Source organism: Triturus cristatus, chromosome 9 (assembly GCF_964204655.1).
Source record: "Triturus cristatus chromosome 9, aTriCri1.1, whole genome shotgun sequence".
NCBI lineage: Eukaryota > Metazoa > Chordata > Amphibia > Caudata > Salamandridae > Triturus > Triturus cristatus.
Window position 1 is genome coordinate 1,199,806,034 of NC_140592.1, and position 144,179 is coordinate 1,199,950,212.

Consider the following 144,179-nt stretch of genomic DNA (forward strand, 5'->3'; position numbering starts at 1 on the left):
AGATTTCACTGAGTCACTTTCAGAAACGCTGATGCGTCAAAACCCTGCGCCTGCTTGAAGCAGGCGTAAGGCTTGACGCACCATGTTAGGGATAGGGTAGGTTGGAACAGTGCTGGAGTTGTGTCGCGCTTGCGACACAACTTCAGCACTGCGCCAACCTTACGCCGGCAGATACGTCACGCATCTGCTTGTCCTTGCGCCACGATGCACCGCATTGTAAATGCGGCGCATCTGCGGTGGCGCAAGGGCAAACTTGCGTGACGCATCTTCCCTGGCGCATCCATGCTGATTTGCAGGGATGCGCCAGGGAACATAAATCTGCCCCACTAAGTCTAAGACATGGCCTCCCTGGTGTGTTGGCTGTCACACCAGTTGTTGCAATTTTATATTCTCACATGCTTGTAGTAGCTCTTTCAAGGCCGGGCCTAGATTCACATTTTCCCGGAGACTGAAGTCTCCCAGAATAGTCATTCCTGAATGGGTGAGTGACATATTATAAAAAAAGTCAGTCAGTGCTTGATACTGGGGGCTCAGTCCTCCAGGGGGTCTGTAACACACTATGCCAGAAAACAATTGTCCTTTGGCATCCTTGGGGGAGAACCCCTAGCAATTTGGTGCCCTCCACTTCATCAACATTAATAGGGACAAAATTCCATTTATCTTTATAGATCACTCCCACTCCCTCTCCTCTCCCAACTATCCGTGGTTTATGAAAGGCTTTATAGCCCCAGCTCAACTTCCGAATCAGATCGTGTCCTTGTTTCAGTCCAAAACAATGCGTCTAGATTATGACATTCCAAAAAGGTAAAGATCTCCTGATAATGCTTTATCAGGGATCTAACATGAATTAAGCCACATTTAAGACTATCTGGTGTAAGATTCACCAAGGTAGCTCTTCCTTCGCTCAGTTCCTCGCCTTTGGAGCCCATGCCACCCTGCTCACATATGGAGATTATTTGCTTCTTCGAGTTACGAAGGATGGCATTCCCGGTTAAACGGTACGGTACTCCTGACCGGCACCATCTGTCTTATCGAGTATGAGCGACCCTTGACCCTGTCTCCAGGCAGGCCGCTCCCCACGCCGCACAGCACCACCTGTGTGTCCGTGTCCCTGTGAGCCCGCTGCTGCCGCTTGCCAGAAGTTCGAGGCCCGCCTCCACCCGCAGGCTACCACCTGCGCCTCATCCCCGGTGGCCAGTGGTAGGCCGTAGGCTCTGTGCACTCGCTCTACCCCCTTCTTGCTCATTTGCCTTGCTGTGATTTTGCTTCTGCTATTGTGTTGCATTCTGTTTTTATTCTGTTTTTTTCCCTCTTTATTCCTCTTGTATTGTACTGTGCCCTGCTGTTGACTTTTCTGCCCGTTCCAACCTCCCGTTCTTCCTGCCGCTGCATCCCCTGCGGCCCCTCCCTCTTCGCCCATTCGCCGCCCCGCTCCCGCCTCCCAGCTGCTCCTCCCTCCCACCTCCCCTTATATGGCTGCTGCATGGCCGTGCGCAGCGGGCGTGCCTCTGGCGCGCCGAAGGTGTGCCTAAGGCAAGCCCATCTGTGCCCGTCCGCGCCTGGACCGCGCCCAACGAAAGACCCCCTGTCACCCCCAAAACGCCACAACTCCCGACGCCGCTATGACACCAACACCCGCCACGCACTCAACACCGGACGACCGCACACCTGCTTCCTGGCCGCCCCAAAGCACACCAAAGGACCCTTCACCTGCCAAAGTTGCAGCTTCACCAGCCTCCGAGCTGCCAAACCACCCACCGTGACAGGACGCAACCACCTCAGATGCATACTACTGAACACCCGCTCTGCACGCAAACACACCGTCAAACTCTGGGACCTGCTGACAGAGACCTGGATGAACGCCTCCTTGGCACCCGACATTGCCATAGCCATCCCGGACGGCTACAAGATCACCCGCAAGGACCGCACCAGCAGAGTAGGAGATGGAATCGCCCTCATCCACAAGAACACCCTCAGGGTCTTGACCAGCACCGACGACACCCTCAGCACCGCCGAACACCTGCACTTCCAGATCCACACCGATGCCAACACCACCCTCAGAGGAACTCTCATCTACAGACCCCGCAGGACCCCGGCCTCAGTTCAGCGACTCCATCGCCGACTTGGTCAGCACGCACGCCCTTGCCTCCACAGACTTCATCCTCCGAGGAGGTTTGAACTTCCACCTCGAGAACAACAACGACACCAACTCCACCACCCTGATTGACAACCTCGCCAATCTCGAACTCAGACAGCTCGTCACAACGCCCACCCACACGCTTGAACCCATCTTATATAATAATATATAATAATATTCCACAATTGTAAAGCGCGAACAATCACCCGTAAGGGTCTCTAGGTGCTGGGGGCCATTGGGAAGATTAAGCAAACTATTGCCCAGAGTCACATGGTGCTGGGCTAATCTGCCGCCGGCACCGGGGATCGAACCGTGATACCCAGATTCTGGAGTCAGTCGCCCTGGCTGCGGCGCCACACCTCTTCTCTGCAAGCCCCCATGTCACCTTCAGCCACACCACCGAACTCCACTGGACCGCCCATCGCTGCATCCACTTCACCTTTCGGAAACCCACCACCGCACTCAACAGATCCCACGCAGCAGCCGGAGCAAAATCACCGAAGACCAGCTACACACCACCGTTGCCCGAAGCCCACCCGCCGACCCCACTGACGCCGACACCGCCGCCCGCAACCTCATACATTGGATTGACAACTGCACCAACACCCTCACCCCGATAAAAAAACCCTCCAACAGACACACCAACAAGAAAGACAGCTGGTTCACCGCAGACCTCCAGGCCTCCAAGCAAACCTGCCCTACACTAGAGAAGAAATGGCACCGCGAACAGACACCTGACAGCTACGCAGCCAACAAGAACACCATCCGCAGACACCATCACCTCATCAGATCCGCCAAAGGGCCTCCTTCAAGGACTGACTCGACAACAACGCGCACAACAGCAGAGAGCTCTTCAACATCGTGAAGGAACTCTCCAACCCCAGCTCCAACACCAACAACATCCCACCATCACAAGACCTGTGCGACTCCCTCGCCACCTTCTTCCATCGCAAGATCGCAGACATCAATGACAGCTTCAACAACCTGACCACCCCAACAACCACCGACACCTCAGACCCCGCGGCCACCACCCGCATCGATCCCATACTCACCTGGACCAACATAAACGACGAGGACACCATCAAAATCATGAACACCATCCACTCCGGCTCTCCGTCAGACCTATGCCCACACCACATCCTCAACAAAGCTAGCGCCACCATCGCACCCCACCTCCGCAAGGCCATCAACATCTCCTTCAAGACCACGACCTTCCCGGAGAGCTGGAAGCACGCCGAGATCAAAGCCTTACTGTAGAAACCTAAGGCAGATCAGAGGGACCTCAAGAACCTCCGGCCCATCTCCCTGCTCCCGTTCCCAGCAAAGGTCATCGAGAAGACCATCAACAGACAGCTGACCCGCTACCTCGAGGAGAACAACATCCTGGACCTTTCCCAGTCCGGGTTCCGCACCAACCACAGCGCCGAGACTGCCCTCATCGCCGCCACCGATGTCATCAGGGCCCTGTTGGACAACGGCGAAACCGCGGCCCTCTTCCTCCTGGACCTATCAGCCGCCTTCGACACTGTCTGCCACCGCACCCTACGCACACACCTCCACAATGCAGGGATCCAAGACAAAGCCCTGGAATGGACCACCTCCTTCCACTCCGGCAGAACCCAGAGCGTCCACCTCCCCCTTTCCGCTCCGAAGCCTCCGAGGTCATCTGTGGCGTACCCCAAGGATCATCCCTCAGTCCGACACTGTTCAATGTCTATTTGGCACCGCTCGCTCACGTCACCCGACTGCATGACCTCAACATCATCTCCTACGCCGACTACACCCAGCTGATCCTCTCCCTCACCAAGGACCCCCTCACTGCCAGAACCAACCTCCAGGAAGGATTGAAAGCCATCGCTGAGTGGATGAAGAACAGCCGTCTGAAGCTGAACTTAGACAAGACAGAGGTCCTCATCCTCGGTTCCACCCGCTCAGCCAGGGACGACTCCTGGTGGCCGTCCGCACCGGGAGCAGCACCGACATCCACCGACCACGCAGGCAACCTGGGGTTTATCCTTGACTCAACACTCTCCATGACCAATGCAAGTCTACGCCGTCTCGTCCTCCTGCTTCAACACCCTCCGCATACTCCACAAGATCTACAGGTGGATCCCCACCTAAACAAGAAGAACAGTCACCCAGGCCCTCATCAGCAACAGGCTAGACTACGGAAACACCCTCTACGCAGGAGCCTCGGCCAAACTCCTGAAATGACTACAACGCAGACAGAACTCCTCCGCTCGCCTGATCCTCGACATCCCACGCCACAGCCACATCACACCACACCTGAGAGACCTGCACTGGCTTCCCATCAACAAGAGGATCACTTTCAAGCTCCTCACTCACGCACACAAGGCCCTCCACAACACCGGACCGGCATACCTCAACAGGCAACTCACCTCTACACCCCGAACCGACAGCACCGCTCCGCCGACCTCGTCCTCGCCACCGTCCCCCGCATCCGAAGAGTGACCACCGGCGGCAGATCGTTCTCCCACCTCGCCGCCAAGACCTGGAACATCCTCCCCATCCTCCTACGGCAGACCCAGGACCTACTAACCTTCAGTAGGCTTCTCAAGACCTGGCTATTCGAACAGCAGCAGCACCCCTCCCCCCCAGTGCCTTGAGAACCTCACGGGTGAGTAGTAAACTCTACAAATGTACTGATTGATTGATTGATTAATCGGTGCACAGACAGGCGCAGACGGGCTTGCCTTTGGTGTGCCTTCGGCGCGCCAGTAGCGTGCAAGCTGCGCGCTTGCATTTCCCTCTCCTTAAATAGGGTGGAGCATTCTTAACAACATCAACTAGAATGCTGACCAAGATGGCGTGTGCTCGGTGACCCGCTGTGACAGGCAGAGTACACCAGTTAACCTTGGCCAGTCAAAGTGCAAGTGCATAATAAGGGCTTAAAAATGAATTACCCAACTAAGAACAGTAATGATGCTAAAACAATTTACTATTTTTCAAAACACATTAAATCACGCTATTTCCTTTCATGCAACATTCCTAGGGCACACAGCGGGGTAATCTTAGTGATTTCGCGCTCGCATTTCCCTCTCCTTAAATAAGGAGGATCGTTCTTAACAACATCAACTAGAAGGCTGACCAAGATGGCGTGTGCTCGGTGACCCACTCTGACAGGCGGAGTACACCAGCTCACCTTGGCCAGTCAAAGTGCAAGTGCGGAATCAGGGCTTAAAAATGAATTATCCAACTAAGAACAGTAAAGATGACTATATAAACTATTTTTAGTGAACAACAAGACATCCTCAACTTTTTGGCTAATAAGTGGTCATAAAATGTTGATGAAAGTATATCAATCAGTCCAAGAGGTCTTTTTGAACAACCAAATGAAGTTTGAGAACCTAAATGTTTCTTGACTCAGAATCCACCACTTTAAGGTCTTGCATGTCATATATTACATTCCAGTTAGATTAAATAAGTGGGCTTCGAAAGTCATCTAATTGCTTCCGCTGTGGGCATATGGAGACGGACACATCTCATATATTCCTAAATTGCCCCCAAATTACCCAGTATTGAAAGGGGACGTTTATTGAAATCAATCATTAATTGAGGAGAGTGATACTTTGGACTTAAAGTTGCATTGCTGGGTTTTCCCCTTGAATCCCAGATAATAATCTTTGCAAGAATAATTACAGGATTAGGAAGTGCTCGTTCATGGTTGAAGTTTGAGCCCCCACCAGGATCTTCTTGGTGAAGAGAATTTGTATATCTTAAACAGCTGAAGTTCTCTCTTTAAAGAACAGTCCCGATCGTCATAATTTAATAAGGGTCTGGCCACCTATTATTGATTGGCTTAGTTCACTGATTCCTGGAAGACTGGATGAAATGTTGTTAGATAAAGTGCTTGTAATTGATATAGATGGTAAAGTAACTGTTTCAATGACCAGTGTTTTGTTGGTGCTGCTTGTTATTTATAATATTCTGGCAATTAATTATGTAATCAGTGATCACATTGTTGATAAACGAGTATATATTTGCACTACATACATATATGTATATATATATATTCTCAATGAAAACCCCCCCAAAAAAAGAATATTATTTTACCTGCTGGAACGGTCCACATGCTCTGAAAGAAAGCATTTTTTAATATATATTTGGCACTACAAAAATGGTTATGTGCCGCATGCCATGCTTGCTGAGGTCAGAGATAGTAAAAGTAATAAGCGGTGCAGTCATTTCAGCACTGAAGGCAGAATATCAGATCAGTTCTTGGGTGCTTATCCCCAACCCCGCACAAGCACTGATCACAGTGGGAAAGGTACCTTTGGAAAGGGGAGAATCTTGTTCTTCCAATGGTACCTCTCTCTAGTGCATATCAATGCAGGAGGGCAGTCTCCAAGCAGGGATCCACCCAGTAGCAACGAGGGATGGTGTCAAGTGGGGAGGAGCCCTCTAGGCATGATCTGATGCTTCCCCATGGGGGACATGTTTTTCTGCACTCCTTGGCATGTGTGATTGGGGGGCTAGCCAATGGGGTGGAGAAGGGCAGGAGGGGTACAAAGCACACTAACAGAAGATTTTTATTTGTATAAAAAGATTAAGGTGAGCGGACTGTCATCAGGCTGTACACCCTTAGTACTGGCCCAAGCTTTTTCCTGCCCCCTCAGGGGCAAGATTATGATATTTACACCCAATATACCCTCTCTGGGAAGGAGGGAAGTGAGAGATGGCCCACTAGGCACCAAGAGGATTGTGAAGTATAGAAAAAATGTAGTGGGGCTGGCCCAACCAGGCAGCAGACTATACACCAACCGCAAAAAGCACCAACACTCTTTCTGTCCCACCAAGGTGGGGAGCAAGAAGCCCACTAGACACCAGGGCTATTTTGATGTATATAAAAAAATGATGTGGGGCTGATCCATCCAAGCATTGGCCCATACCCTCTACCCCTCCCTAGGATGCAGACTTGGGGGGCTTTATCCCCAATATGCTCTCCCTGTGATGGTCAGAAAACCCACTAGACAACAAGAATGTTTTGATGTATGTTAAAACCCCTAAAAGCTCTAACAGTCTTCCTGACCCATTGGAGGCAAAGGGGATGATTTACCTCCAATCTGTCCTCTCCAGTGGAGCAGAAAGCCCAGTAGACACCGGGGTATTTTGATGTACATAGAAATTGGGATGGAGACTGGCCCATCCAGGTATCGTACTGTAACCGTACCCCAAAAATCTACAGCAGACTTTCTGCCACCCCAACCATAGGGGCAGAACGCCTATTTGGTGCTCGGTATAGATTAAAAAGGAAAATGGAAAATGGGATGAGGACCGGCCCATCCTGGCATTAGTCCATAAACCCATCCCTAAAGCCTTAACAGTCCTCTTGCCCCCCCCCGGGATATATTTGGCAATTTACCCCTCATCTGCCCCCAGAGCAGAAATCCCACAGAATGGGGTGAGCTAACCCATCATGACATTAGGTCATACTCTTCACCTGTAGTGCCCTTAAAGTTTTCTGCCCTGCAGTTGGCAGTTTGACGGTTTGGATAATTCTGCCACTCCCCCCATTGAGGGGAGAAATCCTACTTGTTGTCAGGGATAGATTTATTTTTGTTTTAGACCCTTTTTAAATAGGATGGTGATCAACCAATCCTGGCACCAGGCTCTACTCCTATCCCAACTATTGGGTTTTTGACCAGGATGGTAGACAGATAGGATGTGCCTTCTCCTCCCTCCATCACCGCCGCCGACTGGGCCCTCTTGCGAACCCTTTGCAGCGTGCAATTGAAGCCCCTAAGGTGTTTCCCTCCACTCTGGGGCCTATCTTGTAACAAAAGGTGCTGGTGGGAGAAGCAGGACCCACTTCTCTGACTACAACACGGAGGTGAGGTGACCAACCAGAAAGAAATAACATTGCGGCGGCCACAGAGCGGTGAATTGCGTGCTGGCCGTGGCCCGTTTGCTGCAGCCCCAGTGACCTGGCCACTGATGCTGATGGCGGCATAGGTGTAGTGAGCATATCCCCTTCCTGGAGGGCCCTGAGGCGCTATCTTACCCTCAACTGCCGTTAAGGCACCTTTGAGGCTATGACCTTACAGATAGGAGCCTGGGGCAGGAAACGACGCATGGACATCAACCATGGTGCTCCTAGTCTGGTGGAGGTGGCCCCTCAGGGACATCAACATTCTCAAAGGTCCGGATGAGGGGGAACCTGACAGCAGCATCCTACCCTAGTCAACCAGAAAGAATGCTGCATAGACAATGACCTGAATGCATTACCTTTGGTGCCCACGGTTAGAGGTCAGAGCAGCCACCCCAACAACCAGGACCACCTCCTGCCCAGGGGCCCTTGACACATGTGTCAGTGGTGCCAGCCCACCATGACCTTCAAGATCCTAGGGCAACAGGCTACACCGCTGTTAAAATGCCCTCAAGATGGTGTCGGCCATGGCTTTGTCAGAGTGAGACGGGCTACGACCCTGTGAGGATTTAATCCCGGGCTCAGGCTCAGCTGCTGGTGAATACTACTGGCCTCAGACTGTGACGCTAGAGGGACCTTTATGGCTTGATGCACTTGACTGAGGGAAGTTGTTGAAAGACAGCGGCTGACTGTGACCTTGCTGAGGCCCGTGTAGATGCTCCACTAAAAAAGATGAAACCTAGACCAGACACAAGCATTGTAACTGTCCACAAGCTTGACACCTCTATCTGGTCCTTAGCCCCACTGGCTACCTCAGACCCTCCAGTAGACACTTGCAATCCCCCCTGTGGAGATGCTTGCTGTGACTACAAGAGCTGACCATATACTGGAGTGGTGAGAGAGGCCCAGGTGGAAGGCACCTGTTGAACACTGCAAGCCCCAGGAGTTCTATCGGGCTTGAGGGGCCAGCCTGAGTGGCTGGTGGTGGAGTCCTGTGGGGATAGGCTGCAGCCCCCCTGCTGAGGTGGAGGTCTGACACTCAGGGAAGACAAGAGGGAGAGAGGCAGGGAAGCAATCGGGGTCCCTGACAGTGTTCTCAGGCTGGCAGAGATAATGCTCCGACGACATGAGGCTCTTGCATACCTACTGAATTCACACCCGGGACACCAGAATGAGGCCATCCCTCCACTCCTGGCATCCCTTCATAGAACTCCTGAGTCTGGGAACTACTCCCGCAGAAGAAGACATCCAGGGCCTATGGTGATGATGGCTGCGGAATGGACGAAAAAGGAATGATCTTTCAAAGAGATGTTGACCAAGCCAGCCGGAGGCCTGTTCGGGGAATGGCCCCCAACCCCACATCCGGAGCTGCTGCCAGACTGAGAAGACTATCCTGGTATGCGTCCATGACTTTTAACTCAAGAAAACTATCCTTCACAAAACCAGAGACATTCATCCCATGCAATTCCGAGGACACAGGCTGATGCTATACCAGGATCTTTTGACTCTCGCACTGATGAAGCAATTAGATTTTTTGCCCTGTGACCATTTACCTTCGGAACAAAGGCATCACCTATTCCTGAGGCCACCTGTTCTGCATAGTTTTTCTCTGGGAGGGGAAGCTCCATCAACTTTGATCCTTACAGAGACATGCCGGGTGCTGAACATTGAAGAGTCCTCTGAAGAGCAACAGTGGGCCAGCCCCCGAGTGTGGAAGGTCCAGAAGTGTCTTAGTTGGCAGGGGGGTTTGGCCTCACCCAAAGGACAGTGCAACTATGACTATAGAAAGGCGAGCAGTACTGGGCACATTGACTGGTGAATCTAACAAACTAAGAGGCTGTGAGTGAGTCTGAATGAGAGACAGTGAGTGAGTCTGAATGAGAGAGAATGTGTGGGAATGAGAGAGACTGAGCGAGTATGACTGAGCCAGAGTGAGACTAACTGAATCAGAATGAGTGGGACTTGAATGAATCACTGAGAATGAATGAGTTAGATTGATACTGAATGAGACTAAGTGAGCATGAATGAGTCAGAGTGAGACTGTGTGGGTCAGAATCAGTGAGGCTGAGTGAGAATAAGAGAAAATGAGGAAGACTGAATTGGTCAGAGGGAGAATGAAGTCAGTGAGACTGAGTAAGATTGAGGGAGTCAGTCAGAGTAAGTAAAAGTTAGTTCAAGTGCAAATAAGAGTAAGTGAACGAGGCTGAGTGAGAATGAGTAAGAGAATAAGACTGAATACAAGCAAGTGTGAGTGAACCCCTCAAACCTACACTCACTCATTTGAGTCAAGGATTAGGCCTTCCACTTTTCAAGGTCATCAGACGTCACTGGTAATTGTGTGCATTACAGAAAAGCAAATATATTGGTGTCTACTTGAAATTGACCCTTTCACTGAAATCAGCTGGTCCCAAAACATGACACTATGTTCACAAAAAAGTGCTGTAAGCAGGGTGGATCACTTTAAAATTATTTTTTCCACTGGAGGCAGAGTGATGTCTCTCTTACCTCTTTATCTCTTTCCTTATTTCAGAGTGGTTGAATAGCAAACAGCACACTCTTCAAAGGTTTTCATAATCCAAACATTGTGGAGCTTTAACCACAACCTTTACAAATGTCACACCACCGGCATGTCCTGTAAGAGATGGACTTGCCGCTAGAATTTCTAGTTTTTTTCATGAGTTCATCCTTGGATATGTTGATTTAGGATTTTGATGCCCTATCTCCTAACTCCTTTCTCCTATCATCACTGTTCAAGGAGGGAGGCACAGTGATGAGAATGCACTGGGGGCGTACAGCAGCAATGATATGAAGACTCATGTAGCTATCCTTGTCACCTCATGATGGCTCTTTAGGCATGGTGGTGTTGGTAGGAAGACTTATGCCAGCTTCTTCATTTCTGAAGCAATTGTCAGCCCCATCCTTTCTCTATGACAGATATGTACGCAGGCCCTCGGATGCTTGGTGTGAAAGGGACCTGTTGCTTGTCCTGCCCCAAGAAACAGCCAATAAGTTCATGCTGTGGCAGTATGTGACACAGAGAGTCTATTTGCCACCAGCCCACCAGGACTGCATGACCTGAGGTTAGCTCTGTTCAGTTCTTGCATATCTGTACTTTTTTATAGTCACTACAGATCTATCTGGAGCTTCTGTCTCTGAGATGCTCCATCTGCTGGGGCAGCAGGAGCCAGTGGTTTGATTCTGCTCCAATGGGATCTTCCAAGGTTGTTGAATATATCAACCTGTATGGCTGCTCAGCACGTTGAACAGTTTGATTTTACAGAAACATGCCTGGCAGAAATTTAGAAATTGAAATTGGATAAAATCTATGGATTGGTGGGTGGTGCAAATGTCCCTGGATGTTGTGTAGCTTGCTTTTTTGACACAATGTTTTGGCCATTCTACAGCCCTGATAAATGAATAAGGCAAATAAATAACATATTGGTGGGGTTTGCATAGTTACTAGGAATTGGAATATACATATGTGACAAAATGCCCCTTTCTTGCATGGTCACCCCATTCTGTACTGTATTGTTGGTTTTTAGACTCCGGACACTGAGACACTGCTGCCCAGTGTATGTACTCTGACCCTTAAAACATGTCAAAACTGGGTAATCCATTATTCACATATCTGGCTCTCCCATACTACCATAGTAAATGGTGCAGAATACACCCATGGCATGGAAAGTTAAATATTATCTGTAACCGGCGGCACATATTGCATCATCCACTAGTGTGACAAAGAAAAACATGGCTTCAGGCCTAGTATTGTAGCCTGGCTGTTGCAGTTTAAATATGCAGCCTCACATGTCATGAAAAGACAATTGACCGAGGAAAGACCTTCCTTTTAAATATTAATGTCACCCCTATGTAGGACTTGCTGCCTACTAGGTAGGGTAAATGGTATTAAAAATGGAATATATAGAAATCTATTGTTGCGATGTCTATACAAGCTCCAAATGCTATTTTCACTGTGGAAGGCTCTGGCTGCCCTATGAGGAAAACTAGAATACAGATTAAATGATTAATTCTGCTATTCTGCTGGGACTAGCTAAAAAAAATATTCGACCACTATTTTTAATATTTATTTAAAGCCACATTCAATAGTGAAGTTGGATTTTGAATAATATTCAGGAAAGTAACTTTTAGATAGTTACCTTTTCTCTGACTGAAGGTCCTGGAGGCTAATTAGCATTAGCTCTGCAGCAGCTGCCCAGCCAGTGTTTGACCTAAATGAGGTGGGAAAACTGTTCCCAGACCAGAGACAATGGCCTGGATGTGTAACTGTGTTTTTTCTTCCTCTTGCAGAAGGTCTAGTTAGGGTGGACCCAGGAACTTCATTAACTTTTAAATGGCCTCCCCTCACCAGTAAATATGAGTTGAAGCCTGGAAAAGGCATACTTTTATTCCCCAGCCAGGCTGGCTCCAAACCAAGTGGGAGGAAAGTTACCTCTTAAACCAGTGTTGAGTTATCTGAAAATGGAGCACCTGAGAGGACCTGGTACATCAGTTCAAGCTGGACTGTTCCCATTGGCAAAGGTCAAGAATTATTTGCATATGGCTGGGTCCAAACTGACGTGGCATGGTGTGCAAAATAACAATTGACTGAGATGCAGCTACAAGTAACTACCAGTAACTGTGATTAATTTAAGCATTTTATCCATCACTTTGTGTATACTTTAATGACCCACACTTAGTGGTAAGGGTATGCCCAGATGTGGATCCCGGGCACAATGTGTCACTAGAACTGAGCAATACCTGGGTGATGAGCCCTAACTAGGGCAAAACTGGTCTTGGGTTGCTCATGTTCTGCGTCAGGGAGGACCTGACCTGGCAGTGACGACTGGATTGTTTCCATTGGAGCAGGGTCAAGACTGATTTGCATATGGCTGTGTCCAAACTGAGGTGGCATGGTGTGCAAAATAATGATGGACTGGAATACGGCCCGAGTAATTACCAGTAGCTGAGATAAATTCAAGCATTCTATCCAGAACTTTTTGCATACTTTCATTTCCCCACTTGTACCCAGGACAAGCACGCCAAGTTTCAATTGACTGTCCTCTTGAATGGCTAAAAGATGCACAACAAGCTGCAAGAGACCTTTTTCTGAACTGGCCAGTACCAACTGTACCTTGAAAAGACCTTGCTTGTTGCTTCTGCTGAAATGAGTCCTGCTTCATAAGTGATATCCCTGAGGTCCCAGGAGCTTCAAAGTGGCCCAGAATAGCTGCTTCAGAAACCCTGAAAAGCTGGAACATAGAAAATCTTTGGACTTCTGAGACCTCCGGAGCCGTCGGCAGAACCTTGCTGCAAAAGTGTCCAATTTATAAGCAACTTTGGAGGATTCAGTTTCAAGCTTACCCTGCTGGAGGATTTTGAGCTCTATAAAAAAGAGTGAACGCCAGATTTACAACCCTGTCACACAAGCAAGGCAGCACGCAAAGTTGCTGTGCTGCACTGCATGACAGGGAGATAGGAGGAAAGTGTCATATCTAAAGAGATATAGCACTCTTCTCCCCTCTATTTAGCACCTGCGCACAATTAGGCTTCTGAATGCCTTGACACAACATGGAACCATAATACAAGGGTGTCTGTAAGAGTCTAGCATAGGTTTTATACTGGAAGGCTAGTACGATGCCTAGACAAACTGTAAATATTTCCCTAGTTTGCATGTGTGCTTTACAGTGCAGCAGGCATGCAAAGTCAGAAAAAAAGGAGAAATAAAAGTATTTTTCGTTTTAATGGATGCTGCAAAGTGGTATTATTTTTGGTGCAAACCCTCTCTGCTATTGTTAGTAACTGGGTAATAGCAAGAGGTATGCAGTTTCTAAAGAAATCAAGATAAAAAATAAAAACAGGTCGGTGCTTAAGAGCTGAGGACCCAAATGGGGGCAACTGAATGCTCATGAGCAAGAGCCCTCACACACCCAGATGAGTGTCATGCTTCATCATAGGGCATGCTCCTTGTCAGGCCGGTGCTGCAATGCCCCACGGGGGCTGACGGAGATCTTTGGTTTTTTGCTGCATGTGAAGCAAGGGTGTGTGTGTATGGGCTCTCAAGTATAGATTGGTGTGAGGACTCTTGGTCCTGATCATTTAGAATCCTCCCCACCTGGATCCTCATCTCTTAAGCACAGACATGTGTTTGTTTTCTCACCACATTTCTTTTTGGCAAATTTCCAGCACAAAACAAGTTTAACACTGGAAAGTAAATCCAACAAAAACATTTTGCACAGGTTTGCATCACTCTTGTGACATAGACCTAGAGCAAAAGGTTTATAAAACAGTCCCTCAGTCAGAAGGTAACATCTTTGACCGGGTTGAATCCACTTGGTGTATCTGACCCGAACTCCATTGCGATTGGCCTGAAATTGTGGATAGATCCTGGCCTACGACTTCATTGGCACTTAGCACTTTTTGGTCCTATTTTCGCTTAAATGTTTAAAAAAATCATATCTCCAGTTGTCTTTTTTTCCTTTAGGTGTCATTCTTTTTCCTAAAATGTACTCAATTTTTCTAATTTGTTTTGGGATTTTCATTGTTTGGTGTTTTAACTTTATTACTGTTTGGGTACTCCACATAACATTTGAACATTGGCATACGTTAAGCCTGTCTGCACTGTTACTAGCTACAGGGAGGTGAGTACAGGTACGTTTTGTGACACCTTAAAGTGGATGACTACCCACGTCAAATAAACCACTTTCTTACAGTGTTTGTGCATTTATATGTTTGTTCATGTATGTTTTCATATGTGTTTTCACTTGTGTATGTAGATTCGGGTTTGCAGGTGGAATGTTAGGCAATGATATTGCCAAGAGGATGTGCTGTACACAAAGGTGCATCGTAAAGAGAATGCAAAGTATCCCTATCAGCAGCTTGTTAGCACAGCCCTGGTTTTGCTTTAAAAAGACATTTAACAGTACCTAAGGCTTCTAGACTAATTTCACTACATTGAATATAGGATATGATTTCTTTCCAGATACTCATATTTCCACTCTTATGTTCTCCGCTCAAGAAAACACAGTTTTGTTGTGTACATCATTTCTGACTTGCTCCTCTAAATCTAGGGATCTAAGGGACAGATGTGTGATGCATTTTACCAGTCACAAATGGCCCATCGGTCTGTTTCCGACTGATAAAATGTATTTTCCTGTGCACCAATCCCAACTTGTGAGTCAGTAATCTATTAGCCACTCGCAAAATAGGGTTTGTGAGTCGCTATTAGGAAGGGGTGGGTAAAGGACATCCCTTCCTAATAGCGAGTTACACTGTTATGTATGATTGTTTTGTGACGGGGACGCAAAATATTTGCAGATTACCACCAATTTCAAATTGTTGATAAGCCATTCACAAATGGGAAGGGGTCCCTTTTCCCCGTTGTGAATGGGGGGTAAAACATTTTCATAGTTAGTAGTGGTCCCACGTACTTTTGCCCACTGTAAATAAATGAAAAGAAAACTTTTCATTTTTAGGTCTAGCCTGAGCAGCGCATGCGCTGCTCTGCAAGGCATGCTGTATTCGGTATATGGGCTATCGGGTACTTTGGATTTGCCCACCACTTTTGGTTGGTTGGTTGGGCTGTTTGTTAAAATTCATTTTCTTTGGTTGGTTAATATTGTGCATCTGTCCCTCCTTTCGGTGCTTGGTTCCCTCCCAGCGGACAACACCAATTGATTCTTTTGGATGGCTATCTCCTGCCATGTCTTGACTCCTCACTCGCACACCCTCCCCCTCCTCCTGTCGGCAAATGCCACATCCATCTATGTCGCTTTCTGGAGAGGGAACATTTAGGCCCTTTTCTACAGCACACTGGCTTGTTGAAGAACGTCATTGGATCCAGAGGTAAGATTAAACAAGCATTTGCAAGTTTGACCTATTGGCGTTGCAAAATAATAATGCAACACCAATAGCTCAAACTTTCAGCAATGTGAGAACTATTGCATTGCAAATGCTTGTTGTTTTTTAAATGCATCCCATTTTCCTTTAAGATAAATGGGATGCAGTTAAAAAAAACTGCTTTATTTAAAAAGCAGTCACACACATAGTGATCTGCTGACCTCAGCAGGCCACTATGTCTGTGAGTGCCGGCCATTCCCAATGGGTCACATATTGTGAGCTGCCTCATGAATATTATGAAGGCAGGTCCCTTGCGTCCCATTGAGGAATCGCAAACAGTGTCTGAGACACTGTTGTACATCTGGTTTCGCGACTCACAAATTGTGAGTCGCTAAAAATCGCAATTTGCGAGCTGCAAACCCTGAAGGTCGTACATGTGGCCCTAAACCTCTCCATCCAACAATCATTTATTTTCTGACTGAAAGAGTGCTCTCCCATCCACAAAGACTCACCATTCCATGCTGCTTCAAGCAGACATGCCTGCTTCGATTATGAGTGATTCCAAACATAAGGGATGCTTGCTCGCACTCACTGTTCAGAGCACGAAAATTACTGTCTTAAAGACATTGCATGTAGCCACCTTAATTCACCACCAAAAAATGCCCACTTCAGGGTGCCATACTAGGCACAATGGCCTAAAGAATGCACTTAAATCTGTGAGAAAGGGGGCACCCAAACATCAACAGTTCACTTTGCTGGTGTTTTAAAAATTCTTGCAAACTAAGAGTAAAATAAAGCAAAAAAAGAAAAAGAGAACTGTGTGCGATGACCCGAGGTTGCACAAAAACCCACAATACTATTTGCAAGAAACAACCTATAAAAAAGCAGCAACGTCCGCTCAAGTGCCTCTATTTTCATCATTTTCTTGGGAGTGAATAAAGAGGGATCTTTAGCAAGAGGGTGGGACGGCGGCGGCCTGTGGCTTAACATTGAGCCATAAAATAAAATTAACCAGCGTGGGAGAATTTACAGCTTGGGTGACTTCTGCCGAGTCAGAGAATAAAATCCCACCTTCCAATATAAACATATGTCAAGACTACTGTATTATCTTATGAAACTACCTAAATCTGTAGTGATGTGCAGGGGGAAATGCCGAGTCAGGCAGTCCCCCGCCAACATGAAATGACTGCTTTATGAAATCGGTGCAATAAAGGGGACGTGCAGAGGCAAGGAGAGATGCTTTTAGCAGCAGTTCTATGCAATGAAATGAGCAAACCCATGCCTCACTTTGACATTAACGCTGTAAACTGGAAGCGCCGCGCAGGTGGATTTGGAATTTGAGATGCAAGGCGGGTCTGCACCACATACGCACAGAGATGGCCTCTGCACATAATAAAGGGAGAGACAGGAATAAGGGCTCCACTTTCAGGTCTGAGCTGAGCTCATATACCCGAGGCAAAGACACTGGGGCGACCCACAAAGAAAAGGTATCAATATGGACCAAGTGCTACTCCTTTTTGCAAACATTAGCAGTGATGTACCTAGCAAACTGCACTAGGCTTCGATTTCCACACTTACCTCTGGGAATGTCACGTGACATATTAACCCTACCGCCATTTCCCCAGTACGTAGGGGCAGATTTATGTTGCCTGGCGCATCTCTGCAAATCAGCAGGGATGCGCCAGGAAAGATGCAGCACGCAAGTTTACCCTTGCGCCACCCATGGTGCGCCGCATTTACAATGCGGCGCATCATGGCGCAGGAATAAACAGATGCGTGTCGCATCTGGGGCAGTGCTGAAGTAGTGTTGCGTGCGACACGTAACTCCAGCACTCTTCCAACTTGCCCTATCTGTAACGTGGTGCGTCAAGCCTTACGCCTGCTTCAAGCAGGCGCAGGGTTTTGACGCATCAGCGTTGGAAAAGTGACTCAGTAAAATCTTGTAGATTTCACTGAGTCACTTTTCAGGGGCGTTCCTGTGACGGAACGCCCCCCCTGCGTAGAAACGCCCACATGAAACCTGACGCAGGTTTCATGTGGCGCAGGGCTTTCCACCGTGACGCATCTCCATAGATGTGTCACGATGTAAATAGGGCGCAACGTGGCGCAGGGTTTACGCCAACGCTGCGTCACAAAAGTGACGCAACGGCAGCGTAAAAGTGGCATAAGTCCAACATAAATCTGCCCCATAGTGCTCAACTGAGCTCCGGGGAAATGCAGTGTTATGTTCTAAGTGAGGAGAACATGTTTGGCTGTGGATACATCTCTTCCTCTACACCCCTCCAAGGTTGGAGCTGGTTAATTACATAGAAAATATACAGCAGTAAAACAGTTGATGCCTGTCCGGATTGCAGCCATTATCGGCCATACTTATGTTCATGGTTGAAAATTGCAGATTGGGTGAGAGGGCGCAGCCCAAACCACTGCCAACTTGGTGGTGTGAAAAAGGATCATTTAATAAAACAGGTGCCCATTACAGACGTATATAGCCCTAGGCAAATCGCCACACAAACTATAAACACCTCACTATACATCCATATTCACCTACCCTCTGGCCTACCCCTGGCCCCCTAAGTGCCCCCCACAAACAGCCCCATCTCGACAGCCCATCAATCCACATATTCGCTACATTTTTATCTTGATATACTTCATAACGCTGTAAACCTTTAACCTACACTCAACCCCTCTTTCAAAGTGCTTTGACCACCCCCACAAGCAAGAAAACAATTTCAAACCATGAGCACATTCCGGCAAGCTGCTGGCCATGCCCCTGTCTAACAATGACAATACCCTCACATTCAATTCTCCCCCACACCTGACTCTAAATACCATCATGACCTTTCCACCCAATAATAAAGGGGATTCGTGGGCAGACCTGCCTATACTACCTGCCACTATGCCACCTTTCCTTAAAATAATGTCTGGTAGCCCAATCCAACTAAATACATTTACGTCCTACCTGAAACAAAAAGAGTGACAGCCAGCCGGTGATTGGGGTTGAAGGTGCTGGCGATGGGAGCAATTCAGGTCTATGTAGATTATACGGCGAGGTGCTTGATTCAGAGAAAATGTAGTTAGATTACAATGAAGGGGAGTTAGAGGAACACAATGAGGATGGGAAACAGCCACTACAACGCAGCCATTTCCACGCATAACAATAACCACCCATGCATTACAACGCATGAGTTGTTACCACAAATAGCCTTTGCCACGCATACCTTTACTACGAAATGCGTAGTAAAGGCATGTGTGGTAAAGGCTATTATTAAAAAAGGGGGCTTGGGGGTCTTCCCCCCCCCCCCCAAAATAAACATGTGAAAAAGAAAGGGGGCTTGAGGGGTCTTCTCCCCCCCTCCAAAAAACTCAATTGTTTTCATCGCAATGTGGAGGAAATCGGCGTCGTTAGAGGAAACGGAGAGAAACTTCTGCTTCCTCTTTATAACGTGCAACGTCACAACAGAAGAGCTTGAAGAGGAGAGGACGAGGAAAGGTAAGGGGGATTTTCGTTTTTAAAAATAAAAATGTAAGGGATGAGGGGGTTGTGAAGAGATGGGGTAAATTATTATGGAGGGTTAAAGGGAGGGGTATTTGATAAAAAGGGTTTGTGGGTGGGAAACGGGAGCAGTTTATAGAATTGGGGCAGGGATCGGAGATAACTTTTACCAAAAAAATGCCATTAAGATGCAAAGATTTGCAACAAAAATCGTTGTAACAATATGCATGGTAAAGGCATTTTCGTGGTAAAGGTTATGCGTAGTAATTGCATTCGCGTTGTATCGCATACGTGGTAAAGGCATGCGTTGCAACGGAATGCGTTGTAACGTCATACAACCCAAATATATAGCTATCCGTACACACAACCCACCCCTATAAACTCTCCCACACACATGCACAGAAGTAACATACACTCCCTCAAAGCATTCATACAGTCAAGCATCATACATGCACACACACCAAGACAAACAAGCATTTGCAATGCAATAGGTCTCGCATTTACGCGAGTTTAAGCTATTGGCATTATAAATGACAATGCGTTTTATTTATGTTTCAAAAACCAAAACATAAATAAAAGGCATTGTCATTTACAATGCCAATAGCTCAAACACGTGTAAATTCGAGACCTGTGGCATTTGCAAATGCTTGTTTTCATTCTGCCAGCGATTCAAGGCTCTTTACCTAGGAGTTATTTCACTCAGCTGTGACTTGCTCGTGATTTTGCACATGTAAGAAACACTTACGGAAAATGCTCTTTGTTTAGTAATGTCAGAGGATGGGCAGTACAGCATTTACAAACCAGCACCAATGACGCAGTACCACACGAAGCAGCACAGATCGCAGGGTTCTTCACTGTGGGCGAGATACTTACATATAACCACCCTCTCTACAGCGTATTGCAAATGTGTGCAGTACGGACAAGTGCATACAAAAAGGGACAACAGAAGGCACCAGGCTCATCATGTAGGATTTGGCCTAATGAAGCATCTGGTCTGGACACCGTACTAGCTCCAGCTAATCCCCCCCCCTACTCCGTTTGCACCTTTGTAGGCAAGGACAATCAAATGACAGAACATGGCAAGGGCCTAGATGAGACCTGATTCCTTCCAGGCGCTTTAGCAAAAACACGTGTGGAATAAAGCTCGCTTCAAAACATGTAAAATGCAGCCCCCCCCTCTAACTTCCAGGCCAAATCACACGTGACTTGCTGACAAATGTGCTATCTCCCTCTCTCAATTTATTGGCACCAACTCAAACACAAAAACATCATACCTCCGACACCCCCTTTTCAATTTCAAGCAGGTGTGATCGCTGGCACAAGCACTTGTAAACTCATGCGCCCTCCCCCAGCGCTAAAACAACTTGTCCCATGTTTGAATCGCAGCCCATTTACTAGAGCATGTGTGTGAACTACCCCCCACCCGCCCCCCCGTCCTGCCAGTAAAACTGGAACTGTGCAAACTGCAGGCTCCCCTCTGACCCCTCCTGGGGGCCCGACAGAAAGGCACGGGAATGCGTTAGCTGCATTACCAGCAGGCGCTAGGGGGCAAGAAGGGAGTGCGGATGCATGCGCACAGGAAGAGAGGAGTGCAGTGTGCGCTCTAGTCCTCGCACGCTGCGTGGCTACGCAGCGCGCGAGGGCAGAGCGCACAATGAGAGAATGCGCATGCGCGAATAGCGGAACAGGACAGAGAGCGGAGCCGCGGCACCGAGCAGGTTGTGCTGGCCCGGCGCTCTTGCGTGTGTAAGACAATAAAGTTTAAATAGAGTTCTTGCAACCCCTGGAGTCGTGTGTTCCTTTAGGGAGATACCTACAACATTACAAGGAGAAAAAGCTATTTTACCAGGACGCCCCATGCCATTAGAGGTGCGGGAGACGGGGACCCATTTTAACGTACCCATTGACATGTTTGTGCAAGTATCTCCAATTACCGGGTTATAGAGGCGATTCGTTAGCACTGTATGTACCCAACTATTCGATTAATGTTAATGAAGGTCATAACAGTGAAGTGCCCATGCATCTAAAATGACTATTGTTATGAGGCATAACATGAGGATTTTGGGATTTACCAACAGAATTGGCATGCACCGGTATTTTCACAGCAACAAATTACAGTAGATTTGTTCTCCCGAAATTAACCTGGGAAGAATGCTGGGCAGCGCTCATCGCACAACTTGTGGCTGCAAAATATGTGTTGAGACGTGTTACTGCACCTATCGGAATTAATCAGTAGCTAACAGTTACCAGGAATGTATTCGCATAATTTATCGTATTTATATGTATCTGACAATCTCATGCATATGCCCTGTAAAGCGCTCTGATATCCGCAAGGGTCTTGTTCGCGCTATACAAAACTGTTAAAATAAAAATAAAATAAAAAAATAAATCAGAGCGACTGTAATGGGACCCTAACACACTAGTCTGCATGACTGAGCACCGGGCGTCCTCCTTTCCCCAAGCCGTTTCACTCACCGGAAAAGCAGCTTTACAAAGTTTATAAAATAGAAAAATAGGTTAGAGGCTGATGAAAGGAGTTGGCATTTTAATGATTTTCAAAGGAGCCTGTCTCCACCTGCAAATATGCTTCACTCATTCAAAATTTTTACCTACTGTGACTCCAGCGGTGCGCCTTCGCGTCAAAGGCGCAACCTCACAAAACAGTTACATGCCATTGATTCAAATGGATTTGCCCAACACCCGTACCAACCTGCTGAGTCCCTAAAGAGGGCACGCATCGACTCTATTCAAACACTAAACAATCTAATAATCCATTACATGTTTTTATAGCGCCTAACTTTAAACAGCTATTCAGACGCTTCACACACGGTAACCTGCTGGTCAGGAGGTCAGATAAGAGAACAAGCATTTGCAATGCAAAAGGGCTCGCATTTTCGCGAGACCTATTACATTGCAAACAGGAGTGCGGGCAGGCGAGAAGGCACGAACAATGGGAGTGGAAGGGAGGGGGGAGCCGAGAAGGCACAGACTGTGGGAGGGGGAGGCACAGGAAGAAAATAGCGCTCACAGTATAAATAAAACATACTGTGCAATACTCAAAGTAAAGGGGCCAGTAGCCATGGAAGGATGCAAATGACGACATGCCCGTCATAAGGAGGGACTAACAAACCTAAAACCAATCGGAAGGCAGCATTTAGGACCTAAGCCAATGAAAAAGATGGGTGGAGACTGGGCGGAGCATCCAGGGAGCTGCCACTCCATACTGAATACTGCATGCCTCGCAAAGCGAGCAGTGCATGCGCGCTGCCACTACAGGCTTGACCTAAAAAGGAGGAGCTAAACAAACATACAGATTGCATCAAGATTCACGTTTGCTTAATATTTAGCCTTTCTGGAAGGAAATCAGTTTTGAAACAAAGACAAATGGACAGTCAAATACATCCACTCGTTGGAGAATTGTTCTACTGGATGAAATAATACTTTAGTCCACATTCTGATCCATTAGTTTCATTATAAAAAAAGAATGAATTTGTGAATACAAATGAATCACAGGGGTATGAGTGGCAGGGAGAAACACACCTGCTTTCTGTTGATAGAGGCAATCACACCAGCAAGAAGATGTATTAATTGATAGATAACAAATCCAAGCATGCCTTTAAGGTTACTATGTAATGGGTGGAACATCTTAAAATGCCACAACGAATGCTTCAAGATGGGTGGTGACTTGTTGCCTCCCTTATAAATGACTACATATTAGGTGACAGTTCTGTACAGGCAAAATGTTGTCTTAGTATCAAGGCAGCTATCTTGGCATGTACCTACACAAGTTCTTGTAGAAATTAGCGTAAATGCAATGATTTATAAAACTCTCATTTGCATCAAACACTGGTAAAGAAATATTGAAAAATCAAGGGCAAAGCTTGAGAACATGTGAACCTGTAAATACCGAACAGAGAAGACTTTGGCATGCCACAAGAGACTTGTGAAATTACACTGCATCAAAAAGTTTGCTTATGAAGTCACAGGGGAACAAAAACATGTAAAGAAAAATGTGAGTTACAGTTCAAGAGCAATTATGGCTCAGATGTTTTGAATTATTCGGATATAGACAGGCTACTTTTTCTGCTATTCTCTCAGAATGCCATGAAAGTGAGGGAACTGTGATGAAAAAAGGATCAAAGCAGCCCGGGTAGGAAAAGGGCTAACTTCTAGTTCACATGTGTTAGAAATTGGGTTTCTGGTTGGCAGAGGTTGCAGCATGTCGAAGCAGGAATCACAGTCGTAGTCAAGGTAAGCCATACACACACCATGGATTAACCGATGCTCACCCTCTGGTAGCATGGCACACAGCAGGCAGGCTTAATTTAGGAGGCAATGTGCAAAGTATTTGTGCAACGCTTTAAACAGTAAAACAGTGAACACACTACACAAAAGAATTCACACCAGGTTAAAAGAATAGAGCTGAATTTAAAGAACAAACAAGACCAAAATGACAAATGTACAGTTAGTAGAACCTGAGTTATGATTTTTTAAAGAATATCTGCACATATATATATAGTGCTCAAAAGCATAAAGTGCCAACCTGGGATATCTGGTTGTGTTTGACCGGGTCAAAACCAAACGTTCAGGCTGACCACGACGGAGTGTGGGTCGTATACAGGGAGCAAACCTGTCCCACTCAAAAATTACCTTGTTGCGTTGTTGACAGGGCCCGATGCTTGGAGCAGAGGAGATGATGCATCGATGACTCTGGATGCAGGCGATGTGTCAGTTCTGAGCAGCGCAAATCGAGAAGCATCGTCTTCTTTCGATGTAGGTGGTGTGTCGTCATCAAGCTGCGAAGCTGGCTATGCTATGTCCTCGAAGCAGGCGATGCATCGGCACCAAAGGAGATTCGTCAGTTCCAACCGGCACAACAGTGATGCATGCATTTTGTAAGTTGCAGCACAGAAATCCTACTTACAAGGGCCCAGGACTAGATTGGCACCTGTTAGAAATGGGGCTTCTGTCTGGCTAGGGTATACACCTAAGCCTGGCAAAACCCACCACTCTAGTCAGGGCAAGGGAGTTACACACCCAAAATAACCCCTGCTCACCCCCTTGGTAGCTTGACAGAGCAATCCGGCTTATCCCAGAGACAATGTGTAAAGCGCTTGCGCAACACACCCACACAACAGTGACACGCTAGGCACACCACAAAAAGAGACTCCACACAAGGTCATATAAAAATATCCTTTGTATTGTTCATAAAACACATTCGACCACAATCACATAAATCAATGTGCCACTTGGCACTTTTCATGACATCCCACTGATCATAAATCACTTTGCCATACTGCAATTGTAGCAAGCTATGTTGTGCAATAAAGCATCATAGCAACAACATTACTACGCATAATGTGCAGTTCCTGAAACTGGCACAGATTATTTTGTTACTGCAGGTAAAATCCATGTTATCACTATAGCTGTGTCACCTAAGCAAGTATCCTCAGCGATGTGGTGCAAATACCCATAACTGAACAGGCGGGAAAGCTCAATGTCGTAAAGGTATTTCCCCTGCACATAGTACGAACGTCCAGCAAAGGTCCCCAACTTGAGGTAAGAACCGCGCCCCTGAGCACACCGTCCTGGTGCGCAGCTGCTGATATGTGTGTTTGGGCCGCCGGCCCGTACCCCACACAAGAATGCGGCTGGACGACATACGAGCACAATGCCCTTCACACGAGTCCTCCTCCTCCTTAGGGGGGGTGGGGAGACCTCTGTGGGACCCCTGTTTTTCAAGAAGCAGGCAGCAGCTGCCCACAGACTGGCAGCGCATGTGCCTCGGCCCATTTCCCACAGGGAGCGCACATGAGACCTCGACTGGTCTCCAGCTGCCTCAACCAGGCAGCATGGCACAGAACAGGGACACGCTGGTCCCTCAGGCACTCACCTCCCTTTCGGGTGGTGCAGCTTCTCTCAGCTGTGTGCAGCCACTTTGGTCCATTGTGGCTGGGGTGGCTAATGATGCCGACTCGCCCCCAGCCCTTGGTGTCTACGATGGTTGCCTGGCAATGCAGGCGGCCACACCTTCCTTCAGCACGATCCTCATGCAGCTTCCTGTGCCAGCAGCGGTGAAGAACCAGGGCCTTATGGGCCTGGCAGCGCAGGGCATGCCTTAATCTCCTGAGTTCACCTGCTTTGTTGAACAGAGACACAGGACATTCTGTTGAGCGTAGAAGATCAGGTTTATTAGCTGCAGCTAAGTACAGTTGTCCCAGAAGTACACTCAGTATGTTCTTAGGAGACTGCCACTTTACTCCGTGGCGCACAATCTTTTATAGCACATAGACTCACCAAGAACACTCCCAATGCATACATGGTTATCCAATGAGAAGAGTTTGAAAACAAGATATAACCAATGATAAAAGTTTGAAAACAAGATATCAAGTAACCCAAATAAACCTCTCTGCCAACTGTTTTTGTCACCCCTCCCCACAAGTTAATCAGCGGTAGTGTCTACAACTCAACTTGCAGGTGGCAGGACATATTTGTATGCTTTGGAGGACAGTTGTGAAATGAGAGAATACAAGTAGAGAATAGCGAAGGCCAGAAGATAAGATAAAGTCAGGAAAGAATGGTGTGAACCGACAGACAGTTGAGACAGGGTTTAGTCAAACCAGACGAGGATTAGTGGACTCAGCCAGTCCCTGACATCAGTCTCGTAAAAAGAGGCAGAAGGTTATTTGACACGTCGCAGTAAGATCAGCAGTTAACTTCGTTCATTGTGCTGCCTGAGTGAGGGCAACACAAAATTTCGGTGGAACACAAAATGGTGGCTGAATACAAGCGAGATCGAAAATCAAATTTCCTCAGACCCTCCTTTTGCCATAACTCAGGCAAAACACACAGATTCACGTTAATCTGAATCAATGTCAATAGCCATGAGGTTGTCAAACTGTTGCTGCAACATCATTATAATGTTCTCTGTTTTCTGTGACTCAGGTCTTGGGACACACAGAGTGGCACAAAGACCGCAGATGGCGGGGCCACACTGCATACAGAGACAACAGGAAAAAATGATGGCCAAAACCACTCCAAGGAAGGTTAGTACCTTCCATCCCCATTTAGATAGTAATCCCCAAAAACAATCCTAATAAAGACCAATCTCCTTCGTCTTGATGAACCGATTCGGAGATCATGTGTAATTTGGAGATGGCTTGGTATACCGTAGGGGCGTCGTCAGGTATAAAAATACAACAGCTAGATCCGATCAATTTAAAGACTCTACCACGATCTGCAAGAATAACATCTAGTGCAATCCGGTTCTGCAAAGTCATGAGACGATCCGCCTGAAGTTCAGCTGTGAGATTACTCAAGGCTCCCACAGTGACATCTATGGTAGTCTCAACAACACAAACCAGCTGTCTCATGTTTCTGCTGTTGCCCATTGGGCCCCAAAAAGGAAGAAATCCTTTGAGGAAATCACTTCCCTCTTGTCCTGCCGTGTCTTTAGAATCAATAATCCCTCTGCCATATCTGTTTCTCTGATGGCCTGAAGGAGCAGTGTATGTAGGAGGGAGAAGAAAAGCTATATAGCATGTTCCTGAAAAATCCGTTGGTAGCCACGTGTAAGCTCTATCGTGGCAGACAAAATATGTGCCCTGGGATGGCACTAACGGCGGTGAATTCTGAGACATGTAGATGTATGTATGGGAACAAAAGCTTTTTCTTTGTCCAGTGTCAGTAGTATGGCCATTCATTTGTAAACAGAAATTACCTTGATGAAGGACAGTCCAAATTGGTGGAGATTTTCCCTGTTTAGTTTTATCTGTAAGGCTAGTAATGTAACGAGTCACGTTCCAATTAGTATATGTTTGTCTCTCGTCAACAGGAACCTTATTATTCTCCACACTTTTAGTCATAGCCACCATTCCCTTTATCAGAGAATTATGACTAAAATCTGGCTTACTACCATAGGAACCAACTGGACGCCTAAATCGGTTCTGATATGCATTTGAAAATATTACAAAATAGGCCCAAGCGGAACCTTCATAAGAAAATGGAAGGACTAAATATGGCATCCCTTTATCTGTGGTATGAGGCATAAGTCCACCCACCCAACAGTCGGTTATGTTGACTACCAATTGGTGTTGGTGCAACAATTGGATAAATGAATTATTAAAATATTCTGTTCTCCTGATTAGTTCATGTTGGAGAAGTGTATATAATTGATGTGGGGATAGATGGTAGAATGAAGAGGCAAGGGGATAGAATTAGGGACAACTTTTTGCTGCATAGCATGAATAACCCAACCTACACAAGCCAATAGGATACACAAAAATATAGAAACACACAATGTTACGTCACATCGACTGTACAATATTTTACAATATTTCTTTCTCATCTCTTCCTTATTATCCTTCTTTCCTAATTTAACATCCATCCTCTAAAATTGTTGCTCACGGCAATCTTCCTTACTCACTTGGCTGTGATTATTAGCCGTCCTATGACACTGCAAGTCCTGGGGGCCTAGCCACTATACAGGTCACAAACCAAGACTCCTACCGTGACCCTGTGGTGCAGTTCGGGTTCCTCAATTTCCCCCTATTACCACGGACAGATTGATTTCGCTGTCACACACACACACATACACATCACACGCTGGTGGGGCCCATAACACCAACTTTCATTCTATCAATCTATCCGTACCTTACTCAGAAGGGGAAAAACAAACATTTGGTTCCGAACTACACTGCTTCCCTTGATGGGAACTTTATCACTTTCCCTCTACTATCAAAACCCATGCGCTTCACTTCCCATCAAGGAAATATATCGGTCAATCAATCATTTAGTTGGGATTAGCTTAACGACTCCTTAATTCTAGTCCTGGGCGGTAAATACCGTTCCGCTCGCGGAATTTGCGGAATTTGGGTAATTGTGCGTTCCACGGAGATTGCGAAATTGCCCAAAATTCTGCATTCCGCGACTTCGTGACATTTTTTGCTTGTTTGCGTTCTCAAAATGCGTGTTCGCGAGATATTTCTCCCCGAGCACGCAAACAGCAATTGTGAACAGGAAAAAAGCATCGCGAACAAGCAATTCCGCTTGTTCGCGAAATTTCTGCGTGTTCGCGGAGATTTTTTACCATTTCGCGGAGATTTGCGTAACGCGATTACGCAAATTCCACCCACCCCTACTTATTTCTCTGAAATTAACCAATAATACATTTCAATGAAAGAACAACCCGACACATAAATTCAATTAATATTTCTTTATCTAAATCAAATGCAGGTTAAATCCTAGTTAATCAATTTCATCTTTGTCATATTTACCTATTCTGGCTATTTATCATTTTCTAAGTCAGAATCTGGTCCTCAGTCAAATCGTCAAAGTTCTGTTCTATCATGCAGAGTCACCGTCCTCTCCGTCAGCATAACATCAGGATACTGGCAATGACGTTCAAGAAGTGGCGCGCTAATACCTCTCTAGTCTACTATTATTTATACTAAAATTTATATTCCAAAAGTTGCAATAGTCATTTTCAGAGGTTCTCATTGGACATTCTAATGCATTAGGAAACATTCGATGTCGTTCCCACATATTAAAAGTTCCAAAACGAATGTATGGGAATATTAGCAATCCATAGTGCAGGTTGCAACAATTTCTGTTGAAGGGTTGGCCTTTCGCCCAGAGCAGCCTTGATGGGCACAGCGATGACAGTTCACCGGCAGGTCGCAGCTGCTGAAGTTTGCGCAGGCGCATTCCTCCTTTCCCTTCATTGATATTACTTCGTAAATGTCTGATTCAGTCGGCGGCCATTTTATAGCAGGCCCAAATGGTCAACTTAAGCAAAGAAACACAAAAACGTCATTAATACATTGAAATGGTTAAACAGTGTTATTTCCCTTGCTAATACCCATATGTGTGTGCATTTATTTAGCCATAAGCAACGTTCAAAGCCATTAATACTCGTTTATTTAAGCATAATTCACGATAACATCACATAAGCAACGTTTATCCTATTAATATGCATACGATCTTAGTTTACATGTTATTTTAGCCATGCAAAGCAATCCCACGTGTATTCTCTCGGTTAATAAGGTTGATTAGTTTTCCATACAACACACTGTTAATTATTATGATTAATTATTAATCGTTTTAATACAAAACATACATAAATGGATTGGGTACATAAAAGGAAAACATTTTACCCGCTCCATCAATCCCCCCTTTGGTGATTTTATCACCATAAAACATAACCCACAAAATTAAATTTATTTTCCCCTTTTACGGATATTCAAATGTTTTCTTGCTCAATTATAATTCTGTTTCCCCTTCATCCTCTCTTTTTGTTTTGTCATACATACTCTCCTTCCATTCTTCCAATTCTATTTCTTCAAAATCTCTTTCTTGTTTCTTTTCCTTATTTTTTGATAATTTCTCGTCTAATTTTCTTTTTATTTCTTTTATGTCTGCAACACATACATCCTAATCTGAGTATTAATAATATGAAAATTACACACGTTAATGGAAATAGTATTTTCCCTAATATAGTACTACCTAATTTACCCAAGAAAGTCTAAATAGCAGCCATCTTATTACTAATTTTAGTCCAGATACTTTCAACCTCCAGTGGTACTATTTCATCATGCAATTCTGTAATATTTTTGATATAAACATTTAGATCTTTGCTTTCATCAGGAATATAAGTACAACAATGTTGAACTTTCAGCATTCCACAGACTCCACCCTCTTTTGCCAATAAGATATCAAGGGCAAGTCGATTTTGCATTATCATAGCACGCATAGCAACCATTTCGGTGTTTACCAAAAGAAAACCTCCAGCGGTGCTTGTTGACAAGCGATCCACTATTGTTGACAATTTCCGAATATTATTGGCATTCAAAGATATTCCCACTGCTGGTATCAAGGCTCCAAAAATGTCACCTACAATTTCTAACCAAGTTTCTCTTCTACTACGCATTAATAGGTTACTTTGTCCATTATTTTCTACTCTCTCCATGTGAAAGATCTTTGGAAAGACCAGGCCAACATAACATGTGCCATACCAATGGCCGGGCAACCTGTAATAAGCCTTGTTCCCACAAATGTAGTACAATCCAGGAAAAACTGGATCCTCTCCGCCTCTAAATCCCTATCCGGATGCAAGAAAATATGTATCATGGCACTCACTAGTCCCTATATAATAATAATCATATTGGGATCTTTCCCTCATAATACATAATTTGCCTTTCTGTGGTGTATCTATAGCTATTGTTGGTTTAGCTTCACCTTTCAGCTCCTTTTTCCCATCTATGTCCCAGACATTTTCCCCTACTTCATGTCCTTCTGCCTTCGTATGCATTCTCAATCTCCTTTCTTCAACCATGTCTAGAAATGTTTTCTCTTCTCTCGTCAAACTGCAAGTTAAATTGTTTCTAAAAATATATTCTAAGGTTAGTTCTTTAGTTTCTATAAAAATCTCACCTAATACATTAGCAGTTTTAGCAGGATTCAATTCATTATTCATGGGCAATTGTCCAAGACTGTTATCTATATTTGACAGATTATATTCTAATTTCCCTACTTGATAAAATATACTTGTTAAAACACTACATGTTATTCCATAAGTTGGTGATGATAAGTCACTCCTTCTGAAACAGAGGCAGGCAACTGCATACATACGTAGCAATCCCTTACTTCCATTGTTTTTACATATTCATACAATAATTTTGAAAACACATTGCTAGAAAAATCAGTTATAGACCTATCCTTGTTTATATGTTCAGTGCTTGTTTTAAATGGAACTACCTTTTGTGAACTCTTCACTACATTAGTTATATTTTCTGATCAATAGAGCGGGTACTGAGGTTCTGGACTTTTAAGAGTCCAGAGGTGTCAGGGAAACAACACCCGAAGACCCCTGAGTTCCTTCCTGTCTCGGTGCACAAATAAACAGAGACGCGGGTTTCTCGATGGTGGCGTCAGAGACCAAGATTTATTCACTGCAGGGACACAGAAGTCATAGGAACCACACAGAGGCAGAATCTACGAGACTGTTCAAATTGCATTAAGTGGGTTGTTCCTTAACCCCTTCCCTGCTCATGACGGAACCGTTCCGTCATGAGCCACGGTTGGCGTGTGCTCATGATGGAACGGTTCCGTCATGACAATCCTGTTGGCGGCCGCTCCGCCTGCGCGGCGCTGTTTCCCCGCCTGTGCGAGGGGACAACGCAAATGGGCGGAGTCATGACGGAACCGTTCCGTCATGAGCACAGCTCAACTGTGGCTCATGACGGAGCGGCTCCGTCATGAGCACAGGCCCGCCGCGCTGCCCCCCTGCCCCCCCCCCAGCGCTGCAGCGGAATGTCCGCAGCAGCGAAGGGGTTAAATACACGAAAAATGTCTTTAGGCAACATTACACGAATATTTCTCATGCCCAACCCGGTATCCCAAACAAACAGTAAGTAGATATCAAACAATAACTAATCGTAGGTTTTCCGTATTCGATCAGGTCCCCTTGTCAGTTTTCCATTCTTTGCCCGATCCTCCCCATCGTAAAAATCGTTACCTCCCCATTGTAAAAGCCCAGAAGGAGAGGAGCAGAGCCAGGTGCAAAGGATTGAAAGAGTAGGATAAGAGGTGTTTATGGATCATAAACGGGCATGGCTACCGTCTTTGGCCTTTCAGTAAGGACAACGGACACGAGAACCAGTATAGCAGGACTGGCCTCAGGCAAGGGAGGCAGCTTGATTCTGCCTAGTCATGCAGCGTCAGCCTTTTTCGGAGCTCGAGCTTACGTGTCCTTAACAAGGTGACTCTGCCGGGGTCATCACCCGTTCATTGACTATGTGAGGGCAAGAAACAAAATGGATGCCGTAACTAAAATGGATGCCATGACTTACAACAGAATGCCCTATTTCTCAGTGAATTCATGCTAGTTGCGTAGCGAAAACACTGTCATGTATATAATGGATCATTTGCGGTTCATTGGTACCAAAATCGTGTCAGTACTACGATACCGAAATCACGGGTTCGGATCGCTACAGAACCTCAGACCGTCCTTTTGCCCTTACATAGGCAATAGCTTACTCTATGTCAGAGTCCATTTCTATGTTCATCAGGTCACAGATATGTTGTTGAAGCATTACTCTATCCCGTGGCGTATCTCTAAAAACAGGTGGTCTTCTTACGCATGTTGAAACGCAGAGACTACATAAGGCAGGACCACACTGAACAATGAGACAGCACGAAAATAAAAATACCAACACAACACCAGTGACTATTAGAACCTTCCATCCTCACGCAGATAACAGGCTCCAGAACCATCTCATTAATGACCAGTCACCTTCCTCTACGTGAATAGAGTCAGAGATTTTGTGTAACTTAGAGATGGCCTTGTATACCGTTGGCGCATTATCTGGGATAAAAACACAGCAACTCGATTGGATCATCTTACATACTCCACCTCGATCTGCAAGTAACACGTCAAGGACCATACGGTTCTGTAACGTCATGAGGCGATCCGCTTGAAGCTCCGCTGTCAGGTTACTAAGGGCACCCGCCGTTTCAGTGATAGTGGATTCAACTACCCGTGTTAGTTGGCGTAAGTTTCTACTGTTGGCCATAGGCCCCCAGAATGGAAGGAAACCTTTGAAGAAGTCTCCTGCTTCTTGGCCAGCAGTATCTTCTTTACTGAAAACGCCTCTCACAACTCTAGTTTTGTGATAATCCGGTGCAGCAGTGTATGTCGGAGGCAACAGTTGAGCGATATAACATGAGCCTGAAAAGTCAGCAGGCAGACATGTATATGCTCTGTCTTGGCAAACAAAATAGGTACCCTTGGCAGCTAAGAATGCAGGGGAAGATTGTGACGGGAAAACATATGTTTCGATACAGTCACTCTTCCCTAGTCGAGCTTTCGGATTCCTCCCATTTCCTTGCAAACAGACCTGACCTTGGTGGGGTACGACCCAGATCGGAGTCGAGCTTTTACGTTTGTTCTCACCCAAAGTAATGCCATATTCCGTAACATTCCAACCCATGTAAACTCGCAATTCATCCTTGGGAATGAACGGAGTGTTATTGACATCTCTAACCATGTCGGTGATTCCTTTTACCAAGGCTCTATTAGCAGAGTTATACCTAGTGGAACGCGGAGGTCGTGGAGGATAGGTCTCTAGGGCATAAGCGAACATGGTCTGAAATGCCCAGAATGATCCATTATAACTAAAGGGCAGAACCAGATAAGGGATGCCCTTGTCCATGGTATGTGGTATCAAGCCACACACCCAGCAGTTTGTTGTGTTAACCACTAGTTGATGTTGGTGCAAGAGCTGAATGAAAGTGTTATTTATAAACTCAGAGCGTCGAGCTTGCACGTGGGCAGGAAAAGGATGGAAGGAATGAAGAGAAGCAACAGTCGGAGAAACAGGAGCATGGGGAGATACTGTAGATGTAACAGGTGTAAAAATCAACTGAATACCAAAAATAATTCCGCCTACCAAAGTTATAAAAACAATTAGAAGTGTCAGAGTACATTGCATTAGAAAACATTTGCTATACAATATGTCATATAGTTTTGTCTTATGCACATTTATGACGTTAACCCGTCGCAGTTCAGGAAGCTCCATCTTCTACAACCGTTCGCAACGGATGGTTTGTACCTGTTAAAAACTTGCCTCTGTTTACCCTGGGAGATCCCAAAGTAAACGGAAGAAACCGACCTTGTGTCTGGTTCCCTGCAAAGTAAGACAAGGCACACGTTACGACCCTACGGTAACCCAGACGGCAAGGTGAGAGAACAACAAAAACAAAAAGATAAAAATTTTGAGCAAACTTCCTGACTGAATGGAATGCAATAAGATCAAAACAGTTTTCAAACAGAAAGGTAATTATGCAATGTCATTAGTTCATAACATGAGAACGTAGATTATATCCGTACTTTCCGGGTCTTGTCTGATCTTGAAATAGCTGGTCTACAGGTGCGGAAATGTTCGACTCCACAGGTGACAAATGTTCACTTTGTACAACACTCGGTCCAGGATTCAAAAGAGCGGTTCCTGCTGAGGTGTCAAAGTTCTGCGTTTCAGTCCGTGGGTCCGTCATGTACTCTGCATCACTGAAAGGGATGTGCCTAGGAACAGGTTCTGTCTCGGATATACCAAATCCCTGTCTAACCCAGTTGTCATAGGGGAGTGGGAGAGGGACACGCTTCGTATGGCTAGCGTGCACCCAATTCTTCCTTCCAGCTAGGCGTACAGCAGTTCTCGTTGTTAGGAGTACCTGGAACGGACCCACGAATCTTGGCTGGAGGTTTCGAGTTCGCTCAAAATTCCGCACCACAACTTGGTCGCCTGGTTTCAACGTGTGACCTGGACTCTCTGGCAGTTTAGGCAAGGATTCGAATACCTGTTGATGAATAAGGCTTAGTTTAGCAGTCAGGTCATAAAGGTAATCAATCAACATTGGGTATTCGATCTGTTTGAATTCCTTTGGCCTAGGGACTCCCCAAACATTAGCAGGACGACCGAACACAATCTCATATGGGCTAAGCCCTACTCGAGAGTGTACAGTCGCTCTGGTGGACAATAGAGCTAAAGGCAGTGCATCTGGCCAAGATAGACCAGTGGAAGCTTGAATTTTAGCAAGTTTCAGCTTCAGGGTGCCATTGTACCCTTCAACCAAACCCGCTGACTGTGGGTGGTTCGCACTGTGAAATTTCTGGGTAATACCCAGACCCGTACACACACTCTTCATGACTTTCCCTACAAACTCACTTCCATTGTCCGACCAAACAATCCGTGGCATACCATACCTGGGGAAATATTCTTTGAGGAGGATTTTGGCAGTGGACATAGCAGTGTTATCCTTTAACGGATATGCCTCAATCCATCTTGAAAAGGCACAGACTACCACTAGGACATATTTAAGATTATTACACCTGTCCATGTGGATAAAATCCAACTGAATCACTTCAAAGGGACAAGAAGGGGGAGCAAAATGACCAGTTGGGGTTGGGGTTCCCTTGCCAGGATTATGCATCAGGCATATCATGCAGTTTTTCACCACTCTTTCCGCACACTTAGTAATTCCATCATTCTTCCATACTGGAGCTAACATTTTACAGATCCCTTTCGAACTGATGTGCGCCGCTCCATGCGCCATCGTGACTACTGCGAGCACATACGCATCAGGTAACATCCAACGCTGCTGCTCAGACAAATCAACCCAACATCCACTTGAATCCATTTTACTCGTTTTCTCCTTCCATTCATTCTTCTCATTTTCAGTTGCTTCATTCTGGATTGCCTTCACACTTTCAATAGTATTCTCACACATCCCTGTTTCAGCAATCCATCTCGCAGACGTTGCAACGTATATTCGGCTCGTCATGTTCTTGGCCGTTTCTTTAGCGACCTCATCAGCAAACGCATTCCCTCGGCCAACATCATCCGTAATCTTTCGATGTGCACTGCATTTCACAATCGCAACTTCATTCGGTAGGGTCAGGGATTCCAATAGATCGCTGACTAACTGTCCATGTTGGATCCTAGTCCCATGGGACGTGAGAAAACCTCTTTCTTTCCAGAGACGTCCAAAACTATGTGCTACGCCGAAGGCGTATTGGCTATCAGTAAACACATTCACTCTCTTTCCCTCAGCTAAAACACACGCTCTTGTTAATGCAATTAATTCTGCAGCTTGGGCAGAATTCTGACTTACTCTTGCAGTCTCAACAATCGTACTCAAAGTCGCAACTGCATACGGGGCTGTCACATCACCATTCTGTAGTTTGAAACACGAACCATCGACATATAAAGTGCCGTCTGGATCTAGTAACTGAGTATCTTTTAAATCAATCCTACCTTTTGTCTCTTCCTCAGTTCTAAAAAAACAATCATGGGGCTCTGAATCACTCGACTCCTGAGTAGTCAGCAACAGCGTTGCTGGATTCAATATGTTGCATCGCTTGATCTGAATGTGACTTGCCAAAAGCGTCAGCTCATAGCCTGATAGTCTAGCACTGGTGAGGTGCTGAGTTTTTGTCCGATTCATGAGTGTATCCACAGCATGTGGAACCATGACTACTAACATGTTGTTCATGACTAGTCCAGCAGACTGTCGAATAGACACTGCAGCTGCTGCTGTAGCTCTCAAACAACTTGGCAATGCTCTGGCTACCGGGTCTAATGTGGATGAGAAATATGCACAAGGCCGCTGTTTGTCACCAAATTGTTGCGTTAATACACTCAACGCACAACCTTCTCTTTCATGGACATATAAAGTAAACGGCTTACTGTAGTCAGGAGTACCCAACACAGGAGCTGAACACAGCGCATTACGTAAGTCGGAGAAGCTCTGTTGACATTCATCAGACCATGGCAAAGGGCTCGGAACACCTTTTCCAGTCAGGGCTACCAATGGTTTCGCTCATGAAAGAAAAATTTGGGATCCATTGCCTGCAGTATGACGTAATACCCAAAAACGCACGTACTTCTCTCTGTGTGCTTGGTATAGTCATCTGCGAAATTGCTTTGATTCTCTCTGGGGTCAACCTTCTTCCCTCCTTTGACAAGAGATGACCTAAGTAGGTCACTTATTGGCAACAATATTGCAGTTTGGAAGGTGAAACCTTGTGATGTAAGTCTGACAAATGACGTAATAAAGAAATTGTAGCTATTTTGCAGGTTTCCTTGTCATCAGCAGCCAGTAAAAGATCGTCTACGTATTGGATCAGAGCAACACCAGGAGGAAGCACAAGAGCATCTAATTGACTCTTCAATGCTTGGCTGTAAATTGAAGGGCTCTCACAATAACCTTGTGGAGCGCGTTTGAATCTGAAACTGCGACCTCCTAAGGAGAAACCAAAAATGTCTCTACTTTCCTCAGCTATCGGAATGCTGAAAAAGGCATTCTTCAAATCGATCACTGTGAACCATGAGGCTGAGGCAGGAATCAACGTCAATAATGCAGTGATATCTGGTACCACAGGAAACTGCGGAATCACTATTTTGTTAACTTCTCTGAGGTCAATCACAAATCTGTAGATTGGAGGTTTGGACGGGTCAGTGCGTTTCAAAATCGGCAGAACAGGACTATTGCAGACATTTCCTCTAGTTTCCTCTATCACATCTTTCTGTATTAAGTCTTTCACAATCAGTAAGAGTGCACGTTCACCTTCATTCGAAATCCGATACTGTGGGATTTGTGGGAATTTAACGTTTGCTTTCAGACTTACCACATAAGGGGGAATTTCCAAGAGGCCTACATCGTTAGGACCAGTCGCCCAAAGAGTATCAGGGAGAGAACGCAGCTCCGGTGGGAGCTTATCCATCGACATATACATTGGAGAGATGACTCTTTTGCCTAATGTGAGCTGTACTCCTGAAGGAGAACAGTACAGTGTCGCATGCAGGCGTTTCAACAGATCTAAACCAAGCAGATTCTCATTACAACCGGTTGTTAGAATAAGGGGTGCTTCTAGTTCGCATGGCCCAACAGATATTGATAAAGGACTAGAAACAGGATTGTGAACAGGGGCGCCTGAGAAACCTACTGAAGTGTTCGTTAAGCCAGACAAAGGTGCGCCAGGGAGTTTCGCATGCATAATTGAACTTTTTGCCGCACCAGTATCCAACAGAAACGGTTCGACCACACCTGATGTAACTACTGCGACATAAGGTCCATTCTGATCAACTGGAACTGATACTACTCCCTCTCTTTGCCTGTGGCTGTCCTAGTACTCGCTTCTCTGAATCTCTTCATTATGATCATAATAATCTTCAACATGATACTGTGGAGATCTAGCTGGTTGCGCAGGTTGTACATTTTGCTGATCGAAATAATTTGAAGGCCGATCAGCCTGTGGTGTCATTGTACCACGTCCTCTACCTCTAGGAGCTTGCATAAACCCAACATTACCTCTCTGAGCTGGGACACCACTAGTCTGTGCGTGCAATACCGGACACTCATTCTTATAATGACCCTCCTTTTTACAATATGCACACTGATTCCATGCTAACTGTTGTCGGGAGAAACCATAATTAAATCTTTGGGACGTCCCTTGCTGGAATTGTGGCTGTTGCTGAAACTGGGGTCGCTGCTGTGAATCTGACTGATTCGAGCGAGGCGGATACGCCTGTTGCAATAGAACTTTAGTCTTTAAATCTTTCGTTTTCTTTTCTGACTTTTCCTTCTCTTCTTTCTCTCTATTCTTGTAATACTGAGCAGTTGCAAGTATCTGTGCTGTCGTCGATACTGCCCATGCACTTTCAGAATCCTTTAACTTGTTACTTAGCTCAGGTAGTAAATTAAACACGAACTTGTCGACAAATAACCTCTGGCCTCCCTCAGTACTCATATCTTGCCCACTGTGGTCTACGAAGGTCTCTTCAAATCTAGTGAAAAAGTCAGAGACGCTTTCGTCCTTCTTTTGCTTGCATGCCGATAGTTTATCCCAATTTACTCGTAACGCTGGCATCAGCGTTTTCATCAGATTAATTATTCTGCCAGGTAAGGCAGCAATCAGAGGTTCAGGTTTAGCACCGCCAACTTGTTGCGCATCTGCTGCTACAATAGCTGGCCAATCACCTCCTAAGGCGACTGGGTGGTTCTCTTGCCGAATCTTGGCCCATATAGGCTGTGGCACTACATTGCCAAATAGCATTTCAATGTCTGCCAAATTCATGACACACGCTTGAACTGTCTGCGTTAACTCTTTATAATAACCAGCAGGATTTTTACGCGGGTCCGGCAACACCTGTTTTACTGCTAATACTTCGGCCCGCTTCCAAGGGATGTGTATCCACACTCTCTGGAATTGTGCCGGAGCAGCTAAAATACCCTGAGCCGCATCAGCTTGAACTGCATCACGCCATATCGGTGGAACTTCCCTCATCGGATATTGACCTCGTCTTTTCCTAGTAAACGGTGAACCGTCAGGGTCCCTTAGCGTTCGAAGAGGGGAATCATCCCTATAAGCTAAAATCAGTTCTATCGCTCCTCTTACTTCTGAACCTATCACCATTCCTGCGGCGAATTTCTGCTGAACATTTATCAGATCAGAGGGGACGGAATCTAAGTCATCATCTTCCCATTCTTCACGCACAAGAGAACACATCACGTCAAAAACGTAACGTTGAGTTGGTTCATTCCATTGCATAAAGGTATCTAACACTCTTCGTGCATCATACTTTACAGCTTTCGACATCCACCTAAGAGCTGTCGAATCTAACATTTCTCGTTCCTGGGGACCAGGAAGCTGGCTACGTCTCTGTATAGAGTCAGAAACGGGGGTCCCAATTAAAGACCTGTAGAGAGGAGTTAAGATATTAGTTACAGAGTCGGTTATTTTCCGACGAACGTAAAGCGGAGTCAGAATGTTCACAGGGTTCGGGGACAGGGCAGCTGAAGCAGATGAAGTAGTAAGGGTGGGAGTAGCAGGTAAAGCAGTTTGCGAAACGACAGGCAAAGGTGGAACAGGCGACCCAGGAAGAGGGGGTGCCGAAGGAACATTAACCACGGGAAGGACAGGAGTTGGAATCAAAGGAAGTGGAGCAACTATTCCGGGCTGACCAGCAGCTGGCTGTACAACAGGTAGTAACTGTGGTGTTGTAATACCCTGTGCATACGGTGGAGGTGAATTCAACAGGTAAGACAATAGAGGATCCTTTTCATGATCCTCCTTCGGCTTAGTAGGACAAGATGGCAATACGGGGTAACATTTATCAATTGCCAAATTATATTTTCTATTCGCCATCTCTATTGCTTTCTCAGTCTCGTTGACATGCAGCTGCCTAGCAGACTCCATTAAAGTCAACCCTTTCTCTTTCTGTTCTTTCTTCGTCTTCCTAATTTCTCTCTGTTTGGCTTCTTTACGCCATACGCGAAAAGAATCAAACATTGCCGGCCTGGCTTTTCTTTTAAACAACTTCATTTCTAGATTGTCTAGAGTTTCGCTTTCGAAGCTACCATGCGGTGGCCAACTAAGGACACCATCTTTTCTGGTATAACGGACCCATACTTCATTATACGCAATAGGACCTACACCGTGTTTACAATAGAGCTCATATGTAGGAGTTCCAATCGGAGGAACCGAACACGAATCCTCCAACCGGGAATCCCCGTTGCAACGTAACCAGGACAGGAAACAATTACCACTGGTAGTCATGACAAACAAAGAAAAATTCCCACAAAAAATGCGCAGAGAACTTAGGCCTATCAAAATAAACTAATACCAAAACAAAGATTATCTAAACAAGAGCAACCAATGATAATCTACGAATTAAACCAGAGCAACAAAGAACAACCAAACTGAGCGTAACCCACTTAATACTTAACTAAAATGTGGAAGACATCACCAAGGAGAACCCGTCTACGTCTCGCCGTACTAAGGTCTGCACCTCGGGTCCAAGACAGGGCGACAGTCAGGGCAGCGGTCCTCTGTAGCCGTCTGGGAACGGGAACCCTCGTGGAAGAGATCGTCGGGCCACTTTTACGACATGCAGGGATCGATGAAGCGGGGTACCTCCCTCCGGAATCTTCACACGAAACTTCTCGAACTTTTCAGGCTTTGGACCGGTACCGGATGACGTCGCCCAACCTTGGGCGCCAATCTGAGGTTCTGGACTTTTAAGAGTCCAGAGGTGTCAGGGAAACAACACCCGAAGACCCCTGAGTTCCTTCCTGTCTCGGTGCACAAATAAACAGAGACGCGGGTTTCTCGATGGTGGCGTCAGAGACCAAGATTTATTCACTGCAGGGACACAGAAGTCATAGGAACCACACAGAGGCAGAATCTACGAGACTGTTCAAATTGCATTAGGTGGGTTGTTCCTTAAATACACGAAAAATGTCTTTAGGCAACATTACACGAATATTTCTCATGCCCAACCCGGTATCCCAAACAAACAGTAAGTAGATATCAAACAATAACTAATCGTAGGTTTTCGGTATTCGATCAGGTCCCCTTGTCAGTTTTCCATTCTTTGCCCGATCCTCCCCATCGTAAAAATCGTTACCTCCCCATTGTAAAAGCCCAGAAGGAGAGGAGCAGAGCCAGGTGCAAAGGATTGAAAGAGTAGGATAAGAGGTGTTTATGGATCATAAACGGGCATGGCTACCGTCTTTGGCCTTTCAGTAAGGACAACGGACACGAGAACCAGTATAGCAGGACTGGCCTCAGGCAAGGGAGGCAGCTTGATTCTGCCTAGTCATGCATCGTCAGCCTTTTTCGGAGCTCGAGCTTACGTGTCCTTAACAAGGTGACTCTGCCGGGGTCATCACCCGTTTATTGACTATGTGAGGGCAAGAAACAAAATGGATGCCGTAACTAAAATGGATGCCATGACTTACAACAGAATGCCCTATTTCTCAGTGAATTCATGCTAGTTGCGTAGCGAAAACACTGTCATGTATATAATGGATCATTTGCGGTTCATTGGTACCGAAATCGTGTCAGTACTACGATACCGAAATCACGGGTTCGGATCGCTACAGAACCTCAGTACGCTCCAAAGAAGCATTAATAATCCTGTACAACAACAACACATTTTACACCATCTTCTCATAAAGGTACATCTACTCTTGTTATCATCTATGTTAGCCATCTTGATAAATTGACCGTGTCTTTTGACTTAGCCTCTTCTACTCCACTCCTTGTACTTTCACCTGAAAGAGCAAAGCACTTATCAGGTTATCCCAGTCTTTCAATTTCTTATTCAATCCTTTATATTCTCTATAAAGACCTTCTTGAAATTACTCAGTTTGGCATCTCATCGTTTTTCACTTCCTTCTCATCATCCACATACAGAAATTCCTGAATTTCCGCTTCTTCTCCAATATCGGATAGGATAACTCTCAGGATTTCTGCTGTTTCTTCTTCTTCCATCACTTTCAGTAAAGTCTCCTCTGGATTTCCTTGACTATCTACCTCTTCTCTTTGTTCAGGCAGTGCCACATACGTCCATTCAGGTGACTTATACTTCTGGTTTGGTTTTCTTGATCGTTTGTTTTCTTCAGACACTTCTGTCTCGCCCTCTTTTTCTTTGTGCTGACTTGTCACTTCGTTCACTTGTTCAGCTTTTGAGGGTTTAACTTGTGTCAATCGATATCTCAGTCTCTTTATTTTGTTTGGCCAAAGGTCTCCTTTAGCATTTTTTCTTGGTTTGCCTTCTTTACTGTTTATTTCCTCGATCCAAGTTCTCTTTCTCAGAACTCGACCCTCTGGTTCACTGTCTTCAGATTCTGTCTCGTTTGGCTTTCCTTTTCCACCAGTTTCTTTTTCCACCTCTTGTGTTTGCCCTACTTCTGTCCCTCCTCGGGTCTCCGACACGCAATCTTTCTGCTTGCTGCATGTCCCTTCACCTAACTCAGTGTTGGACGTCCCTACACCTCCTCGGGGGTCTTCCGCAGAAATCTGTCCCTCTCTCTCTATTTCTGTCCCTTCTTCCCCTTCAAGAATTTTCTCAGGTGGAACTTCTCTCACTCTTTCATCTGGTGTGAATGTCACTTCTGTCGAAATGTTCTTTTCTCTTCTTCTTTTTGTGCTCACCACTAGTGTTTTGCTCGTCTCCAGAATCTGAACTTGTATCTGAAATCTGCAATCTTTTCCTCAGGATTTCTTCTCTTGGAGTTGGAGCTAGTCTTGGCTCCTTCTCCCCCCTTTCGGGATTTTCTTTTTTCTTTGAACTCTCGTTGTCTGAATCAGCACTTGATTCCGAATCATCAAAGTATTCTTTTCCAATGCTGTCTGCTGGATTTGGAACTCTCAAAGTGTGACTTGCATGTATCCAATTTTTCAATCCAGCACACTTCACAGCAGTTGTTGTGGTCAGGATAACTTGCCTTGGCCTTCCCCACCTTGGAACCAAGCAATTCCTTCTTTTGTGGACTTTTATTCTCACCCAGTCCCCTGGGCTCAGGTCATGGGCTGGTTTTCTTTCAAGGATACTGGCATCCGCTCCAACCTGGTGAAACACAGAATGGACTGCGTCAGCCAGGCCTTTACAGTAATCCAAAATCATGTCATCAGTTATGGTCATCAATTTGTTGACTGGAACAAATACATGTCTCATGGCCCGTCCCATGATAATTTCGTGGGGACTCAAACCTGTAGTTCTGTCTGGAGTAGATCTGATTGTCATCAAGACTAGAGGCAAGACATCAGGCCATTTCATTCCCGTGGCTAAACACATTTTCCCTATTCTGTTTTTGATCGTACCATTCATTTGTTCAACCACACCAGAAGCCTCTGGTCGATGGTCGATAGGCACAATGTAGTTTTTGTTGTACACCCAGTGCTTCACAAATCAATCTAATGATTTCATTGTAAAAGTGTCCTCTTCTGTCTGATTCAATGGTCACTGGGAACCCGAACCGTGGGATGAACTCTCTTAACAATAGCTTGGGCACTGTTATTCCATCATTTCTTCTTGTTGGGTATGCCTCCACCCACCTAGAGAACAGACAAACTATCACCAGAACATACCTTAACCTGTTATAAGGGGGCATTTAAATGAAATCTATTTGCATTCTGGTGAAAGGTCCTCCCTCTCGGCCTATTGTGCCTAGGCTCACCACTGTTTTCCTTCCAGGATTGTACTGCTGACATATCAGTCATCTTTGACAGAGACTCTCTGCTATCAACCTGAATTTTGCATTGTACCAGATCTGCTTAAAGGCCCTTATCATGGCATCTCTCCCTAGATGTCCTTGGCCATGATACATCCGTGCCATGGTTGACATCATGCTATCAGGCATTACTGGTCTTCCATCCCGATAGACCCACACATGATCTTTCTCCCTTGGTGTACAACCTGCTTTTACCCACTGTTTCATTTCTTCATCTCCTGCTTCATCCTGCAACTGCTTCACTTCTTCCCATGTTCCCACAATGATAGTAAACATTATGGAGCAAGAAAACATTTCCGTTTCCTTCGCCCTATTGATTGAAAACTGGTTTCAGGCACAATACTGAGCCATGTCATTGGCATATCGGTTCGCGGTAGTGATGTAATCACTACCTTGACTATGAGCTGCACATTTTACAACCGCCAGTTCTTTGGGCAACTGTATTGCTTCAAGCAATTTGCCAACCACCTATGCATTCTTTATAGGAGTTCCACTTGAGGTCAGGAAACCTCTCTGCAGCCAAAATTGGTCAAAGTCATGGACAACTCCAAAACCATACTGGCTGTCAGTTATCACAGTCACTCTCACATTCTTCCCAATTTTGCATGCCCTTGTCAATGCCACTAGTTCTACTACTTGAGCGGATTTAACTCCTTTCAAGTGTGATGCTTCTACAACTGCTGCAACTGTGCATATTGCATATGCTGCACTCAGCAATCCTTCATCCATTCTCAAACAAGATCCATCCACAAACATCACATAATCACTTTCTGGCAATGGTAAATCTTTTATGTCTGGTCTGTGTTTCGTGCCAAAATCAAGCACATCCAAGCAATCATGATCAACATCATCTCTTACCTCCACTCTCTCTGCATCTGGCAATAGTGTGGCTGGATTCACATTCACACATCTTTCCAAACTCACATTGGTTGCACCTAGAATGACCTTCTCATACTTAGTCAGCCGACTATGTGACATGAACTGTGTTCGGCTCCTTGTTAAAAGGATTGCCACATCATGAGGTACAAACACTCTTACTGGATATCCCATCACAATTCCTTCACTTTGCTCTAGGCTTCGGCATGTAGCAGCTACTGCTTTCAGACATCCTGGCAAACCTACAGCCACTTGATCTAGCATTGACGAGAAATATGCAACTGGTCTCCTCAATCTTCCATGTTTCTGTATTAACACTGAGAGTGCACATCTGTTTCTCTCACTGCAGTACAACTCAAACTCTTTCTCATAGTCTGGCATACCCAGAGCTGGGCTTCACAAAGGCTGTCCTTTAATTGTCTAAATGCTGCCAATTCTTCTTTGTTCAATTCAAGGGGGTCTTTAACCTCACTTTTTGTCAACCTTACCAATGGTTTGGCAATCAGGGAAAAGTTACTTATCCACTGATGACAGTAGCCAACCATCCCTAGGAACATTCTCACTTCTCTTTATGTCATTGGGGCTCTCATTCCTCTGATAATTCTGATTCTGTCTATTGTTACTTTTCTCAGCCCTTTTTCAATGTTTTTTCCTAGGCACTGTACTTCATTTTTGCAGAATTGCAATTTTGTCGGAGATACTTTTAGTCCTCCATCTGCCAAATGATTCAGCAAAGCTATTGTGTCTGTCTCACAAGCTTCACGCATTTTCGATGCCACCAGTAGGTCATCGATATACTGGACCAAAACTGAATTCTCAGGCATTGTTAGATTTTCCAGAGATTTCTTCAGCAACTGATTGAATATTGAGGGGCTCTCTGTGTACCCCTGTGGGATTCGGCACAACGCCAAAATACGCTCTCCAAACCGAAATGCAAAAATCGGCTGGCTGTCATGATGCAACGGAATGGAAAAGAAAGCATGACACAAATCAATTACTGTGTACCATTCTGCATCATGGGGAATCTGATACAAAATCACTGATGGATTTCGAACAATGGGACAACATGACACAACAATTTTGTTAATCTTTCTCAAATCCTGCACAATTCTGAACTTCCCATTAGGCTTCTTCAGTCCCATTATAGGTGAGTTACATGGACTGCTCATTATTTCCCTCAAAACTCCTTGTTGAATCATTTTCTCAATTAAAGGTGTCACTCCTTCAATTATTTCAGGTGTCAGTCTGTATTGTGGAATGTTTGGATAAACTACTCCTTCTTTTAAGGTAATTTTTACTGGATCTATATTTCTCAAAAGGCCTACATCTTCTCCAGTAAAATCCCAGACTCCTGCTTTCACAGACTGTTTAAATTCTTTGGGTAATCCATCAGGGTTGAATACTGCATAAATTCCTGTAATTCCATTCTCTTGATTAACTATTGTCATTTTATACAGTACATCCTTGCTGGTGTCTCAAATGCTATTCCATCTGGGGTACAGAATATAGTGCAATTCATCTTGCACAGAAGATCCCTTCCTAGCAAATTTACAGGACTGGTGTCGCACACCACAAATCGGTGCATGTCTGTGAATTTCCCTATTTTAACCTTTACGAGTTCTGTAAGGTATATCCTAATCTGGGTGTTTGACACACCAACTACTTGGATTGTTTCATCCGAAAGAGGAAGATTCTTTACACCTGCTGACCTGACAGTTGATCGCGTAGCTCCAGTGTCTACTAGAAAAGTAATGTTTTCATCATTAACTTTCCCATCCACAAATAGTCCTGTCTGATCTATTTCTAGAGTTGCGCCAAGCACCACTCTTCTTCCTCTCTTCAGCACCGTCAACAATTCTCCTCTGAATCACTCTCGTCATTTCGCAGCCAATATTGTGAAACAGCGCTTGCGCGTTGCGGTTTGTTTACCTGTTCTTCATTGTAGAATCCCACTTCTTTGCTATATTTCTGGGTATTTCTGCTTTGCGGTAATGGCGGATTTGGCACCTGATTCTGTGGATTAACAGCCTTCTGCTGTTGCTGCGGTTGGCCACTCACCTCACACTGCACCTGTGCATTCAATGATGGATTTTCATTATTAGTACTTGGTGGATATTTACACTCGGATTTCCAATGCCCTAACCTTCCGCAATTGTGGCATAGAAACTTCTTTTTAGCTTCTTCTATATTACCTTTCCCCTTTCCTGGGCCAAATCTCGGTTTGATTTCTGGGTTATTGGCTTGTTCGACTAACTGAGCTTCCTGTCTTTCTGCAACTTTCACTTGTGCCCACATTGCCTTTTCCTTTAGTTTTCGCTGCTTTGCCTCAATCTCATCACTAAAGTATTTGGCATGTCTCAGGATTTCATCAATTTTCTTGCTTTGCCAATCAACTGTGTGCTGCTTTATCATTTCACTAACTTCGGGACGTAAACCATACACAAGTCTGTACACAAAATGACTCAGATCCTTTTCGCCAAGATTCTCATCTCCACTAAACTGCTTGAAGGCTAGTATTAGTCTTTCATAGTAAGCATGAACTGATTCTTTCACTTCCTGATGTGTTCGATCTATTTTTACCCAATCTGTTTCTTTGGGAGGCACTTTGTTTTTAAAAAATACCATAACTTGTTCATATTTCTTCATTACCTCTGGGTCTGGTGCTCCTGTTTTGGTATCTCTCGGGTATTCTTTAGTTGGCCAATCTGTGACTATTTTGCATTCTGCCCATAAGTCTGCTGGCACTATTATATCAAATCGGCTATTTAGATCAATCCACAATACCTTTGACAGCTTAACAAATCTGTCCACCTGTCTGTACCACTCGACGGGCTTTTCTCGCAATCGAGGGAAGTCATTTGTAAATGACAAAATGTCCTGTCTCGTCCATGGGACAAGCACATATCCCCCTCCTGGAATCTCTCTCATGGGAAACTCTGTCACTACCTTCTCTTTTTCTCTCACAGGGAATGCTGGGAAAGTTCTGTCTGAGGTATCATCTCGCTTTCTATACCACCTACTCTTCCATTTGTCCACATCTCCCCATTTCCTTAACAATGTGATTATGTCCTTAATCTGCCCTATTCGTCCTGCAGTGTTCAGATTTTCAATATCTTTTTCTGTGAAATCCACTCGGTAAGGCTTTTGTAAAGCTTTCACCTTATCCATGTCAATTCCCATTTCACTTGCTATTTCTTCTAACCTGTCATGTAAATTCTTTGCTCTCCAAGTGACACTCTTGCATAAGAACAACAGCTCCTCATCCTGATAATGTTTCAGCTTTTCTGTGGGGATTGTGCCTACTATTAATTCTTCTAACACCATGCGTAATTTCGCCACATCAATGGTTTGGGATTCTTTCTCTTTTCCTTGCAAGCCCTTCAGCCATTCGCTCAATTCATCTGTAGTTATACCTACTGATTTTTCTACATTCCCTGGTTCTGTCATTCTCTGTGGTTCTAATATTGGTCCTCCTACTATTCTGTTTCTTTCTACAGAATCAGGACTATAAAACGGGTTATTTGACACATTTAGTTCACCTTCCCTCATGGTGTGTCTCCAAGGATTTTCCCTTGCTCTCATTACGGGTTGTTCCATTTGTCTATTGCTTACATACAGAACTGTAAGACCATGCTCACTTTCTTTCTGCTTTTCAAAAAGGGGCATAACCGGACCTATGGTTACAGGGACTGTAACTGCTTCTAGATTTTTGGTCAATTCTCTTATTTTCTCTGTTAGTTCTAACGTGTTTTTTGCCAATTCCCTGGAATTTTCACTTTCAGCCTTATTTTCCATCTCTCTTTCCCTAAGAGAATTCCTTCTCTTCACCTCTGGAGTCATAACCTCTGTTTTGATGATTCACAGGGTTTCCTTCACTGGAGTATGGCGGTGGGTTTTTGTAAAACATATCATCTAGGACATCATCCTCTGATTCATTTGCTCCACACCTTCTAGGTTCTACATTATGTCTTTTCTCTATACATTTCCTTCCTTCATTTTCTCCTGCAGCTCTTACGGGAAACAGTCCTTTGGTCATACTTGCGTCTCACCACCTTCTCATTCGATCACAATGAGTTTCCCCGATCATTTGGCCGTCCAAACATATATCTATATCTACTGCCATTTCTCTGTTTTTCTCGCTCATGAATCTCATCTTCCCACTCAGTCGACGCCTCAAACTGTGTCGGTCTAGGCTGTGGATCTAAGCTCATCATTCTCTCCCACAAGTTCCTTAAAATTGCCAAATTAAACGAACCATTTTCTGGGAACGCTAAAACTCCGTCTTCCTTTGTGTACTTTACCCAATTGTCTAACCAAATGCAAGTATGGTATCCATATTTTGCAACCATGAAGGATGCGGGTGTTTTCGTCGGAGGAATTAACTGTCCTTCCCTAGTCACAATCTCTTTGTCTTTCACAAACCATCCTTTTATTTTACTAAACAAGGATGTTTTCCTCTTCTCGGCTGAATGATAATACATTTTCCTTTCTCCCGTGAACCCTTAGTCTTTTCTTCAACTGTACAATCTTTAGTCCAATAGCAGCGCGACTTTCACTAACGCACCAATCCTGGCGCGTCTACGTCACTGTCACAATTCTCAAATCCCAGCGCGACTCACACTAACGCACCAATCCTACTACGTCACCCTGTACTTCTCTAATCCTAATCTCTAATCCTAGTGCGGCTTTACACTAACGTACCAATCCAGGGCGTTTTACACTTCTGACTAGCTGTCCAATCCCAGCGCGGTCTTTCTGATGTCAGCAGTCGCTGCGGCAGCTCCTGCTCCTGACTCCTGTCACCAGTCTACCCCTCCTTTACAAGACTACTCGGTAGACTTGTTTCAATTTTACAACACCGTTAGTTACAACATATAAACATCTCCATTGTCTGCTTCGCTAACCACAGAATAGCAATAGACCTTTCTCACGAGAATCCTGTTCTTCCCGAGAGCAGCGCTTACCTCTGCCCTACTACAGAATCGTTACTTCCGTTGATAAAGTAGCACATCCCTCTACTTCACCCTTCAATCAAGCATCAATTAACTGTTTCTCCAGAATTAAGACACATAGTTGGAAACGCAATGCTCCTGAGAAATAAGACCAGAGTTTCACAATTAACCCGAATGCTATTTCATTCACACACTTTCACACAAGAAAATGTAGTACATTCACACAGAATTCTGTCTTTCCCGAGAACAGCGAACAGTCTGTCCTACTACAGAATTATGACATACGTTAACAAAGCAGCGCTTACCTCTACTTTGTCCTTCTAACAAGCTCAGAGAACACCTGCTACCTTTTCAGTGATAAGCGTTATAGGTATGCCAATTGGTTTCCTGGTACTTAAAGACCAAAATTTCACAGGTACCCTTCGCTATTATTCACACTTCTCTCACACAGAGAATATCACTAATGGCAACACACAGTGATGCTACTGAATCGAACCCAGACAATGCGCCGTGCAACTTCAGTTGTCACACGTTTTTCCCGTGTACCTACGGGCAACCACAATCCTGTCTTTCCCGAGAGCAGCGGTTACCTCTGCTCTGCTACGGAACTGTTACCAATTTCCGACTTCCTACATCCCAGAAGTTGTGCAGACAACATAAAACTCAATACGACTTCAACATATAGTGTTAGTACATATATCAATACCAATCAATAATCGATAAGCTATATACATGCCAAAAATCATTAAACCAAAACAATAAAAACAATCTCTAGCTACCAGAAAAACTGGTGTAGTTCGGGTTCCTCAATTTCCCCCTATTGCACGGACAGAGTGATTTCGCAGTGACACACACACATACACTTCACACGCTGGTGGGGCCATAGCACCAACATTTATTCTATCAATCTATCCGTACCTTACTCAGAAGGGGAAAAACAAACATTTGGTTCCGAACGACACTGCTTTCTTTGATGGGAACTTTATTACTTTCCCTCTACTATCAAAACCCATGCACTTCATTTCCCATCAAGGAAATATATCGGTCAATGAATCATTTAGTTGGGATTAGCTTAATGACTCCTTAATTCTCTGAAATTAACCAATAATACATTTCAATGAAAGAACAACCCGACACATGAATTCAATTATTATTTTTTTATCTAAATAAAATGCAGGTTAAATCCTAGTTAATCAATTTCATCTTTGTCATATTTACCTATTCTGGCTATTTATCGTTTTCTAAGTCAGAATCTGGTCCTCAGTCAAATCGTCAAAGTTCTGTTCTATCATGCAGAGTCACCGTCCTCTCCGTCAGCATAACATCAGGATACTGGAAATGACATTCAAGAAGTGGCGCGCTAATACCTCTCTAGTCTACTATTATTTATACTAAAATTTACATTCCAAAAGTTGCAATAGTCATTTTCAGAGGTTCTCATTGGACAATCGAAATACATTCTAATGCATTAGGAAACATTCGATGTCGTTCCCACATATTAAAAGTTCCAAAACAAATGTATGGGAATATTAGCAATCCATAGTGCAGGTTGCAACAATTTCTGTTGAAGGGTTGGCCTTTCGCCCAGAGCAGCCTTGATGGGCACAGCGATGACAGTTCACCGGCAGGTCGCAGCTGCTGAAGTTTGCGCAGGCGCATTCCTCCTTTCCCTTCATTGATATTACTTCGTAAATGTCTGATTCAGTCGGCGGCCATTTTATAGCAGGCCCAAATGGTCAACTTAAGCAAAGAAACACAAAAACGTCATTAATACATTGAAATGGGTAAACAGTGTTATTTCCCTTGCTAATACCCATATGTGTGTGCATTTATCTAGCCATAAGAACGTTCAAAGCCATTAATACTCGTTTATTTAAGCATAATTCACGATAACATCACATAAGCAGCGTTTATCCTATTAATATGCATACGATCTTAGTTTACATGTTATTTTAGCCATGCAAAGCAATCCCACGTGTATTCTCTCGGTTAATAAGGTTGATTAGTTTTCCATACAACACACTGTTAATTAGTATGATTAATTATTAATCGTTTTATTACAAAACATACATAAATGGATTGGGTACATAAAAGGAAAACATTTTACCCGCTCCATCACTGCAACCTGGACAGATGATAAATGTAGCAGAAGAGATGGAAATCTCAGGTGTCCTTGACCAATCTAGGTCTTAAATAGTATCTAGTCCTTGTTGGTACAGTTTGGTCTTGAAATAGGGTCTGTGGCTCTGTAGTGTTTAATCGGAGATGGGAAGGTACGGCTTCTTGTAGAATGTCGTCATCTTCTTTCTCCGATCCAGTTCCATCCAGGTATGAATCGGGGGACTTTTTACGAACCCACTGATCAAAAGGCAAGGACAAGGGCACTTTCTTGCAGTGCACGCCGTGGATCCAGTTCTTTTTCCCTTCGACTTTTACTGCTGTGCGAGTTGTCAGGAGAACTTGTCGAGGCGTCCTCCAGCGAGGTTCCAAATTCTTTGTCCTCTGAAAATGTTTCACACAGACCCAGTCTCCAAGTTGGATAGAATGACCTGGGTCTGTGGAGGCTTCTGGTAAAGCGTTTTGAACCTGTTGGTGAAGAACACGTAATTTAGTGGTGAGGTCATGTAAATAGTCAATCAGCATTGGATACTTTATATCAGAATACTTTCTAGGGTGAGGGACTCCCCATACATTAGCTGGGCGCCCGAAAACAATCTCGTATGGGCTGAGTCCCAAACGAGAATGTACAGCTGTTCTAGTGGACAGGAGAGCCAAAGGTAAAGCATTGGGCCAATTAAGACCTGTGCTGTCTTGTACTTTTGCAAGCTTAAGTTTGAGAGTGCCGTTATAGCACTCTACCAGACCCGCAGACTGAGGATGATTTGTCGCATGAAACTTCTGCCTTATACCAAGACCGGTACACACCTTTTGCATAATTTGGCCTACAAATTCACTTCCATTGTCACTCCAGACAATGCGCGGCAAACCAAACCTAGGGAAGAACTCTTTTAGAAGAACCTTGGCAGTGGACAAAGCAGTGTTGTCTTTCAGGGAGTAAGCCTCTATCCATCTGGAAAAGGCACATACCACTACCAGAACATATTTAAGATTGTTACATCGATCCATGTGAATGTAGTCGATTTGCAACACCTCAAAAGTATATGTTGGGGGAGCAAAATGACCTGCCGGAGTTGGGGTTCCCTTTCCCGGATTATACATCAAGCAAATGATACAATGCTTCACCACATTATCTGCACATTTTGGAATCCCTTCATTCAGCCACACTGGAGCCAGAAGTTTACATATTCCTTTTGCACTGGTGTGGGCTGGACCATGCGCCATAGTAACTAGAGGCAGTACGTAGGCGTCTGGTAACAGCCAACGTTGGTGTAGCATCTCCCTGAAATCGATCTCACACTTTCTATTATGTCCTCACACATCCCTCTTTCCCTGACCCAATTCGCAGGGCCCGCAACATACATGCGACTTGTAGCATCTCTGGCTGTCCTTTTTGCTACCTCATCCGCAAAAGCATTTCCGCGACCAACGTCATCAGTAATCTTCTTATGCGCACTACATTTCACAATTGCTATCTGGGTAGGCAAAACAAGTGACTCAAGAAGATCAGTTAACAACTGACCATGCTGTATTTTAGTATCGTGGGAGGTAAGGAATCCTCTTTCCTTCCACAAACGACCGAAGCTATGCACCACACCGAACGCATACTGGCTGTCGGCATACACATTCACTCTCTTTCCTTTAGATAACACACACGCTCTGGTCAAACCTATCAGTTCAGCTGCCTGAGCTGAATTATGCCTGATGCGTGCTGTCTCCATGATTGTAAACAAGGTGGTAACAGCATAAGCTGAAGTTGTCTCACCATTTGGGAGTTTGAAACAAGACCCATCCACCCATAGGATTCCATCTGGATCCATTAACGGCGTATCTTTCAAATCAATCCTGCCTTTTGTCTCCTCCTCAGTATGGAGAAAACAATCATGTTGTTTCCGAATATCTTTCTCTTCTGGAAGAGGTAACAGTGTGGCTGGATTTAAAATATTACATCGTTTGATGTGCACATGACTAGCCAAGAGCGTCAGCTCATATCCAGACAATCAAGCACTTGTAAGATGTTATGTTTTCTTCCTATTTAGCAAGGTATCCACTGCATGTGGTACCATAACAATGAGAGTATTATCTAGCACCACTCCAGCAGACTGACGAATAGAAATCGCTGCTGCTGCTGTAGCTTTGAGACAACTAGGCAATGCCTTGGCTACTGGGTCTAACGTAGCTGAAAAATAGGCACATGGCCGCTGTTTGTCTCCAAATCGTTGTGTTAAGACTGACAACGCACAACCCTCTCTTTCATGGACATAGAGCGTGAAGGGCTTACTGAAATCTGGAGTACCCAACACAGGAGCAGAACACAGAGCAGTACGTAAATGAGAAAAACTCTTCTGACATTCGTCAGTCCAAGGAAGGGGTTGGGGTGTGTCTTTCAAAGTGAGTACTAACAAAGGTTTGGCCAACAAAGAAAAATTCGGTATCCACTGTCTACAATAAGAAGTGATGCCCAGAAAGGCGCGCACCTCTCTTTGTGTAGATGGCACAGACATTTGCGCAATTGCTTGAGGTAACCTCTCGACGGACATATTGTAGTTTAGAAGGCGAAACCTTATGATTAAGATCAGACAAGTGACGTAACAGTGCAACAGTCACATTCTTGCAGACATCCTCTGAATCAGCAGCAATCAACAAATCATCCATATATTGACTAAGAGTAGCACCTGGGGGCAAAGGAAAAACATCGAGCTGACATTTCAGAGCTTGACTATAAATGGAGGGGCTTTCACAATAGCCTTGGGGTGCACGCTTGAACCGGAAACTTCGGCCTCCGAGAGAGAAACCAAAAATATCCCTACTCTCTTTGGCAATGGGAATGCTGAAGAAAGCATTTTTCAAAACAATAACAGTAAACCAAGCCGCTGAGGCAGGTATCATAGTTAACAGGGCAGCGATATCTGGATCAACTGGAAACTGTGGTACAACAATTTTATTGACCTCCCGAAGATCAATCACAAAACGATAAACAGGAGGCTTAGAAGGATCAGTGCGTTTAAGAACAGGAAGAATAGGACTATTACATACATTTCCCCTCGTTTCCTCAGTCACACCCTTCTGAACCAAATCATAAATGATATCCAAAAGCGCTCTTTCACCTTCATTGGAAATTCTGTATTGAGGAATGCGTGGCAATTTAGCATTGGGCTTGAGAGTAACAACATAAGGCGGGATCTCAAGACAACCAACATCATTTGGACCCGTAGCCCAGAGCGTTGCAGGAAGAGAGAGCAATTCAGGTGGGAATTGATCTTTAGACAAATACATTGAAGAAGTCAATTTCTGCCCTAAAGTAAGATGCACACTAGAAGGAGAACAATATATCTTTGCATGCATTCTTTTCAATAGATCCAAACCCAACAGATGCTCGCCGCAACCAGTCGTTAAAAGAAGAGGAGCTTCCATATCATAAGGGCCAATTGAAATAGGCAAAGGACAGGAGACCGGGTTACGGACTGGGGCGCCAGAAAATCCTACTGATACATTTGTTAAGCCAGACAAAGGTGCCCCAGGGAGTTTAGAATGAAGGATAGAACTTCTCATTGCACCAGTATCTTAAAGAAATGGCTCTGAAACACCCATTGTAGTGACATTGACATAAGGCCCATCCTGATTTACTGGAATCGATACAACTCCCTCACTTTGTCTATGGCTGTCCTAGTTAGCGTGAAGGCTTTCGTTTTCACCTTCAACATGATAATCATCATTGTAATACTGTGTAGACCGAGTATTCTGCTGATCGAAGTAGTTCGTAGAATTTGGAGGGGGTAAGGAACACTGTTCTTGAGGCATCACACCTCGACCTCTACCCCTGTATATTATCTGGAAACCACCACGGCCTCGTGGAGCAGATAGTTCTCCCTTATGTTGCAATAAAACCGGGCAGCTATTCTTAAAATGACCTTCCTCTCTACAATAGGCACATTGGTTAGGACCTAATAAAGGTCGCGGAATAAAGGGCTCAGGCTTTTGATACACCCTCTGAAACTGTGGAGGCTGTTGAAACTGGCGCTGAGTATAACGAGGAGGATAAGCTTGTTGCAGAAGAACCTTCGTTTTTAATTCTTTCGTCTTCTTCTCTTGCTTATCTTTCTCCTCTTTATCCCTGTTCTCATAATATTGAGCAGTAGCCAATATCGGGCAGAAGAAGAAACAGCCCATGAACTCTCGGAGTCTTTCAACTCATGTGACAGTTCGGGAAGCAAATTAAATACGAATTTATCTACAAATAATCGCTGTCCACCCTCCGTAGTCAAATCCTGACCACTGTGATCAATAAACGTCTCCTCAAAACGAGTGAAGAAATCAGAGACACTCTCATCTTTCCTCTGCTTACACGCAGCTAATTTATCCCAATTAACTCGCAAGGCGGGCATCATCGTTTTCATTAAAGTAATAATCCTACCAGGGAGTTCTGAAATCAAAACATCAGGCTTAGCACCACCCACTTGGGCTGCATCCGCGGCAGTCATAGCAGCCCAATCGCCACCCAATGCTTGGGCGTGATCCTCTCTACGAATCCGAGCCCATAATGCTTGTGGGACTACATTTCCCATCAACATATCAATATCGGCTAAATTCATAATACAGGCATCAACAGTCTGGGACAACTCCTTATAATAGCCAGCAGTGTTTTTATGGGGATCCGGTAGAGACTGTTTAAGAGCCAAAACTTCAGGTCTCTTCCAGGGGACATGTACCCATATACGCTGGAAGTGCACGGGAACAGCTGGATTAGCACCTGCTTGTGCAACCGCTCCTCTCTACACTGGAGGAACCTCTCTCATGGGATAATGTTTGGATGTCAGCCTAACAGCAGGATCGGAATCAAAAAAAGTCTGTGAGGAAAATAAGGACCTAAAAGTGACAAGTGTCCTTACGGCATCCTCAACCTTAGAACCCACAATGAGACCCTTATCGAAATTAGCCTGAACATCTAACAAACCCTGAGGAAGTAAACCCAAATCCATATCCTCCCATTCTTTAGCGAGAGTGTCACACATAACATTAAATACATATCTCTGCGTGGGCGCCTCCCACTGATGAAAGGTGGTCATGATATCTTTCACACTATACTGGGGACCCTTCTCGATCCATTTGCGAGCGAGAAAGTAAAATACCACCCGCTCGTCGGAACCTGGGAGTTGACTACGAGACTGTCTTCGAGAAAAAGCCGGAGACATATTCAAAGTCTCAAAGAAAGGAGACAGAATCCCAGAGACAGTATCTGTGATTCGTTTGCGCACAGTAGGAGAATTAGACATAAGAACAGGGGACAAGGTATTAGGTGAACTAACAGAAGAATTAACAGTTATAAGGGGAGCCGAAGGCAAAGGAGATTGATGTTCAGGAAACGGAGGCAAAGAAGTCGGTGGCGGAAGAGGTGGGGGTGGCACTACCGGAAGGGGCAAATGCGGAAGAGCCGGAGCAAGCGGAGGCGCAACTAATGGCTGAACTGGTTGTAACAATGGGGGTGCATTAGCACCTTGTAAATAGGGAGGATGCAATCTCAATAAGTAAGACATCAAAGGGTCTTCCTCCGGATCCTTACTTTTATCAGAAGGGAAAATAGGCAACACCGGATAGCATTTATCTATCGCCATACGATGTTGTCTCTCTGAAATTTCCATTTCATGATTAATCTCATTATCTTTAAACTGCTGGGCAGCCTGTTTAATCGTCATACTTTGTGTTTTCTTATCTCGTTTTGCCTGTTTAATTTCTCTCTGTTTGGCTTCTTTACGCCAGAGGCGGAAAGAGTCAAACATTGCCGGCCGGGCTTTTCTTTTAAACAAAATTGCTTCCAAATTATCTAATATGTCAGTCTCAAAGCTACCATTCTGTGGCCACTGTAGAACACCATCGTTCTTTGTGTATCGGATCCATGCCTCATTAAAGGCAATGGGGCCAACACCATGTTTAGAATAAAGCTCATAAGTGGGAGTTCCAACCAGAGGAATTGGACAAGAGTCCTCCAGCCGGGAATCCCTATCACAACCAAAACAACAAAACTTTCTAAACCTACTCAGACCAGGCATCGTTATTTCACTGGACTGTTCACAAACATCAAGGGGTTAAATCAAATAATATAGCACAAACGTACTCACCCCTCGGCTTCGGCTTTTGCAATAGCCGAATCAAAGACCCAAATCAAAACACAAAATAGTGGGAGCTACCCACCAATACTTAACTAAGTGTCTTCTTACGCCAACAGAGGCCCGTCTAACGTCTCGCGATACCATACATTACCAAAAGGGGCCAAAGCAAGGCGGCAGTCAGGGCAGCAGTCGCCAGCAGCCGTCAGGAAGGAGAAACCGCGCTGAAAAAGACCTTCGGACCACTTCGACATACAGACGTCGTTCGCGATTCCTCCAGAAGTTTCTTGCGGGTTTCCTCACGACCCTCAGGCAAAATCGCTACCTCTGAAGCCGCCTCACAGAGGGCACCAATTGAAGAACCAGGGCCTTATGGGCCTGGCGGCGCAGGGCACGCCTTATTCTCCTGAGTTCACCTGCTTTGTTGAACAGAGACACAGGACATTCTGTTGAGCGTAGAAGATCAGGTTTATTAGCTGCAGCTAAGTACAGTTGTCCCAGAAGTACACTCAGTATGTTCTTAGGAGACTGCCACTTTACTCCGTGGCGCACAATCTTTTATAGCACATAGATTCACCAAGAACACTCCCAATGCATACATGGTTATCCAATGAGAAGAGTTTGAAAACAAGATATAACCAATGAGAAAAGTTTGAAAACAAGATATCAAGTAACCCAAATAAACCTCTCTTCCAACTGTTTTTGTCACCCCTCCCCACAAGTTAATCAGTGGTAGTGTCTACAACTCAACTTGCAGGTGGCAGGACATATTTGTATGCTTTGGAGGACAGTTGTGAAATGAGAGAATACAAGTAGAGAATAGCGAAGGCCAGAAGATAAGATAAAGTCAGGAAAGAATGGTGTGAACCGACAGACAGTTGAGACAGGGTTTAGTCAAACCAGACGAGGATTAGTGGACTCAGCCAGTCCTTGACATCAGTCTCGTAAACAGAGGCAGAAGGTTATTTGACACGTCGCAGTAAGATCAGCAGAAAAACTTCGTTCATGTTGCTGCCTGAGTGAGGGCAACACAAAATGGTGGTGGAACACAAAATGGTGGCTGAATACAAGCGAGATCGAAAATTGAATTTTCTCAGCGGGACACAGAGTGTGGTCTCCATCGCGCCTGCTCACTTCTACTATCGTTGTGCCGGGAGCGAGGGGCGGTGTGGGCTATTTGTCGGCCCAACTCCCAGTAGTTTGCCAGCAGAGCGCCTCCGCTTTTGTGCACAGTCTGCCTGGGCTTCCCTCGCTGCTGTGCCAGTCGCAGTTTACCCCACAGGGGTGGGTGGGACCAGGCTGGCCAAGATTAGAGAGGCATGTTGTGTAGCGCCTGTCGGCAGTTCCCCGCTGGGACCTTCCACAAATGGCTGCCAGGGAGGAGGGGAGCATTTCCGTAGCCGCATGCTCTCCCCTCCCTTCACTTGGAATCGCAAGGCAGTACATCGCATAAGAGGCCCCAAACAAAGATTCCAGCCCAGTAACTGCACTGAGGAATCTTCCCCCACCATGAAGCATAGCAAAGTTTTCAGTTACTCCAAAGATGAAGAGCTTCTCTGTGGCACCTGTAAAAGGGAAAAGTAAAGAGCTCAGCCTGTCTCCACCATGGAGACAAATAGAGGGAACATGAAACACTCACCAGCGCTCTACTGGCATTGACGAGAGGCCTAAGCAGCCCTCCTGGGAGATTACTGGGGCACACCAGTGAGGTGCACACTGGTAGGCCAGCACAAGGGTACTCTAGGCAAAGTGATAGTTCTTTCCTATAGCCCAACAGGCAGCAGGTCAGCAATGGCGGTTCCTCCTGGCAGTCCTTTGACCAGTTGCAGTCCACGCATTGTTTTCGCATTTGTCCTGGGGTCACAGTCCCAATATTTATGGTGTCTTTGTTCTGGGGGCCCTCAGACAGATTGTAGAATTGCACAACACTCCCCATTCGCATTGTAAGCCCTGGCCCCAAACACACCACAGGTTGGTGGAGACACCATTGTGGAAGGCAGGCACAGCCCTATTCAGGTGCAGGTGCCACTTCTCCCACCACTCCAACTGCAGATCTAGCCTATTCAGGTGCAAGGGGAACTCCTCCCGCTACTATAAATTCATCCAAGGTCTAATTAGCCTAGCGCTGAGTCATCCAGAAAAGGAAGGTCACACCTCAACCCCCCGTGACTGGCTGGAGTGAATGCGCATCCTCTCTCTCCTGTCAGCCTGAACCAGATGGTCAATACATATCCAGACAGGGCGCAAAGACACATAGCACACAGAAATGCCCTAAAAGTGGCACTTCTAAAATAGTAATAATAAATCTGCTTTTACCAATAAGCAGGATTTATCACTACTATTCCAAACATATAAAAAATGGCCACGCTTCCCCTCTCAGATCAGAAATTACCACTGAAGCACATATCAGGAAATCCCCAATGTGAACCGATGAGAGGGCAGCCTCACAGCAGTGAGAAAACAAATAGGCTGTTTGTCACTACCAGGACATGCCACGCAGTTACGGCACATGTCCTATCTTTTACCTACACACACCGCACCCTGCCCATAGGGCTGGCTAGGGCCTACCTTAGGGGTGACTTATATGCAGTAAAATGGGCGTTTTAGACGAGGCAACTCCTTGCCATGCCACGTCACTGCGGCAGTAAACTGTGTGTGCAGGCCCTGCAGTGGCAGAGGCCTGACACAGGTTTGAAAGGCTACTTAGTTGGGAGGTGCAAGCAGTGCTGCAAGCCCACTAGTAGCATTAATTTACAGGCCTTGAGTATATGGGATACCACTGTACAAAGGACTTACAAGTAAATTAAATTTGCCAAATAGGTGTAGACCAATCTTACCAAGTTTACAAGAGAGAGCACATGCACTTTAGCACCGATCAGTAGTTTCTATATTGGTTTTCTACATATAAGTTGGCTTATAAAAAAACCATTGGGACAGTAAAAATCTGGGACGTGAAGAGGGTGCTACAGGTAGTTGTCGAAACAAGACCTCTACCAACCGTCGATTGTCAAAGTTAAGAAAAATACAATATTTTTCAATCGATTTTGTGTCCGTCCCAACCCAGGGGATTCTTCTGGCCATTATCAGGTGATCATGTGTGAGGTGACCTATATTGGCAGTTTGTGACAACCAATGTTGGGCCTTGGTCATTAGTTGAGAAGTTGATTAGTTTGGTTTATTCTAAGTAGTGGAACATTCACTGTGATTATTACAGAGGTTTAATTCTCTTTGCAGAATGAGATTTTTGCTCGCTATGAATGATGTTATCTACAAGACCCACCTGCTGCAAACTACTATTTGTAATAAGGCTAGAGGGGCCTGACTTGACCTTACTAATTTACTAAGTGCCCCAAAGTCTTTGAGGCGATCCCACCTGAGCCTGGCAGGTTTGCAACAAAAGATTTTTCATGACCCTGGCACGAATTGTGTGTAGCAATTCCATGGTTGGATGTTACATTGGCTGAGGCTACAGAATTGATCCCTACCAGCTGTATCAGTGATTTATTGTCTACTAGCTCAGCAAGAGTATGATCAAAAGCATCCTATCGAGAAAAAGAAGGTTTTAATAATTTTGAAAAGTTCTCTTGGAATTCTTGGTAGTTCAGAGTCAGCAGACCATTGCCCAGTTGAGTAGCATGACTAGGTGCTGCGCCCTGGGAAAGGTTTCCCTTTCTAGATTTTTGACGATATTGACTGGAGCAGGTTTGGACGGACCTCTTTTCCTTTTGCCAATAAGAGCAGTGACCTGGGGAGATGACTGACCCGCAATAAAACAAGAAGGTGCGGGCGAAACCACTTAGGGGGGGGGCTCACAGATAACAGTCTGATCTGCTAATGATGGTATAACATCCTGAACAGGGGGAAATGGAAGCTCGATTACACCTCCCCCGCCTCCATAGACAACCTTCTTTCCGTAGGGGCAATCTCTTTTCCAGGGCGGTTGTAGCTTTAGCCAAAAATATATCTAGTGAAGTGGAAGTTACCTCCTCCGTAGCTGCGTGTAGCACATTTTGCTTGCCCATTCTGCTGCAATTTAATAAAATTGACCTGTTGGGGGGGTGGGGGGGGCCCAGTCCAGCCTCCTCTGGGCTCAGACGGGTGTGGACAGGCCTGTCCTTGGCCCGGGAGCATGGCACGCTTTTTTGGGCGAGTCCTCAGGAGGAGGGGATGTTGAGAGATGTGGTCTCTCCAGCGGTGGCAACACAGCGATCCCCACATGCAGGCAGTTGGTGGCTACACAGCCGCAGGAGCGTGGCACGGTTTTATGCGCAAGTCCTCAGGAGCAGGGGTTGTTGGGCGATATGGTCTCCCCAGCACTGGCGACTCGGCGATCCCTACAAGCAGGCAAGCATGCAGTTGGTGGCAACACAGCCACGGTGCATGGCGTGCTTTTATGCGTGAGTACTTGGGAGCTGGGGATGTTGGAAGATGTGGTCTCCCCAGCGGTGGAGACACGGCGATCCATGCAAGCAGTCAGTTGGCGCTGCACAGCCGCAGGAGCGTAGTGCGCTTTTATGCTCAAGTCCTCAGGAGGAGGGGAGGTTGAATTTTAGCATACCCCTAGCCTGAATTTTTGAAATTGCTCCGTTGCCTGGATGCTATAGGCTTTTACTAAATAGCCTTGAGGGGATAGCTTCTTACAAGGACAAAGAATCAACCATACATGTCTCCCCCTTGCTAAAATCTGCTTGTCCTCTAATAGGGACCTAGCTTTGGTGATTGTTTTTATTATTTTTTAGCTCATTTCGGCTCAGGGTCTGGACCCTGGTAGATGAAAGTAACGAGTGACCTTTGTAGGTAATTTCTCATAGGTGATCTGTCCCTCCCCTTGCTTACAGCCAGAGATGGTAACCCAAGGAGCCCTCTTTGGCAAATTTGAGGCTTTGGCAGCAGTTCACAAAAGCTGCCTGTCTGGCCAGGGTTTATTTGACCAGACCAAACTCCAATCTAATTTGCGCTATGAGAACTTTACCTTTCCTCTTGATTTTTTCAATTTGGGCTGCAAATCTCACATCCGAACCCTTTTCTCTGCCTTGTGGGGTGCTGCAGGGATCGTCTCTTAGTCCCACTCTCTTTAATATCTATGTGGCACCCCTGGCTGGTATTATTTTAGCTTTTGGATTTCAGCTTACCTCCTACGCGGATGACACTCAAATTGTACTGTCAGTGAAGGATGGAGCTGAAAAAGAAACTGGAGTACGTTTCTCAGACTGTATGGGTGCTATTTCTAGGTGGATGTCGGCCAATTGCCTCAAGCTGAACTCAGCTAAAACTGAGGTTCTGAGATTTGGCAACAATCCCTTGATGTGGACACCAGACTGGTGGCCTGCTGATCTCAGCCTCTGTCCCACACCCCGCAGGAAAGTCAAAAACCTGGGCATTGACGAAAAACTCAATATGGGAGACCAGGTCAGCAAGGTGATATCTGGATGTTCTCTGATACTGAGAATGATTAGGAAAATCAGGTTCTTTCTCACTGAGGGGAACCTGAGAACGGTGGTGACTGCATTGATACTGTCACGTCTTGACTATTGTAATAATCTTTATGTCAATATACAAGCTCAACATCAAAATAGGCTCCAAACTATTCAGAATGCATCTGCCAGACTGCTAACCAGGACCCCTAGGTCGGTCTCAGTTAAATGAGAACTTAAAAAGTTACACTGGCTCCCTACTCATTTGAGATCTCGATTCAAGGCACTATGTATTGTGTTTAGAGCCTTGAACGGGACCGGTCCACAGTTTTTAAGAAACAAGTTTTCCTGGTACATCCCATCCAGAACCCTTAGATCAATGGGTGCTAAACTAGTGAAAACCCCTTGCTCTAAAAAAGTTAATTGGGGAGGCAGAAGCTTTGTAACCAGTGCGTTCAGATTCTGGAATGAACTTCCTTTCTCGCTAAGAAACTCCCCTGACGTTTGTGTGTTCAGGAAGGGTCTCAAAACATGTTTTTTTTCTCAGTTTTAGTTATGTTATCTGCTTAGGTAGTTAATGCTTAGCGCCAGGACACCGGAATGGTAATCGTGCGCTTTATACATTTTAATAACATAACAACATAACAAAAGAGCTGAAAGAGGTATTTATATACATCTGTTTGTTTCACTTTTCCAATGCACAGGCATCAATTATGCTTTTCCAGCTTACTCCTTTGGATGTGAGAATTTGGTCTTTGTCATGTTAATAGTTAACACTTTTTTGCTCGAGTAATCCTAAATTGCATCCAAGAGCCGCTGCAATGCCACTTTTGTCCTGCCTATCAGAACAAGGTACTCCTCATATAGGAGGTTTGATGCCATGAAACCTCCCAGTTTTGGTGAATGACTATTTACCTTGTTTAATAAGAGCGGAAGATCTGAGAGAAACAGATTAAAAAGTGTTGGGGCCAGTACACATCCCTGCTTTAGACCGTCTGTTGTTGGTATGCACCTAGACAGGCGAGAATTATTTCCAAGGTTTATCTTGATCCATGTGTCTGTCTGCAGCACTTGCAATGCCTTTAGAACACTATCTGGTATATTCCAGCCTGCAAGTTTTTGTCATCATTTTTTTCGTCTCACCTTGTCAAATGCAGATTTGTAGTTTATAAAACACAGGTGAACAGGCTATCTGTATGACATTGCGTAATCACTTAACAGGGAAACAGCCATAATGTTATAGACCCTGTTTGTTTGATAAAACCTGTCTGGTATGGTGGTATAATATGATGTTCCTCAGCCCAAAGCTGTAGCTCCTCCAAAATAGTTCATGTAAAGTATTTCATTTCATTGTCAATTAATGCCACCAGGTGGTAATCCTAGGGCTTGTTATTGTCTCCCCCTAGAAAATTGGTGAGATCACTGAGCCATTCCAGGAGGCGGGGGCTCTGCCACTGGATAGAACAAACTTGAAGATGGGCTCTAACATCTCTGCCCAATATGCTGCTTCTTTTTTTAAAGATATCCGGATCAATCCCATTAGGGCCTAGGGCACCTTCTCGGCCCCCTTCAGAAATTTTCTTCTGGATGTTCTGTGCACTAGTTGTTAGCGTAAAGTCAACAAACCTTTCCAGATGATGGCCTATTTACATTTGGGAATTTTTCTATAGGGTGTAAACTGAGGCAGTCACTTCAAAGGTAATTCCTGTATACCTGAGTGTATGTGCTCCATTCTGTTTGTGTGAATTGTACCTCTTGTGTTGAAATGCGAGGTTAGCAAACTGGCCCAGGTAGCTTCTGAGATTTATGAACTTGGCACTCGCGGTAGGGAGTTGCTGATGCTTTTTATTGTCTGCCAAACGTTTGCAGAATTGCTTCTTTTTGCATCGCAGAACAATTTTTCCCAAACAATTTCATTGCTGTTTTTCAGTATCTGCTATTTCCACTTTTCCAAATCTTTAAAACTTATTTTCCACTCATTTTTTAATCTTACCTTTTGTCTTTGTGTATTTTATGTTTTTTCAATACTTATTGTGTTTTTGCGTGAGCTTTGTACTTACATTTTTTCTTTTTATCTTCCCTCCTTCTTTTTCCTGTTTCTTTTTTCTCTCTCCCCTCCCCCAGCTCCATCGCAAAGAGCAGCGCCAGGCCAACCAAAAGGTCAACCAGCCGCCTTCTTTGCGGAAGGCAGTGCTGTGTAGGTGTGCAGCCTGCACCCTATTTTCATAGGTGGAGGTGGCAGCACTGGTATTTTAAGTCCAGCGCCACCTCCCCTGCAACCTGGCAGCAGACGTCAGGCCTGGTAGTGGGTGCAGACTCTGGGAGAATCAGCAGCATTGGGTGAGGTTGCGCCAGGCAGTGCACTACTGCTGCGGGTTCTGGCATCCCTTGCAACAGCTGATGCACCAGTGGTCCTACATCCTGGACCGATACCAGGACCTGCTGGACCTGCTAGGCATAGAGCTTGTTGGGCTCGGTGAGTAATTATTATTACTTGTGTTCTATGCTAATATTTTCAAAATTTCAAATAGCAAGCATGCGTGCTGACACAGAGGTAAGTTAAGTTTACAAATATTATGTGATCGTTATTCTAGACCTGTGCTTGACGCCACCTAATTGTACTTTTTGTTGCTCCCTTGGGCTGAATATTTGAAAATGTAATGCAGAGACTCCTGTTACCTATCACTCAGAAAGCGGTTGTTAGTATTAGTGAGTTACCGCGTTCCCTCACTTCTTTGAGCTCGTACAGTGTCAAGCAATTTCCCAGTGATGTATATGCTGTATCTATTTATGCATTGACAAATGCAGACTTAGTGAATTGACCCTATAAAGGGGGTTGAGAGATTGTGAATGAGATGAGAAACAACCTAATTCATTGAAATTTATTAGTAATTTCAAAACATAGTTTAGGAAATTTGGAATAGGGTTAGGTAGATTTAGGATATTTGAAATAGGTGTGTCCGCGGTACTACCAGTCATTCTGATTTAGAAAAATTCAATGTTATTGTGATAGCCTTGTCCTGCCCAAAAATATTTTGGGAGAGATTATTTACCACCAATCTTTTTTTCTCTTCTTTTCTTAATGTCTTACATCAGCATCCAGGGGCAAGAAGAAGGCTGATGGGATGGGTGAGGGAGCTGGAGATGACTCCCAAAGTTCCATGGCCAATGGAAGGCTGGTCTCAATAAGTCTTCCTGTTGTTAACATTAATATTTATTTCCCTAACTTTTACCGTGCCACATTTTGAAATATTTTTGCCCGTCTCCTTCTGTACCTTACTTCAAACTGTCTCTGCAGTCTGTCTGTAGCTTCCCTTCTTCTACTTTGTCAGGAAGCTTTGCCTCTTTCCTTATAAATCTTGTGGACTGGTGGTGGTACTGTACGACTCAGAGAACCCATTGATCACATACTACTACTCTGCTGTGAAGATTGCATGCCCAAGTAAGGTATTCTATGCATGTTTGTTGAGATGAAAAGGTTTTCTTTTTCTTGCTCATGATCAATCAGTAAAACGAGAGAGTGGCCATTGTCATGTTGGACCTCCCAATGTTGTGTATGGACTTTTATAGCATACCAGCAGTTGATGTTGACCATGCTCTATGGTTGAAAGGAAGTATGAGGAGGACTGCCCCATTGCATTTGCCACCCAAGGCCCTATGTCCACCCTTTTATTTCTTTTTAAAACTCAGATTCATCAATAGCTCTTCCTCTGCATTACAAAAAGTTGTTTGTCTTGACTACCTGGCTTTTCAAAAATTGCCACCATCAAAATGCTTAACCCGAAGTTTTTGATAGAAGATACTGTAACCAAATTGTAGTAATGTATTGTGGTTGTCTTTTGCTTTAAAAAAAATTAATAGGGGGAGATGTATCTGGCATCTAAAAAATGTGTAATGTTTTTTCTAGCCACACTTACCACCAATGACGGGGCCAGCAGTGACAGCGCCAGACAAGCAGATGCGGCAGTGGTCCAAGGGGGTGAGCCAGTGGCAGTGGCTGGCGGTGGTAAGTCATATTGCTTGCTTATTGACAATCAATAATATACTCACTACAAGGGTGTACTGTTGACTTGTAAGCACCCCGCTTTAGTAGATACAGAGGGAGTTGAGTATTTAATGGCCTCTTCTATCTGCAACTCAGCAGACAAAGTTTCATAATGAACTTTAACTATTATGGGTTGATGGAAAAGGTATAGATGGATGGAAGGAGAAAGGGTGAGTGAAATGTAATATTAATGGAAGAGAATGGTGTGTGGGCAAAAGGATACATATAGGTGGGTGATAGGATGCATGGGTGGTTGAAGGAAGGATGAAAGGGTTATATGGGTTATATGGGTAAAAGGATGCCTGCCTGGGTGGGTGAAAGGGTATGGGTGAAACAATGTCTGCCTGAGCGATTGAAAGGAATCCTCGGGTGTTTTGGACATGCTGAAGAAATCACAACCTTCTCAGGGGTTTCACTGATACACCTGGTCCCTTTAAACCAACAGCAAAGAAGAGATTGGCACAGAAGCTGTAATATAAAAGACATCTTTTTATTATCCTCAGAGGGAGATTGCATCATACTGTAATCTCAAGTCACTGTAGGAGGCATTCTAAGGAGTACCGAGAACAGGGGCCCATTATATACCCACACAGGGGCTCAAAAGAAGGCGGTACAAGTACACATGAGAAGAGTTACACACATAGATGGTCATACAGTAAATGCACAGTCAACAAGTAGGAGGAGTAGTGAGTTGCTGACATTTCTATACTAGGAACAGGTCCATTCTACTAGCTAGGCCCCTCTGAGCATGTGCAAGGCTCTGAATGAGGGAAACAGCAAATGGCCAGCACATAGCTAACTAAAATGGCTGCCATGTACAAAATGGCTTTCAGCTCATGGGAACAGTTCCCTGTAATCTTTAACAATGCCATTGGGTGGTTTCTTTTGTACTGCCACTTCTGCCCAAACATGCCAGGAATAGTAGCCTGGATTTTTTTCTTTTCTGGATCCACTGATGCAGGTCAATTCTTGAAAGCAGTCAGGCTCAGCGGACATCTTGGGAAACTACAAAAACCCACACATTTCCAGCGAGGTATGGCTTGTGTTGATCCCCCAACATTTTCCTACCCAGAATCCCCTGCAAATCTCAAAATTAACTTAAAAAAACACATTTTCCACATATTTTTGTGTGGAATCACCGTGCCAGCACAAATGTCCTACCCCACAGCGTTCCCCTCAGTCTCCCTAGGTGCCGGCAGAGTTAGGGTTCAAAATCTACAGCTAGGCATTTTACAAAAAAAGGGTTCATTTTCAATGTGAAAATGTGCTGTGTTCATGCTGCGTTTTGGGCCGTTTCCTGTCACGGGCACTAGGTCTACCCACACAAGTGAGGTACAATTTTTCTCGGAAGACTTTGGGGAATGCGGGGTAGGTGGAATTTTGTGAATCCACAGAGATTCCAGAACTTTCCACCACAGAAATGTGAGGAATTTTTTTTTTTCTTTTTTTTTGTACAAATTCTGAGGTTCGCAAGGGATTCTTGGTAACAACACCTGGTAAAAGTCAGACAAGTCACCCCATCCTAGATTCACCTGGGTGTCTAGTTTTAAAAAATGATAGGTTTGCTAGGTTTCCATAGGTGCCGGCAGAGCTAGGGTTCAAAATCTACAGCTAGGCACTTTGCAAAAAAAAGGGTCTGCTTTCACTGTGAAAATGTGGTGTGTCCACATTGCGTTTTGAGCCATTTCCTGTCGCGGGCACTATGCCTACCCACACAAGTGAGGTACAATTTTTCTCGGAAGACTTTGGGGAATGCAGGGTGGGTGGAATTTTGTGGATCCACACAGATTCCAGAACTTTCCACCACAGAAATGTGAGGGAAATGTGTTTTTGTTTACAAAGTTCGAGGTTTGCAAGGGATTCTGGGTTACAGAACCCGGTAAGAGCCAGACAAGTCACCCCACCCTGGATTCCCCTGGTTGTCTAGTTTCCACAAATATATAGGTTTGCTAGGTTTCCCTAGATGCCGACAGAGCTAGGGTTCAAAATCTACAGCTAGGCACTTTGCAAAAAAAGGGTCTGTTTCTCACTGTGAAAATGTGGCGTGTCCACGTTGCGTTTTGGGCCGTTTCCTGTCGCGGGCACTACTACCCACAGAAGTGAGGTACCATTTTTATCGGGAGACATAGGGAACACAAAATTGTAGAGCAACTGTTATTACCTCTTGACTTTCAATGCATTCCTACCTTCCAAATGTAAGACAATGTGTAATAAGAAGTCACTTTTGAAAATGACCTGTAATTCACATGCGGGTATGGGTACCCACAATTTTGGAGATGTGCATATAGCTACTGTTTCAAAACTCTATATTTTGTTCCCATTTCAGAAATGCATAGGTGACTTTCATACCTATTTTTCCCTATTTATATTTTCCCAAATGAATTGCTATATACCTGGTACACAATAAAAAAACATTGCAAGACACTGCTCAGTTATTGGCTCTGGGTTCCTAGGGTTCTTGGTGAACCTACAAGTTCTATATATCCCCTCAACCAGAAGGGTCCAGTGGATGCAACGGTTTATTGCTTTCAAGCATCTGTCATACTTAGTAGAATTTACAGGTGAAACCCTTGGCACAAATGGCTGTTTTTTTAACTCATTTTCAATTTGTTCAATTATCAACTGTTAGTTTCCATACAAAAACCTTGAAGGATCTACACAAATGACCCCTTGCTGAATTCAAAATGTTGTCTTCTTTTAAGAAATGTATAGCTTTTCAGTATCCATCATTGCTTTCATACCCATTTTACCATTAACTGGAAGGAGGTTGAAAGCACAAAAATAGCAAAAATAGGCTATGTCCCAGAAAAATGCCAAAACTGTGTAAACAAATTTGGTTGTGTGACAAAAGTCTGCTTGTCCCTGAAAGCTCGGCCCATGGTGATTTTAGCACCACAACCCCTTTGTTGATACCATTTGCAGGGAAAAAAACAGACGCTTTCATCTGTAGTCCTTTTACCCATTTTTAGCTGCATTTTGGCTAATTTCTGGGTCCCCTCGAGGGGAATCCACAAACCCTGGGTACTGAAGAACCAAAACCTTTTGGGTCTGGCGGCGCAGGGTACGCCCAAGTCTCCAGAGTTCTCCTGCTCAGCTACACAGAGACACGGGACACTCTGTCGGCATTAGAAGATCAGATTTATTTAGCTGCAGCTAGTACAGTTATCCTAGAAGTACACAAAGTAGGTTCTCAAGAGACTGCCACTTCACTCTGTGGCGCACAGGGTTTTATACTGTATAGGCGTCAGATATATTGACCAAAAGCACTCCCAGAACACACAAGAAAGAGCCAATAAGGAAAGTTGGAAAACAGGATAGAACCAATAGGAGAGATTGGAAAACGAAAGTGTCAGATGACTCGAAGAAACCTCTCCTCCAACTATGTTTGTCACCCCTCCCTCAAGCTAATTCATTAACAGACTCATAACTAACTTGCAGGTGGCGAGATACGTTTGTGTGTGTTGGAGGACAGTTGTGAAACGAGAGAATGCAAGCAGAAGACAGTGAAGGCCAGACGATAAGATAAAGTCAGGAAAGAATAGTGTGAACCAACAGATAGTTGAGACGGGGATTAGGAAGGCCAGACAGGGATTAGTGTACTCGGCCAGACCTAACACCAGCTTTGTAAATAGAGGCAGAAAGCGTATTTCGACACCAGGTTGCGGAAAAAGCAGAATTGACTTTGCTCGCCGTGCTGCCTGAGTGATGGCAACATAAAATGGCGGCGGAGCACAAAATGGCGGGTCGATTCGATCGCGATCAGAAATCGAAGTTCCTCAGTACCTTTAGAATCCCCATGATGTTGGAAGAAAAGGACGCAAATTTAGTGTAGATACCCTATGTGCTCAAAAAGTTACAGGGTTCTAAGAGTGAACTACTCCAAATACCCAAAAAAAGGCTGAGCACGTGGGGGGGGGGGGGGGGTTAAGGCCTTATAGCGAAGGGGTTACTCCAATGCCATCCATGGCCTAAATGATGCTTCAATTCAACAAACACCACAGAAACAGTTCTTTCATGCATTCATGACTAGCACTGGGCCTACTGGCTGGAATGCCCATTGGCAGACTAGGCGAAATAGGCGAATATTCTCAAGGACTTATCGCCGATTTATCAGCACTTTAGCGCCGCAAAAGTGACAACAGATTTATCGCCCCATTCTCAAGCTGGTGCAAACTGCCGATATCGCCAGTTTTCCAGCGATAGCTGCCACAGAAAACATAGCCACGGATGAGAGCTACAACTAAAGCTAATGATATGCAGAGTAGACTTTCCCATGCAAAACACACGAAAACACCACTTCGCGATATTCTCAACGATCAGCCTGATCTGCGATCCAAAAACAGGGATTTAACAACTGCCGTTTCCTGGTGTTCGGGCTGGACTGTTCCCATGAGGCACAGGGTCAAGACTGATTTGCATATGGCCATGTCTGAACTTGGGTGGTGTAGTGGGCAAAAGAACGATGGATTTAACCCAGATCTCTTGACTGGGGGAGAATGTATGCATTGTCAGCATTCTGTCCATCATTTGTTTGTTGTAACGCGTTTCCTGGTGTTAAGCAGGACGACAACCTGCAGTATGAAAGGAAGCTCAGCCCAGAGACACATCTGAAGACCAACACATGTCATGGAGCTACCGATCATGCAGCTCGGAGACCCAAGAGGGCCACCACACCCACCGTCACCACCCCCAGAACCCCCTGCTGGACCACCCCCGGACTACCTCAGAGGCAGCGCCAAACAAGACAGTGGATGTTCCTAAAACGCACCAGCCTCAGAGACTCAATGCCAGAGGATGCCATTGCCCACTACAGGATCAAAAGGACAACCATCCTCTCCATCCTGACCCACATTGCCCACAGGCTAACTGCACCAACACAACGGAGAACCAACATCCCTCCGCAGACAAAGCTGCTGGCTGTGCCGCACCTGTTGGCCCCTGTACCTCCCAACTAACAACTTCCAGAGTCAGAGGAGTCTCACAGCCAGCTCTATTAAACTTCCTCACACATGTCTTGGATGCATGTCCACAAAAGCAATGGCGGGCCCCTGTATCCGCACCACACGCTAGTTCAAAATCGTAATGTTCCTGCGCAACCAACCCCAACATCAGCCATTGCTTGACGTCTCTTTGCTCCAGATACAAGATTGTAGTCACTGAAATAGGGGTGTGACAGGTCATGAAGTCCAGTAGTCAACTGTAGTGTAAAAACAGTTTTTTATTACAAATACATAAATCAACAATACGAAAAGCTCAGCCAACGCGTTCCATTCCCAACGGTGAACTTCATCAGGGCAACATGTGGATTCAATTAACTGCATATGCTGCGGGAACTCCCCAATACAATTCCATTTTCCGAAAGTCAGTATTCAGAAAATTGTTGGATAAATTGTGAAAATGGTCAAGCGTCTGTATAGTCACAAACGGAATATGGTACAGTTTATTGCACTTGGACAAACCGGAATGCTTACAGGTATGATAAATCTTACATAAAAAGACTGTAACAGAAGTTTGTGTGGTCGTAACCTTCGTAGGAAAGAAAAGGAAGATTACGGCCACATGAACGTCTGTTATGGTCCTCTTATGCAGGATTTATCATACCTGTAAGCATCACAGTTTGTATCAGCTTGATACCCCTGCACCTTCACTTCACCCACACTGCGCAGGAACAGCTGGAGACCAAGCAAGGGAACTACGCCATAGCTGGTTTCACACACATGTTGGGGGCAATTGACATCACACATGTACTACTTGTGCCCCCTGCGGACACTGCACACAATCACCGCAACAGAAACCACACGCATTTCATCAATGTGCAGGCAAAACTGGGCCATCGGGGCCTGTTCACCAATGTTGTCGCAAACTTCCCAGGCAGTATGCATGATTCCCACATCTTCCGCAAGTCCATCACCAACCAGCGCTTTGAGGATGGCACCTATGGAAATGCACTGCTCGTTGGTAAGTACCAACTGAACACACCACACACCTCAACACCACAATCATACAACTCACAACTGTGGGAATGCACACGTTACCAAATCACATACAACATGCCCAACTACCAGACATGACAATACAAGTAACTGTGGTAACCGTGGCCAGCCATATAGACAAACCATCCACGGAATGGCACCTCTGCCACACAATTGCAGAATGTGGGGAGAGGTGGGAACCAAGTATGTGCTGAGGAGGCAAGTGACCCATCAATGAGAATGTACACAGTGCCAAGTGTGGCGGTGATGTGCTGGACAGACTTCAGTATGCAGAGCACAGACATGTCCATGTGGACATATACTGCTGTTTTTTGTAGTGTTGTGGACAGTGCAAGCAAACAGGTCACCTCAGGAAGTGTGGAAGACCTTGAACATGTAGCTTTGTTGCCCCCCCTGTAAGCGAGAGCGAAGTGGCCTTGGCCGGCATATGTTGTGAATGAATAGCCCGGGGCTCTGGGCCTGGTTCAGTTCGGAGATGGCCACCAAAGTAACTACTGCGTGTGTCTCTGTTTCTGCCCTATCCTGACCATAGGCCTACACACACGTGTCCGACCACCTTCAACGGCCATATTTACAATGGAGACAAGGTGGTTACATCCCCAGCCAACTCGCGCACGTCTCGTAATCGCATGCAGGGTCGTGTCTGCCAGGGTAGTGCCCCCACTCTGCCACAAGGTGGAGCCTGGGCGATCCTGTGCGCCTGCTGCACTTCAGCCCTGGTCCGACCCGTCTCCCGCCCAGCGGTGACTGGCCGCCCCTGTGCACCCATGCCTCAATGCACACCTGCCGCCAACGGCGTGTCTCCAAGAGGGCCCACCATGTGCCGGTGCAACCTCCTCAGCCGATCGCTGGATTCCGCGCCACATGCCCCCAGTGCACCCTGACACCGCGGAGTCATGTGTGTGCTGACTGCTGCCTTCGGCGTACACTACAGTCCAGCAGGGCTTGGTTGGCAGGATGGCATATTGAGGCCTACGCATCATCGCAGTATGCACACCCGTTCAGCTCTTCAGGTGCCCCTACCTCAGGGCACCACAAGTCACCATCCCGTGGCAGTAGGCCCGTGTCAGCTGCAGTGCATCGTGTGCCACCAACTCTGTGCACGGCAAGTCATTGTCTCGTGTCGGTGGGCCCGTGCCAGCCACAGTGCATCGGGTGCCACCAACTGAGTGCGCCACAGGTCATGGACCCTTTATGATTGAGTCTCGTGAGGGGGACGCCATCATGTCACATACAGCAGTGGTGAATGTGATGGGGTAGGCCCCTTTTATTGGCAGGGTCACATGTCCTGTGACACCTGTGCTGGATGAGTGGGTGTGGGTGTAAATCAGCCCTCAGGGAGTGGCTGTGGCATGCTGACAACTAGACCAGTGATCAGCAGATCACTACAGGGAAGACCTGTGACATGTAGCTTTGTCCCCCCCTGTAAGCGGGGTGGGCTGGGCTGCTGTATGCCAGTCCAGCGTAGGGGTGTGAACAATGAGCCCGGGGCTCTGGGCATAGTTCAGTTCTGGGCTGGACAAGTAAGTAACTAATGTGTGTGTCTCTGTTGTAGTGTCGGCGCCACCCGGACCGCAATCGGCAATGCTGCACCCTGTGACTCAAGTCCCACTACATGAGCAAAGTGGACATAAGGGGGAATCACTGACCCTACATACATCCATACTTTCATACTTGAATGATCATAGACATGACATATCTGTGTGAATTTGAATGTTTTATTCATATCCAGTGGAGTGTTGAAGCTGGAGCAGTACGAAGCAGAAACAGGCCATATGGCAGAGATGAATGCTACTGCTTCCTTCTTACCACTAAGTCAGATTCATCCGCATCTTCGCCCTCTGATGTATCATGTGCCTCACATGTGGGTGGTGTTATTTTGTCTGCATCATTGTGTGGCAGTGACACATCAGTGGCCGGAGGTGGATTGTCTGCAGCACTGTGTCTCACTGACACTTCAGGAGGCGGAGATGTGGATGGAGTAGTAGCAGCAGCATTCATCCACGCCAAGCCTTGTGGCAGCAATGCCATGATGAGGGTCTGCAGGGCATGGAAGAACCCAGCTACCTCTCGCTCGTGTGCAGCCGTGACAGCCATTCTTTCTGCCTGCATCCGCTCCATGTTCTCCATGATCCTCTGCATGTGTCCCAACTCCCGGATGACATCGCTGGAGCCACTCTGACTAAACAGTTGTTCTTGTCCAAGAGTCAAGACTACAGCGATGTCAGCCATGGATCGTTGGAGAGCATGGAGCGGGCTGTTGGTGTCCATTAGGGACTGTGAGTGGTCCCTGATGTGACTTAGACACCCACGTATGGAATCTAGTTTGACCGCCATTAGGTCAAACCCCACCCGCACCATATCAGCCATCTTCTCCTGGCACCCCAACAGACAGCGTTGGAAGGCCATGTGTTGTTCGTGGGGGTCTTGGGATGCAGCTGTGGTTGTGGGTGCTTCCTGCTGTGTGGTCTGTGCAGGGGGTGAGGTCTCCTCTATGCAGCTGGTCTGCCCTGCTCCTGGAGGTGGGGTGCCGAAGCTGTCCATGAGCTCTTGGAGGGCATCGCTGTCGAAGGTGTGGAAGTCCTCTTCGTCATCCTTGAAGAGATGTTCAGTCTGCTCTGCAGGAGGTGTTGATTATCCCTCTGCAATGTCAAGGGGAGATGCAGTTTAACATTGTGTTCACATGTATGTTGCGCATTGTACAAGTTTACATACAGACTGCATGGCAATGTACATTGTGACTGTTTGGGAGAAGCTGCCTATTTGATGCGGGACAGTGGACATTTTGACAACATCACGGATGTGTGTTTGTACTTGCACATTATCATCTCACATTTCCCTGCTATGCCAAATGTGATTGGCCAGTTTCTACAGACAAGCGTCACCAGTTGTGTCCTCTGTTCTGTGGTGAACGTGTTGCAGTTTGTACCACATTTTTGTCCATGTTGATGTGCTCTGAATGTTATGTGTGTGTGCTGCAATTTGGGTAAGGGTGGGCAGCAAATTCTGTTCCGAAATTTCTGCATTTTCGCGTTCCGCGCGGAACGGAATTCGGGGGCATGAGGGTAGAGGTATTGCACAAAACTGTGGCATCTTCCTGGATAAATATGCAGGGCAGAATTTATTCTGGCACGATGCTCCTGTAACAAGAATTAAACCTCAGCAGGAAGCAGGAAGCACTTACAGATATAAATAAAGGAGGTGCCCAAGTTGAAGCTCAAATTCTGTAACGCATTAATCAGCCCAAAAATTCGTGAGCGAGGTTTTGGCTAAGCAGATGTGCCTTCTCTCCATTTCCACCCTGAAAAGATAGCTGTAATTCCTGCTGGAGGTCTTCGCATCCTTGAGTTTCTCAAGTGCAATCCTCGTGTAGAATTCGTGAGCGTGGCTAAGCAGATGTGCCTTCTCTCCATTCTATACTGAAAACTTATGTGCAACACCTCGTGAATTTGCCTGTTTCATTTCCTTTCTGCTCGCACTGGAACATCAGACAGTGTTGTGTCAGCTGCTCTCAGGCAGGGATTTCATTTTGGAGGTGTAGTCAGTGCGCTCTTTTGATCCCATCTGGAGTAGCATCAGCCCTTTCAGTCTGGGTGACTGCCATTAAACAACTCGTTGGCGAATGTGTGTGGAGGAATAACCCATGGACAAAGGGAGGCACTGGCGGGAAGGTCGGATGGGACCATTGGGGTGTCCGGCTTATTCCTGTAAAAACTAAATTCTGCAAACAACTGTAAATCAAGAAGAGCCACCTAAGCCCTTTGCTGTTCACCAGCTGACAAATTGTCAAGGTGGACGTTGTTTATCCTCTTGCCAGCTAATAATATTTCCGGAAGAAAAATGGCGAACAACGTTCTTGGGTATCATTTTGTTTTCAGCACAAAAGCAGTTATTGGGAACTTTATATCAACATGGAAGTTAATTCAAAAGGAAACGAGGAGTAAGAAAAACAAACTATTTTATATTGCACGTTGTTGAAATTAAACAACAGCTCTCCTCTGCACAGCAGCTAAAAGAATAGCGTTGCACCTGACAATAGAATACCTTGTGCGAGAGTACATACATGCAATCATATTGCGCCTCTTTTGGTATCCTAATTCCTAAGTCATTATTTTTCACATCTCCTAAGTACATTAACAGGGAATAATGGCTTCTTTAGTGGGGATTAACTCAACTGCTGTTAAATTGCTGCTTATCCGTTATGGGCCCGCCCTGAATGTAAGGGTGCATAACGAGGGAAGGAACTGTTAATGTATGATAGTAGGTGAGCGATGATCCTATTACTGTCTGTCTATTTTACCCAAAACATGTGTTGGAAACAAGCTTACTAGTAGTAACTGTGACCAGGAGGTTCCTTCTCCTCGTCTGCCGCTGAGATCCTGCTCTGACCCTTTATAAACAAGAGGCATGTGAACTGGACCAGAAGCCCCACCTGTTTGGCCCCGCCCCACCTACACTAGCGGTATGCAACGGCTTCCCGCCCTTTCCCCCATATGTTGGACAGCTCACTCAAGGGACCTGACGCCGTGGCAAAGTTACAGACACAGAAAGTCAATGGAGACAATTCTTCTGGCACTTTATGCAGCTGTAGTGTAGTAAAGGCACTATGCATTTATCCAATGAGGTAGCACTTACTGATTAGCCAGTAGAAAGTACTCCAGTTGAGTAGAGGTTTTGCACAAAACGGTGGCATCTGCTTGGATAAATATGCAGGGCAGTTTTCATTCTGGCACGATGCTCCTGTCACAAAAATTAAACCTCAGCAGGAAGCACTTTCAGATATAATTAAAGCAAAGAAGCCCCACCCCCGAAATCTCTGCGAGCACGCGAAATTCCGCGTGTTCGCGGAGATTTTTTGCCGTTTCGTGGAATTTTGCGAAAGGCAACTTCGCAAATTCCACCCACCCCTAATTTTGGGGGAGTCACCCCTGCAGCTTTGATTTTGCTGCCCCTTATCCCTTTCAGGTGGTGTGCCTTTGACTTCTGTGCTTATACAGTGCTGAGATGTTGCATACTTGGGTACATTGGTCTCTTGGTGGGAGCTGGGACTCTGGGGCATGGTTTGTCCACAGATGTGTTTTTGACATCAGGGGTTGTTTGTGCACGTGGATGTGTCAGAGTATGACCTGCTCCTTTACGGATGAGATCTACACTCAGCCACCTCAGTGTCGTGGCGTGCAACATGTCATGATATATTGACTGCAGCCATGCTATTCGTCATGCAGTGTCACTTGCATTGTCAGTGTGGCTCACGGACACGCCGCTTTGCTGGGTTTGGCACATGTGCATGGGTTGGTTGTGAGATTGGTGATGTGTGGGAAGGGCCCCCTCTGGGCACATAGTCGACGGGGGCCTACTTGCTGTTACTAGGTGTGCTGCTGTGTGCCAAGGGGATCAGGGACATGATCCAGAGTCATTGTGGGTGTGCACTGTGCTATACTTAATTGTGCCTGTGTGCCATTGCGCCCATCTCCCCCCGTCACCCCAGTCCCTGGTTGTTACTCACCCTGTTGCTGTTGTGTCAGGTCATGTTAAGCAGTATCCGGTCCCCCAACTCCTGCCACCGTCTCCACATGGATGACTGTGGACACCATTTCTTCCATCTCATCCAGCTCCGCCTGTGGCGCTGGACTCCCACCTCCAAACTGCATTTCTGCCTTCTGGTTGTTGCCGAGTTTCTGCATGGTTTTGCAGTTCACATCATTCCAGCGCCTCCTGACCTCTTCCATTGTCCTCCTCAGCACTCCGACTGCATTCACCTTGTCCATGATGGACTGCTATATTCCATTTTGTGTTGCCAATGACACAGTGGAGGTGACGAACAGTAGTTGATGGTGTTCTACCAACTCCGTTATCAGGATCCTGTTTTCCTGCGGACTGAATCGGGTCTTCCTCTTCTTCTTCTCCTTGCCCTTCCCTGGCCCGAGGTCCCAGGCTGGTCCTCCGTGGGGCTTGTGGGGTTCTGGTTGTCCTCTGTACTTGCTCTGGCAACCTCCATTGTGCTTCGCAGTTGTTTTGGTTTTGTTTGTGTTTTTCTTTTTCTGCTTTTATAGTGATTTTTCCCTCCTGACGTGTGTGAACTGCAGGCCTGCTGCAGATTATCGCAGATTTTTTTATCGCGGTTGGGCCCATCGCCACTTTTTTCATGTTCAACTATGGATTTTTATCGCCGTCACTGTAATTTTATCGCGGACATTTCACGCGTTATCACATGTTACCGCCGTGTTGTGAATATGACGTTAACACGGCGTTATTTTCCTGCGATAGACGGTGATATGGAAAATAGAGGTAGCCTATTTTGGCGATGATTAACGCACGTTCTTGAGAATATCCCCCATAGTAAATTAAATCAATATTGCAGATGTATTTAAAAAAACATGGAGAAAATGTAGTGAACTGTGCAATATTTGTCATCTATAAAGGTAGAAAATGACATGCAAAAGAATTATTAGGCTCCTACTGAAGCTGCAGTCCACCCACCAAAATAAGTTCTGAAAATCAATCCAGTTGCATACCCCCAAGCAAACAAATAAACACCATATACACCAGTTTTACATCTTAGGGCCTGATTACGATGTGGGCAGGAAGGCTCCTGCCCACATCGGAATGTGCCATTCAGATTCATCAGAATGGCTCGGTCGGAAAGGAATGCGACTCAGAAAGTTCGTCTTCCATCCGGAAACCCTTCAGTACTCCCCCAGCCGCCTCTTTCTGGCCAAGGGAGTACAATGGCAGTTTCCCACTGCCTTTTTGCGCTGGTCTTTCTGGGACAAAAAGGCAGTGGGAAACTGTCTTTGGGGGCCCGAGTGGGGCCCCCATGGGTGCAAGGCTGCTGAATGACGGCCTAGGGGACAGTTGATCCCTGCACCCGGTGGCAGGCACCTTGAGGAGCCTGCCACAGGGTGCAGGAATGAAGTGCACCTCTCAAGTTAACAATGCGAGCATGCATCCATTTGGAATGCATGCTCCCAGTGTTAAGTATAGGGTTGCGACCGAACATCCTACTTGCAGGTCTGTAACCGAGGACAGGAGGTCGGTCTGTTACAGTTCCTGACCAATGTCGGACAGACTCCGGTCCGTCCGACATCGGAATCGGGCCCTTACTTGTGAGTCCTGAAGTAAAAGGTCCATAAATCCATTGGTATTTATGCAGCAGACAAGTTAGCGTTCCAGCTCCAAATCCCAATGAAAAGTGACCAGGAGAGTGTCAAAGCACTGGGAAGAACCTGCTGGACAGGAACAGGAAGTTGAAGATTCTGGGGCACTTCCTACCTGTTGGAAAAAAGGTTAAAAAAAGGACTTCTCGCACAGAAAAACCAATGCTAACCATCCATTTGAGGAGGTTTTTGACTCCAAATAGTCATTTCAGGAAGATTTTGATGCTTCACAAGGAGAGAATCCTCCCTAGATTGCAGCCGTGGTAGACCCTGCACGTTCAGGATTGCGTACGTCACAAAAAATTTGCAAGAAGCTGCTGGTGCATCCGAAAGACATGTTGGAGACAGCAAAATCTCATAGGAGCTTGCGGCCAGCTAGCAAATCCCGTGGCGCTTCCAAACAACTCTGAAATCTCGTGGGTGATCGCGAGGGCCCAGTAAGTTGCTCCCACGCACGCAAAAGGATATTTTGAGCGTGCGGAGATTATCCATAACTCTACTCTACAATTTGAACATGCTCAGGAAAAGAGTTGTGAACATTTGTGTGAAACCAGAGTGAATGCAATTTGCTATTTCCTTCTTGACTTGTTTAAACAATGTATTTTATGCTTCTTGTGCATATATTTGTTTACTAGGAGTAATATTCATAAACAGGTATAGCTATGTCACAGATAGTGTGTGTTAACAAGAGTGTATTTTATTCAAAGTGATCTGTGAATCAATAAATGGATGTTGTACACATCCACCTTCTTTTTGTCACTTGTCTTTTGATATCATATAGAGCATTACAATATTCAGTATAATATTATGCCAACTGCTTATACTCTGAAGTAACCAATGGGGAAGTACAAAATTAGCCATCCAAGCAACTGTGATGGCAAACATTTCCTTGGTGCTGCAACCTTGGTCAGTTTGTTTCCAATAAGCCTGAACGTGTGAGTAGACAGAATAAACATCGAGTCATTATATGGGTTTACTTAGTTTAGTTGTAATAGTTGATTGCCCACTTAAAGACATTACACGATCCACACTTTTAAATCAAAAGATTGACAGGTATATATTTGACACTGAAAAGCCACCTGGTGTGAGGCCCTACAGGCAACCCTCTGTAGTAAAATACACTACACATGCATGAGACGGGCATGGTGGCATGCAACCTTTAAGCCATGTCTACAACATCAGTGTGAAATAAACCATACATAAGTGGGACACCCTTACTTTTTTTTGGTGGAGTTTTATATTACGCAAACTGGACCCGAAGGTATCAGAGCGCTTTACATGAGTGTCCCTGCTGAGACTCGAACCCGGTTCCCCAGCTTTGAGGTTGACAGCTCTAGCCACTAGGCCACACCCCTCCTTTGTATATGATTCTGCAATCTAAAATGCATCAACATTTTCAGAAGTTATGAAATAAACATCCACACCTCATATAGATCCTTGCAATGTAAAATGTGTGCATACCACTGAATTGCAACTATTAAACATGGACACTATTGGGAGGCACCAGAAAGCCGGCAAGTAAGATGGCCACACTTGCGTGAGGCTCCTGCCGCCCAGGACCATCATCCGTCATAATCCTACATCGACGGCGGCAACTGCTTCCAAAAATCACACACTAATTGAGCCACACATCTGATGCCTATCGGGCTGGCCCGACCTATCCTGCAACCACGCCAACAAGCCGCAGACCGTGGGGACTGCCTGGGTGAGGCAATTGTCCCATCCGAGAGGTGAGGTCTACGGCTCCACAGAACTGACCTATGCAAGCCCTGAGTTGTGCTGCTTCTGTTGGTGGTGGGGGACGCTGACGGCGGGTTTCTTCCCAGTACCTATTGCCGACCGGGTGAGGCTCCTGCTTCGGTACACTTTGCCAGCTGTTTATGGGGTTGCTGCGGACGTCGTGCTACTGTTGGTGCTGCCATCCTGCTCTGCATTGGACCTGTGGTGAGTGGGGTCCTCGCTACCAGGGCTACTGTGGGTGGGCCCAGCACAAGAAAACCGGGGAACATCTGTCAGGGTCTGTCAACAGCGAGGGCTGGCAATAATGTGAACCTTAAAATAAAGCTGTACAAACAACCCCCTGCTAGTGCTTTGACTGCCTTGGAGGCCACCGCGAGTCTGGTGAAAAGCGGACACTCTTTGGCTCTGCGGTGTACACATTGGGAGCCCTACACTTTTGCCACAAAACCCCACTGCTCTGGAGGAGAGTGAGCTTCATCATTGATGGGCCTGCCATAGAGGACAATGTTGGGGGAAAATACCAGTGTCAATACAGGAGCGAATACACCCCCTGGAGATGCGTTTTCTGCTGCGGTACCCCCTGCAAATGTTGCACATAGTAGAACTCAATCTGCCCTGCCTCTCACGCACTGGGCCCTTACCCTGGTGTGCTGAAGCATCCAGCGGCTGAAAGCTCCTCTCTTCCTACTGGGATCCATCCTCCATGAGTATGCAAATGGAATTTATCACGCAGCGCCTAGAGAAACACGATGGGCATATAATTGAGGCTGAGAACAGAATATTGAACCTGGAGGATGAGTTGTCAACAGGAGGGGAGCTAATGCAAATTATAGAGCATCTCCTGAATCATATCTACACAAAAAATGAGGATTTGGAGGCGCGATCACATAGATACAATATCCAAATCATAAGAGTTCCCGAATCTACAGCTACAGGGCGCATGGAGGACTATGTGGAGCATATGTTGTGGAACTGTTTGGGGCCCCATCTCTTACTAAACTGCTGGTAGTAGAATGAGCTCATCGATCATTAACCGTCAGGACCCCTCCAGGGGCAACCTCCAGTCCTATCAACGCTGTCCTCCTTAACTGCAGAGATCATGATGCAGTTATGCGTCTTTCGAGTGAAAAGTGTCATTTAGTTTCTGAGGGGAACTCCGTCTCAATATAGATTGATTTTACACTGGCAGTGCAAAAGGCTCACAAGAAACTTGTCTCTGTGAAATGAAAGCTGCAGGAAGCCAACATTTTCTATGCAATGTTGTACCCGGCCAGACTCCGCATTTCCTATCAAGAAAATGCGCACATCTACAATACTCCTCAGCAAGCCCGGGATGTTTTTTAAAAGAGTGTCCCGCCACACACTCCAAACCAGCGAAAGCGGCCGCAACTCTAGATCGCCATCCCCACTCTCAGAGGTTGGTTAGAGCGTGCATTCATAAACCTCTCAAATTTATGCTCCTAATCCATTGCCATTCAACATAATTCCACCACCAGAGAGAGAACAGCAACTGTAATGTTAGACCTTGCCCTCTTTCCCTCTTGCTCACCTCTCCATCCCATATTCTGTTAATGCCAGAGCCAACGTCGACCTCCATCCTGTTCCCAGACACCTTTGTTTACTTGAGGTGAACTGCCATGTTCTTTGGTGTATACTCTCAGCAGGATTCCCTGGACAATGTCATGGTTTGAGTTGTTATTCTTTCATTTTTCATCGATCTACACTGGTATCTGTCTTCTCCTTCTTGTTACTGAATACCCTTCACCCTCTCCCCTCCTTTCACGGAGTGACTTTTTCTCTGCTCTTTAGACTTTTCTGCTTTTCAACATCGTTGGTACCCATTAGCTTGTGGGCTGCACTGTTCTCTATTCACTGAAAAGTCTCTACTTTATATTTGCCCTTGTTGATTACTTTGGTTGGCAGGCATTTGCAGACGGGTTTGAGCGGTTGCTGCGGGGGGGGGGCAATTTTCCTGGTTACAGTAGTGCAACACATTGTTGTTCACAGGCATGCAACATATCCTAAAGCACCAGATAAAATCCCCCATGAGACATACAAACATCTTGTTGCAGCCACTGAATAAGCTGACACATTGGCACGCCTAATCTCATTGATGGCCCCACCTACAACCTATTCATGTGGAATATATGCGGCCTGTGTGACCCCCATAAATGCAGACACATACTTGGATATCTAGACAGACATTATATCCAAATAGCAATGTTGCAAGAAATGCACGTAGATCCCATGACATCCCCTGCCTTTGTGGGAAATGGGCAGCCCACAGATGTTTTGCCTCATATTCAACTTACGCCAGGGGGACTGCCATCCTGATTAAAATGAGTGTCCAATACCGCCCAGCTAGCTCCTACCAAGACACTCAGCGTCAATACTGCGCAATGTGTGGGTGCATGGCATTGCGCTCTGCCATGGTAGTAAACTGCTATGGCCCTAATATAGATGACGCTACCTTCTTCGATAACCTCTGGGGACTCATACTGGACATTGGTTCCACACATTTAATATGGGGGCGCTATTTTAATGTTGCATTAGACCCAAGTATGGATCGATCATATCACACCCCAGACCCATACACCAAGGCGGGAAAGCATCTAGCAGACATCATGACTGACCATCAACTATTTGACACATGGAAAACCCTTCACCTTACACAAAAGTAGGGCACCTACCATTTTAGTGTACACTCCAGCTGGTACCGCATCGATAACTGGCTGCTCTTGTGGGGGATGGGTACTTGGCTGGTTAGAGCAAAGCACCTCGCACGTACATACTCGGATCACCCACCGGTGCTGCTGCAGCTGTGCTCACCAGGAAATAATACCCCATACTGATTGTGGCGGCTCCAGCCCACTGCCCAGCTAGATGATTGCTTCTGCAAAGAGATAGGGCAGGAAACACGTGATTTTCTTCCCAGACATTTAGACTCTGTCCCAACCTTAGCTTGCATCCGGGAGGCTTTTAAATTTACTATATGGGGAATGTGCATTGTAAAAGGGGGCCTCCTGCGGGACATTAGCGAATCGCTCAGGAAACTCAAAACAGATAATAAAGTAGCAGAGACCCGCATCACAGATTCTCTTGGGGGACAGAGACAGGCGCAGCTCCGGGAATTAATAACAGGATACCAAGTCAAGGTGGAACGAGAACACCTCTTCTGATCCAAGTATCACTGTGCCTGCGTGTTTGAGGAAGGGGAGTGAATGGGGAAAGCCTTAGCCGAGGTGGTACAAATTCCCAGATTCTCCAGTAATGTTTTTGGGGTGATAGACACAATGGGTTCCTTACAAACAGACTCTGCAGGCATTCTCAGCAGTTTCCCTGAATACTATTCAACCCCCTATTCCACACGCTGGACGCTGCAGTTTGACGTGTCATCCTACTTTGAGGACATTGCTCTTGGCTGGCTCAGTGAGTTTCTATCAGCGGATATCGAGGAGGAGAAGCTCAGTGCAGTTATAATGCAATTACACTCCGGCAACACCTGGACCGGCGACCGGACGACTTTTATAAATGCTATGCAGGAACGTTAGTTCCCATACTGAAAAAAGTATATCAGGAAGCAAAAATTGGGAACTCTCCCACTCACCATATGAAAAGCAACGAGTATAGCACTGCTCAATCCTGGAAAGGATGCCACCTCATGTGAGGCCTATAGGTCTCTAGCCTTAATCAACTGCGACACAAAAATACTGGCCAATAGGCTGATCCTGTTGATTGAGGGGCTAGTTCTGCCAGATCAGGAGGGCTTCATACTCTATTTGCACTGTTACCGGACATTGACCCTGAATTGGCTGCAGTGATGGTCTTTCTAGATGCCACCAAGGCCTTTGACTCGCTAGAATAGGATTACATGTCTGCGGTACCACGAAGAAATGGATTCCACCCCCTTATCCTGGGTCACTTTGCTTTATAGCCAGCCACGAGCCACAGTGCACATTACTGGTGAATAAATAATTTTCCATTTCTGGTGGCACCAGTCAAGGGTGTCCCCTCATTTATTTACACTAGCAATCGAGCCACTTGCAGCCCAGCTCCGACAACATCATAGAGAATACGTGTAAAGCTATCCTTCCAGGCATATATTAGTGTCAATTTATGCCGACAATATTACTTTCTACATTTGAGACCCTCAAACCTGTCTGAATCCCATTTTCAGGGAGTTCATTTGCTTTGGCGGAATGTCCGGAGTAAATATTAACTGGGGCAAATCCCAGGTGTTTCCCCTCACCTCCAACACCACTAAATTCTCACTGGACTATCCACTGATGTGTTGCGAGTCAGAGGTAAAATATCCAGGAGTGGTGGTTTTCAGGAACAAGGAAGAGACACTGCAGGCGAACTATGGAGCTGCCATCACCTCGATTACGAGCTTGATGTCTCGTTGGATCTCGCTGCTCTTGTCGATTACGGGACAAATCTCCTTAGCAAAAAGGGTAATATCTCCTAAATTACTTAATTTCTTCCTTGCATACCATACCACCCTGGGCTCCCTTTTTTCACACACTCCAAATTCAGCTAGTTGGACTGACATGGGGAGGCAGGCAACCCAGAGTGAGCTGCACAACACTCGCTCAGTCTTTTTCGTGAGGTGGCTTTGAAGCCTGGACATGGAGCTATATTTTCAATGCGCACACAATCACTATGCAGCTTATTGGTTTCAACCACTGCCATATTATGCCCCACCTAGCCATTGAACAAGGCTACATGGCCCCCTACCCTACGACCTCCGAGTCCGAGTCCCTGGCGAGGGCACCACTCATTCCACAGTGGCATGCATCAATCTTGCGTTGCTCCTTCTACCCAGAAAACTGAAAAAAACTCTACTATATGCACCACTAGTGCCTCTTCCTTATTACCACCTCATGCCATTGACTCCCGAAGCCTTATGTCGCAGCTTGCTCAGTAGGAGAGGAATCAATACTTGGGATGACCTATACCATAAGGGATTGTTTAAATATCGGAAATCATTGCTAATTGGAGGGACGCCATGCCATTGGAGATTTTTTTATACATCAGGATTAGTCATGATGTCAGCGCTAGTACTCCCACCTTTCCCCAGTAACCCCCCACACTTGACATACTTTATACCCTACTACAGACGACAAGCGGAAAAGCTCAAAGGCGGGATGGGATCAAGAGTTAGACACTCCATTCACCGATAAGCAGTGGCTTTACTGCTACACACAAACAGCGATAATAATGTCCAACAGCCGCCTATGCATCATACAATTTAAGTTCATACATTGGGTTTATTTATTTATTTTATTTGCACAGTTGTATATATCGCTGGCTAGACCCGTGGGTATCTTTACATGAGGATCAGCAAGTTAAAGATTACATAATTACTTCAGTAAGTTACAGATTCCAAGTATAGACATCAGAGAAAGATAGAGTGAAGGAAACATAACAGGGAGGCGAGGAAAGACAATGTCGGATATCCGGCTAGATAGGTGACGGCCGAGGGGGTGAACCAGGGCCAAACTCCTCTATAGCTGCATAGGAAAGCTCCACCGGGCATCAGCCAAGGTTGTTCGGACTCCGTGGTGAAAACAGGCCGTCGAAAAACATGCTATTACATGATAATATAAGTTATTTTCGCGTTACGTAGCAAAGACAAAATGTCCTATGTGGAATAGAAGGAAGAGGGGGAAGGGTAAACAGGGGAAAAAGGAATGCAGATAGCGTTAGGCAGACCAGAGGGAGACCAGAGGGGGAAAGGGACTTCAGGGGAAACATGCAGTCAAAGTTAAAGATAGACAAGACCGTGAAGCACCGTTAAGAACAATGTCCGATGTCCGGCTGGGTAGGTGACGGCCGAGGGGGTGAACCCTAGCCAGACTCCTCTATAGCTGCATAGGACAGCTCCACCGGGCATCGGCCAAGGTTGTTCGGACTCCGCGGTGAGGACAGACAGTAGAAAAACATGATATTACATGATAACATAGGTTATTTTCGAGTTACATAGGAAGACAGAAACGTCTTATGTGGAATGGAAGGTAGAGGGGGAAAGGTAAACAGGGGAAAAGGAATGCAGATAGCGTCAGGCAGACCCGAGGGGGAAAGGGACTTCTGGGGAAACAGGCAGTCAAAGTGAAACATAGACAAGACTGTGAAACACCGTTAAAAACAATGTCCGATTCCGGCTGGGTAGGTGACGGCCAAGGGGGTGAACCATGGCCAGACTCCTCTATAGCCGCACCGGGTAATGGCCAATGGTACTTTGGTTCAGCAGTATTACAAACGGATTCTGTTTTTTCACCCATGGTATAACAAGGATAACAGATTTGCATGGTTACGTTAGTTAACAGTTGCATAATCAAACATAGGAGATCAAGACCCCAGTAGAGGAAGGCAGGAATAAGGGAGGGGAGAAGAAAAACAGGGGTCAGGGAAGCAGATTAGTTTTGGTAGACTGGCAATGGAGGAAAAGTGTCTCATGAGGACCCAAATGTTCGAGCAAGCGGGACCAAAACCCAGGTGGGGCCACATAGATACTCGGTCCATTGCCAATAACAAACAACATGTAGGGACATCTCAGCACCTAATTGAGATTGTTTGTCAGCCCCCAATTGTCAGCCCACACAGTCTCACTGGCAGCCGATGAAGTCAAGGTGAGGGGGTCATCCAGCGGCACAGGTTTGGTGTTTCCGGGCCACTCCTAACCAGCACAGAACAGTTGTGTGCAGCCACGGGTCATTCACATGGGACAGTAAGGCCTCTATGACTCTCAGGAGCTGCCCTAGTGGTCCCCTGTGCAGTGTCAGTGCCACCTCAAAAGGACTTTTTCGCATGGACTTCCAGTCTGTAAGGCAAGCGTGCACCCCCCATCCCAGGCAGCCCTGCCGAGCGTAAAATGTCTGCCTTCTTTTAGTGCCGGCCGCACCCGGGGGGTGGGGGAGGAGAATTACCTTACCTCCGACAGCAGAATACCACCGAACAATGCCTCCAAGTGCCCCTCAAACACCGGCCAGGAACAGTGGTCCCACAACGAGCCCAGGCACCTTCATTCAGCTCCCCGGATGCCATCTTAGCATATTCACTGGCAGGGACGTCTAGCAAACAAGGGCGCCATTTTAAGGTCAGATTACAGTCGAACAAATCTTTCATTAAAGAGGCCAAGATCTAACAAACACGGGCACCATCTTAAGGTCAGTCTCTGAGCTTATGGGGATCACTGCTTAGATGAACTTGGCTTTGCAATAGCTCATTACTAATAAGATGTCAGGCACCGCATCAGCAATACTTGCCCAGGTTATAGGATTCAGACATGCAGCCCCGCAGTAGAAGGTGAGGCGCGCCCCATACTATGCCACTGGTGCTGGGCCGTCGGGTTCTCTAGGATATCGGCCAGTGGGTGGCGACTTAGTCTGCTAGGCTGCCCCGGCCGCCTCCTCTCTGCTAGTGGCTTCGCTCCCTCAGCAGTACTCACAGGAATGGCGTCTCCTTTCTGCCCTCTGTCTTAAACCGGGCCTCCTGTCCGGGGTGAGCCTCCCCGCTCTTTCGATCCTGGGCTCTTGCTGCTGCGCCGCCGGTGTCGAGTTGTCAAACCTGTCGGCCAGTGAGTAGTGAAAGGGCCCGGCCCCACCCGGAAGCCCACAGATCAGGAGCGGAGTGGTCCCGAGAGCTAGGCCCACATTCGGGTTCACTAGTCCAGAAATGCGCACACTACCAGGCCACGCCAGCCGCCTTCCTCGTGCTTGGGTTTACTATACACCAGCGAGACTACACAGATAATAATTAAGATCTGATTATCATTGCGATAGATGCAGTCTATCTAGGTGTAGGCTTCCTGCACCTATCATGGCAATGCAAGACAGTATACAGGTAGAGGTAATGGCCGCTTGTCCAAAATGGTAGGTACCCCCATTTCCCTCCCTGGTCATGGCGCTTTTGGGTTACACTGAGGAACTGCAAGCTTTGCACAGGAAATTCATTTCACTAGGGCTTCTTCTTGCAAAGGATAGCATGCAGATGGAGCCAAGGACAGGCTACTAAATTCAAGGAGTGGCTGAACGATCTCATATATTGTAAGGATCAATTAACAACATGCATTGAACTATTACCAGCGACTTCCTGCACTTCCTGCCAAGGGGACGTTTGGGATCCCCTGCTGACTTATCTGCAACAATTTGGCTAAGACAACCCACGCACATGGAGCATATGGAAATGCACCTATGTAACTGTCTGATCCCACAATGTGTATTCCCATATTGCGAAGGGATATATGATAGAAGCATCAGATACAATCCAACAGTCATGGACTGAGCACCCAGGGGAAACTGCACTAAGTTACTATGCAAATACCCAGAGGATGTTATTTCTGACCCATGAACGCTGCGGTAATGCATGAATCATTTATGGGTAAATGTAATTACCGATAAATTGTGTATGCACTACTGTACCTTGTTGAAAACATTTATAAAAACATTTTAAAAAACACAAAACATGGGCACTATTGGATCTGGCCCTTTTTGCATTCTCTACCCCAGAAATTGTATCTTCTGTTGCTGAACCTGTTTTTGTTGGCATTAGGTTTCTGGACACTTTTGTCCTGCTAACTAGTGGTAAAGAGTTTGTGGTCACTCCCCAAAACATGCTACCTTCAATTTACATGTACATCCCTAGTACATGGTACTACATGTACCCACAGCCTTTAATCTAGATGCTACAAGTGGGCCTGCAGCAGTGATTTTGACATGGCAAAATAAGCCTGTTGTCAAGCCTAAAGCTTTCTTTTTAATACCTATAATTGAACCCCTAATGTAGGCCCTAAATGCTCTTAGGGCAGGGTGCACTGTATTTAAAAGGTAGGCCATGTGGGTTTAACTTTTACTTGTCCTGGTAGTGAAAAACTGCTAAAGACGTTTTTCACTACTGAAGGCCCATTTCTCCCATTGAATAGGATGGGGTTACCTTATTCCATTTAATTTGTAATGGTAAAGATGGATTTTAAGTCTACATTTTTAGAAAGTTGGCATTTTATTGTCCTAACTATTTGTGCCTTCTGCCAGTATCCTGGGCCACATGACTGTGAATAGCTCTGCTGCTGAAGTTTGTACATTTTTCCAGACGGTGAGGCAAAAGGGGGTTAGGTCTGATCAGGATTGGCATACAACCTTAGAGCAATCCTTATAGCACCTTTATAAGATAAACCACCTTCAAGTGGGACACCCCTACATTCTACATCATTTAATAATCTGTAATGCCTCAAAATCTTTAGCAAACTTCTGAAAATAAAACATGTAGAGCTTATAGAATTTTTCTGTACCGTTGTATGACATCTATTTCACATGGTCATGTCCCTAAATATTCATTGACCGGAAATATATAATGTCAACTGCAGCTTTAGCCTTCATTACAGATTTTTTAGAACAGGCTTCCGCTTTAAATTACAATCTACCTTCAAACCTACCTCTGCAACCCACATTAGGCACACTCAGCATATATCTTGTTTTACCTTTGATTGCTTTTTCCAAACCCAAACATTAGGGATTTGCTAATGATGCACCACATAACTTTTAAAATACACAATTACAATTGTCTCTGGGGTTTCTGCTATTTCCATGCTATGAATCAACATGTGCACACTCCATAACTCTATGATGTGTAGGGCTGCTGTGTTATCATTGATGTTATCAGTGATGCAACCATAGTTGTCATCCCCACCTGATCCTTCTTTGCAGAAAATAATACCCACACCAAACTCCCAAACTCTTGAACGTGTCTCATGCTTTGATAGCTGTCCCAATATTAATAGAATATATGACTGTTTTAGAGTGCTAAAATCTTCTGTAAACTAAAATATAGTTTTTGTAGCATTACGTTTAAATTAGTTGCTTTGATCCACAGGCTGACATGGTTTGAGGTTAGTCTAATCAGCAATCTATCATGATGTAAGCATACATATAATTTTCATTTGATTTGCAAACAAGACCAAAGGAGGGAATTAGCTCACGCAGTGGAACTAGAGGGATATTAAACAGTGTCAAGATTAGCAGGAATTATTTCAAAGCTACATACTCAGTCTTGCTGAGTGACCTATCAAGTCATACTGGTTAGGCAATCCCTTACAAGAGTGAATGGAACCATCTCACACCTTGGGGGGCGCTGTCATATTAATAATAATGCCTATTTGTAAAGAACAAACATATCACCCCCTTAAGAGTTACAAGGTTGGGGGCATCAGGGAGATTAAGTGAGCTATTGCCCAGAGTCACATGATGCTGAGCTGCCACCATCACTGGGGATCCAACAGGGAACCACGTACTCCAGAATCAGCCGATCTGGCTCTCTTCTCATTTATTTGCTAACCATGAGACCGTAATAGGCCCCACAGTTGGCAAACCAATATTATTCAATACTGAATACAGATGTATTCGAGGTCCATGATTTGAAACATTTACAGGTTGGATAACATTCATCCACGTTGATCAGGGCTATCAGTCTGTACTTTTCCCGCCCAGCGCAACTTCCATTTTTAGATATTGGGTGGAAAATATTCCCTTTCCAAGAATTGTGTATCCTGTTCTGGCTGAAGATGTGATTGAAAAGAGGCGTGAAATACTCAGCCCAGTAGCCTGAAGCTTGCTTAAATAATGTGTTGGGGAGACCATTTGGTCGAGCCGCTCCCTCGGTCTTCAGTTTTTTTAATATTCCTTCTATAAATTTTGCATCAGTTAGTGCTATGAGTCCTTGTGTGGTTGAGTCCGGCCTTTCCCCTTCTGGTTCCTCGCTTTCCTGAAATTGAATGCTTGATGTTACTGCAACATTCATTCCCTCTAATGTTTAGCAGTCAATATGAGTGGCTGGGAGGAAGCATTAGGATTGGCAGAGCATGCCTACAAAAATAATATTCATGCTATAACTGGAGTTTTTTCTTTTTATTGCTCCACTGTAGTTTATCCAAAAGCAATACCTTCCCAAAGTAGAAAACTCTATCACTCTATCACTAAAAGAACACTTGGAAAAACCTTCATAAAATTTTAAATAAAGCCAAAAATCAACTATGGACGAGCATATCTAACTGAAATAAGTTAGCAGACAAGCATCAAATACAAAAGCCAGATTACCCAGTAGGATATCAAGTTTGGTTATCCAACAAGAGGTTAAAATTAGAAGGACCATGCAAACCTTAGCCAAATTTCCTGGAGTCCAGTACCTGTGAAATTGAATATACTGGAAGATATTAATATCCACACTGTCTTTCATGTGTCTGTACATAAACCATATATGGAAGCAATTGACCTGAGCCACCCACCACCTCAGATCTCTTGCAGTGAACATAGTGATCATCATGAGTATGAGGTTAAATCCATTGAAGCTTCAAAATCAGTTGATGGAAAAACTTGTTTACCTAGTAAATTGGAAGGGTTAAGGTCCTGAGGCAAAATCATGGGAACCTGCAGGACATGTATATGCTCCTAAATTAATTCATGCATTTTGCACCAAAATCCCAAACAGACCTATCCTAATAGTAAGATATTTGGGAGAGAGGGGTTCTGTCACATCTTGTGTAGTATATGGACCAAAGAAGCAGACTCAATCCATGGCCAAATCATAGCCCTAGTAAACTAGACATACTTAGTAAAACCTTTGATAAAGAGATCCTAAAACCAAATAACATTTTAACTCTGCCCCTGTTCCTGTCATGAAAGTCATAGTCTGTGTCTTGCCCCTCTCCCATGAAACAACAATGGTTCTCTTGGCTAATTGAGACTCCACAGTAACCCTTATATACAAGAATGGACAACAAATCTCACAAAACTTGCAGCAAGATTTCAGGGGTCACATGATGCAGCGGTCATATGTAGTTATGTTCTATGTAAACAGCACCCAAAGCAATTGCCTTTGATTGGCTTTATCTTTCAGCTCGGGAGGAGTACCAGGGCGAGTTGTCAGTGGCATCCAGTGAGCTACATACCCACTGAAGCACTTGGAAAGGTGCGTCTTTGATGAATCCTTAGTATCCCTGGTGTATGAGTCGAGCACTGAGTCTGAAGTATGAAACCTGAAAGACATTAAAAAGAACAGTCAAGTAGGAATCAAAAAACCTTGCATAGAAACAAACACTAGTTTGAAATATAATGTGTTTAAGTGTTGGTTTTACAAAGTGCCCAGTGAACAAAAGATGGACATGTCAAGATAGCTTATTTTTTTAAATACAGAAGTACTAGTTCCCATGCAAATCTACAGCCTATTGCCAACCAGTCGCAGCCGGCATGACTCGTGGGAGGGGGGAACAGGTGGGGGGGTCGCATGGGGGGTTGCACGGGTTCACAGGGGTATGATAAAAAAATTAAAAAATGTACCTTCCCGGGTCCGGCGCAGACTCAGCTCCTGGCCGGGTCCTGCGTTTTCTTGCTGCTCTCCTGAACAGGAAGCAACCACAGGCAACCTCCCTCGCCTCCCCAACACCAATCACAACACTGCAATGGCAGAATTCTGATTGGTGGGGATGGCGCCCAGCCGGGCGCCTATGGGGAGGCCATTTTCTCCATGTCGGCTGCATGCAGCCTACATAGAGAAAAGGCAGAGTGAGCATGACTGGTATGGTCAGCCCTCCAGTCAGGGCCCACAGCATTGGGCAAGCCACTCCTCCACGAACTGCCCACCTGCCCACCCCCAACAAGGTATAGCCTTCTGCTTTCTCACAGTGAGAGAAGCAGAAAGATAAAATGGTATTTAAAATATCATTTTATGTTTCTGCTTCTTGCACTGCAATAAAGCAGTGGGGTAACACCTCTCCGCCCTAATGGCGGAGCGGACCCTGTTGCCAAAATTATTTTTGGGACAATCCGATAAAAGGGTAATTCATCTTCTGAAGGAAAGAAGGTCATTCACAGAGAACTGAAGTACCTGAAAACTTGACGTAGTAAGTTTATTAACAATACTAAAAGATGTACAGTTTGCCAGACAAAAGATTTAAAGTTTTTAAAAGGAAACTGAATAATTTATTCAGTGGCAGCCTAATTACAGTTGTATTTAAAAACTGTATAATGTGCAGGAACTGATTTATTGCTGAGTGAAAAATGAATTATGTTGTTTTTATAATCTAGGAACTCAGTGTTTTTCTACAAAGAAGCATTTGCTGCTAGTGAGAACTGAAGGAACCAGTCAGACAGATGTAATAATCAAGATATTGTCTTCCGAGTCCTTCCTCCCTCTCATACCCCTTTCCCCTATCGGGCTGCACACATCAGTCAGTTACATAAAAAGGATTGATGAGGCTAGCTCAGAAGGGAAGGGGGGATTCATGTCACTCCTGCAGCAATCCTGTTAAAGTCATCTGAGTGGTCCTTAACATTTCCCCAAAAGAAACAGGGAATTACGTGTTTAACCACTTCTCAGTTTATTTAGGAAAAAGACTACAATGCCTACATAGCTGTTGCCTTTTATTTCACTGTGAGGACACACTAACGTTAATATGTAGTGTGCTCTCTTTTTATATATTAGCACCCTGACCCGTGGACTTGCAAGGCAAACTTTAGGGGTAGCAGGAATTCATACAAGTAAGCTCAGATATGTGGGTGGTGGATTTAGACTGTGCAGCTCACATATGCCATTTTACTTTTCATTCCATTGTTGCATGTTAGGCACCATTTTAAATGGACATATAGATGAGTTAAATAGGCCAAATACAGAGTTCCAAGGTACAGCACATTTTAGATGGGAATCATGGGCAATTTACTAATTTTTAACAGTGAAAAGTGCACAGAGTTCTTAAGCGAACAAAACTGGAGGACCACAATAAAACTGGGTTCATTTCTTACAATCACTTTCTAGTACTATAAAAAATTGCATCTGTTTTCTCAGGGTCAAACATTCTGTATTAATTCTTTGGTCACATATCTGTGTATATTTGTTATGTTATGTGGAACAGGAGTGTAGTGCACATACACCTGATGGATGATTATCTTTAGAGGACACTTAGTGGCCTATTCACAAAAGTAAACTTACACAAGAGTAAATCTACACATGTCAATTTACTCTTACACTATGCAATTACATTTCTACTTTTAGTCATTCATCATTTACAATTGTACATGTATTACAAAGTGGAGACTTACATGTCTCAATCCCCAAATTCAGGGGTGCGGCATTATTTATAAGCATAAAGTTACCATGTTGGAAAGTGGATTATTGGTAGGGGCAAATGTAGGTCTGCCACTGGCAATAAGGCCACTAACACAGTATAGGGCTCAGAATAGGTCTTAGAAAATTGTTCCCATGCGCAACCCTTGGTAGGTTGGCTGCGAGCAGGCAGGCTCAACTTCAAAGACAGGTATGTAAATCTATAGAAATAGGAAATATTTGTATCTTTAAAATGACACCAAAACAACAAAAATCCAATGTAGGGAACCGGAGATATGAATTTTTAAAGATTTATCACTTTATAGCACTTAGAAACTGACAGCATCATATTGGGATATCTGGTCGCGATAGACCGGCTCAAAGTCAAAGTTTCAGGCCGACCGCAATGGAGCCCTGAGCGGCTACTGCCCGCGGTAGGTCCAGGTCACAGTTTTTACCTTCGAACTTAGAAACTTTTCTGGAGCTTTTTCTTGTTGGGTCCCTCGATGCTCTTCACCAGGCCGGATTCAGTGAGGGTTCGCCGGCCTCGGATTTCTTCTACTCCCAGTCAAACGCTGGAAGTTGGACCTACGGAGCTTTTAGTGGGACGAACCTGGATGGCTTGGCTGGCTCGTGGTTGAAGGCAGGCGGCTTGGCTGACCAGGTTGAGTCGGTCCCCCTATGGAGCTTTTTTCCAAAGTTGCTCCAAAGTTCTCCAAACTTCTGGAACTTCTTCCTCAAGTTCCCCAAAGGGTCCCAAAGTGTCTCAAACTCACTCCAAGTGTCTGGAAGCTCCAAGATGGTCCTTGAAAGTTGAGGACTTCAGTCCCACAATCCACTTGGACAAAACCCTTACAAATCCACTGGTAGTTCTTCAGGTTGAGGATCCTTGGTAGTGATGTTCCCGGTGAGCTCTATTAACCTGTAGCTTGCAGGGAGTCCACTCTTTAGTTCTATTACAGCAAGGTGATCCACAGGGCTGTAGTTTCAGCTGGTGCCGTCTTCAGAGGACAGGCCTTAGAATTTGCACCTCAACTTCTCAGCATGGCAACGTCTTGCTTTCTTAAGTTTCAAGCAGCATATCTGAGAGACTCTGCCCCTCTCAGATACTTTTTTCTTCTTTTTTTCTTTTTACTAAACCATCAAAGTCGACATTACATGACACTGGAAATGTATACATACTTCGAGTCTAGAGCATTTATGGGTACAAGTATACAAATATTTTCAACTAATTACAATGATTTGTAAGTTGGTGATCTGGGACAGGATCAAGGGGGGGACTACAGATACTTCCACGATAGCTATTCCATTTATTCCATATAGAGTACCATTTCCTGGGACATCCTCGGGAAACATAGACCATTTATTTCCTGAACATACGCCAGTCCATGACGTTTTTCCAGGAGTCCACCCTAGGCGCCATCTTGTGTTGCCCTCACTCAGGCAGCACGACGGTCGAAGTCTTTTTCTGCTTTTTCTGCAAGCGTCATGTCAAAATTAGCCTTCTGCCTCTATTTGCAAAGCTGGTGTTAGGTTTGGCCGAGTACACTAATCCCTGTCTGGTTTTTCTAATCCCCGTCTCAACTATCTGTTGGTTCACACTATTCTCCTCTGACTTTATCTTATCGTCTGGCCTTTGCTGTCCTCTGCTAGCATTCTCTCGTTTCACAACTGTCCTCCAATACACACAAACGTATCTCGCCACCTGCAAGTTAGTTGTAGATCTGTTAATGAATTAGTTTGAAGGAAAGGCTTCTTCGAGTCATCTGATACTTTGTTTTTAAACCTTTCCTATTGGTTCTGTCCTGTTTTCCAACTTTCCTTATTGGCTCTTTCTTATGTATTCTGGGTGTGTATTTGGTTAATGTATATTTTTCATATATGCTATAAAAGGTTGTACGCCACGGAGTGAAGTGTCAGTCTCCTGAGAACCTACCTCGTGTACTTCTGGGACAACTGTCTTTTGCAGCACGGTTACTCCTTCCTGACGGCTACTAACGACTGCTGCCCTGACTGCCGTCCTGCCTTGGCCCTTCCTTTGATGATGTATGGTAAGGCAAGACGATAGACGGGCCTCTGTTGGTGTAAGAAGACGTCCTCAGTTAAGTATTTCGTGGGTCGCGCCCACAATTTTTGTCCTTTGCTTCTTAGCACTTCTGGTCCTTAGATTCGACAATTGCAATAGCCGAAGCCGAGGGTAAGTGCATTTGTACTGCGTAAACTGAGTTTTACCCCCTTGAAGTTTGTGAACAGTCAGGTGAAATCACGAGATGCCTGGTCTGACTAAGTTTGGAAAACTTTGTTGCTTAGGTTGTAATAGGGATTCCCGACTTGAGGACTCTTGTCTGATTCCTTCGGTTGGAACTCCCACATATGAGCTCTATTCAAAACATGGTGTTGGCCCCATTGCCTTTAACGAGGCATGGACCCGATACACGAAGAAAGATGGTGTTTTAAAATGGCCAGAAAATGGTAGTTTCGATTCTGATGTGCTAGATAATTTGGAAGCAGTTCTATTCAAAAGAAAAGCCCGGCCGGCGATGTTTGACTTTTTCCGCCTTTGGCGTAAGGAAGCCAAACAGAGAGAAATTAAGCAAGCAAAACGAGATAGGAAAGCACAGGGTATGACAATTATACAGGCTGCCCAACAATTCAAAGATGATGAAATTGATAATGCGATGGAAATTTCAGAAAGACAGCATCGTATGGCGATAGATAAATGTTATCCGGTATTGCCTGTTTCCCCTTCCGATAACAAGAAAGATTTAGAAGAAGATGCCCTAATGTCCCATTTATTGAGGTTGCCTCCGCCCTATGTACAAGGTACTAATGCACCCCAGTTGTTACAGCCTGTTCAACTGCCAGTGGTACCTCCGCCTGCTCCTGCTCTTCCGCATTTGCCTCCTCCAACATTACCGCCTCTGCCAGTTTTGCCTTTAACTTCAACTTCTTTGCCGTCATCTCCTGATCTTCGATCTCCTTTGCCTTCTGCTCCTCCTGCAATTATCGGTTCTCCTTCCACTAGTTCGCCTAATACCTTGTCCCCTATTCTTATGTCTAATTCTCCGTCTGTGCGTAAGCGTCTTACGGATACCGTCACTGGTATTCTATCTCCTTTCTTTGAAGCTTTAAATGTGTCTCCGGCTTTTGCTCGAAGACAATCTCGCAGTCAGTTCCCAGATTTTGAAGAACGAGAAAGGTTGGACTCTCTTGCACGTAAATGGATCAAGAAAGGTCCTCAGTATAGTGTACCTGACATTATGCCTACTTTCTCACAATGGAATGCGCCTACGCAAAGATATGTTTTAATGCAATGTGTGATACTCTCATTAAAGAATGGGAAGATGTGAATTCGAGTCCGATCCCACAAGATCTGTTAGATGTTCAGGCTGATTTTGATAAAGGACTTGTTGTGGGTTCTAAGGTTGAGAAAGCTGTAAGGACACTTATTTCTTATAGATCCTTATTGTTCTCTCAGGCTTTCCTTGATTCCGATCCATCGATTAGACTGACATTGAAAAACTATCCCATGAGAGAGGTTCCTCCAGAATGGAAGGAGGAAGTTGCACCAGTAGGTAATATTCCAGCTATTCCTGCTCACTTTCAACGCATATGGGTACATGTTCCATGGAAACGATCTCAAGTTTTGGCTCTTAAGCAGACTCTACCGGATCCTTGTAAGAACCCTGCAGGTTATTATAAAGAATTATCACAGACAGTTGATGCTTGCATCATGAATCTAGCTGATATCGATATGTTGATGGGAAATGTAGTCCCACAGACAATATGGGCTAAGATTCGTAAAGAGAATCACGCACAGGAATTAGGTGCTAATTGAGATATTATAACTGCCACAGATAGAGACCAAGTGGGTGGTGCAAAGCCTGACGCTTTGATTTTGGAACTCCCTGGTAGGATTATTACATTAATGAAAACGATGATGCCTGCATTGAGAGTTAACTGGGATAAATTAGCAGCATACAAACAGAAGAAAGATGAGAGTATCTCTGATTTCTTCACTCGTTTCGAGGAGACCTTTATTGATCACAGTGGTCAAGATATGGCTACAGAGGGTGGTCAGCGATTATTTGTAGACAAATTTGTATTTAATTTGCTTCCCGAGTTGTCACACAAATTGAAAGATTCTGAAAGTTCAATGGCTGTTTCTTCTTCTGCCCAGATATTGGCTACTGCACAATATTATGAAAACAGAGATAAAGAAGAAAAAGAAAAGCAAGAGAAAAAGACGAAAGAACTAAAAACAAAGGTTCTTTTACAACAAGCTTATCCTCCTCGCTATGTTCAGCCTCAGTTTCAACAGCCTCCGCAGTTTCAGAGGTTGTATCAAAAACCTGAGCCATATATTCCGCGACCTTTGTTAGGTCCTAATCAATGTGCCTATTGTAGAGAAGAAGGTCATTTTAAAAGTAGTTGTCCGATTTTATTGCAGCTCAATGGAGCATCATCTGCTCCACGAGGTCGTGCTGGCCTCCAGTCAGCAAACAGAGGTAGAGGTCGAGGTATGTCAACTCAAGAACAACGTTCCCTTCCTCCTCCCAATTCTGTGAACTATTTTGATCAGCAAAATGTTAGGTCTACGCAGTATTATAATGAGGATTGTTATGTTGAAAGTGAGAATGAAAATCTTCACACTAACTAGGACAGCCATGGACAAAGTAAGGGAGTTGTGTCGATTCCAGTAGATCAGAATGGACCCTATGTTAACGTCACTACAATGGGTGTTTCAGAGCCATTTCTCCTAGATACTGGTGCGATGAGAAGTTCTATCATTCATTCCAAACTCCCTGGGGCACCTTTTTCTGGCTTAACGAATGTTTCTGTAGGATTTTCTGGCGCCCCTGTTCGTAACCCGGTTTCTTGCCCTTTGCCTATTTCAATTGGCCCTTATGATTTGGAAGCTCCACTTCTCTTGACGAATGGTTGCGGTGAGAATCTGTTGGGTCTGGTCTTATTGAAAAGAATGCATGCTACGATATATTGTTCTCCTTCTGGTGTACATCTTTCTTTAGGACAGAAACTGATCTCTCCAATGTATTTGTCCAAAGATCAGTTTCCATTTGAATTGCTTTCTCTTCCAGCAACGCTTTGGGCCACGGGTCCGAAGGACGTGGGTTGTCTTGAGATTCCACCTTATGTTGTCACTCTTAAGCCTAATGTTGAATTGCCACGTATTCCGCAGTATAGAGTTTCTACTGAAGGTGAAAAAGCGCTTTTGGAAATCATTCATGATTTGATTCAGAAGTGTGTGGTTGAGGAAACGAGAGGTAACATATGCAATAGTCCTATTCTTCCTGTTCTTAAACGTACTGATCCTTCTCAGCCTCCTGTATATCGTTTCGTGATTGATCTCCGGGAGGTAAACAAAATTGTTGTGCCGCAATTTCCCGTAGTACCAGATATCACTGCTTTGTTGACAATGATACCTTCCACTGCGACTTGGTTTTCCGTTATCGATCGAAAGAATGCCTTCTTTAGTATTCCCATTGCTGAAGAGAGTAGGTATATTTTTGGCTTCTCTCTTGGAGGCCGAAGCTTCCGGTTTAAGCGCGCACCTCAGGGCTATTGCGAAAGTCCCTCTATTTACAGTCAAGCTTTAAAATGTCATCTTGATGCTTTTCATTTGCCGTCTGGTGCTGCTCTTATCCAATACATGGATGACTTGTTGATTGCTGCTGATTCAGAAGATATTTGTAAAGATGTGACTGTTGCATTGTTATGCCATCTGTTTGATCTAAATCATAAGGTTTCACCTTCAAAATTACAGTACGGTCGTAGAGAGGTTACCTATTTGGGTCATCTCCTATCAAAGGAGGGACGACGATTAACCCCAGAACGAATTCAGGCGATTGCGCAAATGTCTGTGCCATCCACACAAAGGGAGGTACGTGCCTTTCTGGGTATTACTTCCTATTGTAGGCAGTGGATCCCTAACTTCTCTCTGTTGGCCAAGCCTTTGTTAGCACTCACTTTGAAAGATACGCATCAGCCCCTTCCATGGACTGACGAATGTCAGAGGAGTTTTACTGACTTACGTACTGCTCTATGTTCCACTCCTGCATTGGGTACTCCTGATTACAGTAAGCCCTTCACGCTCTACGCTGATGAAAACGAAGGTTGTGCGTTGTCAGTTTTAACGCAGCGATTTGGAGACAAACAACGACCATGTGCATATTTTTCGGCTACGTTAGACCCAGTAGCTAAAGCATTGCCTAGTTGTCTCAAAGCAACAGCAGCAGCGATTTCTATTAGACAGTCTGCTGGAATAGTGTTAGATAACACACTTATTGTTATGGTGCCGCATGCAGTGGACACCTGACTAAACCGAACAAAAACGCAGCATCTTATGAGTGCTCGTTTGTCTGGATATGAGTTGACACTGTTGGCTAGTCACGTGCACATCAAACGATATAATACTTTAAATCCAGCTACTTTGTTGCCTCTTCCAGTGGACAAAGATGACCAAGAACAACATGATTGTTTCCTCCGTACCGAGGAAGAGACAAAAGGAAGTATTGATCTGAAAGATACGGCGTTAGAGAATCCGGATGGAATTCTATGGGTGGATGGTTCTCGTTTCAAGCTTCCTAATGGAGATACAGTTTCAGCCTATGCTGTTACTACTTTATATACAGTTGTGGAAACCGCACGTATCAGACACAATTCAGCTCAAGCAGCAGAATTGATAGCTTTAACGAGAGCATGTGTATTGTCAAAAGGAAAGAGAGTAAACGTGTATACCGACAGTCAGTATGCCTTTGGGGTAGCGTTTAATTTTGGGCTTCTTTGGAAGGAAAGGGGTTTCTTTACTTCTCATGGCACTAAAATACAACATGGTCAATTAGTGGCTGATCTTCTTGAGTCACTTTCTTTGCCTGCCCAAATAGCAATTGTGAAGTGTAGTGCGCACAAAAAGATTACAGATGATGTCGGTCGAGGAAATGCATTTGCAGATGGAGTAGCGAAAGAGACAGCGAGAGACGCTACAAGTCGAATGTATGTGGCGGGACCTGCAAATTGGGTTAGAGAGAGAGGAATGTATGAGGATACAGTGGAAAGTGTAAGAGCGATTCAGAAAGAGGCTACAGAAAAAGAGCTGAGCAAGTGGAAAGAGAGTACAGGAATGTTGGATGAGATGAGATGTTGGGTGGAATTATCTGAGCACCAACGTTGGCTGTTACCAGATGCCAGTGGTCACTATGGCACATGGTCCAGCTCACCTAAGTGCAAAAGGTATATGCAAGCTTCTAGCTCCAGTGTGGCAAAATGAAGGGATCCCGAAGTGTGCAGACAATGTAGTGAAACATTGTATTGTTTGTTTAATGTACAATCCGGGAAAGGGAACCCCAACTCCATCAGGTCACTTTGCTCCTCCGACATATCCATTTGAGGTTTTGCAGATCGATTATATTCATATGGATCGATGCAACAACCTCAAATATGTACTGGTGGTAGTATGCGCCTTTTCAAGATGGATAGAAGCACACCCTCTAAAAGACAACACAGCCTTATCCACAGCTAAAGTTCTACTAAAATAATTTTCCCTAGGTTTGGTTTGCCGCGCATTGTCTGGAGTGACAATGGGAGCGAATTTGTGGGCCAAGTCATGCAAAAAGTTTGTGCGGGTCTTGGTATCAAGCAAAAGTTTCATGCGGCAAATCATCCACAGTCAGCAGGTTTAGTAGAATGCTACAACGGAACCTTAAAGTTAAAGCTAGCAAAAGATCAGGCTAGTACAGGACTCAATTGGCCCGATGCTTTGCCACTGGCTCTTCTGTCCACCAGAACTGCAGTACACTCTCGTTTGGGACTTAGCCCTTACGAAGTGGTTTTTGGATGCCCGGCTAACGTATTGGGAGTCCCTCGCCCTAAGAAATACTCAGACTTGCCATATCCAATGTTGATTGACTACTTGCATGACCTTACAACTAAATTGCATGTTCTCCATCAGCAGGTTCAGAGTGCTTTGCCGGAGGTTTCTACAGACCCAGGTCATTCCATCCGACCAGGTGACTGGGTCTGTACCAAGAATTTCCAAAGGACGAAAAATTTGGAGCCCAGGTGGAAGGAGCCTCGGTTGGTACTTTTAACCACGAGAACAGCAGTCAAAGTCGAGGGGAAGAAAAATTGGATTCACGGTGTGCATTGTAAGAAAGTGCCTTTGCCTCTACCCTTCGATCAGTGGGTTCGTAGGGGTGTTGGTGACTCTGAAAGTGAAAAAGTTCCACGATTCGTACCTTTCAGTGATGCACACCTGAATGGAACATTGTCTGAGAAAGAGGACAACGACATTCTTCAGGAAGCAATACCATCACATCGCCGCTTGAATACGACCAATCCACGAACATTGTTCCAAGACCAAACTACACCAGATAAAGAACATTATAATTTGAGACCTAGACCAAAGAACTCTTAAGATTTCTCTCTCCTATGTAGTATTCTGTCCCGGTTGCAAGGTCACGGTAGGAGTCTTAGTTGCGACCTGAGTAGTGGCAATAGGCCTGCAGGACTTGCAGTGTTATAGGACGGCAGACAATCGTGACTAAGTGATCGAGGAAGATTGCCGTGAGCATCCACTTAGAAAGATGGAAAATACGTTAGGCAAAAGAGAAAGTAAAGATAAAATGAATCAGTGTAAATCAATGTATAGTCATTGTGGTATTGCTTTATGTATTATTATATTATTGTGTATTCTTTTGGCATGTATAAATTGGAATGTTATTACTCTGCAGCAAAAAGTTGTCTCTCCTTCTACCTCTTCGTGTTCTTCTACTGTCTCTCCACATCTATTTCATACCCTTCCTCAATATGAACTCATTAGAAGAACTGAATATTACAACAAGTCGTTCGTCCAGTTGTTACATCAACATCAATTAGTGATCAATACAACTGACTGTTGGGTGTGTGGACTCATGCCACATACCGTAGAAAAAGGAATGCCGTATTTAGTCCTTCCGTTCTCCTATGAAGGTTCTGTTTGGGCTTATTTTGTTATCTTCTCCAATGCCTATCAAAGCAAATTCAGACGATCCGTTAGTTCACGTATTAGTGATCCGGATTTTAGTCATAGTTCGTTGATAAAGGGAATGGTAGCTATGGCTAAAATCATGGAAAATAGTAAGATCTCCATTGACGAAAGAAAAGCGTACACTAACTGGAACATCACCAATAATGTCACTAGCCTTAGTGATAAAGTTAAAAAAGGAAAGTCTTCACCGATTTGGGCTATACCACATCAGGGCAATTTCTGTCTGCAGATAAATGGTCAGTCTGCTGACACTATACAAAGAAATAGCTGTTCCCACACATATGTCTACTCCTCTCAAAACTCGCCTCCTCTAGTGCTGTCTCAAGGCACATACTTCATTTGTTATAATAGGGCTTACACGTGGTTGCCAACGGGTTTCTCCGGTACTTGCTATATAGCTTTCCTTCTTCCCCCTACATACACCGCTTCTGCAGATCATCATCGAAATAGATACGGCAGAGGGATTATTAATTCCAAGGACACAGCAGGACAAGAGGGAGGAGATTTCCTCAAAGGATTTCTTCCTTTTTGGGGTCCAATGGCCAACAGCAGAAATATAAGGCAATTGGTTCGTGTCGTAGAAACCACCATAGACATCACTATAGGAGCCTTAAGTAATATCACGGCAGAACTACAGGCAGATCGTCTCATGACTTTACAAAACCGAGTTGCCTTAGACTTTGTTCTTGCAGACCGTGGTGGAGTATGCAAATTGATCGGGTCAAGTTGCTGTATTTTCATACCAAATGACGCTCCGACAGTATTCCAAGCTATCTCTAAGTTACACATGATCTCTGAGTCGATTCATCAAGACGAAGGAGATTGGTCATTATTGGAGTGGTTTTGGGGACTACTGTCCAAATGGGGTTGGAAAATATTCCTTGGAGTAGTTTTAGCCATCATATTCTCTTGTTGCCTTTGTATGCAGTGCTGCCCCACCATCTGCGACCTCTGTGCTACTATGTGCATCCCTAAACCCAAGTCACAAAGAACAGAGAATAACAGAATGATGCTACAGCAACAGCTCGATGACCTTATGGCCATCGACATTGACTCAGATTAATATATGCCTGAGTATCTTGCCTGAGTTCTGGCAAAAGGAGGGTCTGAGGAACTTCGATTTTCGATTGCGATCGTATCGACCCAACATTTTGTGCTCCGCCGCCATCTTGTGTTGCCCTTACTCAGGCAGCACGACGGTCGAAGTCTTTTTCTGCTTTTTCTGCAAGCTTCGTGTCAAAATTAGCCTTCTGCCTCTATTTGCAAAGCTGGTGTTAGGTTTGGCCGAGTACACTAATCCCTGTCTGGTTTTTCTAATCCCTGTCTCAACTATCTGTTGGTTCACACTATTCTCCTCTGACTTTATCTTATCGTCTGGCCTTCGCTGTCCTCTGCTAGCATTCTCTCGTTTCACAGCTGTCCTCCAATACACACAAACGTATCTCACCACCTGCAAGTTAGTTGTAGGTCTGTTAATGAATTAGTTTGAAGGAGGGGTGACAAACACAGTTGAAGGAAAGGCTTCTTCGAGTCATCTGATACTTTGTTTTTAAACCTTTCCTATTGGTTCTGTCCTGTTTTCCAACTTTCCTTATTGGCTCTTAGGTATTCTGGGTGTGTATTTGGTTAATGTATATTTTTCATATATGCTATAAAAGGTTGTACGCCACGGAGTGAAGTGGCAGTCTCCTGAGAACCTACCTCGTGTACTTCTGGGACAACTGTACTAGCTGCAGCTAATAAATCTGATCTTTTACGCCGACAGAGTGTCCCCGTGTCTCTGTGTAGCTAAGCAGGAGAACCCAGGAGATTAAGGCGTACCCTGCGCCACCAGGTCCAAAAGGTTCTGGTTCTTCAGCCCTCACCTTCCTTTCTCATTTACCCGATGGAGGATCTTTAACTGGACCAGGCGCAGTCTAGAAGAGATTGCCACCTCCTTTGGGGAGGCCAGAGCCTCCTGCCACTCCTCGTCATCCAGTTCCAGACCGTCTTCCTCCCAGCATCGTCTCAAGAGTGTCAGAGGATCTGAAGTGTTGTTTATCAGTTTTTTATACGTCAAAGATTTGGCTCCATCTGGCAAATAACCATCTAAGAGTCTGTCCCCTAGCAGCGAAGCGTCAGGTAGGGAGATGTCTTTGGGTAGGTTCCATTGCAGTGCATGTCTGATTTGTAAATATTGGAAATACTCAGAGTCTGCAAGCTCATGGCTCTGCTGCAGAGCGGAGAACGTTATCATCTCATCTCGCCATTTTTCCACAGGTCTCTGATGGTAGAGATTTCAATCAGGTTCCACTTGTCAAACTCTTTTGTGGTACCCATTTTACCCAGTCGTTCCGAGTGCCATAGGGGGGTGGCCTGGGTGAATTTCTTATCCCACCCCAGACTTTTGCTAGCAACGTGCCAAATTGCCACTGAGTGTTTGTTCGGTCCCGTAAGATGATATCTCTGGGGCCTAGAGTAGAGAGCTCTGTAATAAGTACCTCCTGGTAACAGCCATTTGTCCATTCTATATACAGGGTCATCCCCATGTCGATATATGCAGTGGTTCATTGCCTCCCAGTGTGCAGCCCAACAGTATCATTTTACGTCAGGTAGACCGATACCCCCATCGTACCAACCCAGGACCAATTTCTGCAGTGCAATGCGAGGCCGTCGATCCTACTACAGATCTCTCTGCAAGTTATCTTGCCAAAGTATCTGGCTGGGACTAAATCGGGGGAGTTTTGCAGTGCGCATAAGAAATGCAGCAATGACATTATTTTAAATAATGCCGCCCTCCCTAATAGCGAGAGCGCAGGTTTCTTCGAGGTGGCGACATCACGTTTAAGTCTATTGAGTGGGGGGAGGAGATTGCGTTCATATCTGAGTTTGGGGTTAGACGTATTAAAGATGGCCAGGTAGTGGGAAACCCTCCTTTGCTATTTGCATAGGGCAGTCGCAAGGCGGGGGGGGGGGTCACCTCTAAGAAAATACATAAGGGACTTACCCCAGTTAAACCTATACCCAGAATATCTCCCAAAGACGGTGAAGATATCGAGTACAACTCCTAAGGAAGACATAGGGTAGGCCAGGAATAGGAGGATATCGTCCACGTACAACGAGATGCGGTCCTCCCATCCTGCCAATAACTTGAGTCCTCGGATAGAGGGATTCCATTGTATTCATGCCGCTAGAGGTTCTAGGGAGAGGGCAAAAAGGAGGGACAAAAGAGGACAGCCTTGACGGGTCCCCCGACTCAGTCCAAAGACCTCAGATTTTTTATTGTTGACCACCACCTGTGCCAGAGGCTCAGAGTACAGGAGCCGCACCCAACCAATGAAACAAGGCCAAAAGCCTAGTTTTGTCAGGACAGCGAAGAGATAAGACCACTCTATCATGTCAAATGCCATCGAGGCATCCAACGAGACCACTACCACCGCTTCTTGAATTGTGACAGCCTTCCCAAGACACTGTGGAGGCAGCCTAGATTCAGCACCGTATTACGATGGGGCATAAAACCAGATTGGTCAGGGTGTATCAGCGTACAGATCACACTCACGAGGCGGCTCGCCAGGACTTTGGCTAAGATTTTGGGTTCGGCATTCAACAAAGAAATAGGTCGGTAAGAGGAGCATTGATTCCTTGGTTTCCCCTCCTTATGTATCATCAGAAGTGTAGCTATACGCTGGTTGTATGATAGGAGCCCCTTCCTTCGGCTCTCATTGAACATAGCGCGCAGGTGGGGAGCAATAGCATCGGGCTTCAGTTTGTAGAGCTAGATCGGCAGTCCATCGGGGCCCATAGCCTTGCCGGAGCGAAGGCCTTGGATTGCCTGTGCCAATTCGTCATCTGTGAGGGCACCATCCAGCGTATCCCTTTCTTCAGCAGAGAGAGTTGGCATCTGAATGTCCCTAAAGAGCTGCTCAGGGTCTGTAAAGAAGAGAGTGGAAGTCGAACTGTACATGGAGCTGTAATAGTCTGCGGAAGTACGTGCAATTGCTTGTAGCTCAGTCACTGTTTGCCCTCCCTCGTCTATCAATTCTGAGACCAGCCATTAGCCATTTCTTTCTTATCCAGCCAGGCCAGCAGTTTCCCGGGTTTATCCCCAAAATCTTACAGCCTACCAGCTTTTCTCTCCTTAATGTGTTGGCCATGTCAGTGGCAATGCTCTTGTATTCATCATGTTTAAGTTTCAGGATATAGAGCGTCTCCGGTGTGAGTTCTTCTGCCTCAGTTTCCTTGAGGTGAAGAATCTCGTTCTCCACCTGCACTAGGTCTTTCAGCTTGTCTTTCCGAGTCCCAGCAATCGAGGACAGTGCCTGTCTTAAACGCTTCCCAGAGGACCTGTGCAGACTGGACCGTGCCCTCATTGTCACAAAAATAGTTAACAATAGCCTGAAGGAGTGATTTCTTAACAACAGGGTTACGAAGGTACCAGGGGTTAATGGGTGTGACCCTTCCAACCCGCCCTCCCCTCAGGACCAGATGTACCCAGAGCGGAGCGTGATCCAATATGCCCCAAGCCATATGTGTAACTTCCTCGACCTCTGTGATCTGGGCAGCTGGGGCCAATAGATAATCAATACGGGAGAGGCTCCCATGTGCGCCAGAATAAAAGGTGTGCTGAATGGCGTCAGGGTGGAATGCACACCACAAATCCACCAAATTCTTATTGCATCCAGGAAGTCGGGGAGCCACCTTTGCGAGGGTCCAACCTTCTATGGGGGGTATCTCGGTCCAAGAGCCCCAAGACCACGGAATTAAAGTCTCCACCCATTACTAAGCGGCCCTCAGGGAGTGAGAGTAAGAGAACACCCACATCTTTAAATGTCAAGCTCTGAATTCCTGGAGGGACATTAACCATCACTAGATTAAGGGTTGAGGCCTCCCACTGCCCAGATATCGCCGCATATCGTCCCATGTTATCAACCCACATGCGCTGTATAGAGAGCAGGAAGGAGTTTTTGATCATAATGCCTACTCCCCGAGACCCAGTGGTAGACCCAGAGTGTGCCACTAGTTTGTAGCCTCATCTATCTAATGCTTTACAAGAGTTGCCAACAAGATGTGTCTCCTGGAGGAGCACCACCTCCGGGGAGTGCAGTTTAACATGTTGCAGGACTATACTTCGCTTAAGTTTGTCCACCAGACCATTAACATTCCAACTTAACAGTCTAAAGTGTCCACCTCGGTGTGTCCTCAGCATGACAGAAATAGTTTGTACTTTTTTGTCCCAGCTCGAAGAATAGATCAGTCGACATATGTAAGCAATGAACTAGAAAAAACAAACTAAAATCTCCCATTCCCACCCAACAGCCCCCCACCCTGCTCCCCTGCACTCTGGGTCTGAAACTGCCCATCAAAACTATGCCTGTCGCCCAAACTGGTAACTAACAGTAGTTTAACTTGGGGGCAGAAGGCTGTTCCCCCGTGCATCCTCCCTATTGTGGAAAATCATTAAGGCTCCTAAATATAGGTCTATAGGCAATAATTATACAGAATGTCAAAACATTTCCCCTCTTAGTGATGACTGGCCCCCACCCGGGTCCCTAAGGCCCAAAACCTCCCAGCATAGGTCCAACCACCGTCTCATGAATCTCAATATGTCCCCTCTCAGATACTTATTCCAAGTTCTCTGGGTCAAGCAGGAGGTCACTCCTGACCAATGTGAGCAGGGCAACTCCCCAAGGATATGACCACGTCCTGTAGAGGGTGGCATTATTTTGTCCCAGAGTGCACCAAATCTTCCAGATTCAAAATGGCTGATTTTCAAGCAGGGTGATAAGAGCTGGCTAAACACACCCCTAGGATGGCTACTTTCCATAGCCTCTCCCCCTTGCATCTGCTCATTCTTTCCTTAATCCCAGCTCTGGCTTTGGGTAAAAAGAGTGGAGTTGTAAATGACACTGAGGCCGTCCCCTTCCCTTTGAAGACCATGGTTTACGACTCCTTCCCCTGCTCTGGAATTCCTGTGTAGCAGCACACTGCCCTCCCAACAGAGCTGGTTAACCCCAGGGGCTCTTTATCACCTCTTCAAGGCAGCCTGGCTAATCCACTTAACTCTGACCAATCAGGACAGACCACTGGAAGGCTGAATCTGGATTTACAAACAAGAAAGTCTTATAACTTCTTGTTTAGGAGAAATTCAACAATACAATATTGTTGGATTCATCACTACCAGTCTTTGAATGGAAGTTCTATCATTCTCCTATCAGGAGGTATTAGTTAATAACTTCTTGCCATGTTAACCTATGTGGCATGGGATTTGCAATGGGAAAATGACTTGGGCCATTTTTCCAGCACTATGGCTTATAAAAACATATTATATCAAGATGTCGCTTATATCTACAGGACCCCCACCCCATGGGACAACTAGGGGAGACTTTAGGGTCTCTGAATCTATAGAAATATTGCAGATTATCCCTCCACATTGCTCCTAGCATCAAAGTCGAATTTGGGCAGCACTTTATCACAATGTGGGGAGTGAAATGTGAAATTTCAGGGCATGTAAAACTCTTTTTATAAGGGTCTACCTTATAAATACCTGGCCCCCCACCCATGGGACACCTAGGGGAGACCCTGGGGGTTCCTAATATGCCAAAACATTGTCGGTTATTAATTTTTAAGTGCCCCAAAAACCAAAGTTGAGTTTGGGCACAATTGACTTTTTAAAAGCAGTCCTGCCACCCAGGGCTGCTTTTTAAACTGACCTCAGGCTTCAGCAGTGCACACATGAAGTGCAGAAAAATCTTCTGGCCTCTAAACTGCCGTGCCCTATTGTGGACTAGGGAGTTCTAGGTAATTTTAATTCCCCTGCCATATTATTTAATAGGGTCTGATAGGGTAGGTCATGCCAATCACAGGGGTATCCCATACCATAATCTACCCTAGTGTATGTAGGCGTTTTCACTGTATTCTAAATGTGTCTCCTTCAGCATAGCACTGACCCAGGGTCTGGTTAGGCAGAGCTCAGGGTCAGTCAGAGTCAGTTACCACCAGTACCATTCAGCAAAAAGTTGGGGGGTGCCCAGGGCACAGGATGACTTTGCAACATACTACTAGTAACTTATCACACATAGGCAGAGACCTCTGCCACTGGGTTGGTTATCTACCTATTGTAAAGTATAGAGAACAGTAAATAAAAAAGATTGTTAAAGATTTTAAAAAATAATTCAAATATTTTAAGAATAAATATGAATGTAACTTTATTAAATGTATTTATTTTAAATATTGAATACAATTAAAAAACTATACTATTCATTTAATTTTGAATTCATGATTTACTTTATTTAAAGATAATATATTACTTTAAATAATTTTTTTAAGATGTATATCAAAAAATCCTCATAATGTAAAATGTTTATATTTATTATGTATTAAAAATTAAAAGTTATACATGGAATCAATTTAAAGTAATTTACTTTTCAGCAAAATGTGCACACAGTCTCCATAGACTGCAAAGGGAAAAAAGGCTCTCATATCAGTCTGCAGGACTTCAGTTGATCCATTTTGGCTGGGCACGCTCTTATGTGTGCGTGTGTGTAGGAGGCCGGTCAACCTAGTGCTCCCTCAAAACACATTCACTGTGCTAACTCAGGTCACAGAGACTCATTCAGATGGGTATTTCATGTCCTATCTGAAATTTCTAGGTGTAGAAATTGATATGCTCACAGTGAGTTAGGGGCTCATTACGATGGTGGGCGGACAGCCATCATTGTGGTGCTGGGACCGCCCACCAAACATGCAGCGGTCCCACCACACATATTAGGATGCACCCGCCATACTCGCGAGTGCATCCCGGGCCCTTAACATTGCGGATGGTGTTGCTGGATGCAGCACCGTTCGCAATGTCAATTGGCATGCACTGCATTTCCCTGCACTACGTGGCAAGCAGCACGCGGTGCCTGCCACACAGTGCAGGGAAATGGAGGGGGGTACCATGGGTACCCCCAGTGCAATGACACGCCCCCCAAACAAGGGGGGCCCGCAATGGGCCCCCAAACTCAATCCCCACCAGCCTTTCCATGGCAGCCCGGCGGTGGGGGTCCTTCTGCCATTCTAATGACCCCCTTAGTTAGGGATATACTGCTGATGGGTGGTTGCTCAGACTCAAGAGCCATCTCCATAAACATTAGAGTTGTTGTGGACCAAGCAGCAGGTATTCAGAAAGATAGAGAACAGGAGACCCAGCTATCTTGTATTGATTCTTTATTAGAAAGCCCAATGAAGTGCTTGTTTCTCCACAAACAATGCAATCCTATTTGTTCCCCTGCTTAGAAGCAACACTCCCCTGCACATTTTCTGCCCTTGTCCCCTCACAAGAAAGTGGTTATTGCCCTTTAAGATCAACTGATGGTAAGTCCCTGACCCTCCGGGAAGGTCCTACCTCCAGATCTACAGGGATGAATACAAGAAGCTAAAGGTAAGAGATGCAGTGCTTGACATGAGCCTTGCTTCCTGGAAGAAGTCATCAACTTCTATGACAAGAAAAGCAAATGTCTGTGAAACTTCCTTTCTGTGAGCAATTCTTCAAATGCACAAATCCATCCAGTTTCATTTTTTGTGTGACCTGCATCCATATGCCTCAATTGACTTCTATTTGACAAAAAAACAATGTTAGACTTGTTAAGTTGCAAATGAAAGGATCCTGCAAGGGATCCATTCATGAGAGGGTCAGAAACCTTTGTGTTTAATGGAGATAAGCTATTGGCGCACCTGATTTATTCTACATTCCAGTGTTAAGTGATGCAACATAAAATGCCAAACTGTGAAGCTAGTTTGCTCGCCTGATTGAATTTTCATGATCCCTTAAAATATTTTAACATTAAATCATAAGTTCATGATTTCCATTTAACATGCACATGCTGTTCAATGTCGCTTTTCAAAATACAGACTCCGGCAGTAAACAAGACTGGTGAATCAAACACTTCAATGCAAGGCGTGTATGAAATTGTGTAGATGGGATTCTAATTTCCTGTTAAGAACATGCAGTCAACTTTGGTATGAAGCTGTAGTGTTTGCTATTCACTTTGCCTTAGAACACATGAACTTCTGAAATAAAAAGTAGGTATTCTGTTTGTTTCCTTTTGGCGTGTGCATCCTGCATTATATTTTGTTACCAGTTAGTGCATGCAGTCAGTACTGAGGTATGACTACAGTGTATCTTGTTAGTTTCTATTTACAGTACACATCTAGGTCTGAAGAATGACAACAGTGTATCTTGTTTGTGTCCTGTTACACCATACATCGAGGTCCAAAGTATGACAACAGTGTATCTTATTTGTGTCGTGTTACACCACACATCCAGGTCGGAAGTATGACTACAGTGTATCTTATTTGTGTCGTGTTCCACCACACATCCAGGTCTGAAGTATGACTACAGTGTATCTTATTTGTGCCTTGTTACAGCACACATTCAGCAATGAAGTATCACAACAGTGTATCCTATTTGTGTCCTGTTAAACCACGCATCCAGGTCTGAAGTATGACTACAATGTATCTTATTTGTGTCCCGTTACACCACGCATCCAGGTCTGAAGTATGACTACAGTGTATCTTATTTGTGCCTGGTTACAGCACACATCTAGCTATGAAGAATGACTACAGTGTATCTTATTTGTGTCCTGTTACACCACGCATCCAGGTCTGAAGTATGACTACAGTGTATCTTATTTGTGCCTGGTAACACCACGCATCCAGGTCTGAAGTATGACTACAGTGTATCTTATTTGTGCCTGGTTACAGCACACATCCAGCAATGAAGTATGACTACAGTGTATCGTATTTGTGCCGGGTTACAGCACACATCCATCAATGAAGTATGACTACATTGTATCTTATTTGTGCCTGGTTACAACACACATCCATCAATGAAATATGACTACAGTGTATCTTACTTGTGCCTGGTTACAGCACACATCCAGCAATGAAATATAACTACAGTGTATCTTATTTATGCCTGGTTACAGCACACATCCAGCAATGAAGTATGACAACAGTGTATCTTATTTGTGCCTGGTTACAGCACACATCCAGCAATGAAGTATGACTACAGTGTATCGTATTTGTGCCGGGTTACAGCACACATCCATCAATGAAGTATGACTACATTGTATCTTATTTGTGCCTGGTTACAGCACACATCCATCAATGAAATATGACTACAGTGTATCTTACTTGTGCCTGGTTACAGCACACATCCAGCAATGAAGTATGACTACAGTGTATCTTACTTGTGCCTGGTTATAGCACACATCCAGCAATGAAGTATGACAACAGTGTATCTTATTTGTGCCTGGTTACAGCACACATCCAGCAATGAAGTATGAATACAGTGTATCTTACTTGTGCCTGGTTACAGCACACATCCAACAATGAAGAATGACAACAGTGTATCTTATTTGTGTCCTGACACAGCATGTAGCCAGGTCTGAAAAGTGACTACAGTGTATCTTGTTTGTTTCCTATTACAGCACTATAGGAAAGTGCCTCTTTTGACAAGGTTAGCCCCCACCTTTTGCCGCATGTATGATGAGATTTCGAATGGAAAGTGCCCTGGGCCCCTGCCATCCAGGTTCCCAGTGCCAGATCTCTTTCCCAAAACTGTGTCACACTTGGCACAACTTCAGCAACCCCTGTAAGTCCCTAGTAAATGGTACCCCTGGTACCGAGATAATTGGTACTGAGGTGGGTCTGTGAGGGCTGCAGCACAGATTTTGCAATCTTAGGGACCACTTACCAAAACCATGCAAATTGCTATTGTAGGCTGCGTGTCTTGGTGCAGAGAAAACTGAAAAGTTGACATGGCACACTGCCCCATGTGCCATGCCCACAAAGACTGCACAAGATATCGGTGAGTCACCCCAACTGCAGGCCTTATAGCCCTTAGACAGGGTGCACTATATCCCATGTGTGGACATATCTGCATGAGCCGATATGACCCTGTAATATCAAGTTTATTCTTGGATATTATGCATTGGGAAGCCATAGAGATTGCATGGTTTGGATACATGTTATTATGAGTTTCCTAGCTCAATGATGGCTTCATGTACCCTAAGATTGTTGGTACCAAACATCTCACCTTAATAAATCCTCACGGATGCCAGTGTTGGATTTATATACTCAAGAGACACCTTAGAGAAGAGGTCTTCAATCTGTGTGGCTCGACCCCGAGGGGGGGCCTTGAGCCTGGGAAGGGGGTCACGCATTCCCCAGGTTCACTTGTCCCTGCAATCCAAAATATTTGCTTTCCTTTTGGAAAAAGACAGCAATCCTCTGAAGGATAATTTAGATTGTTATCAGCTGCTTGCCTGAATGAAATGCAACTGTGCCTATCAGTTAATCTGCAAGCGTAAAGCATGCTTGGGAGAGGTTCTAACTTTAATTGGTCAAATCATTTCAAGCTTTGTAATGACAAAGATTTGTTTTTTTTGAGTGGAAGAGTTAACTGGGCTGGGAAATGCTTGCTTTTAATTTTAACTGCATTTACACAGCCCTTATTACCCCTAAAGAGTTGTTGAAGGGACAGTTATGTAAAAAATAAAATAGCATTACATATGCTCTGGTACTACTAAAATCTACATTTTGGAAGCACCATTTTATGTAAAACTATTTGCATGGTTGGCAGCATTATATCCTACCCTGTGTGTAATGCAAGTATAAAGTAATGACTTACATAGTCACAGTGCTTTCTGTCACAGGCTGTGACCTTGTAGCACTAAAAATAAACATCACTATTTCCCACTGCACCAATCAAGAATCTTTTCTGTGGCTCTCTGATTACACCCAGACCTCTGCAGTACATTAACTAATAGACGTTTCACAATGTTCTACAGTGCATTTCCCACTGACTAACAACATTTTAAAATGTATTTTTCGTTTACGCTGCCCATTATTTTATATGTAGTGACCTGATGATGAAAGACCTAAAAAACATACAGAATATTTTGGGGTTTATTTATGAGACACTTGCATTGCCAGCATCACTATTTTTGATGCTCCGGTGGCACAAGCAACTCAACCATACCTATGAGGTGTTGCAAAGTCACTCTGCATGGCTTTGCATGGCCTCATAGATATGGAGTAAGACATAGCAGCGCAAGTCACTGCGTTGCCTTACTCTGCATCAAGGAGGTGTTCCATGGGCTTTGCCTGGGGTTCCCACGCAATACCCATGGAATTTGATGCTGTCCCATATTTCCAAAACCACGTAAACCTGGGGCAGCTCCAAAAACTGACACCTCCCCAGTGGAGGCGCAATGAGGAGAAATTTTTTCATTTCTCCTCGTTTTTTCCTCTTTCCATGTGTGCGCACATAGAAACGCCTCTCTGGATTTGTGAAGGAAGGTGCCCCTTCCTGTACAAAAACAATCCTGCCTGTGTTGGTGCTAGGAAGCAATTTGTGCACCAATACAATGGAAAAGGACAGGAATGGACCATAGTTCGTAAATACGCTGCATTCCTGCCCTTTCACATTGGCATAGGGCAGTGCAGCAAGAAGATTTGAGGTATTGCCATACGCCAATTCCTCATAAATGAGGCCCTTTGTTTTTAGCTACACCTTTGACTACACCAACAAATTCACTGACCTTTAGTTTGCTAAACACTGTTTAATATTATTTCCCCACCATAAAAATGATTTGCTGTGAGAATTGGGGGTGTTTATGGTTGTCGATAGTTGTCAATGATGAGGAGTACCAGGTTCTAGGATTTTTTGTCAGAAGGGGGTCCTTCTGCCGAAAAAAGTTTGACAAGGTGGTCTCAACATCAAAACATTTGAAGTCCTCTGCCTTAGAGGGTCCCCAGAGAACCAACCAAGCACTGATGTAGTCTCTGACTAGTCTCAGCCAGCCTGCCACCACTAGACAGGTTTCTGGCCTCATCGGGTGAGAGACAGCACTCTCAGAGGTCGGGATCAAAGCCTGCTCTGGGCGGAGGTTCTTCACACCTCACCTAGGCCAGGCTAGCTCCACAAAGAATAAAATACAAAAGGATCACATCAATAACAATCACCATCACAATTCAGTATACGGATAAAAACTAAATCTTTAAAAAATGTAAAAATCTTAAAACATACCTTTAAGAAATCGGGTTATTAGGTGAGAGCGATGGACGCTCCACCCATATAATAAACACAGTCTATCTCGGTGTGAACCAAAAGAGTCACTAAGTAAACCTTAGCTTAACCTTTTGGTAGATTTACACAAAAACAGTCAGGCTTAACTTAGAGGCAATGTGTAAAGTATTTGTGTGGTACTCACACAGAGGTAAAGTGAAAGCACAACACAAGAAAATCCCAAATCCATCTAGAAACATGTAACCCTGGGCGTAGTTCGCAAAGTAGCACTACGCGAAGCTACGCAAAGTGCACTTCGCACTACGCGAGCCACGCGTAGCACTTCGCGAACTGCGTAGTACCCTGTTCGCACTGTGCAATATGTCGTTTTCAATGATTGCACAGTGCGGACAAGCAACCGGCACTGTGCAATCATTGAAAACGGCATCTTGCACAGTGCGAGCTGTAGTTTTCTGCCGCTCGAGTAGATTTTTACTCGAGCGGCAGCTTTCTCAATGCGGACTGGTAGTTTCTCATCGCGAGCGGTCACGAGCATACGCGACCACTCGCAATGAGAAACCTGACCTCCTCACGTTGAGAATCTCGCCGGGAGGTTTATTTTCCACGCTCGCGATCGCCAACTTGATGTTGCTGATCGCGAACGAGGAAAAAGTCTCGCCGGGATGTCATTTTGCTTGCTCGCGGTCGCCAACTTGACATTGAGGACCGCGAGCAAGCAAAAAATGACCGCTGCACTACGCAACACTACGCTACGCGTGTTCGCTCTGTGCTACGTGCAATTCGCGTAGTACGAAGTAGCGCAAACTTCGCAAACTATGCGAGCATAGCGTAGTGCTTTGCCCAGGCTTAGAAAAATGTCAATATATACAATGACACCTAAATGACGAAAATTCAATCAGTAGAACTCGAATAGTAGTTTCAGGTGAAAATAGCAGCAAAAAGCACAAACCGTCACTTGAGGTAATCCAGGGTGGGAAGCTTCAAAGGTGATGCTGCATTGTAAATGCAACCCAGACTTCTCCAGATAGTGGGGGATGCCAACCCCCCCTTTCCTGCTCCACATTTGGTGGGAGGACAGGTGGTAAAATTAGTTAGAGTAGGAGATGTGCCCACATTCAGCCTGCACCACCTCTAAGGTGGGGCATGTGATGTGAACACAACTTTTCCAAATCCTCTATCTTGGATGGCAGGAATTAGCCTGTCAGGGCTAGGGTAGTGCCCCTTCCCACAGGAAGCTGTCACTTAGAGGGTGTAGAGACCCTAAAGGCAGGTAGCCCACTTCCATTAACACCCCTAAATTTAGTATTTAGGCAGCATCCCTGGATCTTGCAACTCAGATTCAATGGACACTGGAGCTGCTGGCCTGAGAACTGAATCCCTGCTGCAGACATTTGGTGCTAAACCCTGCCTATTGCCTTATGGACTCTACAGTTGTTGTGCGCTGTCTTGTCCTGCAACTGTGAGGCTTCCAAGAACTCTTGAGCCCCACCAGACTTCTACAAATCACCAAAGAACTCCCTTGGAGTAGAGGTCCTACTCCCTTTCAGTCCACAGTCACTGAACCGGTGAAGTCTGGTCTGCTGACTTGCTGCTCCCCGGCTACTCCAATGGAGCACCCAAGCCAGAAGAGGTACATCTGCACCGGAGGGTCAGATCTGTCACCCCACCAAGTGAGAATACACCAGGACCTAATGGAGCCATGCTGTATCAATAGCCGGGGTACAAGACCCCCTGCAACCTACAGAAAGATGAAGAGTCCAACCTGGACTCAAACTGCTCAGGAAGCAAGCACCCATCATGGAATCTCAAGACCTGGTAGACCCAGTTCTTGAGTGGCCCAGCTGTCCCAGAATCGTTCCTGAAACCTGCCCGCCCCTGAATGCAAGGACATCTTGAAAAACGCCGCCCGGCTGACCTATCTGCTTTGCAACTGGCCCATTCGGCCTTGGTAACGACAATCCTGCTGTGTTCCCGTGGTCCTGAGGCCCCTGCGATCCGCTCCCTTGAGTGGGAACTCTTGGACTTACCTTTAAGTCACTTTTTGCAGTTTGTGTCAAAGCAGCTCCTTCTTTGTAGCTTACCAGCTACCAACAGCCTCAGCTAACTGCTCCCGGCCGAATCCAGGATGCTCCTGAGAATCCGGTTGTGGAATATTGGACCGGGCCTTGTTACTTACCTAAATCCCGAAGGTGAACCTTGAGATCCAAATGTATGGTTTTATATGCATTTTTCTATTTTCTCCTATTGATTTCAATAGTGCATAATTGTGCACAAAAGTAATTCATTTTGTGTAATTTGAAAATTGCTATCTAAAAAAGTACTTACTGTAGAACTGTAGAATGAAGTACTTGGTCTGAAAAATTATATACAATCGGCGATATTTTTTGTAGATTGGTCTTGGATTTTTTTTTTAGTGTGTTTCTCATTTATTGCCTCTGTGAGTACAAACAATGCTTAGCCTAACTGCTCACACACACTACCACAAATAGAGTGTTCGTATTATCTACTTTTGCCACTGTATACCAATCTGGGTCACACTGGACTCGCTACACATTGTACTTCATTTTAGTGCACCATATAGAGAACCAGCTTCCTCCAAGCATTCTGTCATCTTTGTCTGTTTCCTGATAGAGCGGGAAGTTATACATCAAAATATAAAATGTATTACATTTGATTTGGAACTCCACAGAGGTCCACAAATAATAAAATACAAAAGGATCACATCAATAACAATCGCCATCACAATTCAGTATACGGATAAAAACTAAATCTTTAAAAAATGTAAAAATCTTAAAACATACCTTTGGAAATCGGGTTATTCGGTGAGAGTGATGGATGCTCCGCCCATATAATAAACACAGTCTATCTCGGTGTGAACCAAAAGAGTCACTAAGTAAACCTTAGCTTAACCTTTTGGTAGATTTACACAAAAACAGTCAGGCTTAACTTAGAGGAAATGTGGAAAGTATTTGTGTGGTACTCACACAGAGGTAAAGTGAAAGCACAACACAAGAAAATCCCAAATCCATCTAGAAAAATGTCAATATATACAATGACACCTAAATCACGAAAATTCAATCAGTAGAACTTGAATAATTGTTTCAGGTGAAAATAGCAGCAACAAGCACAAACCGTCACTTGAGGTAATCTGGTCACACTGGACCCATGTAAAGTTCAGGCTGACCACAATGGAGTGTTGGTCGGACAAAGGGACTAGATCCGTCTCCCTCAAGAGTTACTTTTTCACATCCATGTGAGGAGCTGCTGTTGCATTGACAGTGGGCCGCGAGGTGGTAGTTGTCGGCTGAAAAAGGGCTGTTTCAAAATTCCCAGGACATCCTGCACTGAGGAAGAACAATCTACCCCACACTTAAGGCCCTTTTGCTCTCATGTCTAGAAAGAATACACACCTCACCACTGAAGAGCCATTCGGAGCCATATGACTCTGGACACTGGCAGAAAGACAAATTTGGTTTAGATAGAAAAATGGCAACTTTTTTAAAGTGGCATTTTCAGAATAGTATCTTAAACTCTGACTTTACCATTAAAGAGGATTTTAAATTAGGGGGCCCTATCTTGCGCCCTAGAGAGATAACCACCTGAAGCCGCTTTAAAGAGGATTTTAAATTAGGGGGCCCTATCTTGCGCCCTAGAGTGAAGAACCAGAACCTTTTGGACCTGGCAGCGCAGGGTACGCCTTAATCTCCTGGGTTCACCTGCTCAGCTACACAGAGACACGGGACACTCTGTTAGGCGTTAGAAGATCAGATTTATTAGCTGCAGCTAGTACAGTTGTCCCAGAAGTACACAAGGTAGGTTCTCAGGAGACTGCCACTTCACTCTGTGGCGCACAAACTTATATACCATATAGATACTATATACATTAACCAAGTATACTCCCAGCAAATACAAGAAGGAGCCAATAAGGAAAGTTGAAAAACAGGACAGACCCAATGGGAGAGATTTGAAAACAAAAGTGTCAGATGACTCGAAGAAACCTCTCCTCCAACTGTGTTTGTCACCCCTCCCTCAAACTAATTTATTAACGGATTTGTAACAAACTTGCAGGTGGCGAGATACATTTGTGTGTGTTGGAGGACAGTTGTGAAACGAGAGAATGCTAGCAGAGGACAGTGAAGGCCAGACGATAAGATAAAGTCAGGAAAGAATAGTGTGAACCAACAGATAGTTGAGATGGGGATTAGAAAAACCAGACAGGGATTAGTGTACTCGGCTAAACCTAACACCAAATTTGCAAATAGAGGCAGAAAGACCATTTTAACACGAAGCTGCAGAAAAAGCAGAATAGACTTTGCTCGCCGTGCTGCCTGAGTGATGGCAACACAAAATGCCGGCGGCGGAGCTCAAGATGGCGGGTTGATTCGATCACGATCGAAAATCGAAGTTCCTCAGACCCTCCTTTTGCCAGAACTCAGGCAAGGAAGACTCATGTTAATCTGAGTCGATGTCGATAGCCATGAGGTCATCAAGCTGTTGCTGTAACCTCATTCTTATGTTTTGTGTTCTTGGCGATTTGGGCTTAGGGATGCACATGGTAGCACATAGGTCACAGATGGCGGGACCACAGTGCATACAAAGGCAACAGGAGAAAATAATGGTCAAGATTATTCCAAGAAATGTCAATGCTTTCCAACCCCATTTGGACAGTTGTCCCCAAAACCACTCCGAAAAGGACCAATCTCCTTCGTCCTGGTGAATCGACTCAGAGATTATATGTAACTTGGAGATAGCTTGGTATACTGTCGGAGCGTCATTAGGTATGAAAATACAGCAACTTGACCCGATCAATTTGCACACTCCACCACGATCTGCGAGAACAAAGTCTAAGGCAACCCGATTTTGTAAAGTCATAAGCCTGTAGTTCTGCCGTGATATTTCTTAAGGCTCCTACAGTGATGTCTATTGTGGTCTCTACGACATGGACCAGTTGCCTTATATTTCTGCTGTTGGCCATTGGACCCCAAAAAGGAAGAAATCCTTTGAGGAAATCTCCTCCCTCTTGTCCTGCTGTGTCTTTCGAATCAATAATCCCTCTGCCATATCTGTTTCGATGATATTTTGCAGAAGCGGTGTATGTAGGGGGAAGAAGGAAAGCTATATAACAGGTGCCAGAAAAACCCGTGGGTATCCATTTGTAAGCTCTATTATAGCAAATGAAATAGGTACCTTGAGATGGCACTAGAGGAGGCGAGTTCTGAGAGGAATAAACGTATGTGTGGGAACAGTTATTTCTTTGTATGGTGTCAGAAGAGCGATCATTAATTTGCAGACAGAAATTTCCCTGATGAGGAATCGTCCAAATGGGCGGAGATTTTCTTTGTTTGATTTTATCACTAAGACTAGAGACATAATGGGTGACGTTCCAGTTTTTATACGCTTTTCTTTCATCAATGGAAATCTTACTATTTTCCATGATTTTAGCCATAGCTACCATTCCCTTGATTAATGAGCTATGACTAAAATCTGGACCACCAATATGTGAACTAATGGAGCGTTTGAACTTATTTTGGTAGGTATTGGAGAAAATGACAAAATAAGCCCAAGCGGAACCCTCATAAGAGAACGGGAGAACCAAATATGGCATTCCTTTCTCTGTGGTATGTGGCATAAGACCACACACCCAACAGTCAGTCGTATTGACCACTAACTGGTGTTGATGCAACAACTGGACAAAGGAATTGTTGTAATGTTCAGCTATTCTAATGAGTTCATGTTGAGGAAGGGTATGAAAGAGATGTGGAGAGACAGTAGAAGAAGACGAAGAGGAAGAAGGAGAGACAACTTTTTGCTGCAGAGCATAAGCAATCCAACCTATAAACGCCAAAACAATACACAATAATATAATAACACATAAGGTTATATTAAAATGACTGTACATTGATTTACAGGATTCTTTCTTCATTTCTTATTTTCTCTCTCTTTTGTTTGGTGTAGTTTCCATCTTTCTAATGGATGCTCACAGCAATCTTCCTCGATCACTCAATTATGATTGTCTGCCGTCCTATGGCACTGCAAGTCCTGCAGGCCTATTGCCACTATTCAGGTCACAATTAAGACTCCTACCGTGACCCTGCAACCGGGACAGAATACTACACAAGAGAGAAAAATCTTAAGTGTTCTTTTGTCTAGGTCTCAGGTTGTATCGTTTCTTTCCGGGAATGTTCTGATTTTGAAACAATGTTCGTGGATTGGTTGTATCTAATCGACGATGTGATGGTATTGCTTCCTGTAAAATATTGTCGTCCTCTTTCTCAGACAGTGTCCCATTCAGGCGTGCATCACTGAATCGTGGAACCTTCTCGCTCTCAGAGTCACGAATGCCCCTACGCACCTATTGATCATAAGGTAAGGGCAAAGGCACTTTCTTGCAATGCATGCCGTGAATCCAATTTTTCTTTCCCTCGACTTTAACTGCTGTTCTCGTAGTGAGTAAGACCATGCGGGGCTCCCTCCATCTGGGCTCCAAATTTCTCGTTTTCTGAAAGTTTTTGATGCAGACCCAGTCACCTGGTCGGATGGAATGACCTGGGTCTGTGGAAGCCTCTGGTAAAGCACTCTGAACCTGTTGATGGAGAACATGCAATTTAGTCGTGAGATCATGCAAGTAATCAATCAACATTGGATATGGCAAGTCTGAGTATTTCTTAGGGCGAGGGACTCCCCATACATTAGCCGGGCATCCAAAAACCACTTCGTAAGGGCTAAGTCCCAAACGAGAGTGTACTGCAGTTCTGGTGGATAGTAGAGCTAATGGTAAAGCATCGGGCCAATTGAGTCCTGTACTAGCCTGAATCTTTGCTAATTTCAACTTCAATGTACCGTTGTAGCATTCTACTAAACCCGCTGATTGTGGATGATTTGCCGCATGGAACTTTTGTTTGATACCCAGACCTGCACAAACTTTCTGCATGACTTGTCCAACAAATTCGCTCCCATTGTCACTCCAGACAATGCGCGGCAAACCAAACCTGGGGAAAAATTCTTTCAATAGAATTTTGGCTGTGGATAAGGCTGTGTTGTCTTTTAGAGGGTATGCTTCTATCCATCTTGAAAAGGCGCATACTACCACCAGAACATATTTGAGGTTGTTGCATCGCTCCATATGAATATAGTCGATCTGCAACACCTCAAATGGATATGTCGGAGGAGCAAAATGACCTGCTGGAGTTGGGGTTCCCTTTCCCGGGTTGTACATGAAACAAATAATACAATGTTTCACTATATTGTCTGCACATTTTGGAATTTGTTCATTTCGCCACACTGGAGCTAGAAGTTTGCATATACCCTTTGCACTTAATTGGGCTGGACCATGTGCCATAGTGACCACTGGAAGCACGTAGGCATCTGGTAACAGCCAACGTTGGTGTTCAGATAATTCCACCCAACAACCCATCTCATCTAACATTCCTGTACTTTCTCTCCACTTGCTCAACTCTTTCTCTGAAGCCTCGTTCTGAATCGCTCGTACACTTTCCACTGTATCCTCATACATTCCTCTCTCTCTAACCCAATTTGCAGGACCCGCCACATACATTCGACTTGTTGCATCTCTCGCTGTCCTTTTCGCTACCTCGTCTGCGAATGCATTTCCTCGACCAACGTCATCTGTAATCTTTTTATGTGCACTACATTTCACAATCGCTATTTGGGTAGGTAAGGCAAGTGATTCAAGGAGATCAGTCACTAACTGACCATGTTGTATTTTTGCGCCATGTGAAGTGAGAAATCCCCTTACCTTCCAAAGACGCCCAAAGTTGAATGCTACACCAAAAGCATACTGACTGTCAGTGTACACGTTCACTCTCTTCCCTTTCGACAACACACATGCTCTTGTTAAAGCTATCAATTCTGCTGCTTGGGCTGAATTATGCCTAATATGTGCTGTTTCCACAACTGTATGCAAGGTAGTTACAGCATAGGCTGCAACTGTATCCCCATTAGGCATTTTAAAACAAGAACCATCTACCCATAGAGTTCCATCTGGATTCTCTAGCGGTGTGTCTTTCAAATCAATTCTTCCTTTAGTCTCTTCCTCAGTACGAAAGAAACAATCATGTTGCTCCTCAACACTTTTCTCATCTGGAAGGGGCAACAGAGTGGCTGGATTTAGGGTATTACATCGTTTGATGTATACGTGACTAGCCAACAGTGTCAGCTCGTATCCAGTTAGACGAGCGCTCGTAAGATGCTGCGTTTTCGTTCTATTTAGTAAGGTATCCACTGCATGTGGTACCATGACAATGAGAGTGTTATCCATCACTACTCCAGCAGACTGTCGAATAGAAATTGCTGCTGCTGCTCTCGCTTTGAGGCAACTGGGCAATGCTTTAGCTACTAGGTCTAACGTAGTTGAGAAATAGGCACATGGCCGCTGCTTGTCTCCAAATCGCTGTGTTAAAACTGACAACGCACAACCTTCCCTTTCGTGAACATAGAGCGTAAAAGGCTTACTGTAATCAGGGGTACCCAATACAGGAGCAGAACATAGAGCAGTACATAAATCGGAAAAACTCTTTTGGCACTCATCAGTCCATGGAAGGGGCTGAGGCGTATCTTTCAAAGTGAGGGCCAACAGAGGTTTGGCTATCAGAGAGAATTTGGGGATCCATTGCCTACAATAAGAGGTGATACCCAGAAAGGCACGTACCCCCCTTTGTGTGGATGGCACAGACATTTGCGTAATTGCCTGAATTCGTTCTGGCGTTAATCGTCGTCCCTCCTTTGATAGGAGATGACCCAAGTAGGTAACCTCTCTACGAACGTATTGTAGTTTGGAGGGTGAAACCTTATGATTCAGATCAAACAAATGGCGTAACAATGCAACAGTGGCATTTCTGCAGATCTCTTCTGAATCAGCAGCTATTAACAAGTCATCCATATACTGGATAAGAGCAGCGCCAGGCGGCAAATGAAAAGTATCAAGATGACTTTTTAAAGCTTGACTGTAAATAGAGGGATTTTCACAATAGCCTTGAGGTGCGCCCTTAAACCGGAAGCTTCAGCCTCCAAGAGAGAAACCAAAAATATCCCTACTCTCTTCTGCAATAGGAATACTAAAGAAGGCATTCTTTAGATCGATAACAGAAAACCAGGTCGCTGTAGAAGGTATCATTGTCAACAAAGCAGTGATATCTGATACTACGGGAAACTGTGGTACAACAATTTTGTTTACCTCCCGGAGATCAATCACAAAACAATATACAGGTGGTTGAGAAGGATCAGTGCGTTTAAGAACAGGAAGAATAGGACTATTGCATGTGTTACCTCTCGTTTCTTCAACCACACCCTTCAGAATCAAGTCATGAATGATTTCCAAAAGCGCTTTTTCACCTTCAGTGGAAATCTTATACTGCGGAATGCATGGCAATTCAACATTAGGTTTGAGAGTGACAACATAAGGTAGAATCTCAAGACAACCCACATCGTTCGGACCCGTGGCCCAAAGTGTTGCTGGAAGAGAAAGCAATTCAGGTGGAAACTGATCTTTGGATAAATACATTGGAGAAGTCAGTTTCTGTCCCAAGGTAAGATGTACACCAGAAGGAGAACAATATATCGTAGCATGCATTCTTTTCAATACATCTAAGCCCAACAGATTCTCACCGCAATCATTCGTCAAGAGAAGTAGAGCTTCCAAGTCATAAGGGCCAATTTTAATAGGCAAAGGGCAAGAAACTGGGTTACGAACAGGGGCGCCAGAGAATCCAACAGAAACATTCATTAAGCCAGACAAAGGTGCCCCAGGGAGTTTGGAATGAATGATAGAGCTTCTCATCGCCCCAGTATCTAGAAAAAATGGCTCTGAAACACCCATTGTAGTGACGTTAACATAAGGTCCATTTTGATCTACTGGAATCGACATAACTCCCTTACTTTGTCCATGGCTGTCCTAGTTAGCATGAAGATTTTCATTTCCATTTTCAATATAATGATCTTCATTATAATATTGCGTAGACCTAATATTTTGCTGATCAAAATAGTTCACAGAATTGGGAGAAGGAAGGGCACGCTGTTCTTGAGTCAACACACCTCGACCTCTACCTCTACCTCTGTTTGCTGACTGAAGGCCAGCACGACCTCGTGGAGCAGATAATGCTCCATTGCGCTGTAATAAAACCGGACAACTATTCTTAAAATGACCTTCCTCTCTACAATAGGCACATTGATCAGGTCCTAACAAAGGTCGCGGAATATATGATTCTGGTTTTTGATACAACCTCTGAAACTGCGGAGGTTGTTGAAACTGAGGCTGAACATAACGAGGAGGATAAGCTTGTTGCAAGGGAACCTTAGTTTTTAATTCTTTCGTCTTTTTCTCTTGCTTTTCCTTCTCTTCTTTGTCTCTATTCTCATAATATTGTGCAGTAGCCAATATCTGGGCAGAAGAAGAAACAGCCCATGAACTTTCAGAATCTTTTAATTTGTGTGACAGCTCGGGAAGCAAATTAAATACGAATTTGTCCACAAATAATCGCTGTCCACCCTCTATAGCCATATCCTGACCACTGTGATCGATAAATGTCTCCTCAAAACGAGTAAAGAAATCAGAGACACTCTCGTCTTTCTTCTGTTTGCATGCTGTTAATTTATCCCAGTTAACTCTCAATGCAGGCATCATAGTTTTCATCAATGTAATAATCCTACCAGGGAGTTCCGAAATCAAAGCTTCAGGCTTTGCACCACCCACTTGGTCTCTATCTGTGGTAGTTATAACATCCCAAGTAGCACCTAACTCTTTGCATGATCCTCCTTACGAATCTTAGACCATATTGTCTGTGGGACCACATTTCCCATCAACATGTCGATATCAGCTAAATTCATGATGCAGGCATCTACTGTCTGCGATAATTCTTTGTAATAACCTGCAGGGTTCCTACGGGGATCTGGTAAAGTCTGCTTAAGGGCCAAGACTTCAGATCGTTTCCATGGAACATGTACCCATATACGTTGAAAATGAGCAGGAACAGCTGCATTAGCACCTACTGCTGCAACCACTTCCTTCCATACTGGAGGAACCTCTCTCATGGGATAGCTTTTCTGTGTTTGTCTAACCGACGGATCAGAATCAAGAAAAGCCTGAGAGAACAACAAAGACCTATAAGAAATAAGTGTCCTTACAGCACTCTCAACCTTGGAACCCACAACAAGTCCTTTCTCAAAATCAGTCTGGACATCTAACAAATCTTGTGGGATCGGACTCGAATCCACATCTTCCCATTCTTTAATGAGAGTATCGCACATTACATTAAAAACATATCTCTGCGTAGGCGCATTCCATTGTGAGAAAGTAGGCATAATATCGGACACACTGTATTGAGGACCCTTCTTGATCCATTTACGTGCAAGAGAGTCTAGCCTTTCTCGTTCTTCAAAATCTGGGAACTGACTACGAGATTGTCTTCGAGCAAAAGCCGGAGACACACTTAAAGCTTCAAAGAAAGGAGATAGAATACCAGTGACAGTGTCTGTGAGACGTTTACGCACAGACGGAGAATTAGACATAAGAATTGGAGACAAAGTATTAGGAGAACTGACAGGAGGAGAAACGATAATTGCAGGAGGGGCAGAAGGCGAAGGAGATCTAAGATCAGGAGATGAGGGCAAAGAAGTTGAAGTTAATGCTAAAACTGGCGGAGGCGGTAATACTGGAGGAGGCAAATGCGGAAGAGCCGGAACAGGCGGAGGTACCGCTGGCGGCTGAACAGGCTGTAACAATTGAGGTGTATTGGCACTTTGTGCATAGGGCGGAGGCAACTTCAATAAATGGGACATTAGAGGAGCTTCTTCTATATCTTTCTTGTTTTCAGAAACAGGCAACACCGGATAGCATTTATCTATCGCCATTCGATGCTGTCTTTCCGAAATTTCAGTCGCATTATTAATTTCATCATCTTTGAATTGTTGAGCAGCCTGTATAATCGTCATACCCTGTGCTTTCCTATCTCGTTTTGCTTGTTTAATTTCTTTCTGTTTGGCTTCCTTACGCCAAAGGCGGAAAGAGTCAAACATTGCCGGCCGGGCTTTTCTTTTGAATAGGACTGCTTCCAAATTATCTAGCACATTAGAATCGAAACTACCATTTTCTGGCCATTTTAAAACACCATCTTTCTTTGTGTATCGGGTCCATGTCTCGTTAAAGGCAATGGGGCCAATACCATGTTTCGAATAGAGCTCATATGTGGGAGTTCCAACCAAAGGAATCGGAGAAGAGTCCTCAAGTCGGGAATCCCTATTACAACCAAAGCAACCAAATTTTCCAAACTTAGTCAGACCAGGCATCTCGCGATTTTACAAATACTAAGAAAACAAAGGACAAAAATTGTGGGCGCGACCCACGAAGATACTTAACTAAGGACGTCTTCTCACACCAACAGAGGCCCGTCTATCGTCTCGCCTTACCATACATCATCAAAGATAGGGCCAAGGCAGGGCAGCAGTCAGGGCAGCGGTCGTTAGTAGCCGTCAGGAAGGAGTAACCGTGCTGAAAAAGACCTTCGGACCACTTTCGACATACAGGGGTCGCTTGAGGTGGCTCGCGAACCCTCTGGAATTTTCTTGCGGGGTTCCTCACGACCTTCAGGCAGAACCGGTACCACTGAAGCCACCCCACGTTGTGCGCCAGTTGAAGAACCAGAACCTTTTGGACCTGGCGGCGCAGGGTACGCCTTAATCTCCTGGGTTCACCTGCTCAGCTACACAGAGACACGGGACACTCTGTTAGGCGTTAGAAGATCAGATTTATTAGCTGCAGCTAGTACAGTTGTCCCAGAAGTACACAAGGTAGGTTCTCAGGAGACTGCCACTTCACTCTGTGGCGCACAAACTTATATACCATATAGATACTATATACATTAACCAAGTATACTCCCAGCAAATACAAGAAGGAGCCAATAAGGAAAGTTGAAAAACAGGACAGAACCAATGGGAGAGATTTGAAAACAAAAGTGTCAGATGACTCGAAGAAACCTCTCCTCCAACTGTGTTTGTCACCCCTCCCTCAAACTAATTTATTAACGGATTTGTAACAAACTTGCAGGTGGCGAGATACGTTTGTGTGTGTTGGAGGACAGTTGTGAAACGAGAGAATGCAAGCAGAGGACAGTGAAGGCCAGACGATAAGATAAAGTCAGGAAAGAATAGTGTGAACCAACAGATAGTTGAGACGGGGATTAGAAAAACCAGACAGGGATTAGTGTACTCGGCTAAACCTAACACCAGCTTCGCAAATAGAGGCAGAAAGACCATTTTAACATGAAGCTGCAGAAAAAGCAGAATAGACTTTGCTCGCCGTGCAGCCTGAGTGATGGCAACACAAAATGGCGGCGGAGCACAAGATGGCGGGTCGATTCGATCACGATCGAAAATCGAAGTTCCTGAAGAGAGATAACCACCTGAAGCCACTGTAGATGTGTGTGTGTTATAAAGCAAGGGACCCCTATGGTCCCTAAAGAACTCCATAGTCTAATGATGTAACTGATTGAGTGTGGTTAATAAAGTTCATGATGGCATACATGACAGTTAGATTAGTTAACGGTTACACTAAGGGAAATAAGCTCCGTATTTGCTATATTTCTTTTACACATACCAGGCTGGTAAGAATGCTACAGCTTCTGCTCTGCACAATCGAGTGCCTGAACTTTCTCGAACAGAATCTGAAATGGGTTGTTGATTTGACAGCCCAACAGCACGTGATGTGACCATCATCCCCCTCCCAGAAATGTCTCTGTCCTCACCAGATCAAATGAAAAAAAACAATGTCAGGCATCCAAAATGGCCACTGCTGTTCATACCATGTTTTTTTTTTACATCTCCTGAACTTACAATTGTGTGGTCCAACTGACAACCTTGAATGCAGCCCCACACTGATCTCTTTGAGGATCTCCGGAATCCTAAAAAGGATTTTTCACGGTGAAGCAGTCAGAGGGTGTCATAGAGGCTGTCATAATACTAGGGGTTGGGGTAACTTTATAGAGTTTCACTATGCAGAATTCCATGGAGTTACATAAAAACTGCAAGAGGTTCAGCGGAGTTCCGCGAGTGGCCCGGAGTTCAGCTTGTTGTGCTGCTCGCACTGATTTGCAGCAACAGGAGCTTGTTTCATTCTGCAAAACCAGCTCCAATTGCACCACATGGTGTGCCAGAGAGCGCTTCTTCTTTCTGCCACTCGAGTAGGATTTCTACTCAAGCAACAGCTTTCTCAACATGAACGCACACGACCTGCTGCGACCAACCATGTTGAGAAACCTCCAGGAGGCCCCAAAATCCTGCTAGGAGATGTAAATTCTCATTGGCTCTCGCCAAATTAACGGTGACGAGCTGCATGCAGGAAAAATTCCCGTCAGTTGGTGGCGTATTGCCAGAATTCCACCAAACGACGTTCCAAGCAGAACGCTGAGTGTGCAAAAGTCAGCAGATTCTGCCGGCAGACAGGAATTATTCGCCCACCCCTTGGAGATGAAATGGCCATCACCACAAGGTTCCTCTGAAAATTATCTAAAAGCAGCACTCTCAGCTTGTAGAGTATCTCATTTAACACCATTCCTGCTTTGCACTTATTGAGTCACACTGCTTCTAATTTTATGCTCCTACGTAAAGCCACATGACCTGCCAACTGTAGCGCCTCTTTCTCTCATTATTTTCAAATCCCATACAGTGTTTGGGCCTTATATATGGTGTTCTGGGCTTCCCGTTGTAATCCAGGGATGAATTTGTGATTGAGTTGGAAACACAGAGACAGTTCTTTGCACATTAAAACAACCAAATCTCGCCCTTCTCATTGTTTCACAAGGGCTTTTGGACAAATGTGAATTCTTATGTTTTGTTGTACATCTGGCCTTGACTCAAGGTCCTTCGGTGGTGGCTTTAGATATAACACATGCCCTAGGCCATGCTAGTCGTGCCAGACCAAAACCCTGCCTTGAGACATGGCAAAGGTCAGAATAAGGATGTAAATGAGACTAAGACTGTGAAAATTGGGTCAAAAGAGACCCATGCCTAGTCCATGCTACAGACATTCTCATCTTTTCCCAATTTGACTCAAAGGACCAAGACAAATACAGATCACATGCAAGCTAACATCCAGAGATGAAGGAAAGACTGTAAAGGCCTAGCTAGAAGGATTACTGAAGCTGAATCCCTCCACTGCCTTGAGAACGATATATCAAAATCACAAAAAAAACCCTAGTTTTTAAGTTCGAAAATTGCCTCTCTCCTAGGACATCACAGACTTGGAAAATCAGAATTGCAGCGACCATCAAAGAATATTCAGTCTCCCGGAAGGAGTGAAAAATGCAGCAAATTTTTGTGTAGAGTTGCTGAGATCTTGAATCCCTCATACAGTGAAAATATCATCATGTAGAATTTGAAATTGAGAGAGCACACAGTTTCTTTCAGTAAAACTTCTGCAGATTCACTGAAACCCACAAAATACATGAGAGCAAGGATCTTCAGACCTCTGAGATGCAAAGGTGGTGAAGAAATTTTTCAATACATTAAAAAAACACCAATACATAACCTGGCAAGGAGAAAAAAATTGGTATTGCTCTAGACTTTGCAAGGACACAAAGCAGCGTAGGAAAGACTTTCTCAACCGGAAAATCACTTTAAGGATGTTTCAGTCCTTCATTCTCTTGAGGTCCCATCACACTTTAAAAGCATCTTTAATGACAAGCGTAGACTCTTCAATGATCCAAATAGCCTTCAGAAGTTTTTATTAGGAATAAGGCACTCAGCGGTGGATCAGTAAACAATAGTTTCTATAGCAGCACCTCCATCAATTGGCTTTGGATACCTGTGCCCTGCCAGTCAATAAGTATCCTGTTGCAAGTACTGACAAACTAACTTGTTTTGTGTCACAAGGGGTTTTGTTCCTGGAACAGAATCTCAGGTCTTTGAGGGGCTGTGCGCCATTTTCTATTACATTTTTTGATATAGATACAGCTTATGTTGTTTATGGGGTTGTACAATGTTTTCCCTCATTCATCCTGATCTATTGTTGTCTGGGGTATCCATTGTGCTTTTCTGGTGACCTAAGTAGGTTGCTCCAATAATAATTACTAAGTTTGCATATCTTTACTGCTATGCCCCTCTATGCTTTTCTTCTATTAATTGCGGTTGCTTTTCCAGTACTGTGGGGAGATCAATCCATTTCAATTTTGCTATATCTTTAGATGTTTTAGCAAGTTGAGATCGGATTGCAGTTTATTACTATGTTTACTGTTCAGGGTCTACTTCTGGCATTCCCTCACTCCATGTTGTTAGCAGAGAGTGGGTTTGAGAGCCTCCAGGCTCTAAATGGGAAGGAGGGTGGGTTTTGATTCATCTGGTGTTGTATTTGTTTTTATTCAGTTCTCTTGTCTCCTTACTCCTACTTTCCCATCTATTTCCTCATCTCTTCCCACCAGAACTGACTGAGATCACAATTCCTTTCCTGTACCTTTTTGGTATACCATCCTCGCACCTCATATTGCTGTGCTCACTCTAATGGGATGATGGTGGGAATTGCAACTCAAATAGCTTCACCGAGGCTTTATGACAGCTAACACTACCCAAACATTGAAAGTGCTCTCATTGAACACAAAAGGCTTAAACTACCCTGTCTAAAGGAAAGAAATAGTCAATTATTGTCATAGCCTTCAAGGACACATCATTGTAGTTCAGAAGACTGGAAGTGGTCTTGAAGCCAAAGTGAACTCTAAATATGCATGGCTAAGTGATTGTTTTTCTCCAACCCCTCACCATAAGGAAAACAGGGTTATTATTTCTTAACCTACCCTTTGTTAATGACCCAAACTCCCATTTCAAAATAATACAATTCTATATCCTGCACTGCACCTTCTTAAGTCCCAATAAAGTAATCCATTACTTCCACCGCACCAATTGTCAGGTACCAACAAATTGACTCATAGTCAAGAAAATGCAATTTACACAGAAGTTAAGGTGTGAGAGGCAGTTTAAATAAACACAGGGGGCTTTCAGACGCCTTCTTCCGGGTTGTTGGTAATTCTACATGGGCCTGGATCGATGTGTACCCAAGATGGCGGACTCAGGGAAAGTCTCTCTAAGAACTCCGGTCTAGGTGATTCGTTAGAACATGAATCACTGGAGTTTTCTTGACATTTTAATTGCTGCCTGAACATTGCTAGAGGCCAGGAATGCGGCAGCAGATGCTTTTAAGCACAATATAAACTAGCAAACACCAAACAGGCACCCCTGTGCGAAGTCAGCACCCGGTGCGGTGGCACCGGTCGCACCGCCCTAGAGCCGACCCTGCCTCTGCATTCCATAAGATCTCTCTTGTGTGTATTTTGAAATACCATTTGCTAATTTCACTATTACTGTTCCTGTGGTCCTAACTGGCGTCTCTATACAGGTACATAACATTTATTGGTTGTGATAGTACATATATTGCTGTACTTTATATGAATGCTCTTTTGGACACATGCCTTCTATGCATTCCTTATTATAATATAACAATTTTACTGTATTGGAATTATTATAAAAAATTTAAATAAAAACAATTTAAAAAAAAGAACGATATCAATGAATTTTATATCATTAACATTTATGCACTAAGCAAAGAGAATCCATCATTGTGGTCTTCCCTAAAAATAGTTTTGTCATCATCATAGTCTTTATTCGAAAATTGCAATTCATAAAAGACACATACAAAACATACAACATCTGATAAAAAACACGCTAAAAGATACAAAGTCCGTAAAATCCGTCAGGTCATAAATACTAAAATATAAATTAAAAAGAGCATTAAACAGTAAGTCGAACAGCTAGATGGTGAAATAGCATATAAAATACTACATTATAGGAACAAGGAAGAAGAAATCCATTGCCCAGCATAACAAGAGCTCAGTTGATGCCTAACAAAGTATGCATGGCAACTTTATTCCTTAAATACCATGCCCAACCCAGGTATTTGGCGAGAGCAATGGAAATAATCGGTAAAGTGTTAGTAAGTAAAATCCTTAAGGCAACAGCACTACTCCTGGTGCCTAAAACTTTACACAATGGCGACAACCATACCCGTCTTGGGACAACATAGGCGGGACAAACAAACAAACAATGGGCAATTGACTCAGTTTGCAAACCACAAGCAGGGCATGTATCCGTACCCGCACTTGTCCACCTGCTTGTAAGGGACCTGAGTGGTAGAGAACCAGCCCTTAACTGGAAATACAGTTTCCTATCACTAGATTTAGTAATCAGGTCCCAGTAGGGTTCCAGAGCTGGTGTAACTTTCGCCTCCAGATACCCCCTAGTCATCCAAGAACGATTTACCTTACTCCAGGTTTGATAATCAATGTGTTCCCAATAAATCGTTCTCAGAGAGCTCTTGGAAGGGAATATAGCAGATGTTGGATCGCTCCACAGCCCCTCCAAACCCAGGTCAATCAGGGACACACGCAAGTTCCTCAACCAGCCGATCTTATGGAATGCGTCGGACTTAATAACACATCCAAAAGCCCGCTGGCATAAGAGGAAAGTTCCGGGGTAGTCCACAACCTCCGCCAGTATAAAACCGGACGGAGTTTGGCTAGGTCCAGTATGGCCTTTCTACCTAGATCGTATCTAAGGGGAACCAAAGGAGTGCTCTTGGGGAGGCCTGTAATGCTACGGAAAAATTTATTTTCAACTGCCGTTAGAGTAGTTAACGCGTCGAAACCCCATAGCTCAGCCCCATACAACACAGAGCTTAAAGCCTTAGCCTCATAAACTTGAAGCACTGGTTTAATCGGCTTAGTGAGAGATGTTTTAAACTCACTGAGTAGAACCCCAGTAATCTGTCTAAATTTCAGGGAGGACGTCATGATATGCTTACTCCACTTGTTATCGTTAGTTATATGCATACCTAAATAAGTGAAATTGTTGACCTCCTCTAGCGGCTGGCCATTCATAAAAAACTTCCTCGCTCTGTAGCTAAGAGGTGGCTTAAAAACCATGAGTTTGGTCTTTGACACATTTACCTCCAGACCATGTACGAGGCAAAAGTCGTCGAAGACAGACAAAGCTCTTTGCAGACCACTCGGTGTTTTTGACACAATAAGAGTGTCGTCCGCAAACATCAAAATTGGAGTAACTACCCCTGCCAACTTAGGAGCATCACTAGTAACACTAAGCATGGATTCTACAATCCCATTAATGTGCAAAGAGAAGAGTGTGGGGGCCATGGTGCAACCTTGGCGCACACCACGCTCAACTGGAAACTCGGGGGTAACTTCATCAGGTCCTCCCCACTGGATTTTAGCAAAGTTAGACTCGTGTAATCTCATAACCAGAGTCAGAACTTCCACAGGAAGCCCCAACTTTTCAAGGACGAGCCACAGCCGTGAACGGGGTACTAAGTCAAAGGCAGCTCTTAGATCTACAAAAGCAACAAAGAGACTGCCTTTCCCCAGAGTCACAACCTTCCAGTGTAATTGGATGAAACGAAAGACCCTGTCCACTGTGCTAATTGATTTACGAAAACCGGCTTGAAACGGGGATAAAATCCTGTTATCCTCTACCCAATCCAGAATTAAATTCAGGACCATGCTCCCAATGATCTTCTGGATAGTGTCTATCAAACTAATAGGTCTGTAGTTACATGGAAGTGCCTTGTCTCCTTTTAAAGACTGGGATGATAATGGCACCCCCCCAGGATTTAGGTACTGGGGCGCCTTCTGCCACTGCGTTGGCCACTAATGCAATGTACTTACTCCAACAAGTTCTATTGTGGAGGAAGACATCCGACGGAACCCCATCTGATCCTGGGGCACGACCAGTTGCTACTGAGCCCAGGGCTGTTAATACGTCTTTAGGACTAAAAGGACCTTTACAATAGAAGACGTAAGATATTGTTACCGGGGGATTATGTAAAAGATTACATGCATATTGCGGCTTAAAATAATTAAACCACTCTTCTTGGGTGACATGATTTAAAGGACTGTCAGGCAGGCCACCCCTATTCCATTTAATGATATTCCAGAATAATCTGGAATCCTTGGCATAACTTACTCCCTTCAGGTCTTGCCAAAAAAGCTCATCCCAGTTCTTTTTTGCCTGATCAAGGCGTTTTTTATATAGCTGCCTGGCCTGCTGGACACAAGTCCTGTTACCACTAGAGAGAGCTACAGCTAAGTTTGCTCTTGCTTTTCTGCATTCCCCGTCATACCAACGAAGCCGCTTAGGAGCGAGCTTTTTACCTTTGTTAAATGGTCTTAAAAAATACCTCCTTATTTCCTCAAAAAATGACTCGTGGAGCCCGGTGACTTGGGACACACCTTCTTCGATAGCCATTGCGCCCACTAATTGCACGGTTACTCTGTCCAGCTCAGCATCAATGTTTGCAATGACCTTATCGTTGTTCTTCACCTCCCGCCCCCTAAGCCTACGCATGTCATTGGAGGGAACAACTTCTGGAAGTATAAATTCTGTTGCTTCAACTTCAGCAGGAGTACCCCCCACCACTGGTGAGTTACTCAAATGGGGTTATGGTCACTCTCTACTCTTGATTCAACCACCATATCAATGATGGAGTGCCATAAACTCATACAGCAAAGGACGTAATCAATCCTGCTTTTAGAGCGGCCATTATCGAAGGTGTTGGCACCCTCCTTATCCCCCGAGGTTCTGCCATTCATAGCTCATAGCAAAGGGAATTTATCTGGACTACAACCTCGGACCATCTTTTAATTGGAGCAAGAGCCAAGCCTGGAATACCCCACTGGCGGTCCTCCTCAGGATCAAGACCCCATTCAGAGTCCGAGGCTAAGAGAGGTTCAAACGTAACGTTAAAATCTCCCGCAATGATCACACCCCACTTGCTCAAATGAGTATCAATAAGGGAATCCAGAGTGTCCAACACTCGCGACCTACGCCCCTTGCTCCCTCTAAGATAGAGGTTATAAATAACCAGGTCCCCCTTAGAAGCCAAAGGCAACCTAATTAATTGAATATCTGGAGAACTAGTTGACATCACACTAACCTTGGGAAATAAATCCTGACGAGCCCAAATGGTTAGGCCACCCATAGGCCGGCCTTTTGGGCCCTTAGATGCTGGGACGTAGAAATTCAAATAACCTGGCAAAAACAGGGGCTCGACAGACCATGTCTCCTGGAATAGACAGACGTCAAACTTACCTATAAATTCGAACCATTCGGGAGAATCCATCTTCGCCTTGAGGCCAGCTATGTTCCAAGAAATCAATGATCCTGTCCTAGCTCCCAATGACCTACTCTGAGTGACAAAGCTAAAAGTAACTTCTTGTGGGCTCACGGTCTGCATAGGCGAATTTAAGATTATATCCCTGTGAGGGGCAGGCGTACTGGGCTGGACCTGGTGGATTACATCTAGAACGCCCAGGGGCTTGTCTACAATTGCCCGGACACCCCCGGAAGCGGATAGACTTGGCTGACTTGACTCCGGTCAATCCAAATCATCCAAGTCTCTCGCACCATTATTGCTGTTGGGGAACAGATTAGAGGGCCCATGATTCATTCCTCTCCCCGCCCAGAACTGACCCCTCCTATCATCACGGCTATTAGGTTGCATGTAAAAATAATGCAAGTCATGCACCTGGATCCCCGTGTGGGTCCCAAGAGGGGCACGGTCACGTAAAAAACGCACTATGCGACTATCTCTAAAATTGATAATTATAGAGTCACCCAAAACTTCTTTAGATCTTGATCCTACCCAGCTAACCCTTCTAACAAACAAAATCTTCCCATCCAAATTGTAAGGGATAGGTGTATTTTTATTCAACCAGTAAATCACTTTGTTTTTAAGTTCTTCAAAGGATTCGGGTTTTGCATTTTTTAACTCGGGGACACCAGTTAATACCGCCACATAAGGAAGGGACTCTGGAGGGAGATGGATGTGAACCAGGGAGGATTCTGGAAGACTTTTATGGGACTCAAGATTTTCTGCTGTACTCGTTTGCTTATCAACCTTAGTATATTTTTCCCCGGGTACAGTAGTTGCCCGCTCAACCCCCTTAGTTGAGTTACAGTTTTTAGGCCTAGGCTTCGAGGAGCCAGGGCCAGAACTACCATTAGATGCCACAGAAGGGTAGCCAGTAGAGTCAGAAACAACAGATAGAGAATTGTCTAAGGGAATAGAACTAGGTTCAACGCAGATTTTTGAAGAGAGTTTAACTACGTTTTTTAGCGAACAAAAGTTGTCCAAAATTATTTGTTCTAAGTTGTCAACTTTTTCGCCAACTAGTTTTATTCTTTCCATAAGGGGCAACATTAAAGATCGAACCACCTGCTCAATCTGAAGAAGCATATCATCGGCTTGCGGCCGACCAGAAGGACTATTAGGGGCTTCACCCACAGCCATACAGTCCTCATGGGGCGATGCAACAGGCATGGTCCCGTGTTTATTAATTTTAGGGATTTTCCTTTGCCTTGCACCTTGAGCATCCGCACCTCTCTTCCTCTTGGGATTGGCTGGCCTAGGAGCTTTGGTTACTTTGTTACTGGCCCTAGTTAACGGGGAAGATACTTCAGTGCTTAAAGAACCCTCAATAGCCAAAGCGGGGGGATCGTTAGCTTCCTTGGCGCTAACACTGGACAGTAACACAGTAGGATTAACCTCAAGGGTTCTATGATGGAGCAGATCGCCACTAGGGTGCACTACTGGCCTAGATGGAGACTTAGCCAGAGCCAAAGCGCCGATAGAAGAACGTCTGACATACATTGGCTCAACTGAGAGACGTCGTTCAGTAATGGCGATTTCATGCTCAAGAACAGAAGCAGCTCTTGTGATGAACTGATCAAGAGTACCAGTCACTGATGCAGCTCCCGTTGTGCGCTTCCCTTTCCCTTTCCAGGCCATTTGTTAGCTTGCGCAACAATAAACAGTGAATCAAATAACTACATATAATGCTCACGGTCAGTCACAGTATACCACAAGTCTTACTTGGCAGACTCAGGAGCTTAGGGGAGTGGCCCAGCCCAGCCACTGTCTGCCCCTGACGGCCACAGACGGCCCGCCCTTTGCCCGCGGAGAGAGCCTCGCTGATTTAAGCGCCTCCGGGCGCGCTGGTAGGCGGGACCAGGAAGTGCAGCTAAGGACTCTGGGAGCTGTAGTCTCCCCCCACAGCGGCCTGCGGTAGTGATGGCGGCGGGGGAGACCAACAGCGTTGCCGTCCCAGGAGAGATGCCTGAAGATGAGTGTCACGTCAGGTAAGTGCTGCAAATAGTTTTGTCAAATATACCACATAACCTTGGCAAGTTTGTCACAAGAGCAGTAAAAAGACGTATAAACTGCGAGAGCCAGCAAGCTAACAACTGTTAATCCATATCGTGGAGACCTAAGCCCGATGTTGTTTTGCCGATCTATTTACTTCATTGTATTACTTGACAGTGGTCGAATATGGCATTTTGCACATTGTTTACTTACTGTCCTCTGCCTCGTGTGATCCTGGAACTTTTAATTATCATGTGTAGGGGTTCTACTTATTTACAAATAGAATTGCACTATTAGTGGTTTAGTTAGCAGCTTTTTAACAATGACTTTTGTCTTGTCCCATGGGCTTAGTCGACGTCAAAACTAGAATGGATCACCACGGCTCTAAACTGTATGTTTCTTAATAAAAAGGGCCCCTTGTCTAGATGAACTTGACATTTTAACAGCATGAACAAATAGAGATTATTAGGTTTTTGAACAATTATTTATTGTTGAATTTCACACCCTTCTGTTACTTACTATTTGCTTGCAACGGTATCGATGTATTAAATGGCCGCATTTCGTCCGCTTCTAAAAAAGCATGAGGAAATAATGTTTTCAAGACACAGGAGTCTAGTTAACGTTTGTTTACTGCCCTATGTGTAAATATTTTAGAAATTGTCCGATATACGTTTTTTTATTGATGCACGCCCATTATTGTAATGATTTTTACCAATCAAACAATAAAGTATTCATCACCCTTGGCATATCATTATGGGGATACTTTAATCTCCCAATTGAAAGGAATTTAGATAGCGTATCATATGTGAAATTACGACCTACCAAATTTCATGCCCAACTGCTGAACCCCTGCAAATCACACAAATTGATAGATGATTGGAGGACCTATAAAGAAGGGTGGATGACAAATTCCGCTATCCTGGCAGATTTGGGGCAGTTTTGGCCACTCTGCGTTACACATGTAACATGAAGTTCCAGCCAAATTCCGCAAACCGTCGCATGGCAGACTTTTTTTTCACATGCGGCTCGCCAACAGTAAGTTGACGAGCACAAGTGAGATTTGGCATCCCCTAGCATGATTTTCAGTTGCTAGGAGGGCACCCGGCAAGATTTCCCCAACGCGGGCAGTTGCCACCATTTGCAGTCAGAAAGCTGCAAAATCAACTTGAGAAGCAGCACACGCTGATTTTTCTCAGCACTAAAAATCAGCACAAGCAGCATGATGTGCTTAATTCCGCCAGTTCACAGAAATCCACTGAATCTCGCTGAGCTTTCATGTAACACCGCAGAATTCTGCAGAGAGAAACTCTGCGAGTTCTGCCTTAACATAATGCCCAACCGGTAGTGAGAATACATTTTAATAACAGCCCAATGATTCTGACTCCAGGATCGACTATCATTTAGTAGAAGATTGGCTTCTTCAACAAACCTTTCCCCCTAATATTGAACCAATAATAATATCTGATCATACCTGTATTTCACTGGAGCTGAAACGTAGTAAGCTCTAACCTTCTTTGAAACACAGAAGAATGAATTATATCATTGCTGAGAATGAGTAATTGAGACGGGCGAATATCAATCATTATATAAATGATAACAACATAGTGGATACACTTGCCAAACATTTTTCTGCAACACTTTAAAATCCACCATTAGAGGTTGCATGATTAATTCGACGGTTGCCAAAAATAAGAGGGATTAAAAGCGCTTAAACAAATTAGATCCCATGATTGAAAATATAGAATTTATACTCAATCACACTAAAGGATCTGCATCCTTCTCTGAATTGAATAGCTTTAAGTACAAAATCAACAAAATACTAATTATTAGCACATATAAGTGGGTTTCAATGAGAAAAACAGAAACAATGAAAGATATTTAGCAAACTATTTAAAATTCAGGAAAAATAATTTGATTATCCCCTTCATAAGGCATCCCACCATCCTAAACATAACCTCCTCTAAAGAAATCCTATAAGTATTCAAAAACTCATTAGCATTAGAAGCTGTGAAGATGCCCTTGAAGCTGGGAAGATTTATTTGATAAATGTTCACTCCCATACACTCACTCAACCATCCATCCAGGTAGAACACTGTTTTAATGGTTTTCTCTTATTCTCTGGGCTTGGTTGCGTCCGGCACCAGAGTTCCATTCTTGTAGAACGTTACCGTTGCGTGGTTCCACCATTGACAGTTGGTTTGTGGCTGACAATGGTGGTTCACACTTCGTTGCTGCCTCTGTGGAGCTGCCTGGAAATAAAGCTATCAACACTGAGTATATCTGTGTGGTGTCATTACTACATTTCTTGGCGATGATCGCCAGCCATATGTAATGACACCCAGGCAGCAAGAAAGCACGAAAGCATGGAATTTGTCCGAGGAAGACTTACCCTTTTACTCTCGCAGCGGTGAGCCTTGCAAGCTGTTGAAGGATCGCTTATCACGGAGCGCTGTTCAT